Source organism: Pagrus major, chromosome 19 (genome assembly GCF_040436345.1).
Source record: "Pagrus major chromosome 19, Pma_NU_1.0".
Taxonomy (NCBI): Eukaryota; Metazoa; Chordata; class Actinopteri; order Spariformes; family Sparidae; genus Pagrus; species Pagrus major.
In genome coordinates this window covers 10,770,331-10,914,509 of record NC_133233.1, presented here as the reverse complement: position 1 = coordinate 10,914,509, position 144,179 = coordinate 10,770,331, and the positions used below count along the sequence as shown (strand labels likewise).

The 144,179-nt window shown below is 38.9% G+C and overlaps 1 long non-coding RNA gene across 2 annotated transcripts; it reads right to left on the bottom strand.

Moving 5' to 3' along the window:
* Positions 1 to 62,494: 62,494 nt before the first annotated feature.
* LOC141014653 (uncharacterized) lies at positions 62,495 to 138,104 on the bottom strand. Of its 2 annotated transcripts, XR_012180507.1 has the most exons (4): positions 138,009 to 138,104; positions 137,583 to 137,647; positions 134,892 to 135,023; positions 62,495 to 62,558 (listed from the first exon to the last, which is right to left on the bottom strand). It is a non-coding gene; the product is annotated as an uncharacterized lncRNA (long non-coding RNA). The 2 variants fall into 2 exon arrangements; XR_012180506.1 differs by lacking the exon at positions 137,583 to 137,647.
* Between the last annotated feature and the right edge of the window lie 6,075 nt (positions 138,105 to 144,179).

Sequence of the window (144,179 nt, the reverse complement as noted above, 5' to 3'; positions counted from 1 at the left end):
TCTTAGGATCTTGATTAGTATCAGTGTTGTCTACAACATGTGTAGCAGTTACGATAAGAAATGGGTTTGTGACCGACATGTGTAAAATCTGAATTTAAGAGATTACAAGTTAAAATAAAAATGTCACTCTAACAGTGTAATGTAGTGTAGGACTTTATCTAATACATCTTATCTTGCCTACATTCCAGAAGTGTCATGTAATCAAATCTAAATTGAGATCAAAGAGAAGTGAATTGCCTAAAAATATTAAGTCCAGTGCACTGTACAAATTCAAATGTGCAGCCCCATTCGCTTCAATGTGCCTACAAAAACGACACCTTCAAATTGCATGCAGTACAGACGGAATGGGGGGGTCACTGTTGTTCCACCCCTAAACTGGCAGCGGAGGTAGTGACAACGCCGAATTGGTGTGTGTAAAAAAAAAAAGAGTGTGAGCCAATGAGGTGGCAGGACGGGACAGGGGTGTGACGTTTTGACAACATGTTTTATGTGCCATCCACAACTGGGAGATAAAAACAGCTAGCAGCAGTTAGCAGCTAACTTAAAGAGGAAGAACTGCAACCGAAAATGTAAACTGACATCCGGCAGCTCTTTACTGTCCGAGTAGAGGATGAGATCAGCCTCCATGTAACAGGGATGGCAAGTCATGCCATTTTTTTGAAAACTCTGCTTGGCACATACGCAAAATGTCACACTGCACACCGATGCTGTTCTTTTGCACTTCATGCCTCTTTCTTTTGAGGAATGCTGGCATATCATCATGTGAAAAGGACTAATGTTTTTTGGTGCTAAGCCACCTACTGTAGATCACTGTAAAAAATATGAAATCCTTGTGTCACTTGTGTGCTTGTGCATGTGAGTCCTTGTGCATAGGAACAAACAAACGGGGATCACTCATCAAAATATTGCTCAAGAGGTCAAAAATGTAGAAATCGTGCTGGGATCATGGAATACATAGAATATGATGCATGTGGCTTTAACATTTGATTTTATTAATTTCAAGCTGCCATATAATGTTGCATGATGTCACAATATGTGTGATCAATATCCACTTTATTAATTCCATAAACCAGTAGGGCATGTTATGAGTGACTTATGGGTTAGAAAGTCTATGTTAGAAATGCATTTGCTAAGTTTGCTTCCAGCCCAGAACCTTTTGTCATATTTGCTTCTTCCTTCTTAGTCATTCCTCCTTACACATATCTCAATTAATAATATTTTCAAAAATATTGTATCAACCAATATTGTATCAAATGATGTAAAACAAGCTATAGTAATGCTTTAAAATACTATCAGGACTGTAACTTTGGATTAAAACAGTGAGCACATGATCACCTACAAATGCAACACTAAATTTCCCAAAGCGTTCATTTTTTGCTGTCTCTCCAAAAAAGTGCCTTATTAACAAAAATGTCAGTGTACACATCTTTGTACTGCTCTCCTCTGCATTCAGGGAGACTCTTGTGGGCTGTGCATAGTGTACTACCCTTGGGAAGTGTCTCTTTAACAAAGGGTCTGTCTGGTGCAATGACCTGCACAACCAAAACATTTTTTTGTATTTGAAAAGCACTGTTTTTTTCTTTCTTAGAGCTGAGCCACAAACACGTTATTTTACCTGTTTTACTGATATAGTTTTTACTGATAAAATTAATATTTCAAGATGCTCAGTGTAAAGCACTGGTGTCAGTTTGCTTCAGTGCCACCATTGCTTTGTTTAATCCTTTGCAATGTCCGGCATAATCAGTCTTAATGTGAAGTATTTAAGTTTATTGCAGTTAAAATTTTCAAGGCTACACTTCTATGGGAGCTGAGTCTTCTGGATAATAAAACAGTGTCAAGCACTGCTTTTTATTTAATATTACTTTGAGATTGCCTCACATGCAGTGGTGGGATGTAGCTAAGTACTCCAGTCCTGAGCACTATAATTACATAAAGTTCAAGTACCTCAAATTTGTACTTGAGTCTCTCCTTTTCATGCCACTTTCTACTTCTTCTCCACTATGTCTCAGAGAGAAATGTTGTACTTTTCACTTCGTATTATTGATTTGACAGCTCTAGTTAGTAGTGACTTTCCAATAAAGATGATTTTTTCTCTTCCCTCTCTTCTTGGGCCGGTCACATTGTTTGTGGTGGCGTTTGGTCGGGAAACTCTGGCTTGGTGGTCTAAAGATGCCATGGGCAGTGATCATATCAAAGTCCGCTGCACTTAATGCAATCCCTGCGCTTCCTTTTCGGATGCTGATGAGTTTGTTTCTGCCGTAGGCTGCAGGCGCTGTCCAGGCTCCCTGGCCCACTTTGAACTCTCATCCTTCCCCATTATCAACCATAAATACAAACTGTAATTGCAACAAATCAAATTCTCTGACAAAGAATCTTTTTCTGACTCAGCTTGCTTGTAAGTGGCTAACATACTACTCACCACAAACTTTGCTTGGGAAAGTGTAAACATACGCTCCTCCGGTCTGTGTGCAGTAAATTGTTTCGTCTTTTGCAGAGAGTTCGACCCACTGACTAGGTACTGAGATTAACTACATAGAAACAGCCACTCCTCTTCTTCTGTATGGCAGTTGTTTGATTGTCACACATCCAGTTAAATGTTCCTTGTATTACGTTCAAACTACCGACTATAACAGTATCGGCTAGTACAGCTGAAACAATCAGTTGATTAATTGGTTAGGCGATTGATAGAAACTAAACTACATAAAACTAAACTATTTCAATCATTGTTTATGTATTTTTCCATTCAAAACATTTTACCTCAACAAATGTGAGATTTTGCTGTTTATATTAATCTATAAGAGATTTGGTCTATTGGTTGCACAAAACAAACATTGTGAAGGTGTTACTTTGGGCTCTTGGTGATTGTGATGACATTTCTCACTATTTTCTGAATTTTTACAAACCAAAAAAATCAGTCTTTTAATCAAGAAAATGATCAATCAATTAATCCATAATTGGAAATAATCATTATTTGCAGTCCTTCATAAAGTTCAAAATGAGCCCCAGCTCAACCAACTGCAACAGCAGAATCCTGCTTTTACATTAACACATGAGTTGGTATAATGATATATAGTAATATATAACAGCACTATAGTTTCAGGAGATATTTTATATTATTTCAGGAGATTATTTAATATTTTAAGTGCATTTTCCTGATTGTACTTAAATATATATATAATATATATATATTTTAAACAACATTCAGCTCAGGAACATTATTTCTGTATTTCATTATTTATGTCAACTTTACTCTCATAGTCGGCAAATGCACAGCAAGGATGATATCTTAGCTTTACGCAGACGCTAAAGTCCTTTTTGGTGATGAGGTGGTATCATAGCTAATTGGTTATTTGTTGTGACAGTATATAACTTATTTGTATTATTATTTGGATCAGATATTTCTGCATGACTTGTGCAAACAGCAGAGGCAATATGCACTTCATATTAGATGCTCCAGTGAGGTGTTCAAGTCATTTCACTTACTTTATCAGCCAAATTCTAGCTAATTACAGTTATCCACAACCAGCTTGGCTGAGCTGGCAAGATATTTAATTGGGAGAGAGCCATTGTTTACAGCCAGGGAATCTAACTTGAACTAAAACCAAGCGAGACACTTATGTCTTGGTTTAAAACATGTGATGTCTTTATTACTGTAATAAGTACTGTTTCAGGCTTTCAGAACTGTACTTTTCTGTCCTTCTAGTGCCTGTTGGTTATCATCTTTTTTCATATCAGACAGTCACCCCCTGTAGGCTTTAAATGCAGCTGTAACAGTGATCCAGCTGACATGAATTCAAGCTAACCACAGCTGCTGCTCTCTAAGAAGAATGAAATGGACAGCTTTCTACAGCCACCTTTTAAGCCTACAGTGGTGAGTATTTGATGTTGAGAGATAGATTTGGGGTGATGTAGTACTTCTTACATCTGGCAGAAGATGTTTCTATTTCTTGTAGCTGGAAAAAGGCTCTGGATGATAAAAAGAAATAAGTAGACTTCAGTTTACCTGTTGATCAGTGTTTTACCTGAACATGACTGCTAGCAGTACAGTACACAGTATGTTGCATTAAACATCCTGGGAGTCACAGGGGCATCTGAGTAACATAACTTTTATTATGTTTATTATGTATTATGTTTTACTCGTGAGGAAAAGTTGGATGAGGCTACATAAACTGTATAGATGGTATAACTGAGATGGTATCTCAGTTATATAATTGGTATATCTAGTACATGTCATACCACATAAAGAGCACTTCATTAGACTTAGAATTGTCTACTTAAAGGTCAGTCCTCTTATATAACATAAGGTCCCTGCATTATTCAGCATAATGTAAGCCAAGGTGTGAAAAAAAAGGTCACTGAAATAAAATGAACAGGTACCCGTTAAATCTGACTAACTTAAAGGCATAATTGATAATATCTGACAGAGGTTGAGCTTCCTTTTCTTCCTCTTTGGCCTTGCCACTTATTAGAGCTTGGGAGGTCTATTCAAGGGAGGACTGATTTCAGTGTGTGGGCCGTAGGTTTTTTCATTTATGTTACCTGATAAGACTTCTCTTTAGGACTGTGTTGGTGGTAACTCAGAGAATTCAGGTAATGCATAAATTCAGACAAAAAGGTTCCATGCACTGTACCCCAGTGACATAAATCTGCATACATGCACTGGTAGTCAGATGTCTACCTGGCCTTTCGACCTCATATTCGAGGCAAGGCTTACTTATATTGTCACTAAGATAACTGATTTTTTGGCGAGTTGGTGGCAGCAGGAACAAGTATATATTAAATGTGTAAGTTTTATGTGGATCATGTCAACATTTCTACAATACGTATCATATTATGTTCAGATTCCATGTATAGATGTAAACTGCCTGGCCAAAAAAAGAGTCACCACCTGGATTTAGCTAAGCATCACTGGATAATTACTGCAGTGATTAATATGAAAACAACTAAGGAGATTGCTGAAACTACTAAAATGGTCTGACTGGATGTAATGACTGGAGATCACTTAAATGTTTGATGAAATCAAATCGTAAAGAAAAAACAATAGAACAATAGGGCTATGTTTAATAGTGAATTTCCACATGCACAATATGAAGATAACTCAAGGGATTGGGACTAACATCTGTACAGCCTTAAGAAAAACAGTTATCAATGAGGCTAATCAGAAAACACAGCTTCAATTTACTAGGCAGCATAAAGATTGGACTCTGGGGAAATGGAAAAAGGTAATGTGGTGTGATGAGTCCAGATTTACCCTGTTCCAGAGTGATGGGCAAGAAGAAGGCAGATGAAATGATGTACCCATCATGCCTAGTACCTACCATACAAGCCTGTGGGGGCAGTGTTATGATCTGGAGTTGCTTAAGTTGGTGAGGTGTAGGTGCAGCAACGTTATGTGCCCGAAAAATGAGGTCAGCTACCTGAATTTACTGAATGACCAGGTTTTTCAATCAATGGATTATTTCTTCCCTGATGGCACGGGCATATTCCAAGATGACAATGCCATGATTCATCGGGCTCAGATTGTGAAAGAGTGGTTCAGGGAGCGTGAGACATAATTTTCACACATGGATTGGCCACCACAGAGTCCAGACCTTAACCCCATTAACAATCTTGGAGAGGACTTTATGCAGTGGCCCGACTTTCCCATCATCAATACAAGATCTTGGCGAAAAATGAATGCAACTCTGGACAGAAATAAATGTTGTGACATTGCATAAGCTTGTCAAAATGATGCCACGCCGAATGCGTGCCGTAATCAAAGCTAAAGGCAGTCCAACAAAATATTAGAGTGTCTGACTTTTTTTGGCCGGGCAGTGTATACGATACAGCTTTATATGTGATCAAATGGCGAGACGGCTGCTTGGTGAGAGACAACTGGGACATTTTGCAGTTGTCTTTGTGGCACTAATCCTGGGCACATAACAAGATTTTTTTTCCGACCCTAACCAAGCGTTTTCGTCCCTAAACCTCACTAGATCATAGGCACAGCTTTGTCCACCAGTGTCACACAACTGAATGTTTCATCATTTAGGCAATGCGATAATTCACTCCAATTATTCACTCCCTTTTACCTCTGTTTTTTAACCTAATCTTGACTGAGATATCTGGCACTTCAGCTTAAATGCTCCATTATGTTCACCAACTACTCACTAACTTTGTCTGTCTGCCGTTTGGTGCTGAGCTGGTATGTGCAGTGGGTTTTTAGAGCGTATTTCTCTGAAGAACAGCTGCCTGCTGGGGCTAAAAGTGACTATTTTAAATACGAGAATGCATCCGTGTCATCATCATTCCTTTTATCTTGTCCCTCTGCTGTCTAAAGCCTTTGTCATGCAAAAGCTGGCATGAAACCCTGTTACTGTATACATGACCAAGAAATCCAGTATACATGGCCAAGAAATCAGCGTTCTCAAGGAAAAATTCAGCTGTGGAAATTGCTGTGGGTTGCTCTTACCCTCTACCCTTGTTACGTAAACCAGGTTCCTTGTTTCCATGATTAAGAAACACATCTAAAGGGATTAATTGCAAAAAGTCAACTGCAACCCATTTACCTAAATGCATGTAAATAGACTGACTGTTCCTACAATATGGTGACATCACATGATAAAATATAAAAATAGAGAACGAGGGTTAACTGTCAATCATGGCCACATGGTTTCTGCTTTACTCTATCTGTACATCTAAGTGTACAGTTCAGTTAGATAATGCACAATGCTGGAAACATTACTACTTCACCACAGACAGGTTTGCCACACATTTTCCAACATCTGCCACTGAAAGGGCCAAACCTGCAATATTACAGCTTGCTTATCTTTCTGCCTTTAAACTGCCAGTTCCATATTCTCTTAGCAGGATGTAACTGCTGAGTGACAGCTCGGTATATTACATTTTATTACCCTGAAATGGAAACGCAGTGCGATAGGGCTGTAATCGGGGACAGGCAGTGGCATTCTTTTACATGGTGAGGAGCTCAGTCAATGCACGGGCAGCTGATAGGGTAAGGATAGGATGATAATCTTTAAAACAGGGGGCATTTATTTCTGAGCTCCACTGGCCACTGCCGCAACAGTTGTTCATCTGCACGGGGATAAAGAGGCAGCAGCCTGGGGAAGTGAATCAGTTTTAGAGGGTTGCAGGGAGGCAACTTTTTAGACACAAAGGTGAAGAAAGGAGAACTGTACACAATATCTGTGCTCTGCAGACCATTAGGTCACTATGCACTGCAGGACAGGAAGTCTCAGGACGCCACTCGCCTGGAGGCCAGACATCAGACTGCTTACTTGCATATTTAAAAATCTGATGCAGTAGCACTTGCATTTTTCATTGACGTACAGGAGATTCACTCCGGAGCTCCGAGGGTGAAAGCCTCTGTAATAACAGTCCAGAATGGAAATAGGCTGTAAAAGTCTGATGAATAAAAGCAGTTGTTGATAAACCTCAGATCATTAAAATCTTCTCTCTTCAGCAGAGGATATTAAATATGTCCTGCTCATGAGATGCATATAGCCAGGTTATTTCCTTGCAGGATTTGCAGCCCTTGCCCCTAAACAGGCAGGCAGCCTCTATGCATGTAATTACGACAGCCTCGGCTTGATTTGTTCCATTTCTCTTAATGTTTGTTGCAGCCCCTTTATTGTTCTCCTGCATTCTTATTGCTCTGACTCAAGCAATAAAGGCTTTCTGATACTTTCAGGTGACTTGAATGTAGATTTACTTTTTTATTTATCCTCCATCATGGGATTGGTTTTGCTTGAGGCTATGATCACTGTATAAAATAGAGAGGCACTACTTCACTCAAGTAAACTAGTTAAAGATTTATCACACAGCTTCATCATTTACAATGTAACGCACTTGTTATTCAAAACTCTGGAATTATTGTGTGTACCTACTCTACTACGATTACAATCATACCACAGAGCTGTGGATCATTTTCCAAACTCAGCTGTCATCGGTATGAATCTTGACAACTCATTTGAAATCTTATGATTTCACTTCGGCTGGGATGTTTCTGCAACCCTTTTCATAACTGCGCCGCACACTCCCTCGTCAGGGAGAGCGAGGTGTCTTTCCCAAAGAGAGTGCTGGAGTTTCTCTGCCTCGGTCTAAGTGTCAGCCTGCAGCTTATTAAAGCGTTGTCAGGCTGGAGGTTTCAGCCAGAGAGCTCATACCATTATTAGTTGCCCATGGCCCGGTGAGTGGCTTCAACCGCTGGCTACAGAACGCCAGGTGATTTAATATAGCCTGAAGAAAGTGGCTCTATATGGGTAATACTCTCTCGCTCACATACATCCACGGCCTCTCACTATTCTTTATGCGCCTGTTCCCTATTCACTCAGCTGTTGGGGGATGGACATCTGTTCAGAGGTGTAGTGGTCACAGAAAAAGTGGAGTGCTTCATCAGTGGTGCTTGAGAAATACAGTAAGTATACCCTTTAATAAACAGAAGTATACTGATGTGTGTGATGGAGAAAGTGTTAGCTGGTTTGTTGGTGGTGACCTTTAAATAAAAATTGGTTATCAGTCAGTGATCAGGAAAGGTGACGAAGGTGAGTTCTGATTTTCCCTTACACCCTCGAGGGTGTCAACAGTAAACATGTATATCCCTTTGAAGAGGGCTGTGATCACAGGCAAAAAGTTGGAGTCAGAGCATGAATTGCAGGATCCAGCTGGGTCGGGTCACATGGAGATTATGTTCAGAGATTCAGATACTCTGAGGCTTTCCTTAACAATACTGTACGCGGCCACTGACAACAGCACTATGACGACGAGCATAACAACTGCTGCTGCTCCCCGATTTTTTCATAAGCTTTAAGGAACTATTCTTCACTAATTTAAACACTGAAAAATGTTAAGCATGAGAAGGTTGTGCTATCCAGCCAATAAGTAAATTACTGATAATTGATGCTCTATCTTAAGAAGGTAAGCTGCAGTGTCTTTTTACATTTCAAATTGGTTTAATTGAAGTGACTTGAACCAATGCTGCAACACACGTTTAGTACAGTGTGCTACTTACATGTAAATGTAGAACTGATGGCAAGCAAACAATCTTAGAGAAAAGCCTGGTTTTGATGGGTTTCATTCCAGAACACAAACATTTCTTTCAGGAATAGAAGTCAGCAGACAATTGTATCCACAAAAATGTTCTGTTCTGTAAGAAAAGGACTCCAATGATATATCATCATGAGTTTTGTATTCGTGCAAAGGAATCATTTTTGTCACACAAAGAAAGGTGCCAATTTTCATAAATGGTAGATGGTAGTTTATGGACTTGCAGTTAATTCAGATAATTTAGCAGCAATAGTGTTTTGCATTTAGCTACTGTAACTGTGTATTTAGCAACATAGTTATTCATTTTAAAGGAAAGCTTTCATTGTGTGTTTTTTTTCATATTGAGTTGCAATAGACTGTTAATACTCTGCTAATAGATAAAGGAGTGATGATAATACAGTACATGCTTTGAATTCTTTAGATAAAACTATACAGATCAAAAAGCACTTCTGCCCCAGGAAGACTAATTATTCTCTATTTAGCAAATATTTCAATGCCATGCAGCGTGCTCACAGCTGCACAGCTGAGTGCTTGACCCTCTCACCCTCATTGAGGTTTTTATTTTTATATAATTTGACACTGGCTTTCTAAACTCCCTCTGCCATAGACATTTGAGAATTTTCTCGACCGTCTACCTCTCGTGTTGTGGGTTGCAATTAACTGAAATGAAATGCCTTCAAAAAACATCTTCACACTTCAGATGTCATTAAGGTACAGTCCAAAAAAGTGCTCACTTTGCTGTAAAACCGGCAGCTTTATATCTCAACTAGTACAGGGAAAATCAAAGTCGACAGTCAAATTAGTGTCTGGGGCACCTAGAGCTGCTATTATGATCTGATCCCATGGGCCCGGCAACTCTGGCTCTGGGACTCAGTCAAACTTTTGGCCTCTGATCATTGTTCTCCCTGAAGGGGCAGAGGGGGATGGATTTTATTGTTGAACTTGCAGAACTATCCCTTAAAGAGATCTTAATTAGTTTCTGGGTGGTTTGACTGTCACATCATACAAACTAACATCTATGAAGAGCTTCAGTCCTAAAACCACTTGCTGGTATGCAACCCAAACTAGTAGAATGCAGTTGTTTGGGGTTTTTTTGCACAGATCTTAAACTGTTTGTGATGTGATGTGATGTGATGTGATGTGACTCTTCCCCTATTAGCCCCAGCAGTTACTGTTGCTCATGCCATCAGGTGTAAAGGAGAGATGGATGTAAGAAAGCAGGCTACTGTAAGAAACTCCTTGTTAGAGCTCTTTGCACCTGGACCACCTGTGAGTCTCGAGATGAGATGTTGTTTTCTTGCCCAATCGACTAAAAATAAAACTTTCTTTGCTGAACCAATGTGTTTGTCCTTGTTTAGAAACATTCATGAATATGGAGTGCTTGGCTTATGCATACCGTTAAGTGCATTGTTGTAATTTCAAAGTGGCTCCATGCTTATTGGGACCTAAAGGAGCTATATGTAAGAATGTATGTTTAAAACATTCAAAAGTTAACTAAAATCATTAACAGGGTTTGAAGTCAGAAGTTTTAAGGATATGTCAAAGACGTCTTTGTATTGTGTTGCAGCGAGACAGTGGGCTCTTCTATTTCTATATTAAAATATATTCAGATTTTCTCCCTCTTGTCTCCTCTCTCCTACATCTTCCTGCCTGGGACCCGGAAATCGATCTCAGTGTACAATACTGAAGGATGTCTCACTTCCTAAAATGCATCCTGAGGAGAGAGGAGTGAGAAGAGAGGAGACTTGCCGGAGGAGCTGCGATTGAGGATGCAGTGTAACCTTTGCGGAAGAATTTTCAGTACCCGTAACCAAAACAGGTGTGACTCACAGCTGGAATATACAAACCATGGTGGAAGCAGAGCTCGATAAATGTTCCTTTGTATTCATATGTTGTATTACTTATCAAGATGATCGAATGGCCAATCAACCTTTCTGCCCTTTATTGTTTGTGGGGAGCCTTGTAAGGTGCAGTTCTAACCACATTCCTTATAACATTTTATTTGATATTACTTGTGTCACAATGTGCCACATTGTGAATTGAACAGAAAGAAAATACAGAAGTCAAAATGAACAATGTAATGCTCATCTGACAGAGATCATAAAATGCAGTGGTAGGCTTTAAGAAAACAATGGAAAGATGATGCAGCTGTGCCACACGTCATATTTCATTTTGTTACATTCCTGGAACCTCGAAACATCTCTCCTTGTGTCGCCTTCTTGACTTTTTGGCTGAAGTCTCAGGAGGGAGGGACTAAGGGTGCTGACACACTAGGCTGACGGTCGGCTGTTCGCCAATCTCGGGCCGTCTGTGAGGGTCTGTGAGCGCCAGCTGAGTGAGCAAGTAGAATCAGCGGTGGAGCCCGTCGGTGGGATATATCACTCTGATTGGCTGTTCAGCTTAGCCAATTAGTGAACAAAAAGGAAATGGAAAAAGAAAGGGAAAGCCTCATCAGCCTGTCGCTGTAGTATCCATGATCTCATTTAATAGTGTGGTTTCTCCTTTTTGTCACCTCCACCTCTTTGTCAGTGTCATTTTTATCAGACATACTCTTGATTAGAAATGGCTTAATTAGCAGGTATTATATCCACACTCCTGAGTCTTCCGGTTTCCTTTTAAGAATGAATTGAAGACTACCTCCACCTCGTGCTAAAGGAAGTTATTACCTCTCACGCAGGTGCAAAACTTGTGTGTTCATTCGCGGCTTTCATCACCGTTAGTTCTTGTTGTTAGTTTGGTGTGTCTGGGGCCTACTGCATGAGGAGAGGAGGCGATGAAAGCAATCAAGGAAGTACAAACAAAGAAATGAGATAGGGGGGAATCTACTGATTTAACATGCTAACCATAGTAGCACTGCAGCATTTCTTCTGGACAAGTAAGTAAAGAGCTGTTAATGCTGCTAATGCTGGCAATAAAAACATAGCTAGTGCTAGACAGTGCATTTCTTCGTTTCTTATGACAGTGGTGGACACCCTAAGTTTGTGGTTATATGCTGCCCTCAGTTTGTTTGGAGTATTAATTTGACAAGCACATCATCAGATGATCAATGCAAACATCAATTAAGTCATACTGTATACATACACTTTTCTTTAAATAAAAAATACAAAATGATAGTAAATAAACCTCTATTATTTACATTCCATGCATTTAGCTGACACTTTCAAACGAAGTGGCCGACAGTGAATACTATACAGGCAGACACACTTGCTGTTGCAGTGATCAAAACTGTGACCTTTCCGTTACTTGACGGCCTCCCTAACCACAGGTTCATACTGCCAACCTGTCTGACTGAAATTATAGAAAAGCCTGTGGGGCTGAGTGTGACTGTGAATATAAATCATGAACATGCTTACATGTAGTCAGTCTCATGCTGTTGAATAATAGCACGCTGTTTGTGCGTGCCTTATTAGATAGACGTGGTGTGTGGACATGTGCAGGTGCTGCCAGCGGGACAGCGGCATATAAATAAGGATGAGAAGCCATTTAGAATGGCAAAAAGGTCTCAGGAACATGACTTAGCATCACATTAAATTCCCTTGTTAGGAGTCTCCATCTTATAAAATGTGGGGGCAGAGGACACAAGCTACTGGTGCAAGTGCGTAGGCATGTAAAGGTGTGCACAGAAGTGTAGAACCTGGAAGTATAGATACACACACAAGTGGGTTTACTTGAATACTTTTAAGGACATTTTCATTTCCTACCCCTACATTTTTAGAGTGATATAGCAATATTGTTTTTTTGTCATTTGTCACAGTTTTTCCTGTCACCCCATCTACATCTAAAAATCTGTCCCACTCATTCCTATGCACATACTATATTGTTAAATAAATCAAATGGTAACTCACTGCTCAGTAATATCCAGGCAGGCTACTTACGTTCCATACAAACAGTATATTGTGGATAAGAAGTGTGACATCAGCTCATGCAGGTCATGTAGGACTTACTCAGTTAACCAAAAGATATGATGATAAAATTGTTTTGAACTGCAACTGAGAAACTGAGTATGATCAGGGCCATTCCAGGCACTTTTGATTAATAAAGTCTTGCTATTGGATATAAAGCCAGATGTTTGGTCCAGGAATGACAGCTGTCAGTAAGCGATGCAAGCATAGTTAAGACTGAGGCTGAAGGGAGTCTGTAAAATCCCATCCAGACTTCCCTGCCAAAATAAATCTGACATCCTCTATGGATGTTACACAATAAATGATATCACGCTATACAAAATACTGCAGGAAACATCAAACAGAAGCTGTTTTTTTATCTATTCAGCCCATATATGTAAGTTGCTTTATTGATCTTAATGCAGGCCTACTGTTGTCTAAGTGTGTACTGAAAGCTGTGCAGTGTAAAAAACAAGTAGATTCTAAAACAAGGACATAGATAGCTATACTAATACAAATACATAGAAATGTAGATACATCGATATATATACAAAGTGCTTCACAAACAAGGCGAAGTAAAGGCAGGGGAACAGTCAAATACATAATCACAGTGAGTGTATAGGAGGGCCTTATCAGAAGATCTCCAGCTACAGCCTCATTGCTCATTAAAAGACTTGTGTATGTCTATTGTTTTTGACATGACATGAACCAGAAGTTAACTGAAGTTGAAAAAAATAAAATATAATCAAATTATTTGGAAATGAAAAGACAAAATGAGGATGTCCGGCAGCAAAATGGCACTTCGTAAAAACAGGCCCCTTCCCAAAGTAGGTTTTTTAGGTCACACACTGTCCATGCGCAGTATGACACCACTTAGAGTTTCTCGGCAGGATGGGTAAATGAACACAGAAACATATTTCAACCATAAATTAAGGATAAAAATGTCACCTACCACCTCCTCAAAGCAATCTCGTCTGAGGAAACATGCTGCCTGCGTTCTCACTTTGTCTGGGCTTGACATGGCCTGTATGTGACAGTCCTGACAGGTCTGTCACATACAAAGCTGCATATGATACAGTGAATCCAATGTGTTTTATGAGTAACACGTGATTGGTTCGGTGTTAATGAGGACAGATGAATGGTTTCTTCTTTCTCCACACATTTCTCCTAATATGTAACATCAACATAGCGGAGGGCTTTAATCTGCACAAACTGTCAGCAACATTCATGTCAAATTATCTTCTGGTTCAACCAAGTGTTCAGTAAAAAGCTACCGTAAGTGAAGAAACCTATGACAACAGCAAAGTGAGTGAACAGCTGATTTGAATGACGTAAAAGGAGACACCTACATTAAGCAGTCAATACACAGCAGGCAAAATACATTTGGGACTACTTTATATGCCTGTTCAGATGCATCATAGTAAAGGTGACAGGTTCAGCATGGTTTGCAGTGGCCCTGTATGTCAGATAACACAAATCAATGCAAGGTCCTATTTGTAATCATGACACCGTGAACTTGTGTGCACCGGTTCAACCACAACAATTGAATGCAACATTTCCCACACGTTCCTTGTTTTGACAAGGGTTAAAATCTACTACACGGTCAAGCACACAGTCGATTACAGATTAAATTGTCAAAGTGAAGCGAAGGACAAAAGGGAGCAACTGGAAACATGTTCACTTTGTAAAACCACATGTGAGTGCTACTGGCATTAGTGGCCCCATTAAAAGCTCACATGTAGTTTAATAGATGTGGCTGGGGGCAGTTCTAATGCATCTATTGGAGACATTTAATTACTGTTCTGTTCTTTCAGCCATCCTCCACCAAACCTCATGAAACACTTTGTGCTTTATGAGTGATATCTGACCCCTCCATTCTGTTCTATTTTTAAAATCAACAGATTTACTGGTAAATGTTCGATGCTGTGGTGCTGTTCTGTGCTTTGCATGTCAGCACTGACCAAACGTACAGTAGTGTAATAATGAAAGAGATTGCAGTGTTTTAAGTTTCTTCAAGCTTCAGTGTTTATTCTGAATTGATGCTGTTTCTTCCCGAAGTGCAAAACGCCTTACATTGTTGGCAGCAGAGGTTTTGAGGAGTGGAAGTCAAATCTTTAATGAAGAGGTGAAGAGCTAACTTGCTGTTGTGTCAATCAGCAACAAACAGCAGCAAAAGGACATTCTTGCACATAAAAATGTTGCAGACCTTTTCTTAACGCAAAACCACTTTCAAGTCTGCACATAAAACCCAAGATTGCAGCTATAAAAGAGAAACCCAGATTGAATCTTTAAAGCAATACATCTCCCACCTTGTATGTTGTAACATGACATTTCTTGTATAGAATCATCACACATGCAGTAATCGCGTTCGTTCTAACATGTAGGGAAGGAAGGTCGTCTCCCTCTCCACCTTCTGTGTATAAGCCACATAAATCATGTATGCACACACCCAGTTGAGCCCTGGCTCCCCTGCTCTGCGCCCTAACACCCACCCCCATGCTGCGGCCCAGATAAACACGGGCACAGATGAACACTTCAGGTTATCCCCCTGATTCCCCTGGGTACACGTCAAGGAGATCACACCGTCAATGAATATGCAAAAAGGGGCCAGGTAGAAGTGACAGGAATGTGGGACTGGGCAGATAGCGCCTGGGCTTGGCTAATATTTCAGCGCATAATGATGTCATCTCGATGCTTGATCACTGAACAATTGACTGACTGTGGCTGGTGATCTAGCTGCTGCTTATCTTGTCATTGAGGTCACAGAGTGATGCAGAGAGTGCAAAATTGCTGGAAGTGAGTCAGGAATAAAAGGCCAAAGGATACAACAAACAGCTAAAAGGAACAACTAATGACAAAAAGTAGCAGCATCATTATCAGGAATCAGTGAGTCTTTTAACAACCACTACTCTGCTTTTGAAAGCCTCAGAAGTGTGATTGGACTGGTGGGGGTTAAAAGGACTGCAGGGTAGTCTACACAAACGAGTGCAGTGACGCCTAGGAACACCACTCCCAGTCCATACAGAGCCAAAGCATTGATCAACCTCACATTTGAATGAACTGAAGGAAAGGCGACAGAGGTATCGCCTTTCTCCTCAGAGTTCTCCACAGACTCTCGGCTCACTGAATGTCTGCAAGGTCTCAACAGCATGTTGGCTGGGCTGATGGGAAAAAAAACAACTAATAGCCAAATTATGAAATAAAGTGAAAAGAAAGTTAACTTTTCAATTAAATAAAGCTAAGACAGCCGAAAAGAATCCAAACCAAATACCAACGAGAACACTAAAAAGAAAAACAGTTCCATGTATTGTATAAAGTCGAAAATATTTAGTAATTCTGCACCTGCCCAACACCGTTTGGATTCTTCAAAATGTAATATTGGAAAAAAAAGTGTGTAACAAATGTGTGTAGTTGTACAAGGTCCAGTGTGTAGGATTCAGGGGGCTGTATTGGTGAAAACTGAATATAATATTCACAATTATGTTTTCATTAGTGTATTATCACCTGTTATCTTTATATGTACAGAGCGAGCGGGTCCTTTTCCACCATAGGAGTCAACCACTGCCATGTTTCTACAGTAGCCCAGAACAGACAAACCAAACACTCGCTCACCAGCAATCTTTTAAGAAATTAGCAATTTTTGTGTTATAAGCAGCCACTTCTGAGACAAGAGGTATTTACCTGTTTGCAATCTGCAACCTCACTACTAGATCTTACTAAGTCCTACACACGGGACCTTTAAATAATTTACAAAAATGTTAAAGTTACAATCATTACTATTTCAGTCCTGGTTGATTTCTTGTGTGCTATCCTCAGTGACAAATACCTTCATTGTCTACCATGTGACTGCTTCACAATAAAAGCCACCCTGTGTGTTGTCAGTTGAATGCTTCTAATATTTAGTAGGAGCAGCGGTAAATGTTGGGTTTGCCTTCGTAGTAACTTCATACAAATCTGATACAGCTTCCAGAGTGAAACAAAACTGCAAACCGGGAGATCACATGCATGCATGCATTTGTTCTGTGAATATGTGCGTAGGCATGGAATTTGAATCACACACATTAACGGTGGACTCGCCACTAACAATTTAAACTAATATATGGTGGAGGAAAGTTAAGAATGTAAATCCATTGAATGAAAAAAAATGCTGACCATAAATAGCATAAAAAGCAGTGTCTGGCTTCATGAAAATCAAAAAGGATTATGGTTTTAATAAATATGTTCCTCTTACCAGTTCAAAAACATAGTTAAACCACTAGTTTCAAGACAGTAAGAAAATTTGCCAGCACCACAGGTCCCTTGGGTGTCCTTGACCAGTGTGTAAGCTGACATGGCAGCCGAGCCTGTGGACATCTCATTGTCTCCCCTTATACATTTCCACTGAGGCTTGATGAGTTGGTTCAGTTGCTTTGTACAGCTTGAACACATGAAGCATGTGTAGCCCACTGAAACATAAAATGCTTTTATAATTTGGGCTTAGGTGCGTGTCATTTACCCAAAGGCACTCTGTTATTTTTCTGCACATTCTATTTCCTGTGGTCCCTGTTTAGTTCTAGTACAAAACACCCAATAAACACTTTATAATGCCTTTGAAACTTCAAAGCCATGAAAGCCCACCGGATGCAATTCAAAAATGTCTCATTGTCTGCCAAACTGATCACATTGGTAGCTTCTTTAACAATACGTATTAACACTCTGCCCCCTGTTAATGCCCATCAAACATACTTGACCTGTCGCTATGATAGATTTTGCCCATGATTAATCCATGCCTCTTGTCTTCTGGATTAAGAATTCAAAGGCCCCAGTGCTAACCATTATCCTCGGGCCATGTTCTAATATTGGAGACTGGAGCACTGTCTTGCTCACATATCCTGCCTCTCTCCCTTTCTCATACACACATACATTTTCTAGATGTCTGTTAGGATATTGTGTCCTAATGATGTCTGTGGACTGATCCTGATTCATTGTACAATAGGTCTTTTTCACTGTGGCTATTATGCTGGAGACAAATCTTCCAGTTCAGGGATGTGGACGCTCTGTCAGGCGTCATCCCTCTGTATTTCAGGCACAACAACTAGAAGAAATAACTTTTTAAATATTAAATTGACATCATTGATAAAAAAAAATAAGATCATATGCCAGGCAAATAAATAGAGACTTTTACAGTAACCCAATAACAAGACATGCTGATGGAGGATAATGATGGGAAAAGTAAATATGCTCTTTAGTCATGGCGCTCAGTCATCTATTATAGATATCATCTGTTATCAGTAGTTTACTCAAAGAGATTTAACCCCATTTGGCTCAAAGATGCCTCAGATAAGACCTTGATAAAAAATAATTGTGTTGTATAATTGGCATCAATTCAAGGATATGTGAACTGTGGTGGTTTGCTTTTATTTGTTGCAGTAGAAATGAAAGCTGGGCTAATTGACTGCTCTGCTATTGAACTGCTGCATTTACAACAACTTTTGACTTTGCAATTGGGGGTATTTTTAATATTGTTTTTTGTTTGATGTAATGCAGTTATGCTGCCCTCTTAGAAAATCTCAAAGAGAACTTCTAGATGAACAAGACGAAGTGTCCAAAGCAGCTGTGACTTCAGGCAGCTCTGTGAATCTATAGCCTACACAGCGGTGTTTTGAGCCTAACGCTAACATGTTCACAGTGACAATACTAACTTGCCGATGATTATTAGGTAATGATTACCATGTTCACCATCTTACATTAGCGTGTTTGGATGCCAACACTTGGTAGGACAGCAAGGTTGGTGGGAATAAGCTGTGCAGCTATTTAGTCATAAACCAAAAGTATTGGCCAAATTTTAATTTTGACCTAATGATAGCACTAGAGGAAAAGTTGAAGGATCACCGAAGTTAATAAAATTTACCATCCCATGTGAATGTACCAAATTTCATGACACTCAATTCCATAGCTGCTGAGATCTTTCAATAAAAAACAAAAACGTCAGGTTGGATTCATTCTGTGAGGAAACATGAGTTTCCAAGGAGATTATATTTTTAATTTTTTTGTACAGACATTTGACTCAGAACCAAAAAGTTCAAGCTGCTGGTGGTCCTAGAAAAAAAGTTATGGGATCATCCATTACTGAATAAGTAAAAGTCTTTTCCTGAGTATCACCAATGTTATTAGAATCCATCCTCTATAGACCTCGAAAAACTATAGCAAATTCCCTAGCCATCCACCCATCCACTTGTAAAGAAATTTCCCTCTACACCACAAATACCAACCTCATGGTGGTGCTTAAGAAAAAGACAGTTGGGCCACATCCTTTTGGGATCATGAATGTGTGTACAAAATGTCCATCTAAAAGTTATAGAGATATGTCAGTCAGAAACATAGCGGTGGACCAACTGCCTGACTGACCATCATTGCCATCCAAAGAGCAATGCTGCTTGTGTGCCTGAAAAAGTGGCATAAGTAAAATGTAACAATTTACTAATCATGGTTTTTGTTATTCCACTCATTATATAAAAGACATGTTGCATCGCAATAGATATTTTTCCTTCATTCATTACACAATTCTTGACTCTTGAGACTCAAAAAAGGTTCCCACAGGTCCTTAGAGCTGTTATTAGATGTTTTAATTAATATATACTGTGTTTTTACCTTTTCTCATTACCTTTCTTTATTAGCTTTCTCAACAACAACTCACATGGCAGGCTCTACTGACTTTTTGTCCTCAGCTATGACTGAACACAGATCCATCTCTAGTCTATATTGTCTATGATAATTACTGGTTGTGGTTGTTTGTTTAGCCTTTTGTTTTGGCTGAAAAGGGTAGATGAGAGAGAACGAGACCCAGAGAGAGAAGGAGAAAGACAGAGCAGGCTTCCGCCAGTCATTCCCCAGGGTCCTACACCACCCTGCACTGGCATTTTATTGAAATATTAAAGGTGAGGTAGATCCGCAGCGACATATTGTAAAGCCTGTCACTCCGATCACAAAAGCACTGAAGTGAGTGGAGGATGGAGAGGAAGAGCAAGAGGAAGCAGAGAATTGGGGGGTGTAGATGGAGAGTGAGGGAGGCAAGGGACCTGGGGCTACAATAGAGGAAGTAAACTGTGTGTGCAGGTGACTGAGAGGCAGCGGCTGGGAAAGTCACAGTACAACAAGCAATCATAATTTCTAAGCCAATGCTGAGAGAAGTTGGCGAGCAGGACAAGTGGAAGGGAATCATATTGACACAGGGAAGAGGCAAAGGATGTTGAGAACCAACGTGTTGAGAGAGGCAGAGAAACCATCAGGGGACGTTAAAACACTGGCTGATTCTACTGAGGTCCAGCCATTGATTTTTGAATTTATTTATTTTATTTTTGTGGCAGTTTGACGGGCATGTGTGCACAGTGGAACATGTTGGCTATCCTTGTGCCTATCATGTTGGGCCTGGTTTGTAGAGGAAGGAAAATGTGATTGGCACTCAACCCACTGGAGGTAATGTTGTCAATGTTATTTTCTACCACTTTTTCCCAAATTTATAATGCACAATTCATTTTGCATTGCACAGTTCTTGTCACTGCAAACTCCTATGGTGAGAGCGTGACACATGACAGGTTTAAACTATCCCTGCAGTTCATAATCTTTTTGCAATTTCCCAAGCCGATCTTTAGAATTGGTTTGTGCAGTGACAAAGACAAGATCCCTCACTGGCTTCCCACCAGCATAAGTAACAAATTGTTCTCGTTTGAACCGCAGATATCACTATCACAATTCAAACTCCATGGGCTCTATCTTAGGCTTGGCACTAAGCGGCGCAGAGCGCAGCGCGTATATCATTGCTAATTTTAGACCAACGCAGTTGTCATTTTCACGATCAGTGCCCACGTTGTGTAAATAGCAAATGTACTTGTGCCCACCTGTGCGCCCCTGGGTGTGTTGGTCTTACAATGAGGTGTGGTGAGACCAACAAAAAGCTGGCCTAAAGTTAAAAGCGCAGTCTGTTTCCTGCTATTTAAAGGACGCATTACAGTTCACACCGTTCATACACTCTGATTTTATGGTTTGAGAGGCTGCTTTCAGTTATTTTAAACATGTCACTAACAAATATTGTGGCACATTCAATCAACAAAACTAAAAGCTGTTGTAGTAAACTCTCCAGAGGAAATGAGTCAGGAGTTTTAAATAATCAAAAAAATGCCTCGTGCGCAAATGTGCATGCTAATGTAGAGATACACATATCGTTTCTGCTGCTGGAGGATCACTGCAGGTAATGTAACTTATATTTTTCTCATTGAGGACATATTTCTCTCCTCTCATCCCACCTGTTATTTATCAGGATGATTTTTTTTTTTATGACCCGTCCTGCCCGATCCACGGACTGAGATCTGTGCACACACAGAGGGACATGCAGCAACGCTCCTCCCCCTCCTCAGTTTATATTTTCATATACAGTCAAACAGAGTTCTTGATGGAACAGATGACTGCGATAGTGGCAGGGCTCTGGGGGCAGAGGGTCCAGCAGCCGAGGATCACATCCCTGTCCCTCACTGAAGACGAGTGCCACTGGTTAATATGTGCCAGGCACTGGCCCACCTGGCTCTTAAAGGGAATGGGAGATGACACTCTGATTGGTTTGAGTTATGTTACAACCCAAACACACCTATGACCAATTCAGAATCTAAATACAACCCCTTTGTGCCGTGTGCGCACTTTGCCACCAGATTATTTGCCGTTTAACTAGCAAAATGGACTTGGACACACCTTAAATGCATTAGCGTGCTATGCTTTAGACCATGCACTATAGACCGTCTAAAAAGGGCTCCATGTCTATGGAGTGGTTGATGAGAATTTCTCTCAAGTGCCAGCTCCTTATGCACAAATAATTGTGTCATTTTCATTGAAAGGTCAATATATGCAAGGATACTTTAAAAACAAATGAGAGCTCAATCACTCACAAACAGCATTACTTGTGAAATGCACTAAGTCTGTCGTAATGCAGAGCTAACACTGCTGGGATGTGTAGAGAAATGTGACACTATACCTGCGGGGGACGCATCCAGTTTATCAAACTTTAATGATATAATTAAATTTACTTAGAAATTCCAGCACTTTGCCTTACTGTATTAGACTTTCAGGCCAAGTAATAAGAAGTTGTAAGGGACTTGGAATTGAATTATCAAACCAAATACAGTGTTGTGAATTAACATACCCCTGACAAGCTGAATCTGATGACAAAGCCAATTGAGGTCATTTAAAACATGAAATATAAGTTGGGAATCCATTATTTCTACCAGCTTATCAATGTAACTATAAAATGCTTCAGAGAATGGGTAGATTTCTGAGTGGATGATGTCTGAACTTTGCAGTAAAAGCTTGTCACTGAGCGAGCTTCAGATATCAAATTGATGTATTGCTTCCTATAACACAAAATTCCCATGTCAAATGTTTTGAAATGATTTTCCATTAATCATCATCTTTGTAATCAACAAAAACTGCAAACATGGCAGATGTGGATCTTACATGGCCCTAAAAAAATCAGTGAGTAAGTTGATTGTGAATGGTGCAAGTACATTTTAGCAGTTTGTTTTTTTTTTCACTAAAGATTGTTACCGTTATTAAACATTATCAGTCATATACTGCTTTTAATTATATGTCCCTGTGGTTACTTTGTTTTTATGTAACTAAGGTATTTTGTTGGGACATATGGGACATTAAGGCACTGACGAGAGATACTAAAGCAGTTTGAGGGTTGTAGATGTGTGTTCAATGGGAGGTTTTCTCTGGATGAAAACAAACCTTTTGGGTAACACTTTAAAGTGTAAATTATACCACAGTCGAATTAGGTCATGTGCCAGTCTGTTCATACACAATTCAAAAAATGAAAGAAAAAAAAAAGCAAGTGAATTTCACATAAAATCAGTCATGAGTGTTTCATAATATAATGGTTTACTTATTATTTCAGTTTAGGAAGCAAATACTACTTAGCTACAACGCTCCAAGCACTCCCTCTTCTTAGCACCCTATATGACATCTGGTTGATACAGCTACACTGGACTTTGCTGCTGCTATTAGCTACTTAATGGATAGGAGGCAATATCCAAATGAGAGTAAAGAATTTGAATGGAATGCTAATCCTAACTAATTCTAAAGCTGGTATGATAAGTTATAATAATGACAATAATTACATACACTAATGAGTAATACGATATCACAGCTCTGAATGGGCTCAGTCCCACAGGCCTTGAAGGGTTGCTCTTGGAAAGCGTGCTTATCAGAATAATGGAGCGTACTGTGAATGGCTGTGGGGATTCCCTCGAAGGAAAGTGCCAAGAGTTAAAATGATGAATGAAATAGGGACTCTGATAATTACAGTGACAATCCCACCTGTGCACTACATTTTAGTAGGGTCAGTACACTATATGAACATGATGTTTGTAACTGTTCAAAAGCAAAGTACAAAGATTTGGATAGATTATCCTGTATGATGGTTGGTTAAAAGCTGCTTTCAAAGCATGTCAGCAAGATATTTAGGGTCCTCTAAGCTTTCAGTTTGGGGCTGTGGTGACGTAATTGTTCCCATCATTCTCACCATCATCCTCTGCTGGTATTCGTCTAGTTACCAGCTTCAGCAGTGAGATATCTTTGTTTACTCCTGATGACTTGACTGTCCCATGCTATAGAGGTATGTGTTCTCTTTCAGAGATATATTATTATCCTTTAGAAGTAGGATATTATTGCTTCTAGTTGTGCTACCACTGCAATGTTCTCACATTCGAGCACAACAATATGACCCTGTGGCATATATCCAGCTGGCATTCAGTTACATTAAAAGAATAAGGGATTTGAGATAAGACAGCTTTGAAGATGGGGAGTACAGTTTAAACTGCAGAGAAAAATACTGATCTGATGACAGCAGAGTAACAGACACAAAGAGCCATCTAGGGGAAGTTAAACAGTCTCTGTCTTTAGGTCATTCTTCTGGTCATTGATATACCAGATTTTTCTTGATTAAACTGATCTCAGGAACAGTTCAATCAGAGGGGAACACATTAAAAAGAGTGTAGAAAGCTGGTATTTCAGGAGTAGGCTATGACCTCATTGCTCCCCATTAGCATACACTTGAAGCTCAACACAGAAGAAGATTAGTGAGTCAGGATAAAGATCTGGGGTCTCAAATGAGAAAATGCACGTACGGCAAAAAATATTCCGATTTATAAAACCTGGCGTACGCCCAACAATGTGCAACTTCCTTTTATAAATCCCAAATCAACTTGGAAATGTGCGCACATGGATCCGCCTCATATACTGCCCTCTGCACACCCACATTCAACTGCAGCTATTTTACACACAACTAGGCTATATGCAAACTAATATCTTACTTTTGTTATATGTGTACAGTATTCATTCTTTAAAGATATCTGATGTAATCTTGGATTTCTACAACCGAGGATGATAATTTCAATATCACACAGTCCGGCCCTCTCTGCAGCGCTCCGGGGGTTGGACTGTGATGGTGAGACAGCGCTGACTGAGGAAATATGATTTCAGATTTGAGTTGCCTTATATCTTTTACATTTAAAAGGTGTTTATGGAATAGTTATGCTTCACTACAAGCACAAGTACAAATGTCACTGCTGGTTTGAATGTTTATAATAACAGGGATCTATAATTAACGTTTGCTATGAAGTGAAGTCAACTGTGAGATGTATTACTATGCACAGAATAATGCCTCTCACATTTAATTTTTTTACAATCTGCTTGAATTCACCACCTCGCCATTTGTGTCACCAATTCCCCTTGCTTACAGGTGCACACATTCTCCAGTCAAGTTTGCTTTTTATAGATCAGAACTTTAGTGTGGGAAGTGGCATATGCCTCTTTCAGGCCCCTTTCTGTGCGTATGCAATGTTTATAAGTGAAACCCCTGAGCTGTCTGTAACAACTCTAGTTGTTTGTGTGAAATAGCGAACAGGATTCGTTGCATTCATCTCTACGTGTGTTTTTTTCGGTTTGGCTTTCCATTCACTACAACCCTTGTTTTTCCATTCCCACTTGAGGTGTTTGTGCTTTACATTATGGTTTGAGTCAACCTGTCTGAAAACAATCTAAACTATAGTATGCTTAGTGGTACTGTATGATTTTGTATGATCTCTGAAAAGTGCAGTGCATAAACAGCGCGTGTGTGTGTATGTGTGTGTGTGCGTGTGTGACTGTGAGTGTGTGTGTCATAATTATACCACCTCACGACACTGTGTTCATATTAAATATACAGTAGAATTGCTCATTTAGCAGTTCATCCCTCTCAGCGACCTGTAGTTCATTTTTATGGTAGGTCCAGCAGGTTGTGTCAGGCTGACGTGCAAACCGGAGCTGCTGAGCACAATGGAGTACATTCAGTGATGAGTCTGCACACAAGCAGAGGTGAATAATTTCTTTGATGATTCACAAAGGATCTGTTCTGTGTGTATGTCGAGCTGCTTGTATGTGTTGAGTGAAACCACTTCTTTCTAGAAGTATGGACTTGCAAAGCTTATTTCCTGCCAATCTGGTTCAATCTATTCATACATTTTACAAGATATCTAGAAGTGAGACATCTCTTGCTCTTTTCTATGCATTTTTTGACACGTTTTTTTACATCAAGCAGATTGAACGCTTCCGGTTAAAATGACTCATGTAGTTTAATCTTATGAGATATGTTTCATTATATGAGAATATTGTTGGCTATATACTTTAGCCAACACAGATCATTTATAATTTAGGAAAGTGCAAATTAGCTTCTATTGATTGTGGTTGTGTACATATTGACGCATTAGTGAATCAATATTTTAATGCTGTTGCAAAGTTTGGATCGTGCCTAATTAGGTTCATTAAATGTATGTGCTAATTAGCTTTCTGTGAGAAATACCTGTTGTGTTTGCGAGAAATATCACCTGCCTCTGGTTTAATTTGAATTGCCTTGTGGAAGCTTGTTCTATTTAACCAAGGTAGTCACAGTTAGCACTTGAAATATTTTCAGGATTATTTAGTTGTTTCCAGATCAAATAAGAGGCTCTCGATACAAGAGAAAGGAATGTAAAATGATCAGTTTTTTATTCATATGTAAGAAAAGTCTTGCTAAAGTGTGCAGAGTAAAGTTACTTATGCTCAATAAGATAGAGACTTGTACATGATTTCGTCCTATAGAGCACTAACGTCTTTGCAGTGTTGCCTTGGCAGAATTTGACTGTAGAAGATCATGACAATGTGGTAGAAACATGAGATTATCCCAGCTTGAGTGCTTTGTTATGTGAGGTAGACTGACTGGAATATATCTGCTTTTATGATTCAAGCTGCAGTACTTCTTTGAATGCAGCTCTTTAAGGCATGCCATTTTTGGTTTACTTTAATCATATCATGGTAAAGCAGCTAAGGTGGCTCATGTTGAGACTACAAAACCTCACACATGAAACAAATATATTTTTACTTCCTCCCTTGTTTTTTTCTGCTGTGCCCCTTTGTTGGCACCTCACAACAGGAGTATCGTCAACATGGCTGTACCTCTGCAGCTTAAATAACACAAGCCAGATCATCACGGCTCGGATGGATTGTAAATAGTCGAGGGGGCGATAAATTTGTCACCGCTTGGACAGAGATAGGGCACATTACCTTCAGAGGAAGCATATTTCACCCTTCCCTGGGGCTGATGAAATGCGGAGCACAGGGGCAACACAGCATCTGTAAGTGAGGCCTTCTTTATGGCCTGATTAAGTCATCTGATGCTAGCTATAGAGCCGGCCGTACAGCTTTATTTCACCTCCCACTGTGCTGCTGTTGTAATCATCTAGGAGGACTATGACGGTAAAACAGCATCGGAATAGCCCTCGTAATATGATGGGCAAAGTCATTCCCTCTCTCTTTTTATGCCAGCCATTATAAGTTCTTATAAACTAATACTGCTGAGTAAGAGCCTGTTCCTTAAACATTCATAGCCTTATTATATAGACACTAATGACTAGCAATCCCTTTTTTGTCGATCTGCAGCTTAGAATGCAATTTCTAAATGATCCTGTTTTGTTTTTTGTTTTTGTTTTTTGTGGGGCGGGGGGGGAATGTGTAAGATAATTAGTTTTAATGAAAGTCATATTTAATTATATGTCCCTGTGGTTACATAGTTTGTATGGTACTAAGGCATTTTGTTGGGACATATGGGACATATGGGACATTAAGACACTGATGGGACGTATCAAAGCAGTTTTAAGGCTGATGTGTGTGCGATGGGAGGTCTTCTCCGGATGGAAACAAACCTTTTGGGTAACAATTTAAAGTGTTAAGCAAAAACAAAACAAACAAAAAAAAAAGAAGAACATAGAGAGAGAGCAACCCAATTGGCTGAATAAATAATATACGTTTCAGCAAAACATGGATATGTTGAAACGGTAAATTTTTCTGTAGATTCAGTTTGCAGTTTTATGTTGCGACAGTGCTGTTCTTATGCTGTTAGGTTTCGCCACAGAAACCACTTGATTAGGGTTAGGAAAAGATCATGTTGTGGCTTACGTGGTACCACCGGCACCATCCCTTCCACCTCCTGACACGCAAGTCAGGTCATATACAGTACATACATATATATATGTACATATGCAGTCTATGTGTGATATGACATGTATTGTATGAAATGTTGATATATGACACGTACAAATCTGAACATATCAGTGATTTGCAGAAATGGCTGGAGAGGCAGAGAGCTTTTGACAAAAACCTGAAAAGCTCTCAAGGCCACTTTTCACGCACTATTAAAAGGTTCTACATTTCAACTCCTCAGTTTGTTAGCAGGGTGCCTGGTTTCAATATAGGATCATATCAGTGGTAAGAAAATACCGCTGCTGTGTAGCATTAGTAAAGCTTTATCCTGCTTGATTACTACAATGGATATTGCTTGTATCTGTTCAGAGAGCATTACCTTAATAATGTTTTTTAATTCATTTACATGCATGTGTGAGTGTGGTACGATACAAAATAAAAAAGTTGACCAACTCATATTAATTGCTCCGTAGCAGTGCAAGTCACAAAAAAAACTCAGGTTACCTTTAAGGACTTTCTCTTTGCCTTTTCTGTAAATGATAAACATACTTGCCTTTCACTCCTCACTCCTGCCAGTCACAGTAAATCTGAATCCTGTGTACCCTTTTCCTGTTTTGTGTTGCAAAGCTGCTGAGCAGATTTCCCTCCAAAACCCAAACAATGAATAATGAGTCTGATTCATGGTCCCTTGTTTGAAACTGATGGATCACAGTACCTATGATAATAATTCATCCACGCTCAAATGCTACATGTAAAGCCTTAAATAAACACATTTTCAGATAATTACCTTTGAGGCTGTGCACATTAAGAGTAAGCAGAAGCTCAAATGATTGAGGAGTTTACCCACAGCCATTCATCATAGCGCAGAGATGAGCAGGCATCATATTACTATAATGCACCTTCCTCTGATGAAAAGTTCAAAAATCAATCGTTTTTGAATGATACGCTGAGGTGATATCGGGTTCTCCCCTTGTACTGTATACAGTATATGTGATCAAACCAAGTGCACTTTACATGCCAGGGGTTTTTTCGAAAGAAATGTCCCTCGTTTGAGTGTGTATGTGTGTGTGTGTGTGTGTCTATGTGTGTCCACACGGCATTAGCGAGCCAGGAGCACTTTGGCCCTCAGTCTGTGTGTCCAGACTCACAGGCTCCGGACAAGAAGGGGCCAGAAGCTCCATGAAGCAAAAATATCAACAGAATATTTACAGCATGTACACTGTTAACCCTTTATTCAATGGCAGTTGCCTTGAGAGCCTTCAATACAATTTACAGCCTTGTATCCTGCATGACGATACACTGTACACCAGAGAATAATATATTTTGATATAAGGGAACAAATGCTACTTTTAACTTATATTTCCACACATTTATATTTACTGTGTGTGCATGTACGTGTACGAACATGACCTAACTTTCCAAGGCCAGACTATTATCTCTGTAATGCTCGATCAGAGAGCTATTTACGTTCAAAACAGTGAAGCATCACAAATCTTTCCCGGCTGTACATTTTGGCAGCAGAGAGCAGATGGTGAGGCAGAGCCATCTGACGGACCTGTTTGTGTTTTTCAAATCATGAAATTCTATATAGCATGCCCCTTAATCATTTTATAACCACCCCCTCTCTGTTTTCATCTGTTTGTGTCTCTCCCTGTCTTTCTCTTTCTCTCTCTCCCTCTCCTTCCCCTCACTTTCCTGCCTTGCTTATTATCGTCTCAGTATGTGCCAGACTTTATCTAATCCTCATGTCTCTCTTCCCTCTCCTTGTTTTAGCCCTCGATGAGCTGTGCCGCTTTCCCGAGATACTTCAAATAAGGAGAAGGAGAATTTGGTTTCATATGCAATGACTGTATTTTACCCTGAACTGCTCACAATGTTGACGACATGGTGAGGAGGTTTAACAGCAGCGTTGGAGCATAACAAAAGGCTTGAAAATGGCACGACAGCAATGACAAACCATGTAGCGTGTCTCAACGTCATTCAATAGCACTGCTCTGCGTTAGCACATCTCATTCTTTTGCATTCATTGCAAGCGTAGTGTTGGAAACATTTTTTTGCTTACAGTTCACTCTCTCCAAGTCTTCCCAGTGGTTTTGTTGACCACCACATCACCCCATCCTCGGGCTGCTTCTCGTGATCATTTACAAACTTCTAAAAATATATACTGATGAATAAAATTTGATTCAGTCACATTTGCATATTGGCAGGTTTATTTCTTTGCAGGTTTCTTGGCCAGATGAATAAGTTCTGTTCAGTTAACATATCAGATATTGCAATTAATACTGTCCTAACAACAACATCCTTGTTACAGTACTATAAAATATAGTACCAAAGCACTATACAAGACCCTCTCTGTGTATTTTACAGTAATTTGACTAAAGTTATTGGACTGCTTCTTGGTAAGCATTTTTTGGACGAGCTTTCCTGTTGTTGAGTCATCTTAAAATGTCACTCAATTCTCAGGTTGACAGAAATCATTACTAGTCAACCTGACACGTTCAGGAAAGCACTATAGATGCTTATGAAAAGAAACAAAAAGTGTTTAAAAAAGTATTATTGGAAAAATCTCCAAATGACACCTTTCTCCTCTCCTCCTCTGACTGTATTTGGGTTGTACTGATGTTAAAGTGTAAGTTTCTGTAGGTGGTGCTCTTCCCTCTGTCTGCTCAGGCAAAGGAGCGACTGCAGCTGACTACACAGCTCTTCTGTTTATTCCATACAAATGAAAAATGAAGCACATCATCTCCTGTGAGCCAAAGGACTTACCCTGACATGAGTCATTCAAAGGGATTGCAAGTACTGTATGTAAAAGTACATGCAAAACAATGAACATTGTCAGGAATAAGACCTGGGTGGGTGATATGCACAGTTCTTCCTCTAACGTAGCAATTTCAGTTAAAGTAGCAACTTGTTTGCACCAATGTATACACAAAATAGTGAACAAATGATAGGAATTTTGGTTATATACCTTCATCAGGAAAGATTTATCTATAAAGTGATCTGTATGCAGATAAGATACAGAGCCTAATTATAAGATTCTGTTTAATTGACATAACTATATCAAGCAGTCTGGTCTCAACACAGTCGCCAGAGTTAATGTTGGTTATCTATATTTCTGAAAACCAGGGATATGTTGAAACTTTACATTTTGCTATGTTGCAACTTTACAGTTCTTTAGGTTTTTTAGGTCGATTCCCAGTTTCTGTCTTGTGACAATATTTATGATCTGGTAGGCTTATGCACAAAAATCACTTGGTAAGGGTCAGAAAAGATCATGTTTTGTCTGCTTTGGTCGCCAAATAACATGGTAGGAGAAGTCTCAAGGTCTCGTTAAAAACACTTGGTTTTGTCAGGCTTACAAATGTTGAAATGCTGTGGTCCTTCCTGACATCCTCCACTGGTTTCACACTTACTAATGTTGAAATGCGGTCTTGAACTGTGGTAACTGGCTTAGCAGCCTTCTTGCCTGTAACTCTGAATTGTGCTATACAAATAAACTTGCCTTGCCTTGCCTTGCCTTACCTTACCACCATCCCAAGACACAAACGTCTTAAGGCATTTTGAATAGAATAGTCTGTAATGCCAGACATAGCAGTTTTATGACACGTTATGGCGCTTTCTCCATTCATTTAAATAGGGACCTGATTTTGTTAGCCTGAAAATAACTGGGACATTACCAAGATGGATCCAAAGTACCAAGACTTGCTGAACAGCACTCCTGGGTGAAAGTCCTGTTCTTGTTTTACCCAACCGTCCACCCCTCCACCTCCCTATGCAGACTTTATCAGTCTTTGGATGACTTCACCTGACTTTCTACTTTGCTGCTGTAGTAATTAGTACAGCCACTAGAGGTCGCTACTAAACAAGCAATATAAATATCAGTCACAATAATCTGCTTTCACAGTCAACCTATATGGTCATTTTTCTGACGAGGACGAGCTGTTAAGTTCTGATGTGCTGTAGCTGCAGCTCTTGTTCAGCACTTTTGTTCTAATGCTCTCTCTGTCTTGCCAGATAGTTTCAGTGTGATTTGTTGAGGTTTAGAGATGTCTACTGTAGAAGTAGGGCTGGGCAATATATACAATATATATTGTAATGGTGATATAAGACTATATATTGTCTTAGATTTTGGATATCGTTATATCTGTCTGTCTATATCTGTATATTGGTGTGGCAAAATGGTGAGGACCCAAATGCAACAACACTCAAGCAGGCAGGATAAGGAACAAAAAACAAGCTTTCAATGATGAGCCGAAATCCAAAAAATCATATAATCCAAAAACTGAGAAGTGCAAATTCCAAAAAAACAAAAACAAAGTACAAATGAAGAGGAGCAAAATACAAATCAGGGGGAAAAAGTAAGGAACAGGAACGAAAAGCCAGGGACAAAAACCAGAAACATACTACAGGAGACACAGGAGGACACAGGAACAGGCTCAGGGGAATAACACAAGACCAACTGACAGACATCAGGGAGCACACAGACTATATGCACACAAGGGCTGGTTAACAAACAAGACACAGCTGGACACAGAAAAAGGGCGGGAAATCACACAAAAGGAGGAAATGAAAAGCAACACATGACACATGACGGCAAAACTTCAAAATAAAAGAGGAAATCACAGAATAACAAACTGAAACATGACAATATTGTGATATGACAAAAACGTTTTCCTGGTTTTAAAAGGCTGCATTACAGTAAAGTGATGCCATATTCTAAACTTACCAGACTGTTCTATTTGTTCCAATATTCGCCTTTAACCACTTGGTCATTATATCCACATTACTGGTGATTACTGATTAGAAATCTCATTGTGTTAGTATTTTGTGTATAGTATAAAGTATTTTTAATTTATAATCCCTACAATATTGTTGCAATATCGGTATCGATGACTATTTGGTCAAACATATTGTGATATTTGATTTTGTCATCCAGTCCTAACATTTAAGAAGTGTCTGTCAACAAGACATTTGGTTTGTGGTGTTTAACATTCAAGAACCCAAAATCAATGTCTTTATTTTAGTGAAACTGCTCACAACAAGGATCAGTGCTGTACTTTTGACATTGCTCTTGCATTTTCTTGGGTTTTGATCATTTGAGCACAGCAAACCAACTGCACTGAGCTCCAATACATTGAGGTGAATTAAAACAAAGCAGATCAACTCATAAAAAAGATATCTGGATGAACACATCGCAGTATGTGGAAAAAGAAAAGGAGTTCTCATATTTTGGGTGAACTGACCCCTTAAAGAAAGCAGCCGTACAAGCACTAAAGGCTCCAGATTTGTACGCTTAGCGGTCCTTACTTCTTGCAGATGCAAAGCCATATTAATGTCTGTGGCCTCTGTTGCCATATCACGGTGAGCAGGAAATCTTTCTCCATTGCTCTCCCCCGGTGGCTTGGTTGGCGGTTTAATTTTGTTGAAGTGTTGGCAGATTACCGCTACCTCGGTGCTGCTGTCATGGAGAATGCGGCCCAGGCAGGCAGTGAGCAGGGAGCCGGCACATTGATAAGGACAGCTGCTCTTGGGAGATTTCCCTCGGGAGAACAGTGAGACAGGGCCGGCAAAGACACGTTGAACGTCAGGTGAAAACACCAGGACCACCCTCATTTTAGCACACTGGCTGGTATTCAAGCCCCTTATTATCAGATAGGCAGCTTACAAGCTGGGAGACCATCAACTTTTGTTGGCGGAATCAAAGAGCTTAAGGGTTGCATTCTGATTGGATTCACTGGCCCAGGCACAAAAAGATCAGCAAGCAGATTGATAAAAAAAAAAGAAGAAAAAAGTATTTTCCCCCCACTGGATTTATTACAGAAAAACATTAAAAAATAGTTCCCACTTCACAGCAGAGTTTCTGAACTTCAAAAGGAAGACAACAGAGACAATAGAACAAAAAGATACTGATAACAATGAGTCTTTATGTTCATCAACGTCAACACGGGGAAAGATGATCAAAAAAAAAATTTAGTTCAACTTTACATGAGAAAACACATACTTTAATGGGCTCATCAGGGAACAGTTTGTTCTACAATAAAAGTAGTGAAAAATGACATTTATTTCAATGGGTTCACGTTTGAAAACCCTCCCTGAGGCATCGCAACTAGGCTTCACCATTTATCTTAAACTCTCATTTCCATCTAGTCTTTTTGTTTATCCAAAACAAAGAACTTAAAACAAAACAACATTTCCATAAAACAGCCGGAAAAGCACTGGCCAGAAACCATGAGTGCTCTCCCTTTTCAATGTGAAAACAAGGCAGCAGCGTGCCTTCAGAGCACCTCCATTGCTCTTTTCCAGGATCCCACTGGGTTTCCTTGACAGAAGTGGAGAGAGGAGTGACTTTGATGAGGAAATGTTCTCCCCTCTGTGCTCAGAGGTAGTTGAAACTTGACAGAATGTTTATGTGCATGCATGTACAGTTCGTGGGTGTGAGGGTGCACATTCTGATGCACAGCCTGTCTTTGAAAAATTGGTCCTGTCATGAATTATAACCATCTGTTTATCTGTATTTTCTGATGTTTGGATTGCACTGGGCAAGACTCCTGATAAAAATCACTCTACTTACATCACACGTTAGTTCCGGCTTTTATATACAGTAATGATTAAAAGATTTGTGTTGAGATAAGCAGTAGTAAAACACTAGAAAAAAAGAACAACTACAATCAGATGACTTCAATTTCCATTTTCCATTGAGGACAAATGTCCATAAATCCACTTAGAAATAATAAATAATGATTCACAGAGAAATCTGTGAATCATTATTGACAGCATTATGCAGATTTGTAGGCTATAAGCTAAAAGTACAGAGATGTAGATAGTATCAAGTCCAGATATTAAGTGTGGTTGGTCCTCAATAACCAGTTTTCACCAGATTTGTTTGTTGGTCCAGGCTAAAGCTGGACTGATGTTGTATGGTTTTATTTTTATCCCATGATCTGATATTGAAACCAGGCACCAGGCTTGTCTGTCATGGGAAAAGGCAAACTGAAGCAAGGGACCGTCTCAAAAGTGCACATAAAATGGCCAAGAGAGCTTTTCAGCTTCTGTCAATAGCATTCTCTTTGGTCCCTTAAAAACTAGGGACCAGCTTTGTTTCTGGTGAGACCCATGCATTGCATGCAAAGCTTCATGATTTCCTATTCCCATTTTTTTTTTAATTATGCAATAAGACCCCATGAACTTTTATGGCTGATTTTTGGTCTTCTCATATTTTATCATAGACTTTTCAGACTAACTTTATTTTCATCTCTGTCCTCTCCCATAATATAAACAACCTCTAGTTTCCTGAAAAAAGTCATACAGATTGCCAATGTTACATTCTCCAATTCTAGAGAGCATTAACAGTTAAACAGCTTTTATTAAAAATAGCAGTCAGTTTATTTTTTATGCCATGAGTTTACTACTTTGCATACAATGCTAAACGCCGTAAAATATTTTCACCAGTGTGTGTTTGCCACTTGTTTGGTTGGTTGGTTCATCAGCAAGATTACACAAAAACTACTGCACTGATTTCCATGATACTTGGATGGAGGATGGGTCTCAGCTCAGAATAGACCCCAATAAATCAGTTGGAGCAGATCTGGATAAAGGGGCAGAACCAGAACCTTTAAAGAAACGGGATTGGTTGTATCCAAGGCACGATTGGGCAGACCCAAAGTGACCGCACCCCACCATCAGAAGATCAATACATCAAGCTTAGTTCTCTGAGATAGTCCAGCTGCCCAACTCCAGCCTTAATCCAACTACATACACAAATACAGACATTTTTTTGTGGAATATGTTATATATGACTATTGTTAAACATAGCAGCATGGCAGCACACACCAACATACCAAGATTATAAGGAAAATACACAGGTTAACTTATAGTCTAAAAACAGAATCATGATCTGCTATCCTGAAATCAAAGCCTGAATCAATGGGCCTGATGATTGATATACAGTCATGTGGACGCACCACTGCCCATAAAGCCACCTGAACGTCACCATACCTCACGATGATGGCCGGTCATTCACCAGCAGTACAGCAACTTGCAGGAATAATCTTCCCGCTGGTTTTATTACAGTGATGAATGAGTGCTCATTAGTGTCAGCCACCCGCAGAAAGGTTGGACATGATGAGCCCTTTTCATTCAAAAAAAGGCCTGCGACAGGCTGATGAATGTACATTTGAGGCTTTTAGTTGATGCCCTTATCCACTGTATAGCAGTCATGAAAAAGTGAAGCACGATTCTCTTCATAAAACAAAAAAACAGTATGTTTCACATGCTCCATCACATTCACTTAAATCTAAGTTTATGATAGCAGGCTGGTACAGTACTTTAGCATTGCTTACAGAGATCATGTGCCAAGACAAAGTATGGAAGTGTACAGTGCATGCATGTAGATCAGGTTGTCTCAGGCTGCAGTCATCTTTATGTTTAATAATCCATGATGGATTTGGAGGTTATTACAGTTCGTGGGTTGATATTTCCTCTCCCGGTGGTCTTTTTATCCCTGTGCTCAAAGATCATTCAAGCTTGATTGGTATTCATGTAGGCCTGCTGTCTAAATGCATAGGGCCTTGTGTGGACAGTATATTGAGTGAGCTGACTGTTTCCCTCTTTGTACTGCCAAGAGGAAATAATATAGTTGCCACGTTTGAAAAGCTTTCCTTTTTTTCCACTTATTTATGGTTCTTTAAGATGTCTCCTTTTTAAAATTCATCTTCACGCTATTCTCTTTTGGGCATGACATGAAAGAACGCTATCACACTTTTATGTGACAGTATTTGCAAAATCCTCTCAGCTGAGGACACACCAGTCCACACTGTGGTCTGAATGGATCACAGCCCAGGACTGTTTAGACCTATGCAAGTTTGACATGTTGCCAGAAGTGCCAACTCCTTTTTATATCTCATGTCTGGTATTGGTGCCATGCATCACTCCGGTTCCTTTGGCAACTGCCTGCCGGTGAGTCGCAGCACACACATGAAAATGATCACTCAGTTTTCTACCTTGGCAATATGGTGCAAACACCTCAGCATGTACTGTCATCTGTGGTAAACATGTCTCCATGTACACATTCTTTATGCCAAGGCACCTTTGAAGGTCAAAAAATGAAGCATGACAATACTGAGAGAAAAGAGATTGCAAGACAATAATACCCTGCAACAGCAAAGAACAAAGACGCAAAAAGGGGCCCCTCAAATTTGAACTTGATGATTTCTGAAATATTCTGTCCCCTTTACAGTTTTGACAGTTAAATAAATGATGTTCACTTGAACCTGCAGTGACAAAATATCTGATCCTCATGCCAGATATTCTAACTGTCTGAGTGCCCCTGATTTCTGTTGAATAATATGTTGAATCTTATAAAGTCGTTAAAGTGCAGCTAACTTTGGTCTGTGTGTAACAACAGGGGACATTTGAAACACTACTAGTCTTCAAGCCTGTCTGCTTTCCAACAGTTGTGAATAAATATTGAATCATCCTTCAAGGTTGGTATATTACACGCATGTCACAGGAAGACTATTTCAGTCCTCCTCCCCATTTGACACTGATCTGGGGCATTTTATCGAGGGCAGGGGAGAGAATGGAGACATTAATGGGTGGTGTAATTGCATGGCAAGGCTAAAATAGAAAGATGAGTGAAAAAGATAAAATCAGAAAAAAATGGTAAAGTGCTGCTGTAAAAGATACCCGAGAAGAATCTGAATACATCTCAGCACAAATGTTTGACAAATTGTAGCCAGGAACCAAGCCAGCATTTTAGGAAAGAATACAGTGTGGGTTTTGTACAGACTTTCTCTTTTCATGATACACGTGAGATTGTACTTTCCCATTTGACAAGCCAAGATGACAGTCCTCTTACATAGACTATTTTCACTAAAAGCTTTTGACCTATGGCCACTGTATGGCTTGTTTTGTTTTTAATGAGAAGTCTTTTGTAGGTCAAATCATTACTTTTTAAAAGAAAATTATTAATACATGTACCTAGAACAATATGATTGTGATCTTGTGATGAATTTTAATGCATGTTTGCATGTTTGAAAATTGAAAATTGTCCCAGACAATGAATACTACTTTGGTGATCCCCAGACTTTTAATCTAGAGCCACCCTGAGGATGGTTGGTTTGTGGTGTGTATGTATGTATGTATTGAATCCTAATAATTTGGGGGATCACTTAATTTTTCATTGAGAGCCATCATCAGATCTAACTCTCTATTTGGCCAAATATCAGCCTTAGCTGTACTTTTTGTTCAGATCTAATGTTGGGATGAAACACGCAAAACTAAGATGGTACCAACATTCTAATAGATAAACATTAGTGTACTAGCATTGTCATTGTGGGCATGTTAGTATGCTGACATTAGCATTTAGCCCAAAACACAATTGCAGCAACGTGCAGCCTCACGTAGCCACTAGAATGTCTGTAGACTCTAAATCTTGTTAAGTTGTCATTTACACTGTTAACACCTTTCTGCAGGCTTTAATATTGGGGTCATTGACCTTTCAGAGGAGAACAAATGTGCAGAGGTCAAAGTAGACCTCTACATGCAGGTAATCGTGTTTCTAATACGATTACTTGCATGTTGATGTCTAATTAGTGTCTCATACAAACCAAATTTTAATTCCCTCATCTTTGTGGTTGTTAATACTTGTAAATGTGTTTCTCATTAGGTCCAAGATATCAGTTTAGAAAACGTTGCTTCTTGATATATTGTAAAGCACATTTTCGCCATTTGCGAATTGGTTAAATCTGAACACTTCTACATATCAACTAACAACTTGCCACTCTTAATAAAGACTTTCCTTTTTTCTGGATTTGCCCATTTTGTAGAGAAACAACTGGTCTCAGCTCATTCAGTGATCCAGTAAATCACTGGGTGAGTAGATCAATCACTATACACATTTCTTTTTTCAATAATTTTGAAGTTACACTTATTTTATTAATTTTCAAAAGCTTCCAACCTGTTGATGTTTCGGAACTAATTTATCAACTATGTTGAGTTTATTAACACCAACCGTGAGCTGGGAGCATACTTGGGGATCCTGAGTTGCTATTGAGATACTATAACTTAATAATGAACATCATATGTAACAAAAGCAGCACTGTTTTAAAACATGTGTGAGGGGTGTAATGTTTAGTTTTCAACAAAGATGTCAATGTGGCTCATATATCACTCAATAAAAGGCAAATTGAGGTCATCTGCTCTTTGTAAACATAATTAAACAATGCGTTTGGCTGTTATGTATTTTGTTCACATCAAAGAGAGAGCTTCAAAGCCATCTCCCATCCAATGAGCACTGTCTCTGTGCAGAAAGTTCTGACCCTGGTCATTTTCCACTTAGGCCATCATTCGGTACAAGCACAGTGAACAGATATTGTGACCAGGCATTTGTTATAATACAAATTATCACGTTAATTTTGTAGAGAGTATGAATCTATGATGACCTCTCATATAAGTTTGATACTTATGCTGTGATGCATGCTATGAATTTACACTCTTGAGTTTTAAAAGAAAAAGAAAAAAGGTGTGTTGAGTCTGTAAACAAATTAAATAAAGTGAGTGCATTGCTGTAATGTAGGTTTACTCCCCACTACACTGTCTTTATCTATGGCACTGAAAGAAAAAAATACACAATACGGTTCAACACATTCTATACCAGGGCATTTGAGGCATCTCTGCGACACTGGTCTGGTCTGTTGGGTCTATTGAACCACTCACATGGTGCAATTAAGCTACTCTGTGAAAGGCAATGTACTACAACTTTAGGGTGATATTGTGCAGGAACATGATTGGCAATTCAAAGCCTGTAAATGCTTTGTGAGGAGTGGATCAGAAGAAGTAAAGCCCAATTCTCAGATCAAAGCCTCACTAATCCCACCTGCTGATTGGCCCTGTAATGATAATGTTTTGATTGGTCCTCAGAGAACTGTGGTCTGCCATTGTTGGAAGGGGTCCAACGAACACTTCCTATATCACAACTTAAATATGCAATGTCTCTTTTAACCTTGTTGATGTGGGACTAATTTTATTTTTTTACTCTGTAAAAAGTGGGGTTCCATCAAATCTGTGATTACATCAGCACTTGGAGTTTTGTATCAATATGTAGTATCTTTAATTTGAGTGTTTTATAAAATTGTACAATTATATTTGAAAATTGTATTCTTTACAACAGATAAGCCTGTAAAACTGCCACCATGTATTTCTCAATGGATTTGACTCTCTTTTACACTGTAGTGTGTGAGAAGAACACACTCTGTCTTGGAAGCTCCTACTAGTTTGTTTGGTGCAGGCGGCAACAAGCATCATGATGATGCATTATTAAATCACTACAACAGCTGAAAACAAATCAAATTTATTTTGTTGTAGCTAGTGGGTTCGTCCATTGAGAAAACATCAGCTTGTTGCTATTAACATGCAACAAAGCTTACAAATACATCGCAGTCACACATCTTGTCAGGTGGAGGCCCCCTTTTAACAATTCCCCTTGAATTAGATTTCACTCTTGACTTAATCTCTTTATTCGTGTGGAGAGGCTTTTTTTTTCGTCGAGGAGGTTGTGCATGATGTGGCTTAATCCTTCCGCCTGCATGGGCACAGGCAGGCCTTTGATCAGCTCCTATTTGATGAGAGATATCGACAGACCTCATCTGACACAGCGGACAGCCCGCTGCCGAGCCCTGCCGCCCTCTCCTCCTGCACTTGTTGAGGTTGATGAGATTAAAAGAGGAGAAGATGGAAGCGTCAAATGTCGGGAAACACGGAGGGGAAAAAAATTGCAGTGGCAGCGGCAACTGGCTGGACCTTGACTTGATTTATGAGTACACTCCATTTCTTTTTATTTCCTCTTCTCTCTCTCTCTCTCTTTCTGGGTGTTCCCACCACTCTCTCTCTCTCCTTGTCTCATTGTGCATACACAGGAGTAGCACAAAAACAGAAATATGAGCACATACACGTGCACACAGAAACATGCAGACTCTACTTCCTGCCACCCTCTGCAGAAGGTTAATAATGATCTCCGGTGTGACTTTCTGAGAGGTTGAAGCAGACTCTGACACAAAATAAGAGCTTGGCTTGAGCATGAAGGCTGTTTCCCCAATGGTTCATCGTCCCCCTTCGTGGCTGTGTGACATTTAGAAACACCAATAATGTGCTAATGATGCAGTATTTTCACAGAGTTGCCCCATGCCACAAGTGGCAGGTATTGCAGCTTTCTCTTGTTTGCCCTCTGTAAAGAGTCAAACACTTAATTAATGTCCAATTTCACCCGGGACAAAAGGTGGCAGTGGATGTGCATGTATGATTTGACATACAGCCTTATTTTCTTGCCACTAAGGTGCCGACGAGCTGTCTACGGTGAAAGAGACATGGTGAAAGTGACACAATCAAGGTTTCCTTCCATTGAAAGCTTGTGCACATGTGATTTTAAAGGTTACTTGACTGAGTTCTCAAATAATTGCACAGCAACCCTTTTATTATCACAAATTGTATTAGTTCATAGCTGCAGGAGTAGAAAGAGGGTCAATCTGACTTCTTATTCAACATTGTAAAAAAATATCTTAGTCGTGTCCCTGGGTGCTCTGTTGTCACTTGGTTAGTTTATTTTCTCTGGATATGTCACATTATACAAGAATATGTATTGAGCATTTAGATGTGTCCTTTAGTTTACCACTAGTGGCTTTTCAGCAGTATTTGCATTCTGTACTAAAAGAAACACAATGAGTATCATTCAACTTTTTGCTGCTCTCATTACTGATTGTTTGAATATGGCAAGGATTCCGGGAGCATCACCCACAAAGTTCATATTTTACATTAGCAATGTCATTGTGGGGTAAAATTAGCATGGCCTTTAATGCATTTAGCTTATCAGAGAAATGTTGTACATATATTTAAATGTGTTTACTAGCAGAATTATTCTTTTATGTTTGTTAAGCAAGTAATTCTGAATGTAAAGTAAAGTAAATCTGGTTGGAGAAAGCTTATGGTTAACAAAAATGGCATGACACAGAAATAAAAACTAACAAATGAGCTAATTAGCTACTATGTTTTGTAGTCAGCAGCAGAAAAGACAAAGAAAAGATCAATAGAATACCCATAGAGAAAGATGCCAAGATCGGTAAATTGACAAATATGCAAATATGAAGATACCATATGTATGAGAGGATGTTGTATGTGTGACAGAAAGGCACAAAAATATCAAACCAGCTGTTGACAGTAAATATTTTTAATGTCTAAAGAACTTTCAATGAATAATTCTTCGGGACACACACACACACACACACACACACACACACACACACACACACAGGCTAGACTGAGAGAGGCTGACGTCTTGTCAGAGCAAAACGCCCTCTGCTGAGAAAATAACCCTGCCTCAACCTCTCCCCCACACACAGGAATGAAAGTGCATCTGAAAGCTATTTTTTCCCAATTTGCTTCTGTTTAAGCAGATTGTCAACTACTGAATACCAAAGCCCGGCTGCCCCCTGACATTATTCATGGCGCAGTGGACCAGGCTCACAGAGTGGAGGAATTAGAAATTACTGAAAGAAATTCAAAACAAAGAGCACTTGAGCCACGATCTGCAAGGGCTGAAGGCCTGGGCTTTTTTTTTTTTTTTCCGTCCTCTTTTTCTCTTTAAGCCAGGAGTTATATTATGGGTGCAATTTAATATCTGAGAGGAGGGAGGGATCTGGATTTTCATAATCTTATGATAAGGAAAGGGATTAAGAATAAAGAAGGGATTAATTCGCTTGATCTGCCAATATGGTGGACCAACAATTTTCCCCCCAGGAACTGATATGTTCTCCTCCTTGTACAAACCTAAGTATAACCCAATTACTATTCTCTGAAGAAACTTAATTTGGCCACATCATGTTTTGATGACTGGTGCTGGCCTGGTTAAATATCTTCTCAATCCTCACACAATCTGTCACCTGTTGAAATGTCCACAACACGCGATATCTAACAGTATACAAAACATATGTAGATAATAGTGTATATACTGTGAAGGGAGTCAAGATCAACTGTTCAGGTAATTACTGTATCACACATGTGTCATTTAGTTCATCCAGATATGCAATTATGTAAAGTGAGGTCACACTAATTGAGCCCAGAAGTGAGGCATGGCAAGGACAACCAAGTGGTCCATCAGAGCAGACAGTAAAATAGCTGGCATTTATTCACTGCTGTAAGGCAGATGGAAAATGACATAATGGTGGCCTGAGACTAGTGATGAATGACTCATACCACAAATGGACGTGAAGGCCTGAATACGACGGCTTTGAAATGCAGAAATGCAAAGAAAAAAAAATAATTCCAAAACATGTAGTTCCCAAACTCAAAAAAGCACCCCTAACTAAAATCCACTTTGCAGGCCAGTATGGTTGTATTTAAAGTGCTATGTGTAGGATTTTATTGTATTGTATTTATTTAAATCACTATGACATCAGCTTTAGGAGATGTGTGAAGTTACTGCATAAAGAAACCATACAGAGAAAGCATAATACTGTGCTGGATGTTCAATTGGATGTCATTTATGATGGAAACAGCAAGTGGTTGTGATCTGAGGGAACAATGTGAGGCCTAATGTTTGGGTTTATAGTTTAGACAAAAAAAAAGATTAATTGCAACCTGAATGCAATGTGTTTCAAGACTATAGCTTGCAGCTTGTCACAAACTAGAAAGAAGCTAATATAAGTGATTGGCCTGCCAGGGCATGCTAATGTGGCGTCAGGCAAGCCCCCAGGATGAGCACCAGGCTTTGAAGCCAATTTGACTTAGTGGCCAAACCATGTAATTACAGTGTCACATGATGCACTGGTCCCTACAAAGGATTTTTCCTGTAAGCTTACATTGAGAAAGAAGCGGCTATAAAATGGTTGATCATTTTTTGTTTTAACATCACAACCCCTGCAAAATGAGTCAGAATTTGATCCATTTGGTTCGATAACATTTGGAAAGTCTAGAAGAGCCACGCAATTTAATTATTTATTCCCCATTCAAATTAGCTGAGGGCTAAACCGTAAGTCCGCCAGAAGTCTCCACTCTTTGGGCCCCACAAAGATCAGGGCATCAACAAAAAGATCAGGGTAATTTTATACTCTGGAAGGTGAACCTTTTTGGCTTCATGCACCACAGGAATGAAAAGGACTTCGCCTCTGCATCCATGATGTCAGGTTGGTCTGGTTCACATACAACAATTAGCTTCATATTTATTGTAAACAATATCTAATCTAGCATGATTCAACAGTCAAAACAATCAGATGCCCATATCTATACAGGAAGAACACTTAATGTAATGGTCATAACTGAAGAGTTATCTTGCATGAAGCCTGCTGCCTAAATGTTAGCTAAAATTGGTTTATGTGTTAACATAATATCGATGCAAACGTGATAAACTGCGCATTGTCCTGAGGCATATGTAGAGATTTATATTCACGAGACATCCCATTGGTTGAACCATTCATTGTTTTCACAACTTCGAAAAACTCAACTGTCCCTGTGTCCCTCGGAGGCATGTCTATTACAAAGTAAGACAGGTTGAGATTTAATTTGGTCTAATTTTAGCAATTCTGGGCTATGCAACCACAATGGCAAATATATAACTGTTTTTTTTTTCCCCTCCAGAGAGACAGCCCAGCCAAAGAGGGCAAATGGGCTGTTGCTCAGGCAACTCTAGCCTGGCCTTATGCACTTCCTTGAGCGTATCCAAAAGGTTCAATGCACCTCTGCACTGATTTCAATAACAGACAACAGGAAGGGACTGCTGCTCTTCCAGTGAAAATAAAGCAACTGCTTTTAGAGTCCCTCATGAAGCAACAAGACAGAGAGGCATAGTGCAGCATGTTCTCATTTGCTTAATATATTACATTTAATTTGACAATGATATTTTTTTTAAAATACCACATATAGCAACATGTAAAAGTACTTTTTCCAATATCATGATCATCACATCCCATTTCAGACAAATGGTGTGGAAAACATTAATCAAACATACCAAGCTACAAAGCAATGTTTCCTCCGGTACGTATAAACCATTCGCTACACGGTGAGAGAGACAATCATCTTAAAGCCTGGTGCTTTATGAGGTTTATAATGGGCACTGATCTCTATCTGCAGTGGGGAGGGAAGATGGAGGTGATTAGAAGTTGATGCTCCCCCAGGCTTGGGATTATGGTAAATATACTGGTCGTCTCTGGGGATCATTAAAAACAGCTTCCTCATCCCCTCCAAGTGACTGCTTATGTTACTGGACCCTTGGAGGCAAAGCAAAACCCAGTAACCACTGCTATCTGTTTATAGGGACAGAGTGTATGGTATATGATAGGACTGACTTCAATTAGGCCTGAGAAGTTGCAAAGAGTCCTTCCTGTGGTACATTAAGTGTGTTTTTTTTAAGAGCTAAGTAAAGTACTCAGTTTAAAGCTTATGACAGACGGTTAATATGAATGTAGTTTAGATGTGGTGCTTTTTTGCAGATAATTCACAGAATTCCTCCATATTTCATTTTAAAACATGTATTTGTGTAGTCTTAATGTATGCCTCAGAGAAAAGCAGAAATATGAAATAAATTATATTACACAAATTTTATCTTACACTACCAGTTCATCTACAGATAATCGTGGCTCTTTAACAATTGATCCTTTATAAACCTTTCCCATGGGCAAACTGAAAAGCTTTGTGTTTACTCAACCAGTCCGCTATCAGGCAAGACTTTAAGCCACACTGTGCAAAACCAACATGTTAAAGTCTGCTGAGATATACAGGGTCAATAAGCGAACTCCCACACTTGCCGTGATGGCAGTGAAGCCATATAACCAAGCACCAGGGTTTGCCCTCTGGGACATACAGGCTGAGGCTGTGACAGCCTTCAAGCTTTCACACATCTCTCACCTTCAGCAGAGAAACTGTTAGAAAGGCTATGACATGGGATGGAAAACAAATAAAAAACAAAGTGAGATCAGAACACTGTTCACTGCAAGCAATTTGAGGGAGGATAAAATGCAAGAGGTCAAACATCAGGCACCTTAAGAATCAAGGGAAAAGCATCATATTGTCATAATATACAACATAAAGCCTGGTATTCAAATTTAGAAATGTTCTAAATAATGAGCTGACGGTGACCTGACCGCTTGTTAAGGCAGATCCTCACAGCACATAATGCAGTTTATAATAAGAACTGTTGATTCTGAATTAACAACTGTTGCTCGCAGATTCTCCATGAATTAGTTAAAAATGCCATTTCTGTCTAATATGATGTTTCTCACTGACACAATTTAAAATAAGAATCGTGTAAAAAGGGTTGTACAGTAAGTACGCACATATGACATTATATTAAAAGACCAGCATCCTAAATTGATGATCTATGTAGAAGACATGAAAACCTTCTCGTATTGTGATGAAGAGCTAGTTAGTCCTTATCAATGTGGCAAGGATTCATTTTCAAATTGAACATTTTCACCCCAACATTACAAGGGAAAGGCTTCTAACAAGAAGACTAGACTGTGTTTGACCAACAATGGCAAGGTTGCTGGAGTGTAACTCTTCAAATCCAAAAGATAGGACAGCAAAGCAGCTGACGTTAGCCTAAACTCTGATAGCTCCCAGGGATTCTACACAGGGGGAAATACAACCCCAGTGGTCACGGTTCAAGGCATTTTTAATGAAACTTGAAACTCCTCAAATTAATATATGTAGTGTGTTAATGATGTACTTTTGGCCCTGGGAGTGAGGCTCTGTTACTGCTGTAGTTAGCAAGCTAGTGAGGCGGACATGCTAGTGATTGAAGCTTAGGTTAGAGCAAACACAGTGTTAATTCCATTCCTTACAATTTCAGAAAATTTACGAAAAAGACACCCCTCTCCAAGCTCTTTAAATGTGAAATATTACTCATACACACCACTTTGGCAATGCAAAAAAAAAATCCAAATCCAAATTCAAAGGGTCCTGTAGAACTGAGAAAGACTGGACAATGGTTAGACAATTGCTGTTCAAGCGGTCTTTAGCAGATGGTCAGTAAGAGGATGATTTCAGAAAAATGATGCATACAGACAAACAGATGTTTCCTCTATTTCTGTTTATGTTTACACAGGTTTTCTGCCAGTGCATGCAAATGCATCAATATTTATTGCAAAAATGTTTGCTGGGTTGTTTTTCTTGTCATCAGCTTTGATTGGCATTCTGTATCTTAACCATTGTGTTACACTGTGAAGGACAAGCCTTGCAAGTCTTCAATGCCAGCTTTCCAGAAGCTTGAAAACAGGCTTACACCTCAACAATCATACAGTTATGAGTATATATAAATTATTTGTGTTGCATAAGAATATGGTTTGCAGAATTTAGCAACTCGTAAAAGAAAGGTTAAGACCTCACGGTTGAGAGTTTTCACCACTGTTGCAACCATCTTTTTTTTTGGCTCGGAACTGAACAAAAAAAAAATATGGGTAACATATGGGAAGATTGCAGGCCGATATAAGTGCAAACACGACAGATATGCCCAATAACAAAGCTTCACTTACATAATAGCAATGTAGACTGTGCACTGTATGTCCTTCTCACATACACAGAGACAGAGTTGAGAGAAAAACAGGAGAGATCCATCTATCATTTAACAGATGTGATAAATATCACTTCATGACCTGCTCTCCTTTCTTGATGCATCTCTGCAGTGTGCTTGTCATCTTTGTTTTTCGCTTATTATTCTCGGAGAGAATCCACAGATTTGCCTCAGGTGCATTTTTCATTCTCCGTTTCATTATTTGCTCAGATTAATACGAGCAATGGTATCAGCAGCGGCGTGGTCGGCTAAGCTGTGTCTAATAGGCTAGAGTCTAGACATACCCATACCAATTATCCACTGTAAATAGAATCCACGCTTTGGCTCAAGGCTTTGTTTATTCAATTCTATTCACTTCATATCCGCATGATTATAATTAAAGAAAATAAACACCTGCTTAGAAGTTGAAGGCTCAGTAATGGTACCTGGCAGACAACATGTGTCATTCCAACAACATGTAGGTGTGCAGTAGTATGTCAACTGTGATAAATTTAATGCTACACTTATGGAACCATCACACTGGAAAGGACTGAAAATGAAATGCAATGGCTTAATTACAAGAGTTTATTCATTTCTCACGTCATCCTCTGAAGCCTTGCAATTTTGTAAATACTGGTCTGAAAATAGAAAATATCATTTAAATTCAATAATGAATCGTCTATTTTCATGCAAGCAGCCATTTATCGAGTAGGTGCCACATTGAACAGATGGTGAATATCTTCCTTTGATAGAGAGCTTGAAATATAACTGAATGTAGATATTGTAGCTGTCAGTGGCCTTTAAAATGATAATGCCCCTTTAACAAATAGGTTTTGAGATTTAGTCTGTCATCTTGAAATGTGACATGGAATGGTGACAAATTAAAGGAAAAACCTGGGGATGACAGCGCCCCCATTCAGAGGGCTCACTGAATGGTTTGATGAATATAAAATTTATGTGACTCATATCCTATGGCCTTCGCAGTCACCAAATCTCTACCCAATTGAATGCCTTTGGAGGTTCTTGGACTGATGTTAGACAATGCTCTCCACCATCCCATCCCTGTGTTCCATTCTTATAGTAGACCATCGACTTGTAGAGTCAATTCCAAGGCACACTAGTGGTGGCGCAACATGTTACTCAGGCATTTAATGTTGTTTTTTCATTTAATTTGTCACCCTGTCTGTATAAGATAGGCAGGTTATTATGTCATCATGCCAATGTCTGTCTGTCAGAATGTTAGAAATGTGCTTAGGCTTTTCTGTGTATAATGTGTAAAGAACACAGGTAAACAGGAGCTGCTGATTACTCAGCAGGTGTTGAACATGAACATTTAATTTCCTGTAACTTCTTCACAATAAAAGCCCCCCATTATTTAGTCATATAAAGCTTGTGTTATGAAGCAGCAATACAGGAAACATTGCGTTTTCACCAGCAGACCCCCAAAACAGCAAACATGACGAAACAGTAAAACACAGTAGATGTTTGAAAGTACAAACAGGATGAGAGATACAAAAGAGATTCAGTTGGAAGCTACAAAAGTGCTGAGATCTGAACACACTGACTTAAAAAAAAAAAAGGCTTTCTCTCAGGTTTCCTGCAAAAACACGAGTTGAGTATCAATTTGGAACACACACTTGTTTGAGGGGGAGATGGGTGCTTGTTATGGGTTGGCCACAGTTTGAATAATGGAAGAAATATGCACAAAAGTTACAGAATCATTTAAGTTCATGTTTCTTCCCTGACCTTGATGACCATTTAATACAAACACGAAAATTTCAATCATCTTTACCAAGAAGCTTCAATTTTGTAACTGTCCCCCAATCACACAGATCTAACCAGTATAAATGTCTACAAAAATTATAATAATATTTTTCCCTAAAAAATGCAACAAATTTTAAAACTCTAAAGGTCAGTATATTCACCTTGACTTGACTTACTGACCTCATTTTGAGTGCTTCAATTACTAATTTTGACAAAACCCTTGACTATGCTCACTGTGTGATCTGAAGACTGTTGTCAGTGCTTTATCATATCTTCATCAGTTACAACTGAATTCCACTGAAGTCCACTGATGTCAGAAATCATGATTGAGACATAGACTTTCTGAGAAACAGGTGACAGAGCAGCTGTGAGTCAGAGACACAACTTCACCTCATCAGCTTGTCCTGCTTGCCCACTGACGTACCACAACATTTGCTAACAGCGCAAAAAGAAAAAAGTCTCAGCTGCCTGGCCACCAACCTGAAGTCATCACTGAGTCAACGGTACATTGCAAGTGACACAAAGTCAGAAACTAAAATCTCAGTATAGACAGGGCTAAATCTTTCATGAATTTATCATTTCTTATTCATAACAACTCTCTATCCACAATTTCTTCTTTTTTTTTAACAGATCTGCAACTGACAAGAGAAGTCCTTGGTGTGTGACCTTGTGGGTGCAGTTAAAGTTGGAAAGTGCAGCAGAGCTTATTCAAAACACCACTAGAGGAAACTGTTGTGACTGGGCTGTCCTGCAGTAAGCCATGCTCTGTTTAATAGCAGGTAGCCATGCATGAAAAATATAGAATACAGATTAGATAAGTGACTATCACTTAAATGTTTTGCCTGTGGGCTCCAACATAGGGGGATTGGTTGGGCACATTACCTTTCCTAATACCAATCCCATCATATCATGGTCTAACCATCTGTCAGTGATTGTATAACCTTTCAGATTCATTTCTTTGCAGCTGGTTCTCAACACTTTCAAGGGACACTAAGTTTAATAGTTTCGATGTCATTTTACTGCCAACTCTTTGCAAGTCCCTCTGTCCTTTCAATTACTCAGTTGTCTTTCCTTTATATTTAGTTACCACTCTCCTCTTTTAAATGCATCACTTAGTCAGTGTCAGTTAAATTTATTCAGTGTCTGTGTGCGATGCATCCAAGTTAAGCCTTGAGCAAAAGACTGAAGGGGCCAAAGATCTCCACCATGACCACACATATCATTTGCCTGTGACCTCTACCAACAGCTTGATTATACACACATTAAGGCTGCATTCCAATACCCATTTAGTATACCAGAAAAAAGATTTAGCATATCCCAATACACAGTATGTCAAATGCAGTGTGCCAAAAATACTAGGATGTCCTACTGCATCCAGTCGCATATTGCAGAATGCAAGCCAGCATGCTTTTCTGGCTATTCTGACCCACAATGCTCTGCATAGCAAAAGACACGTCACATTGACTGAGCCACCCACAAAGCACAGGCAGATAACAGCTCACTGACAGATCGCAGAAGCCACAATGATAGGTGACAGCCAGTGGTGGAAATGCATGGTTCCCTCAGTAAAATGTAATGATTTCCACCACTGATGACATTGCATTGAGGTATAATGCCTATTTACTTGAAATTACACACTACGGGCTGCGACCGATGTATGAGCAAAATGGTCAAAGTTTAAAGAGTAATGTTGTGACAAAGTGGTACACCCCATTTGTATGCATATTGCATGCAACAGCACATACTTTATAAAGGCAGCTGCAGTGCGCACAAAAAGTAAAAAGAAAAACTATGCAATTTGGAATACATCTTAAATTTTATTTCACTAAGCTTTACTGCCTATTATCCTGCATCCTCAGTGTCCTCTCTTAAACTGTGTGGGCCTCTCACTTGTTTCAATCATGTTTCAATTTGCTACCCATTCTTCCACTCTGTCAACATCTCAAAGAAACCTTCAGCTCTGAAATAAGAAATGTATTGTGTACATAGTTGTGTAATTATCATAGATGAATGAAACACGAAAAAAATACTTGACACTGTATCAGGCCAAGTGAATTGTGACCTCTATATGGTTTAAACAATGGTATCTTTTAGGTCTAGTGTTCTGCACAGAAAAGCTGCTCACTTCAGCTGATGGAAGTATAGGGCAAGCAGGGGTGAAGTTGAGCTTTGGTTCTGATTGGAAAGAAGTGAGTCCTTGACTACAAAGGCACCAAAGAGCACCTGATACCCCGTAATTCCCTTTAACAGAGCCTGAAAGACAGAAAGAGACAAGGGCGGCTGAACACAGGCCTGAGCAAAGTTTTCTAAACTTTGTCTTTAAAGGGCTGAAGTGCTGTTTATTAATGTCAGTCAATCTGTCTTTACTAATAAGAGGCGGACAGGTTAAACTGTCCCCATTGTTAAAGCTCCTGAATGCACACATCCCAAAAGAACCACTACTATTTTGTATCACATCTGAGTGGAATCCAGAAAAAATGACTCAAACACTCATCTGCCCATTGAGGCATTTTCACACAGTGTATTTCCAGACTATTAAAACTTTATGGCCAGTGTAAACCTCTCCTAACATCTGGTGGAAATGACTGTGGATTCAAGAGACAAATGTGTGTTGTGAACACACTCATATGGTGCAAGCAGATTCACATAACTGAGTCACTTCTGGCTTTAATGTGTGCATGTGTTAACAAATTTAAGATGGTGTTCTTTGTCATTAGTTGCTGTAAAATTTTAATGCAGACCAAAAATCCTCTCAGGCTATTATGTTTTGGAGCTTTAATATTTAATATTTCTTTACTCTCTAACATTCACTGATTCACTGATTTTTTTCTTTTCAGGGTCAGCTTTGCAGTTCATTAAAGATTTCTGATTATGTTTATGTCACACTAAGAGCTTAGAAGGTGGATCCAAACACAAGAGATCAATGGCAAAATTCTTATTGCAAAATAAACCAAAGGAACAGCTAAACTGAACCAAGGACTCAATAAAGACTGAAGTGAAAACTGGACTTAAATACAAACTAAACCTACAAGGGGATGAGTTGTAGGTGGAGAGAGGCAGAGAAGCATAGGTTAGAGGAATGAGGTTAAGAAACAAGAGAACAGGAAAGTAGCTGATAGGCCAGGGAAAACACTGGGAACAGGGCAGGGCTAACAAGGCTGACGCAGGGCAGGTGTGGAGGGAAAATACAGCTGAGAGGCAGCAGAGACACCACAAAAAACCCAGGAAACACAATCAACAGTGACAAAAAAGACAGGACCATGACAGCTTACTTCCAAATCATCAAAAAACATTTTCAGCAAGGATTGAGGTGGTCAATTAATCATTTTTTCCACTTAATCTTAACCATCCCTTTTAACCCCTATCACAGAATATACAAGAATCAGGCCACTTTAGCTCTCTTGGACATTGTCAGTGAAACATTTGCATGTCATAACTATTTTGGGTCTCTAAACCCAGTGAAAAATCTCCCCTGCACAGCCTGGATGCCTGGTTATAGAGAATAAATTGGTGTATTTTCAACATCATTATCATGCTATTCAGTTCACTGCACTTACGCCTTGTAGATAAAAGTGTTGTCATCCTGGAAGACATTGCAATTAGTGAAGAAATGTGTCATGGAAGAAAGTGGAAACATTGTGATAAAGATGATTAGAATTTTACTGGCATGCTAAAGAGGAAGTGCTACTACTGCACAGTCCCATGGTACATTTATGTCAATGACACATTGACTGAAATATTACCATGAATCATTCATAGTGGTTAATGGCGTTTTTCTTTCATTCCCTCTTAGGTAAGGTGAGTTTTTTGCCTTCATTTTATGCCTTTGTTTTTTCTCTTTAAGGAGTGAAAAAGTTAATGGCTAGATATGTAAGCCAACTAATCTAGTTAATGTTACAGCTCAGCTTAGGTGGATGCCATTGTTTACATCCAGTGCTGTTACGAGCGTGAGCCTCTCAAAATGCACACTTCCTTCTGTATGGTGATACAGTGTAGGTCAGTAGAAAGAAAAATATGTATGTATATGTATGTCATTTTTTTTCATTTTTCTTTGTCTTATAGGGTTGGGCGATATGTTAAAAATTTCCAACCGGCCACCGTCAGCCCATCAACCGGCGGTTGCCGATATATTCGGCAGTTGTGTGTGTGGCGGAGAACAAAAAAAAAAAAGATGGGGATGTTGCATTCATGTGATGTCGGAAAAAAATCTAAAAATGACTTTCAGAATGGGATAATTCACATGAACGCCACCTCATGTCAGAAAAACAACTCGGCAACTCGGATCTTCCGACACCACATGAATGCAGCAAAAAAGTTTAGCGTGCTTTGCGGGCGCAGTGGGCGAGGCTGCAGAAGGACGCATTCGCTCACAGCCTCTAAATGAGCAAACAGGTGGGAGATCAGGATAACATACCTGTCCTATTACAACGATCGGGGTGCACAACTGCACATCTTTTTTTGATGTAGTTCTCAAATATGGTATAACGTTACTTTCAGCTCCGCCATTTTGTGAAAGACTCGTCGGAAATCATGTGTGAAGCTGCCAGTTCCAATACGCGCACACTTTTAATTGTGCTCTACATAGTATTATGAACTATATGTACCATGTTGAATTCTGTGGAGGCAGACCATTAATTAAGCAAAATAAAATGACAAAAATCGCACACAAAAAAATCGCCAAAAATGAAACCAACCGTGATGGACTCAGCCGATGGGCGATTGGCGATATATTCGTCCAATCGCCCAAGCCTATTGTCTTATCAACTCTGTACATATGCATGGATTAGTTGTAACTTTTCTTTTGCATTTCTTGGAAAACACTTTATAATGACCTTTATTAATAAATGGTAAACTTGTAGTTAATCAAACTTTAATAATAGTCATTTCATTGTTGACAAAACAATGAAATTACTTTGTAAATGGTTAATAATTGCTGTGTAGTTAATCTGTAAACACTATCTAAATGGCCATTATATAGTTGCAACTGACATTTGTAAACCTATACAATTATTTAATAAATGGTTTATAAAACATTTCATTGTTTGTTAACAGTGAAATAACTATTAATTCAAGTTTAATCAACTATAAGTTTACCATTTATTAATGATGGTTATTATAAAGTGTTACTTATTTATTTTTATCTAAAACAATCAAGTTTGTATTTCGAAAAAACAGGTGGAGTTTGGCAAAGCAATGTTTTTAATTTAAAGAATCCCTAGACCATTTTCATTTCTGGCCTCGGCATTGACTTTGGACCTAGTCTCAGAATTGATTCGGAATCTGTAAAAGTGATGTGGACTGCAGTACTAATCCCTTAGCCAAGCTGCATTGTGTTGAGCTGTAATGTATTTGGGTACCCTACAGTCTCTATGAGTGACATTCCATCGCATTTGACAAGACTAACATGCACCGCTGTATTTGCCAACACGTATGTGACCTTCCATGTTTGGATGCATCTTTCCTGAGGATGAGAGTGCTCTCACAGTCTGAGGACAAAGCTTTCAGCATTGCCCTTACAACAACAATGTGACATTGTTCACGCTAAAACCTTTAGCCCGCAATTCCCACAAGCAGCAATGTAATCAAATTAATATCAAAACACCATATCTCATTTTCATCTAAAGAATCTAATAGATAAAAACTTGAGTCTCTGCTCCCACAAAACTATATTGATTGTTGGCATCAGGGACATTCCTTGAGCATAAAGTATAATGTTTAAAAAAACGGAATCATTTAATTTTAATGAAGTAATGGCTGATGGTATATAAAAATCCCTGATGTTATTTCTTTTGATATAGCATGTCAGATTAACTCCAGTGTAGTAGCACAGTGGGTGTCCATAAGCTTTGTCATATCATACATACAGTTGATGAATGCCTGTTAGCATGTATGCTCTGCTGTCACTCAACAGCCTTAAGCCTTGTGTCACACTTAATCAGAATCCCAAGCCTGTTGGGATGTAGAGTAAATACATTACCCCACAAGAGAATTTAAGTTGTGGATGGCTTGTCTAGTTTCTTAATGCATAATTTATTTGGATTGTCCGAAAAATAATTATTGGTACTTGTACCATTTCTTTCACACAAAATATAATTATACTGGGAATATCATATCCAGGCTATGTTGTTTGACATTATGTCATGTCATGTCATGTCATGTCATGTCATGTCATGTCATGTCATACATAAATATAATGGCAAAATAAAACCTTGTTGCTTCTGGTATATTTAAAACTTTATGCTAAGCATATGTTAGGCTTATTTTCATCAATCACTATGGCTCATCAAAAACATAACAACACAGGCCAAACAACAAAAATTACATTAGAAAGTCTGCTGAACAACAAAAAGAAAAAGACATTAAAGAGCACTGTTCAGTAATCATTAAACCACTAGAGTTAACTTCTCATTTTTCTGTGGTATCAGTGCACCTTGCATCACTATTTGAGTGTAGTTGCACGTGCAATGGAGCACACGTCTATCCTCACCAAATCACATCAATTAATGAAGGTGGGTTTAGTTAGAGGCATCTGTAGACTTGCAACCACAAAGGACAGTAGATATCTTCTTTTTCAGATCCTGCCATCATAGTTCAACCCTGCAATCTTAGGAGAAAGGGAATTGTGCTACTCATCAAGCTACAATGTGGTATTAACAGGTCTCACCACTGTCAGTAGAGAGCCCTGCCATAATTCAAAAAGCCAAGATCGTGCGGTTCAGCTGAACCATGAAGAAAAATACACCACCATCCCATATTGTAATGTTCTCTTGACTGCCAACTTGGGAAGAAAAAATTTAAAATTAAAAAATAAAACACGACCCACACAGCCAAATAGGATTTTTAGAACAATGAGGGCCTTCAACTTCCTAGGGGATACTTGATGAAAATATCCATGAACACTGAACTGAGACGGGGCTGAGTCACGCTGAAACAAGGACGGTGATATGCAAGCATCAACAAGGTCAATACAAACAGGATTCCTCTCTGAATGTCATATTAAACAGAGGATTGTTACAGTTCCAAAGGCAAACACGGGCACGCTCAGCTGGGGATGGTGTGTATATTGCTGATGTTATTACATATTTAGCTGTAAACAAAGAACTGGGCTTTATTCCCTAATACTGTAACATACAACTTAAACAATGAGAGTACTGTAGCACAGGGGTACAGGGCCCACTCATCTACAACAAATTACAATATTGTTCAAAAGTAAATCTTAGAAAAAGGGCATATACATTTCTTATTAATGAGTTTTAGCAATTAATTTAACACATTTTGATATTGATTCAACACTTGATGAAGAATAAAAAGGCAGTGCCCCTATCTGCCCATGTTTAGGGGCTGTATGAAAAATATTTGGTCCCACAAAGTCTTGCATATGAACCCATAGTCATCATAATCAGCCACTTCCTGTGCCCAGTTCACTTATTCAGTAGCAAAAGTAATAGCTCTATGTTCAAATACAGAGTGGGTGGCAAACCTATATTTGGTAAATGTGACTCATTTGTTAAACATAAATTTGGCAATTGCTAATTTCACTTCTCTTCTGTGTATTGATAGCTCACATTATGAGAATTAATGTTTAAATTTGGGCACATCATCTTTAATTCTTGCCTTACCTCTTTAATTATTGATGGTTGATTGCACCAACTCAATACTGTTTTAATTATTCTGAGATATTGGGAGGGTGTTGCAATGTTTTTAAAGGTGAGTCAAGGGGAATGTCCTAGGAAAATATTAATAACATTGGGAAGGGTCCTGCTTTTCCCAACCCAATCATTTTTGAACAGTCCCCTATAGATTTGGATACAGAAGTTAAGACAGTCAGCCATAATTTTGAGTTGTCCATCTGTGACCTATAGGGATTACACTGTGAAAGTTACCTTTTGAAAGTCTTCATCTGCAGCATTATATCCACATTGTTTATATAGAATTTCAGTGGGTCTTCATTAGGGCTGGGTATCAGTACTCGAACCATTACACATATTGACCAAAATATAGCAGTACCTGGTAGTATCAAATCTTCTCTAGTCACATGACACCTGTGTTGATTTTTCGATTGGTTTTACTCCCAACCAATTACTGCTAGCATTCTTTGATCTAATGCAATGTGTGATTGGCCCACGGCCGCAGCAGCTACAACTTATAGAGTCTGTGGTTTGGTGAAATCGAGCAAGTGTATTTGACGGAGTTAGCAGTTTAGTGTGCCCACATGCCACCAAGACGTTTGACCGTATGGCTTTACTACGTGCCTGTGGTGTCTAGTAAAAATAAAAATGCATCAGAATTATTTCAGCAAAAAAACTGTTGGGTAGCACCTCATCAAGCATGGAAAAAACCTCAGGGTATATAGCTGAAATGTGTTGGCAACACCACCATCAGCTTCTCCTCAAGAGTACATGCTGGAACTGTTGATTACTTCAGGTTCTCTGTTAATTACTCATCTTTTGTGCATAAAGACTGAGCCTGAATTTTATCGAAACAAATTTGGTTTTTGGCAGGCTGTTGTAGGCAGTATTAAATATAGTATGGAATGAAGGAGAAAAAAGGAAGAATTAAGTAGTCTATTGGTATCAGTATCACTTTAAGGATACTGGTATTGGTACTGATGTCATATTTTTTTAAATGATACCCAGCCCTAGTCTTCATTCTCAATAAATAACCAATTGTATCAAGATCCTTACAGTCCAAATAAGTTAAATTTACTATAAATTCACTGCGCTTCAAAAATTCATAAAGTGTTTTCTGAGGGCATAGAAATCTGTAGAGAGGCTGTGACAGTGTCATGAACCAGCCTTGGGGATAATCTGAATTAAATTAGACTGTGGAAACAGCCACAGCTATAAGCGACTTTTTGAATTGAGAAACTCATATTTCTGTGGAATGTATGGGTGCCAGTCTAATGTCCTGTCGTCACAGATAGACTGAGATTGCACAGTACATGAGGTGGAAAAACTATAGCGTGCTGGTTCATCAGCAAAGTAGGAAATCTTCAAACTAAGTTTGCCACTCATGGTTCAGCTGGTGTCATGGTAATCAGTTTTGTATTCTGGTGAGTGAAATATGATGTATGAGCATCTGCTTTCCAAATGAGTTTACACTGGAGTCAGAGCCCGATATCTCTGGGCAAAGGTAATCATTTCTTGTTCTGTCTTTTAAGCTAGGAGATGGAAGAAGGTGCAGCGGAGGTGGGAGAGAGCCAGATGGATATTACGCTGACTTTTGAGGAATGGAAGGCAAACAAAAGGGTAACGGGGGAGGAAAGCAAACTCAATCTTCCATTTCAGAGTTTTTTTCCTTTATATCTGTCATAGCTTTCATGTGCAGTGTCCTAATGACAGGAGGTTGGTAAACAGAAAGGTGAAGAACAGACTCTCCAATGACATTTTTCTTTTCACGTCTGGCATCACAGCACATGCCAATCACACAGCAACCACGCAGAAGATGAGCAATGGCTAAAGAGGGAGAGGAGGAAAAGTGAAGATTGGTGTCCTGCTCTTCTACTTATCCTTGAGGAAGTCTCTATGAAGTGCATTTTTCGAAGATTATTCTGATATTGCAACTCATTTCTAATATTTAAAACTCTTCATCCACTGGAATTTCAAAACACTCAACTAGAGGCCACCACAGCTCAAGTAAATGGCAAGAACTGGGGCTATATATCTAAAAAATTCAAATGTTTTCCAGATATTTTTTCCAAAATGTTGATGTTGGCTCAACATAAAGAGAAACTCATGGATGGGACTGGAACCTTGGTGATGAAGTGACAACTTTGATGGTTTGTTGGTGAACTACAGTAAGAGCAGCTACATAGCTTTTCTCCATTTTCTCCCTGGTGTTCTCTTTACTACCCCCTAATATTTGGTTCACCATTTCACACTATTTTGTTCAAGTTATTGTGAGGGAAAATAAAGCTCTCTGAGCAAATGACCTTGCTTGCGGACAAACAGTCAGTTTAAGTGTTCACAAAAGCTGAACTCTGCGTGGACGATTTATGCAAATTAATTTTACCTCCTCTTATCACATCCATTAAAATTAATTGCCTTTAAATTGACTGAAATGGTGCCATTTTAAATCCTGGTGTTTCAAGATATTTGGGATGGTACACATCTATCCATATAAACTGACAAAGTTCACAGAGCATGTCAGAGCAAAAACTAAGACATCACATATATAGACCTCCATGATAGAATTTTCATGATGTACTATAGACCTGGAGAAGGTGTATATTTCTGACACATTTATAGTTTTCCACATCTTTGTTAAACATGAGCCAGCAAGAGTTTCAAAAGTCGGCTGTCTGGTCAAATACTGTAACCTGGCAACACGGGTGACCGAGAACTAAGAGTCTCAGCGTTTTTGCAGAGATGAGAAAACCTTCCACAAAGACAAAAATCACTGCAGCAATCCATCAATCTGGCTTTCATTATGTTGTGGCCAGACAGAAACACCAACCGAAAAAGAAACATGCATGAGACATTCTGTCTGGAGCCTGTCAAATGGAAAAAAGGTTCCCCAGTCTGAGGAGAGAGGAATTGAACTCTGTTGCCTGAATACTAGTCTGGCAAATCCGTTTAGGTGAAGCATGATGGGGATGGAATAATTTGGTGGAGATTAGGGTTTTTGTTTCGCCTCAGAGTTGTTGTAAAGTAGGAGTTACCCCATAGCACGCAACTGTACCGCTGTTTCCCATTGTTGCTCTGATGCCAACCTCCAACTGTCTCACCCAGCCCGGAAACTCATTCCCATCACCAACGAAAGGAGCAGGCAGATCAATTCTCACATCCCTGCTGGGTAAGTGTCCAACATACATCCCCATGCCAAGTTAGAAAGGTCTTCAACTCCTCACCCAATGTCTGTAATTGAGCTGTGTTCAGCCGCAGAAGATTTAAACAAAATTAGCCAGCCAGCGATACTGAAGAAGCACTGTTACTGAATGTCTTGGGTTCACCTAACTGAACACGTTTAATAAGAAAACAATAATATGGGGGTGGGGGGCATATGACCTCAGATTCAACAGCAACCTGACATTGTTAACATGAACATGAAGATAACAAGTCATAGACATTCAACTTTATCACAGCTTCAGAGGAAGGGAAGGCAGAAACTGTCCAAATAAAGGCATGGCATGCAGAGCTGGCAGCTACAAACAAGAAGACTCAAATCTGTAATGACACAAAATTAGTGACTAAAGGGTTCAGACATGCAGCATGTTTTTTATGTTAATAACTGAGCAGGAAAAGATAAATTGAAAAAAACAGGCATTATTGTTTTTTAAGAAATATTTAGACAATACTGTAACAATACTGTTGCAACCTACTGAAGAAGTCTGCCACTGTCTTGTGAATAGCCCATATTTTATAGATGCTGTGGTGTTACCTGCCCTCTCTGAGTTCTTCAGATACACAAAGGCCTCAGTCTTGAGTTTGACTGTTAAATATTGCATTGTGATGAACCACTTCTCATCTGCCATGGACAAGGAACCAGCCACGATTGTGGTTACCTTATGAATTCATCTATTCTGCTGCCTTCAGGCATGAATGGAGTCTACACGTGCTGTGTTAAGTGGATGTTGTGGGAGGTGCACATGCAGGAATAGCATGGACGTCCAAAAGCATTTTATTAAATTCAAATTCCAAAATGGGACCCCACTTATCAAATCTGAGTCCTTCAAAATCATTTGCAATAGTTCAACATTTTCAAACTGTCTTACAGAGACAAAGTCCCTGCTCCGGGCCACAAAATAATCCTGCATATATCTCCATGTAAAACCACAGCCTGATATTTTAACACTTTGTTGAAGATGTAACACAGTACATATTGAGACTATGAGGTTCTGATTTTGTTTCGACATTTGGACAGAGCCTTGACAGTTTTTTCCCCATTTACAGTCAATATGCTAAGCTAAGCTAAATCCTGTTCTGCCATTTTTTATGGTAAGTGCTTCAGTATTTGGGATTTTATGGCATCCAATAAACAATAATCTTGCCGTCATTGTGCTGTGGTAGTGATTTTATGCTCATTCAAGTCAGCAGTATTTTCATTTGCAGTAGTCAACTTGGTGTTTTTTAGAGTAAATACCAATTAAATGGGAAAAAATTACATTATTTAATCAAATGCAACAACAGTGTTATTATAGTACTGCTATATTACTGTGCCCTGGCCTTCAATGATGAAATGGGGTTTTGGATGAGGTGACTTATGTGAATCTTCTCTACTGGGTTAATCCCTCTCCATACATGGGGATGAGAGGATAGTCAGGACAGTAACATTTTAATTTGGAGATGGTACAGTAGAAACATTGTTTTAATGTTTTCAGAGCTTTACAGGAAAATCTTCCTCTAAGCTTCTGCCACACAACAAAGCTATTCCTTTGATTTTGAATTACAGTAAAAGCCTTCTTCCTGTATCTGACATAGAAGACGATTAAATTTTGTCATGCTGACCTTACATCGCCCTCTAACTTTATTTAAAGGAGCCTGGCACAACCCTGGAGGCCAGTTAAGGCGATAGTTCAATTATTTTTTGTATCTGAGGTTTGGGCATCAAAAGCCTATTTGCAATGATTTGATTAATGTCCTATGTGTGTCACACTGACCTAAGAAAACTCATGAGTGATCCGTGTCTCACAGATTCTTCTCATATTTTGAACACAATTATTGCTACATATGTCTTTCTCTATTGGCTGCCTCCTTACTCGACCTTCTATAACTAGGTCAACACCTGACTGTGAAGCATAAATACATTCAGGCCCACATGTTGCCCCTACCCATCAGCCCCAAATGTCCAATATAATCCCCCCACCTTTGATCATGATTTCCTCCTAATCCGGTTGAAAGTGTTAGGTGAAGACAGCCAGAGGCAATATGTCTGCTAAGGGAGGATACCTGCTTCCTCTTGTGGAGAAACGGCGTTAATTACCTCTATTCGTACGCTGAAACTAACCTGAGTGACCAAAGTAAAAGTTAAATCTCTGATTGGATGAATCAGCAGCACAGACCTGTTGAGTTCTTATTGATCTCATTGAGCTGGGAGACACAGCTGGGGAGGCGGTGGATGCTTGGGCTGCATCCTTTCTATTCAAACTTCATTATAGCTGATTAAAGTGACTTTGCGACGGCGCATCATCTGGTCACATTAGATGAGTGGATTAGCAGAAAGGAGGGACTTTTTTTTTTTTACATAGACTGTGCTTTTAATCCTCACACCATACATTTTGCATGCAGAAACTCCCTTACACACAAACACACACACACACACACACACACACACACACACACACACACACATCACATAACCACAATCACCTGCAACCACTTGCAAAGATGTGACCTTTTGTTCTTTGCTGGTTAAGCTGATAAAAGACAATGGACAATGACAATGACATTAGAAGTAATTTCAAAATACTTCATGAAATGTGCTTGGAGCCTTAAACCAGCATTAATAGATGTCATTGACTTGTACCTCCAGTAAAATGTGACAGGATGAGCGGGTATAGATAATGGACAGATGGACCTATCATTCCCATTCAAGTGTATTCTATTCTAAAATATCTGGGATACTTCATATTTACATTTGCAGCACAAGTGAAAATTAGTTTGAGATATTTCTCCCATTACGCGTGTTTTTCTTCCTGCTGCTTCTGGTTCTTTTCTTTTCTAAACCTTTCCTTTGCCGGTCCCACATGCCGTATAAATTTATCAAGTACGTGTGTGAGCTGCAGTAGACTCACCCTTCCTCTCAAACTCCCTGCTGTCAGAGAGCCCTGCCTCTGGCTCCTTCTTAGCACCTCCATGACTCTCTGCAGACAACAGAGCCTGTATTAATCAAACAAAAGGAAATCAATCCTGATATTAAATTCACAGGCTGACTCATATTTAGTGACGCCTGTTTGGTTAAAAACAAAACTTTTTGACCAATTTTGTTAAACTAATGTATCTTCTACCCTACATTGTCTGATATGATGCTCATCATCTTTGATCCCACCACCAGGCAGATGAAGCTCTGTCTCCCAGATGTAAGTTTTACTTCAAAACAGCTGCTGACTCTATGTCTTAAACACCCATCGGTCCAAGAACCTCATATAGAACTGCTGACACTGCACTACAGAACTACGGGACGTGCCCCTTCAATCAGGTTATCCAGCTATTGGTCGTTTTAACTGGCTTCACAGTCTCCACAGACAGAATTGCAACATTAACTTTACCCATCTCACAACATGGTTGCTATTGATTGCCTTAATTGGTTGCAGAATGGCTCAGTCTTCTAGAAGTGATGGCAATTATGTCAAAGATAATAGTATTTAAACCAATTAGACTGAACATGCCATAGATGCAAACATTCAACTTGAAAGCATGAGGTCAAAGCTTAAAAAATATTGATTTTTAAAATCTTGAGAGTAGAAAAAACTCCATTAACCAAATTATATTCACATCTAGAGTGCAATTCCTTAAACTCCCATTTATTCTAAACCATTGTGGCAGAAGAAAGTGAGAAGAAAGGAGTTAATAATGATGCTGAGAAGATGACAGAGCTACTTAGATTAGCTACTATTATATTGTTTCATAACATATGTTTGACCCTTCATGAAAAAGCAAAGTAGCTGAAATGTTTTATAATTGTACACCTGAAAAAAAGGCTGTTTTTTTTTTGTTTCATATTTACCTGGATAACATTAAAAATACCTTTTAACGTGATCTATCACAGCTCCAAAATATTTTAACGTCCGATTGTCTGAAGAATTTCACAAGCTTTTCAACCCCATTCTGGGCAAATCACTTACACTTTTTTGCATATAAAAGTGGTCAAAGATATATACTATCAGTGCTATTTCCATATCCAAAATGTAAATTCCATTTGGTGATCTTTGTTAGATCCCAAGTATACCCCTGTCCAGGAGGTACTGGACCAGCTCTCCGTTATAAGGGTTAGGTCCCTAAACCTACAAGGTGTTTCTTAAAAGTGGAATTAAATAGGGACTGCTTAAGCTGGTAGCGAGGAGACTCGCCTAGCTTCTCACTGCCTACGTCCGAACGTCTACCCTGCTTCAGCTGGCTTGGCACCTGACTTGAATAGCCCTTGAGTCAGATACGGCCACCAGCCATGGCCATTAACGACAGCTCTCTCTCGTCAGAAATCAACCTGTATATTTGTCAGTTGATAATAGCAATTTTTTAATCAGTTCCGGAATTGGGATCTCTGCAATAATCAGTTGAACTTTTTGACATTTCTGCTGCAATGAGACACCAGTAAGTGCTTTAAGAGCACTTAAAACATTGTGACATTTGACTGATGAGGAGGAACTGTCCATTGTTGCACATACATTTTAAGAGGATTTGTGTGGTAGCTTGTGTGCAGCAGCCATTCACTGAATGGGATTTCTGCAGCGTTTTTGTATGACTGTGATCTCTGCCCTCTGAAGCTGGCTTGCTGTCTTCTCTCATAGCATCACTTCAGGACCTTGCAACAAGCCAAACAGATCAAAAAGAATGGCATCAAAGAGAACGTTTCCATCCATGGTCAGTCAATAAACTTCAGCAGGTCCATGCCCAGAACACACCCATCGAAACACCATAGCCTATGTAAGACTGTATGGCTACATGACAAAACAAAATGTACTTCTTCGTGCTGCTTTTACTTTAAAGACAAGCAACTACTTTGTTTTATTTCTTGTAACAAACAGTCATGCAGCCTCTCCTTCTGTTTGGTACTATCTCCCAATTCTAATTATCCAAATCAACCTCCTGACATTCTCAAACACAATGTTCACTTCCAGTTTACTTATCATTCTGTTCAATGCCCTTCCTAAGTGCCCTGGCCAGCCCATATAGAAGAAGTCTTTACAGGGTAATCCCTGTTTACACAATACGCCTGATGTGCTTTATAAGGAATGCTCAAACAACAGCTGTGCCAGATACCTGTCATTTAAGGTTTATTGGAGAATAGCAGCTGCCTAGCCAGTGCTGGATATGCTGAGAAGGATGGGGTAGAGGGTCATACTTGGTCAGATTGGTAAGATGTGTGGTGATACCCACTTTAAGAAAGGTCAGTTGTCAGTTGAGAGATAAGCTGGCAGAAAAGAACATCAAAGCCAAACACAGCAACTGAAACATCCATAGAGTGTCAACGCAGGAAAGTGGGAACAAAAAGTATAAATGCCTTTTTTACAAAAAACATTTGGAATTTCTGTTATTTCTTTATCAATCCAATACAGGTATGATAAACACAAAATGTAAGAGCTCATGTAGTTTAAAAAAATAATAATTACATAATAATTAAAAAATAATTAAATGTCAATTTAATCCATTTAATAGCTTTGCATATAAAACAGCATGCTATATTGACTGTCTTTTTATATAACATAGGATTTAATCTAATTAAACTTAATATCTAATCAAATACTGTAGAGTTCTACAATCATTATGCTTGGCAGACTTCTGGCTCCATACTGCACCGCATTTAAATATAATGCAAAATAATTTAATGAAAAACATTTTTGGATGTCGTAAACTAGAATGCCCAATACTTCCATATTTTCCTGGTGGCAGTGGTCACTACTGCTGAGCTCTGTAATGCGTCTGGACCCTGGTAGACCTGTTTCCACCTTTAGATCAGTATGTACCATTAGCCCATTTGTGTCTACCTGCCACGGTCTAATTTGTCCCACCATACTTTCATAATGGACTGAAAATATTTTTACACTTCTCATAATAACAGAAATTATCTCTAACTTTGAGTTTTGAGCCCCACCTACCCCACTGCAGTTAACCACTCGTCCAAACAAAATTGTATCATTATCATTGCATAACAACAAACATAACATTACTACAGAAGTTATAATGGACAATTATCAATATCAGCTAAGTTAGCTAAGTAACATCTGTTGTGACAACATATATGTATAATTTTTTATTTATTTAGACATTTATTGAGCAGGGACAAATACATTGTACATTGTTTCATATAAAATATAAAATAGATGCCATGCATACAGGTTTCTAGTCAAGACTCATTTGCAACCCCTGTCCCTGGTTAGGCCTTTACTAAAAGTTACACACTTATAAGAATACAGAACACATCAAATACAGGAGACATAAGGACAAAAACAAGGACAACGATTAATGTGTGTATGCGCATGCATGTGCATGTGCGGGTCAATGTTCACAGAGTTTATTCAGTTTCAGCCATTGTTCTACTTGTGTGTTAAAAACCTTGAATTCTGTCAATGTTTTAATTTCTGATGGTAATGTATTCCACAGTTTGGTGCCTATCACCGCAAAGGATGATTGTCCGAATGTGGTTTTGCGTTTCGCTATACTACAATTTCCGCTCGTTGCACCCCTAGTTCTAATTCTACTGTTCTGTTTGTTTATCAATTGGCAGAGTATTTCTGGAGCAAGGTTGTTCACACACTTAAAAATTAGTTTTAAAAATGAAAAATTCACAAAGCTGTCAAAACCCAGTAAATTGTGTTTCTTGAGAATTTGGCAATGATGCCATCTAGCAGGTTTCTGATCCATTATTTTCAGTGCCTGTTTGTATAACGATTTTATTGGTGTCGTTGTTTGGTTGGCTTGACCCCAGACGGTTATACAGTATGACAAATGTGAATCTAAAATAACACCTAAAAATTTGAACTCATCTACTACTCTATCTCTATCTCATCAATCTTTACTCTGGAATATTCTTTGGCTTTTCTTTTAATTGAAAAGCACATTGATACTGTCTTTTTATAATTTAGAGTCAAATGATTGTTTCTGAGCCACTGGGATACACCAGACATCTCTTCTGATAGAGTTTTGGCTGCCAACTGAGGAGTTTTTGCAGATGCAAATACCACGGGGTCGTCCGCATACATTTGGCATCTGGCTCTTTTACAACTATCTGGTAAATCATTAATATATAAGCTAAAAAGTAAAGGGCAATACATAAATGTATTGTTACATCTCGTTAGCAATGTTAGCTAATTATCTTATAGCTAACTTTATAGCCAAGCAGCTCTGACAACATAACTTTTTTCAGCTTCTAAGGAGCAAGTTGTATCAGGACGTAAACTCATTGCTTCATTATGTTTAAATTGTTACTACAGCACTTTTTTTTTGAGAAGAACACAAAGTTCTTCATCAATATACAGTAGCTTCTCAATTTGGCTCTTGAAGACCCCCAGATTGATGCATTCATCTTTAAAATGTACAAAATTTTATATGATTTTGTCATTGGCTTTCGCATTTCCTCAAGACATTTAACAAAGAAATAACATAAACAACTAGGTAATGTATTTGTCATTATACAAGACAGCGTAATAAAGAGAGAGTTTTTAGTTCCTACAGGCTACACAAACAAGGGACATACAGTTATCTACATACATGTATACATACATCTTGCTTCTGGGTGAATGTAAACAGCAGCAACAAGATGGTGAAGATCTGATATGATCGGCAGATTCTTATTAAAACTTTGAGATCAGGTAAACACTGCCCATCATCTTCGACTGCGCATGAGCTCATCCTCCCTTCACTCTGTCAGCTCAGAACATGGTTCTGCCTGTCGCTTGTAATAGCGGGTCCAGGATATTGTGGTGAAGACAGGTCTCTGTAAAGATGTTGGCGCAGCAGTCCATTTCACCCATGTCATTTTCCTGCTACTGGACATTAGACAGGCGCAGTCTTAAATCCAAGATGGATTAGCAAAGCCATCATGACACTCTTCCGCTCCTCCCTGGGTCATTCTGGCTGGTCATTGCTGATTAATGTACAGTATTTTGGTCACACTGTAGGTAATGTATGTTTCAGTGATAAAGTCAAAATAATCACAAAAATGTAGCAATTTGTAGGTGCTAACAGTACTGCCTCTGTATGCGCTGCCGTTGCTTAATAACAAAAATACAGGAGCTCAGTGACCATAAGGGAGTCACAATAATACCTGCATGTTGTCTCGAAAAGTGTTTTCTAATTGGATATGTGACTGTAAATCCTTCAGCTGAATTGATAGATGCCGTTAATCACTGCTTCACACTGCAGCAACCACATAGAAAATATTGAAACACTTTCCACTGCTGCTTATTGCTCACAAGACCTGTTGCCAAATGTCAGTATATAAATAGTGCTTGAAGACTCACTAACTCTATCAAGTGTAATTTCAGCAAGAGCCTTTTTTTCCTCTTCCTTGTGCTCAGAGAGGTTGCGACACTTAACGCCACTGCCTCAAAACAGTGACTGGTTCTTGTTAAGCGGCATAAGAGATGCAATAGATGGCCTTGCAAAATAAGAATTCATTAAAGTTTCTTGCTATGTCTCCCTTGAGGTTCGTCTTTGTCCTGGCCCTACCGCATCTCATTTCAACCTCTGTCAGGATGTGCGGGGCATCGTTTTATCATTCTCTCATCATTTGCCACGGACCACTTTGAATTCTCATCTCCCCTCATTGTGTTTCAGGAAGCACAATTATAACACAGAAAAAGTGATGCAATATTACTAGAATCCTTCTCAAGGACTTTCTTATCTGCCCTTACTTCCTCCTTATAACACTGACTTATTTTCTCTCCTTCCATACAAAAGCCCCACACATGGATACGAGAACAATGTGTGAAACAATATTCGGAGCACTCCCCATTACTTTAGTATAGCTGCAGGTTCCCAGAACGGTTCCACTGGTGAATCAGGTCAACCTCTTTTACCCAACCAGCCATCCTGTGACATTTCCCTGCCTTACTAATGAGACAGGCTTGGCGAGGAAGGCCTGTGCTGAGACCAGCAACCTGGCAGAGTTTGGCCCCAAGGGCCTCTCACTGGGCCCTGATTCCCATTTACCCTTGTGAAATATTCTGCCTCTGTTTTATTACATAAAGCAAAGAGTATGCTGTGCACTCGCAGCAGGTTGCTGGCACTGTAGTTAAAAAATTAAAAACAAAAAAGATTCTGTTAGATTGTAATTGGTGTTATCAAAAGACAAAGTTGGTACTGCTGCTCTTTTCATGTTTACCTTTATTTCAAAATGTAATAAGTAGAATGTTTGAAGTCAATGTCCCCCACAACAGACAGTTGTCATCCAGACCTATAAATTCCAGGATTTCTCCACATTTAAAGCATTTTGATTGACAGCCCTTTACTCCCTTATTTAAAGTCGAGTATTTTAATATCTGAGACATCTCTCTGGTGTAACTGCTCTTGGCTCAGAGAACTCTGCGAGAGCTGGCGGTTAGCATATTTCTGAATAGGGGAGTGATAATAGTGGCTAAATCAATCTGTGGGATTGAAAAGAAGAAGAGCTGAAAGGGAAAGCTGCTGAACTACGATGTATTCATTATCGTGACAGTACAGAGGTGTGGCCCATGGAGGTCTATTAAAATGCTTTGGCTAAACCTGACCCTCAGTATGATTACTACAGTACAAGTAGACACACAATGTAATGTCACAATAAATATGAATGGATTTTGAACAGTGTTTGGTCGTCTTTACTTGGCGACACCCCAGCAGCATTTTCCATCAACACAAAATTCCTATTTAAGGGAATGCATCTTAGTAATGTCTTTGGTTGCATTAGCCTGGTTTCCACCACGTGTGTATTTATCTGTGCATATGTCTTGAAAATACAGCAACCAATTTCAAAAGATGGTGTTTAATGTTAAACCTATGATCTTGCGAAGGGACTGCCTGATATGTTTTTCTCAGGGCTGATACCAATTACAGATGAAACCTCCAAAAAACCAAACCAGTGTCAATAAGTCGATAGTCAATAAGTTGATAGTCAGTAAGTCAAAAGTCAATAAAACCTGCAATGGAAAGTAACTAAGTCAAACGTGCTTGGGCACGGTACGGATTGCCTAGTGTGAGTGCACCCTAAGTGCAATTTTCCAAAGTACTGTACTTACTTACTGCACTAAGGCAAAAAAAGATAGTTGACAGTTGAGTCTCATTCCCAGGTCATGTTTTGGGTTAGAATTTTGAGGTGAACACTGACCCAAAGCATCGTTTCTTCTTCTGTTGAGTGAGGAGGAGGAGAACAAGATCATCATCACTGGATGATGTTAAACAAGATGCTGAACAAATGTTGCAAATTCATATTGCTGCCTGTATAAATCATTTTTTAATGTGAAATATATTTGCAGACAAGTATTTCACATTTTCATGTTACTCATTTGTCATGTCCCTGGTGTATAAAGGCATTTAGTCTGATAAAAAAGAGTTACTCTGTTCTCAGGTTGCCATGACCTGTCTGCTACTGATTCCACTCAGTCATCAGAACATTTTGTTATGTCTAAAAACATTTCCGCACCCTGATGGTTCTGACATGGCCCGCTCAGGGCAACACATTTTCCCTGGACACAGTGCAGCCACAGGGAGCCATTCAGAAGTTCATGGGCCCTCTCTTTCACCTATGTGTGTTGATAGCTCGCAGTGTGACCAACAGGTTTTAATCCACGGTGTTCTCTCAGACCAGCAAGAGTTGCGGGAATTGTTGTGATTCTGATAGAATTACAGGTGGGTAGGTAGTGACCTCTACCATGCACTTAGACTATTCTACCACCTCGGAGGGGGCATGTTCACAGGATGAAAAGAGAGAACAGCCCATGGCACTCAAGCAGCAGGATACTTTGGAATTGAAGCTGTGGATATAAAGGCCATGATTGATTTTTCAGCACCCTTTCTGTAAGTTTTTACTTCTCATCTCACTTCACCGTTTTGTGGCGGATTTGTTTAAACAGCAGTGGCTTGTTCTTCAACAATTGATAATGTTTTCAGAAGCAAAGTGAATAAATGTGCATGACTATGTGTGTGGTCAGTGGTTGGCAGGGGGTATCACAGGGGTGGCAGGATGTTTTTAGAAGTACTTTACGTGAAATCAAGATGTGGCACTTTTAAGTATGCAAATGCTGTGGCTAGCAATTTGTGACTTGTCTTTGCATAGTTTTATCAGCTCGGCTTTCTTCCCCAACAAACCTTTTACTTTTTCTACATACTTACACCATCTATTGAATTCTAAAGACTTATGTCTCAGATCAGCTGATGATAGTAAAGTGATTTTCTGTTCAATAGATCAGTCATAGGTCAAGCTGTCATCTGAATTTGTCTGAGATGATTTGCCTGTCACAGACAAATTCTTTTGATCTGAGTATAAAACCTTTAAGACGGTACAGAATCTGCACCAGTGCCTGTCAGGATGGGTCCTCTAGCTCAAACAGTTCAGAGGCATGTTCACCTCTTCATCAGCTTTTCCAGACACTACCACAAATTTTTAACATGATTAATTTTGTCGTAGCTAAAACTGAATGCGCTTGTAGTTGGGCCACCTCGGAGTCTGAGACAGAAAAGAGTAGGGCACAATGAGAGTGCAGCAGAAGTAAAGGCAGGAAGAGGGAGGCAACTGATACACACACTGAATTATATCATATATGCAAGGAGTCAAGAAAAGAGCTTCGTGGGGAATACAAATGCAGCAAAGACATGCATACAAACCATCCCAACCAGTGATGGGAGAGGAAGAATGAGACAGACAGACGGACAGCAGCAGATGCCTGTGCTACGAAGAGAGTTCAACATACCCAGGTTATCTTTCTGCTATCTGGCTTCACTAACCTTAACAATCACAATCATGCTAAGCAGTCACAAAGACGAGGTTATGAACTCGATAACTCAACCCAGGTTTTCAAATCCTGCTTTGTAGTACAGGCATCTGGGTGCAGCAGGTGGAGGTGAGATGGTGTTGAGATATATGATGTCAGCAGTGCATGAGGTAGATGCAGTGAAAAATAGATCTCAAAATTTCAGTTGCAGCCTCTTCCATGAGTGTGTCCCCATTTTGTTGTACGCATGCACAACACTTTTTGGTGAGTAACTCTGAATGTAAACACAACATTTGTTTCTTTACAAGAAACCTACACAGGGCACCTTCAAGTATGTTGCTCTGTAGATATTTGTGAGGTGCATTCACCATGTCTGATGGTATTGATATTCCTGTGGATCTTATGGCTCATGTAAATCCATTCTGTTCTACTTTTACACCTGCTTGTTTGTTTTATACATAAACCGCATATGTCTGGGGAGGAATGCATCACATTTGGACCTGAAAAACAGCTGCAATCAGCGCCACAATGATGTAACATCATCAATTCATTCAAATAGCCCTAAGTTTCTGGAAGCTTTTATTCTCATCCACCGAAACCATTGCATTCAGAGACTGTGCAATATGTATTATAAAAAGATACTTATTGACCTCTTAGCTTACCACTATGAGCACACACAAGTGCACAAACTTCCAAAAATTGTCATAATTTACTCAAACCACTTTGTTGTGTCCTGTTACTCCTTACAGGGTTACAATACACACCTGGTTTCACTATGAGTCAACGAGCCTGACAGTAAACCTGACAGATATTCAAGCTTCACCAGAGTCAGTCTTTCTTTACAACAGTTCACACCATGGTGTTACTCTTGTGCTGTGTGATTCGGTCACGGTTTGGTTAGGTTTAGGCACAAAAACTACCTGGTTAGGTTTAGGAAAAGATCATACTACATACTACAAAAGTCACTTGGGTAAGTTACATTACTAAATTTGCGTATGTGCCATTACTTGAAAACAAATCAATCTTGACTCTTGGTCACACTCAGGATGTTAACTGTGGTCTCTTAGGTGAGAGTCCAGTATATGACCCATCCAACCACTCCACTACTCAGACTTTTCTCGCTCTTTACATTACTACACTAGAAGGGTGCTTCATAAAGTGACACTGGAGGGGTAACTACAGCGTCAGAAGTGGAGGACTTCTGACCAGGCTCTGTATTAGATGCATTGGGAATGAGAACAGGCTGCTATATCAGTGTGTCAGAAGGAGATGTGTAACTTCTTTCTTTCCAACAAACCTGATTATCAAATGCTCACTCTTGTGTACCTGGTTTGTGAGTTTGTCTCTAGTTTTCATCGGCTATTAGGTTTCTTCAAGTGGGGATTCATAATGTGTGATAGTGTTCATGTGCCACATTTAGATTGTTGTGCATCCCTTCTTCTGTAAAATCAGTAAAAGTGAACTGCTGTCACACACAGTGCTACAGTGTACTTCATCTGGTTTCGTTTGTCAAATAGCTTTTAAAATAGCTTTTAGGAAAGAGTGCTGATGTGTCCAATATCATGGAGGACTTTCACAGATTGTAAATTTTCCATCCATTATTTGATAATATGAAGAAATACCTTATCAGTTATGTCAAACTCCTTCCAGTTCTGTCTCACATTTTCTTTCTTCCCAGTCAGCTTTCTTAAATCATCTTTAATCATCAACATGCATTCATACGTCAGATATTCAATTATTTAATGGCTTGTGGAAATGGATGACAATTAAGTCTATAAATCCTGTGTGATAAGTTAGGTTGCTGTGGTTATAAATGATAAACCAAAAGCAGGTTCCAACAAAGGAGCAGCAACAGGAAATGACAGTGTAAATGCCTTTTCACTACCGTTGGAATTTTTGTACTGTGAAATCTTTGCAATTAAAGAACACATTTTTCAAAACTAGTTGTTTATTTAAGTATTGTTTTATTAAACTGAAAGTCATCACAAACTGCAGTTTCACCTTTATCTAACTATGATTAGTCACACATCCAAAAATGTTGTTTGATCCTGTGTAAAAAAAATTTCATTAGAAAATCTGCCCATCGTTTATGCAAATAATCAATTAATAGTTTAGTCTTAAGAATGTTAATGTTGTGAAAAATGCTCATCACAATTTCCCAGAGCCCAAAGTAATGTCTTTAAATTGATTCTTTTATCCAACCAACAGTCCAAATCCCAAAGACTCTTCATTTACTATGTCTTCATTGACAAAGAAAAGCAGCAAATCCTCACATTAAAGAAGCGGGAGCAAGCTAATGTTTTGCTAAAAAAATTACTGAAACAAATAATCGATCATCAAAATTGTTGGCAATTAATTTTCTTTCAGTCAACTATTTATTAACTGACTTATCGTTGCTCTAGTTCAAAACAGAAATTAAATGGACTGCTTTATTTACCCAAACAAAAGCACCTACGTCTAAGTTATTCGAAATAATTAGTGTATTGTCTGTGTAGGATTTACAAAATGTTATTATATATTATTAAATTATTATTATATATATAATTTCATTTGCATCTCATGAATCCACCACATCTGTTTTTTGTCTGACTTAATGTCCTCTTTTATTGCTGTCCTATTTGTAATCAAGTATGAATCCGACCTTGACAAAGGCAGGCCTGTGCCCCTGTAGTCCAGTGTCTGATAAACTGTGCCCACCGGGACACAAATGAATACCATTGCTTCTGTGAATTGTTATTCTGCATGTAATTGTCACATGAACACAGGAGGCAACACATCACCTAAGCAACTTCAACTAAATGAATAATAATTGATGGGTGCAGAGTTAACATAAAATTCTTCAGTTTGGATTATAGTGACCTTGAAGCCAAATAATTTCCCACCATGAGGCCTGTGTTTTGCATTCATGACAAATACCTCATGCAGTAAATTGTGGGAACTCTTCTGCACTTGGACAGACAATGAGAGGAGGACCTTTTCCAAGCATAAAAGCTCCAGTCAGCAGCGCCATAATTGCTTTTCATACGGCAAATTTGCTTTTACTTTCTCTCAGTTAATGAAATTAAACCAGAACATTCTTCCCACAATCAGCAGTGCAGTGGACCTAAATGTCAGTGGCTCAGGATTTCTTCATTCAATTTGAGCAAACACCCAGGAGAGAGAGGGTATATGGCATGAAGTGATTGACAGAGTTCCATTACAAGGGCTTATCAGACCCCTGTCTGCAATTATCCAGGTTCAATATGGCGGTGGGATTTGATTTGCGCCGGGATTATAGTCACAAGGATGTGTGCTGAAAGGGGTGCTGCTCCACATCGTGACCCCTCTATAATTTTCATTAGCATGTTCTCCCCCGCTAAGGCAGCACTCACTGCCAGCTCATTGTTTTGTCTGTGTTTTCCTGGTGGATCTTTTTTTTTTTTTCCACAGGCCTTTTTATGAGGATTTTGATATTAACATCTGACATTTATTTCATGGTTTGTTGTCTTTATTCAACCTTTGGCTGTGAAAGTTCACTACCAAGGTGGTTGGCAAATAACAGAAAATAACATAAGCAGGTTGCAGTCAACAGCGGGACAGAGATCAACTAAACAGCACAGATAAAATTATTACACGTGGCTGCAAACATCAAAGAACGTACAAATTTCGTTCTTGTGTTCTATTCCATTTTATTCTATTCTAGGTATTGAAACTGACGTGTTCGGGCATGGCAGTACAAAATTATTGTCAGTCTAAAGTGAAAAATAAAAGGCATTTGGTCACTTGGCTGTACCAAACACTTGCTGTTAATGTGGGGTGTGGTTGCTCTATTGTCTCATGTCAAATCATCAGTTAACTTTTGTAACAGATGCCTGCTAAGTCATTACCGCCATATTATCTCAGGGTTTAGTGAAATAACACATACTACATCTGCTCCTCACACACTGTATGTGTTTGCTGCATATGAAATTCTGACTGTTAAAAAAAAACAAAGCTAACAGTCTACTGACATGTTAGTGGCTCTGTGTGGCTGTGCTTAGGCACAGCAGTACTTTGAGCTAAATGCTAACATGCTGGTAATGTTACATTAGTTACATTATACAATTTCATTAGTACAATATTATTTAAAAATTATGACTAAACACAAAGTATGCCAGTATGGGACCGATTTATAATTTAACCTGATGATGGCCCAATGTAAAAAGTTTAAGAATCACATTTTAATTACAATTTATTTGCTAAATAGTTCCTAAACAGTTATTTACTGTCAGCCACAGGAGCCTTCAAAATTTAAAGTCAATGTATATTGTCAATGTATATTCAGCATAGGGCTTGGCAATATATACAATATATATCGTTATCATGATATGAGCCTATACCGACACCGATAATTACAAATCAAGAAGATTGAAAACTGATATTTGGGGCTGATATTCATTTGCAGTAACATTTGCACTGAAAAATTTGAACAGGGACTTTACTTGAGTATTTCCTTTTTCTGCTACTTTGTACTTCCTCTCCACTACATTTATTTAAAAGTTACTGAATCTTTGCAGATTCAGATTATTCGGTGTTCATTAGAGGTGTGGAAATCTCTCGATTATAAGGTGCATCGCAATGTGGTGTGGAAGATTCTGCATTGATGCAGGCACAGCGCATTATCGAGAATCCGCAGCTTATAAAGTTACATCGCGACGTTGCTCCCATGCTTTGAATTAAATTTAACAGACATCTTGGGGCACATGTCGGATTCTATGATCTTGCCGGGAAGCACGAACTGGACAAGACCGACGCTGAGTGTGACTTCTGCCTCACAACAATTACTAATCACGTTAGCCATTTTCACCTGAAGCTAATCAGCCAAGATCTGAGGAGGCGCTGTCAACTTTGCTGTCCAACTCAGAGAGGTGTGTGCAGCAGAGTCAAATGCCTTCTCTTAAAGCTGCCATGTGAAAGCAATATTATTGCAGATTACAACAAACGTGTAAGGCACTGCAGATGGATAAATGTTTTGTTTTTGTAATGTTTATGTACTAAGGTACAGATATTGAAAAGATGCAGCTTTTATTTTGTAGACTGCTGGAGTCTGATTATTGGAAGGACTTTTCTGAATAAAAGGGGAATTTAAATGATGAAAAAGTAGCCATGTGCAGTAACATAGATCATTGAGGATGCCATACACTGAGATGCATTGAGAATCGTTTTGCATTCGAATTGTTGACAGCTGACTTGTACTGACCACTCAAAGTGCTTTACAACACTTGTCACATTCACCCATTCATACACTGATGCAGAGGCAGAGGCTGCCATGTAAGGTGCCAACCTGCTAATCTGGGGTTCAGTATCTTGCTCAAGGATGCTTTGACATGCAGCCGGGGGAGCCAGGAATTCAAGCCAGCGACCTTCCAATTACTGAGCTACAGCCGCCCTGCTGTTGTGACATGTTACCAATCAGATATTGTTGTGGGCAGGACATTGTGTGAGAGGATGTTGCATCAGAACCAAAGTTGCACATTTACATTTAAATTAGTTTATTTTATCGGCAATCTGACAGAAAAATCACAGATACCGATAATCGGAAAATGCTGAATATCGGCCCCGATAATCGTCCAGGGCCGATAATCAGTCAGACAATATTCTGTATGGTCATGCTAAATACTGGAAGAATAATAATGTTTTTTGTTTTTGGTGTAAGCCAGAAAGCTAGTCCCAAAATGTCAGCATCTGGCTCTGAAGTCACTTTGTGATACAGACTGGACATGGACTTACTGCATCTATTAATTATTAGCCTTAATATAACGCTTGCATCCTGAGATTCATGCAAGAGTGCAGAATCTATGAAAGTACTTTTCTCGCAAGTCTCGTGCCGGTTTCTGTAGATCTGTGCATCCTGCATCCTGACCATTCAGAAAGAAGAAAAGAGATTTGACTTCAGTTCTTTTTTTTCTCTCTGCCCCTTGCAGCCGGTGCATTTTTTCAGCAACATGTCCTGTGGTCAGCACAATTACAGCAGGCTGAGGCCAGTGGCGGCTTGATAGGCTGGGGGAAATAAATGCTTCCAGTCGCAAATGCAACCAATTGTTGAAGGACAGCCATGCCTCGCAAATCACTCAGAGGGTGCAAGAGGGGGTGCTCTGATGTGGCTGGGTCAGCAGACGGGGGACAGCACTTGGGTAGCACCAGTGCAGCACTGATTCTGTTGTGCCCCAACACAGGAAGTACTAAAACAATATTTAGTGAAGTGAAAAGAACACACACACACACACACTCGTAAATGCACAAATACCAAGTCAAGCATGCACACACACATCTCTGCAGATTCACACAAGCTATTATGCAGGCACTCCATTATTCCGTCATTCATAAACTCATACATGCACAGTCACACAGCCTGCATTAACACACACAAACACACTGAGTTAAACAAAGCACACAGCAGCCATGTATTTACGCATGCAGTCACAACATGCCAGGGGTAAGATATAACAGCAACATGCAAACACACACACACACAAAACACAAAGATCATCTCTAGAGGCCTCTAAACAGACGAAGAGAGAGAATATAAAATGTAAATTTTTTGTCTTGCTACATAAAAATGCAGCCAGCACAGACAAAATGTATTTCCATAATGACTCTGGCTTGGTGTGCATATGGGGCGTTAGCTTCCCCTCGGCAGGCGCTGCATGTGAAATGAGCTGCTGTTCCGGCTGCCTCTTTCATGAACTCTCGGGGGTTCGTCTGTCCACTTGCGCACACTGCCCTGACATTAAACGCAACAGCTCAGAGCCACACAGGTGGGCAACTTTATTCAACATTCATGACGTCCGTCCATCCAAATTTCAAGATGACCAGCCAAGGTGTGTGTGTGCTACTTGCATGGTGCTGAGTGCATGTAAAATATTTGGAGGATGCATGAGGGCATTAGGATTCATCTAAAAAAAAACAATTAGAGGTGTATTTCTAGTGAAACTTTATTAGTGAAATATATATTGAAATGATGGTGACATCATGCTGAAAAGGAAAATTAGTGTTTTTATTCCACATTCATTCTGTACACGTATGAGACAACATGCTTAGTTTATATGTGGGATTTTAAGGCTGATTTAAGCTCCCTTGTCAAAATCGTGGCTAACTTTGCAAATATTGAGTTTTCAGAGCACTTTTCCATACCCCGATATGGTGAAACTCAGTCTGTTCCTCAGTTTTTAAATTGAGCCTCTCTTGCCTGTGTTTGCATTCTCTAATTTAAACAGATTTTCTTGCATTCCCTAATGCATCACAATAAATCTAGTTCCCACCTGAGCAGCTGTCATTTTAAAATGACAATGAATACATTATGAAAATATAAGTTCACGCTGTGTTATGTCTTCATTTTCTATCTCAGTAACTTCAAAGACTATATATAGCTGAATGAGTTCAGGGTTAAAGAGGTTGTCTCATTTAATTTGATGTTTAATTGCACTGAAATATTAAAACCCAAGGTAAACTGACACGGGTGGATCTCATGGCGACTACAGAAATGCTGCTTTTTAATTCCTGCTTTACTGGAAAAGTCAATAGTGTTGCTGTGCTCATCAATAAAGTCATTTCCACCAAGCCTGCAGCTTTCGTTACACAGAATGGCGACTAATTATCTGAGGTTGATAATATTGACAAGACAGTTGTGCTGCAGATGAGACAGACACATGAGCAAAGTGAAATAAGATATTTCACAATTATTGACAAATGCGTGATCAGGTGACCATTTTATTTCTAATATTTCTTCTGTTGCTCCACTTCTTAAAAGGTGCAAATACATTTATGTTACTATTATATTTACATCTCTAAATGTTAATTTTACACCATTCCTTTTACTACATGGTTGAAATCATACTTAAAACAAATAGGGGGCAGCATATCCACAGAGTAAAAGCATTTAACTGTGGCTGCTGTTAGATAGTTAGTTATCAGTTATCAGCAGTGTTTGGCAAGTTACTTTCAAAATGCAATGTATTACATACACCTCGTTTCCTTCATTTTAAAGTAATCTGTCTGCGTAGAGCAATATATTACTTATTACACTACTTTCAACAAAATGCCCAAATAACCTATATAGAACAATTAACTAGCCTAGATGTTTTTTAAATTAATGAATGTCCTTGGACACAGGGATGAGCAGGCAGAGATTAGATTAGATTATGAGAAAGCAATAAATATTTTTAATTGTAGGCTTAGTCATATGAAAAACAATAGACTTATACCTTCTATAATGTAGCCTTCAATGACATGACAAGACTTTTTCTATGCCTTTTAATTTTAGTCCACAGAACAAGGAATGCACGGGCATATGTGATTCAAGAATGTAAATTGAAGTGCACTCTGAGGATTAGGCTTCATCATTAGGCCTACAAAAAATACGGCTCATCTCAGTCACACAGAGACTGAGCAAAGAACTTATAGGCTCGGCTATATTAAATACAAGCATAGCCTATATTAATATGGTCATGTTGATGTGGATGGATTCTTAAAAAAACAACAAACACTTCACTTGGGTTGGTAGCACGGATTGTAACACGTTACATGACATAACTGTCATAATGTATTACTGAAATATTATTAGTAAAGTATTATAATACTCTGTACCGCGTTGCTTTTGTAACGTGTTACCCCCAACACTGGTTATCAGTGCAATTAGCAACCATTTTCGCTGACCTTTTGACAGCTGACGTGCACCGGAATGGACACCAGAAGCGGAGGCAGACGCGTGGGCAACACAACCGGGCTCTGGCAGCTTTCCAGTGAACATGACCGGAGCAGGACTGAACACACCCTCCAAGGCTTACAGAGGCCAGTTTGATGACTGGGAATACAGTAAAGAGGTGATTTACACCAACTATGACCAGAACCCTGACTGAGCCATACTTTCAGACTATCACCTCTAGAAGGACAAAATGTAATTGTGAGACAGGGGGGGCTGGGGTAAACTGGATGGCATTTTAACTTAAGCAGATATCTCTGTAACACAAAACATCCTTGACATCGCTCCACATTCTATTGATAACTTTTGGAAGTATTTCTTATACTGAAATACTTAGATATTGCACTTTAAATGTGTTGACTGTTTTATGTTCATTGCATCACCTTTTCTACAATTACTTTCCCCTACACACTCAGGAAATAAACACCTCAGGAATTCTTCGCACTGAGGTGAAAAAATTGGCAAAGGAGCTGGGGAGAAAGAAGATGGAGAGAAAAAGTGTTCTTCAAATAAACCCCGCTAATGAGCTGGCGAGAGATTTACATAGCTTGATGACTAAGGATCCTGGGTAATTACCCGCGTGCACCTCAAGGTTTAATCTGTGATGAGTATAGGTCTGGTGACAATGCAAGCCAATCAATCCCTGTCTCGGGAGGTCAACGGGAACAGCAGCTCCCCTGGTTCAACATGAGCTATCTGTTGACTTATAGTGCTGCTAGAGATCACCGATGGCTTTATGAATAATTTCTTCATTAGCTCTGAGGACAGACAGCATTAATACAGGTGTACCTCATCTTTGTTAGTATGGATCGTAATAAAAGGGAGATTAGAAACACCTGAATTAATCCAGCATTCCAATGGAAAATGTTTTAAAAGTCTCAGAATAAGACATCTCTCCACCTCTCAAGACTGTGCTTGTATTGTTCATGGCTTGTTTGAAATCAAGAATTTCATCACATTCTGTAATATGAATAGTTGATGTCTACACAGTTTCCTCTGATAATGAGGAGAAATGATTCAGCAGCATTAAGTCAAAGCTAAAGATAAGGGTGCATCTCAACTAAACATGCTGTTCTATAAGAACTGTCTTCATCCTTAAAATGAATTCACAATATTTTTTTTTTTTAAATAGCCTGGAATCAACAGTCCACAAACACAGTAATGTTTCCTAAAAGCAGGATTTCACTTCAGAGGCTAAACATGCTGGCAACTTCCAAACCAGTGCATGTTTTCCATGACATTACTTAAGCTATTCAAGGACTTGACTTCATTTCGAGTGAAAGCATGTCAGATTTGATTGATTGGAATGATATAATGCTTGCCCTGAGTACTACACAACTGTCATGGAAATAGGTTGACAGCTGGGGCAGATACTTTATCAGACTTATACAAACGGATTTATCTGTGGCGCCTGGTCCGTGATTGTATTAAAATATGTATTGCAGCTTTGAAAGACCCGAGTGTGAGAGAAATTTACGTTGTCTTCAAGTGTGACAGTGGTGGCAGAGAAATTCAACTTTTGAAGAAGCATGAGACATATACAGTACGTTGCCTGGAGATGTTCATGCGTGGTGCACAAGGATTTTCTTGCCAGAGTTCAATTTAAGGGCAAAACTTAAAGTTGTAAGGATTCCTCAGCAGTGTGATCATCTCTTGAAAGAAGAGGCAGATGATAAGTAGTGTTCAAATTAATATTAATGTAATCTAGAATGAATGCTTAAAGTATTTCACCCTAATTACTTACTTTATCAACAACTAAAACAAGTATGGTAACTATACTACTGAACTGCTCTGAAAAGAAGACGGTTTTGAGGACATTAATCAAGGATAGCATGAATTCCAAGCTTTGGGACCAATGCTTCTTCTAAAGATTTTTAAGTCACATAACTGCTGCTATTTTTGTCCAAACAAACCTTTTTCTCAACAATCTTCCTTCATGTTCTGTGTTTTGTTCACCTGACTGATTTCAATATAGATTTCTCAAGGATACAAGTTGTTGAGAGGCTCTTACATAAGATGCTAATCTTTATGCTTGGTTAAAACAACAAACCCATATTTTCCACCATGCTTATTGACATTCACTGGAACAAGGCAAACAATTCCATTCATGCTGGCCAGCGGTCACTGAAATGTTGGAAGATATGCACCAAATCACAATCACAGCACAAAGGGTACTTCGACTATTATTCGTGATGATGCAATTGAGGTAACAATTATTTTGGTTGTTCAGCAGTCAATCTCTGTATCAAATGAGTGTGCCAGTTTTCATTCTTTACGAGGGGCTTCATGCTGTGCCTGCGAATCATCCTTAGATTTGTAAATGACACCACCATCGAGGGCTGCCTAATTTGAAGTGCTTAATAAAAGAGCCTGAGTGCACCAAGAGCATGTGCATTCAGTGCTGAGGAGACGCATACAAACGTCTTATTCGGTGCACATTTCTGCTCTTTCTTGAAAGTGAAACAGAAAAAACAGGCCTGCATCACTACCTGCATCACTTCCTCTGCTCTACACGTGACTGTTCTGTTTTGACTAATGGCTTCCAGTCATGATAAAAGACCAACACTTGTTTTACGATATCACTGTTGAAAGGAATCAATAATCCATAACTACGCATCCATGCAACTGGTGGCGCTCTCCGAGTCAGTTGGTTCTCCCTACAATCCCAACATCTTCCTCCCTCCCACCCAGTCCTGATCCCCTTTATGTCTACTGTACATCAATCCGTTCTCTGACCTCTGCTGTAAATCTCTGCGCCCAATACTGACACCAGGCGGCGTAGGCAGGTCACTGGGTGATGAGAGGGAAATAAAACAAGGGATTTTATGGCTCTGGAGGATGCAGCAGTCAGGCTTAGTAAGCCTTGCACTTGATTGGAGTAAGTCACATTTACTGACCACTGATCTCCCACTCCATTAGTTGCAGTGCATAAAGGCTGTTAATCCAATGCACCAAGCAGGCCATACTGACAGTGCAGGAACCCAACACAAGTTCTCTAGTATATGTTATAATCACCAAGGTACTAAGATATTAAGATAAGGGAGCACAGAGACATCTCTACAATGAAGCAAAAAACACAATCAGATCAGAAAACAAGCCAACAATAAGGGTGACCAAAGGTAGGTCAGTGATAAATCACTGGACAGAAAATTAAGTTGATAACTGATTAAACATTCACTGGTCCCAGTTTCTCAAATTTGCTGCTTTCCTTTGTCAAACATGTTAGCAAACTGATGATATTTGGGTTTTGCACAGATGGTTAGAAATAATAAGGAGTCAGATCAGTATAAAATAAGATAATAAGATGACTTTGAAGGTGCCACCTTGGGCTCTGGGGAGTTATAATGGCAATTTCCCCTATTTTAAAAACAAAACAATAATTTGAGAATATTAACATCACATGAATCACTATTGGCAGCTCCATCTTAAACCTTTTTATTTGGGACACAACCAAAAGTGAGTTAAACAAAAATATTTTTTCACTCTTTGAAGTGGGAAAATAAATACATGTAGTCATAAATTAATGTGTTATATTTTCAAGCTTTTGTCTGAAATCATTTCACAATACAAGAACTGTGTTTATTTTTTTGTTGGCCTGTTACTTTTATGATGCTGCGCAAACACTTAAAAACACCAACCCTCCTCATAACGGGGTTAACCTCATCCTAATGGACGACCACTGTGACGCTGAACATATGAGCTGAGCATGGCACTGAGACAAGCAGTGACCTGGAGGGCCTGTATGCGAGACTGGATGGAGTCGTGGATATATAGTGCATGACAGTCAAAGACTCAGACAACCTAACAGCCGGCAACTCATCTATCAAGGCGACAAGCAGCATCTTAAAGAATGGATGGCTGCAGCAGCCTTGGAGCCTGTGTAAAAACCTGAACACATGAACACAAAACACACATGATGAATCTACACAGCATTAGCATTAGGACTACTCTTGTCAAGCCAACAAGAGGGCCCTAGGGTTGGCCTATTACTGTAAATTAGAAGCTACTGTAGCTTACTTTTTTCTTAGTTTTCTCAATTAATACAACATACACTTGTCCGGGTCAACAAAACTAAGGCCCCACAAATAACAAACGAAAAAACAGGAAGACAACATAAAACAAAATATATAACAACAACAAAGAAGCTACTGAATCTGTCAATGTACCATTGCAATTTTGTTGCAGTAAATGTTCATAATTTAATATGCTAATATTCTGCAGCTTGGCAAAGGACAAGTTAAGTTCAGTGACTTTTGAGTTTTGGTGACTGGATAAAATACAGTTTATTTCATTACAAAGTACTTTTTTAAAGGGGCTCTATCCAACAACCTGTAGCAATTAACATGTATTAGCCTAGTTAAAGTTGCTTGATATGTACGGCATCATTTCATTCATGCCTTAAAACATTTACGAATTGCTTAAATTGTTAGACCTCATATTGCCAAAATGGTTCCTTGGGATTTTACTTTGTTGGAAGGTTGTGAACCATCTTAAATCTGTTCCTGTGAAAACTCTTTGACTCGGGAGCCCATTTAGCTGAGCTGCATAGCACCCTGTAGTCAAATTATGTGCGCCATGCAATACTTGAATTTGAACTTATTTTAAAACATTAGCTCATAATGATGTAGAATTTTTTGAATGTAAGATATACACAGTGCACATACACACACAATGCCTTAAAACGTCCATAATCCAGAGGCTGCTTTAAACTGGCTGTCTTGCAGGCTTCTTCCTTAACTGATTTTACAAAGAAGAAAGGTGCTGACATGCGAAGGTAGTGTAGAAGCTAATTGAAAGTCAGTTAGCCCGAAGATGACTCTTGGTACCGTAAGACATGCAGTTATCCATCAGGGTGCTACAGCGTTATGACGGGATTTGCAGGAAGTGGACGATACTCTCAACTCAGCAGAGCTAAGGCCCATGTCCTTGACAAGTACACTTAATTAAACCCACAATCAGCTGTTGACTGCTTCCCCTGCCTCATCAATAAAGTGATTGAACCTGCATGCTAGAGCGCCTGTCTCCTCATGTTAACTCCTCTACTCTGAGCTGAGCTCTGAGCTGTATTGTCGGCTCATTTATCACTGAAAAACCTGAGCCATGTTAACATTATACTGCCCTAAAAGGTAAAATCATTGCCTCCAACTCATCCTGGTTTCCACAACATCAATCACAGTGATATAAGAGAGATATGGATAGAATTTGACAAAAAGAGCGATTATATTATAACCCGGCTGTAAACTTGTCCGCAAAAGCAGCTGTCGAAACCAATAATTTGGCTTAAATGGCAGACAATCTATGTCTTATTGATGGAACAAATGCATTAGTGTCATTACTTAGAACAATCTTGATCGAGCTTTACTGATTACACATCTTGGTAAGATTTTTTTACAAAGCAAGAAAAGTTTATTCAAATAGAAAAAAATGTTTCATGCTGTCAGTCTTCCATTCCGCTGTTGATCTAGGTGCCATTTATCAAAACTCCACAAGAACATGTAATGGCGTAATTATATAAACAATGATTGGCAGCCTAAATAACATCATATTTCTGGAGAACCTTTCAAAAGGGTGTACATTTGCATAAGCAACATGGATTAATGCGACAGCCAAGCAGCTGCTCTCACCAGGAGGCCTGCACGATAACAACTTTCAGTGATTTGGCGTAATCAGTAAAACTTTCTGTTTCGAGGTTAAATTTGTGAGAATATGAGAGGAGGAAGGTGGAGGAGAGGGAGGAGGTAAACTCAGATAAGATTGACACTGATACCAATTCACGCACACGAGATAAAATGAAGCTGCTTGATTGTTAACAAACTGTATTACTGTGTGTGCCTTCTGTATTGGGTGACAAGATGTGACTTTTAAAAATGATACTGACACTCATGGTGACTATTCTTGTTCCTCACACTTACTTCTCACAATACATGTTTCCAAGTTACAGTGTGCAATTATTTATTGAAGCACCATGTGCAACAGAGTGACAAAGGAATAACAGCAACACAACACCTCATCCTGTTTGGAGCAGATGCTTTCTCCAGATTGATTAGCACAGCAGAATTCTCAGCAAACTTTTAAATGAATCCTCTACACAGCCCATACCAACTGATAGAGTTTGCTTATATGTAAGTTACAGTTTATATCATTATGTACTCTTATAACTTTTTATTGACCTGCTTAACAGTTTCTGTCCCATCCAAGGTTGCTTGGCAATCCGTCCTATATCCTGTGTTCTGAGGAAGTGGGGGCTGCGCACCCACTTGCGAAACAGTTTTGAGGCAAGATATGTCTCAACCACAGAGAAGCGAAGCACCTGTTGTCTGTGTTTGCATCCTTGTATGGTGTTGTTTTTCACGCTCACATTTTGTTATCGCGTTGCTGCACGCAGCTGTTAAACGTCAGGCAGCAACTCCCATGTAACTAGGAGACACCCAACTTCTAATAAAAAGAGAGGAAACGAACGAGTGTGCTCAGAGCGGTTTGGAGATTTGTAATTGAGCACATCTCTGTCCGTTCTCCTCGCGAGTAAGAAATTGAACGCCTTGTCTGACTCTCTTTGTGTGTTTCAATAATGTTTTAGGTTGCCTGAACCTGACACCAACAATTTGACCTTCTTTGTGGTTATGGGCACTAGGAATGCCTGGATGGCCTGCACCTTTCCTACTTGTGGCCTGATGACTCCACATTCAATCCCAAACACCTGCTGAAGATGATACACCATCTAGATATGCAAAAAACTTGAGACCTAGGTCAGAACATGGTCCATCAGCCATTGAAAGGTGGCTGGAGCTCTATGTAGGCCTAAAGCCATCACAGTGAACTGGAGCATGCAGAATGAATGTAGTGAGCTCCTCTTTACTTTAGAGGGGCAAAGAAAATGTATTTTATTCTTAGGGATAATTTCAAATACTGTCAACAGTAATGTTTCAAAAATATGCAATCTTTTCAATTCACACACATTTTAAACTTAATTCTGCACAATATTAGACAATGCCACCATGCTCACTTGACAGAAAGTCGGGGTTGAGAAATCTCCCTGTGCTTTCCTGGAATTCTGAATCAAAGAGCTGTTTCTTTGCATTTACTCCGAGCAGGAAGTAAATTTTTTTTTTACCTTAAGATATCTATGAGAGCAGAGTTAGAACAGGCTGAATATGGATGATTGCGACAGGCAAGCATCCTGCATTGCCTCCTATCTTTGTGTATGTGTGAAAGACCCTGAAAGACCCTTCGACTGAAACCTTAACCTTCTAGCCTACAAGAGTATTAGACCTGTAAAATGTCTGACACATTTCTATTTGACAGTTTCTTCCTTACTTTTGGCATTTCTAATTTGAACCAACTGAAGCAGGTGTCACTCTCCGCCAATCCTGACTCTCAGTCTGGCTTTTCATTACAGGGTTCCGGATTGCACTGAGGTGTGAGATAAATTGGTTATGTCTAAAGTCAAATTATATCCAGGACTTTGCAATTCACTTCACTTATAGAAAAAAGTAGGGGGAAAAAAATGCTAAAAAGGAATGTTCCAAGTTGCTGCTTTTGCTAAAAGACAGATTCACAAAGAGGGAAACTTACGCCAGATTGCCTGCCAATTTTTGGTCTAGACATCAGCAGAGAGGTCTTTCACTGCCATTCATGTAATGCTTGACGGAAAAAGGAATGGTTTCAAAATAGAAAAGTCAAGTCCCTTTCAGCAATTATTTGACAACTATAAAGCTGCTATTGAATGGCATGAAACCTTCAGGCCAAAGTGGAGTGGCATTGTAATTTTCTGGCTGTGCTATTTAAGCACTTTGGCTATAAACACAGGAACCCATCTGCATAGTTTGATTATATAATGTTGAATTTCTTTGAGTTCCATTATAGGTAGATTTGTCTTTTCATCTAGTGACCCAGATTAGATTTTAATAAGCCTGTTATTCTTTGTTCTATTTTAAGACATCAGAAGGGGAGCTGTGGTATAGCGATTCAACTGGTCATTTGGAATTTCATTATATAAACACAAAGGAATATTCTCAGATTCCAATATGGTGATGAGTCCAGTGAAAAATTAAAAATAGCACTTGAATCAAAAATGAAGTTGACTTTAATATGAACTGTTGATAGTTGTGGTGATTGAAGTTGCCTTTAATACGCTTGCCACAGGAGCGTTATCTAGAAAATGTGTGTGGTAGTTGATGGAAAAATGAAAAAGAAGGTAGGTTCTTCTGAGTCACATCCTTCAGCACTAAAGTATGTCACATAAACAAAAACATCTAATTAAAGGTTTTCATTTTTCAATTTTTATTTAGGTATTGTTTACCAAGACATTTTGTCTGAGGGCTGCAAGTATGTGTTTAAAATGTTTTAAAACTATAAAATTTCTGTTCATTTTCACATACCACCATCAACATGCTGATATGCTCACAACGAGAATGTTAAGATGCCAAAGTTTAGCACGTAATGTTAACCATGTTTGAGCTATGGTTGTGGCCGTGTTTCAGGGCCACAACACATTAACTCCACCTTATTAGTATGCAAAAGATTTCAATGTGATTGGTTCTGTATAGACTCATATTTCCAATGACAATTGCAGAATAAAGAAAGAATGGTTTGGGATAAAGGCGCTTAACTCTCACTATCCATGGTTCTAACTCGTGCATTACATCAGCAGAAAAATCTGCAGGAAAAATGTTAAGTCATATAATTTAGCATTGTGAGGAATTTAATTAATATGACAGGTTTTATGACTAATGGCCCACATTAGGATACTTTGGTCAGCAGTACAATTGTATTATCGGTGAACTCAGTGCTGGCCAGGGAGCCAATGCAGTGTTTGTTGTAGCAACAAATTAAATCAATAGCCAACAGCTACAGTAAACACAAGACAGAGAACAAAGAAAAAAGTCATATAAAAACAATTGAGTCTGAAAGTCAACGTACAACTAGTGTTGACATGGAATGCCACAAATAAATCTATTTTATTGCTTGAGTACCTGCTATCACATGCAATTGTGCCAAGTGAATAGCAATAGAAAATGGCCTCAATGGAAAATGTGTTGCTGTTCCTTCAAGGCAGATAACTCTCATTGATGCAGGAAAATCTGGTAAACATCATACTGTGCTGTACTATAAGGCTGATGCTTTACTTTACTAACTACAATGGGCGTTTCACTGACAGTATGTGTGCCTTTCAGTCATGGAGGCACTGTCTCTAGGGTGCAAGTGGAGGAAAGCTGACAGTGAACTTACTCATATCCCACCAGTTCATGACTCATGACCCACTCAAGCACTCTGACTTCAATGAGTTTCGGGGCTGAGCGGTCCCTAAAAGGATTTAGTAAATGATGAAGTCATGCCTGGGGTGGTAGAGTACAGGACAGAGCTTCAGCCGTGAGACAGGATGGACTTTCAGCAGTGGAATGCTTCTGTTCAGCTAACCCTAAGCTCCACCTACACACTGTCATCTATTGTCAGGGCCAGGGCAGCCTATTGGCAGGGCTATTGATTTCCTGATTAATGGACCTCTCCACCATTGGCATTTACCGCTGCCGACATCATTTTAATGTGTGCGTGATCAATAGCTCCATCAACACTGAGAATATCCCGCCGTCAAGCTACAGGGGATTTGTCTGTGCATATGTTCCCATCAGAGCATTCATGGTGAGGTCCAATAGGGCATACAGCATGGGGCAACATAGTGTAGGCAAAGGTTTGTTTAATTCCTTAAATGTGAGAGAGGTCCATATTTCTAAAGAATAACGAGTTAGAGTGAAAGCTAGAACTGGTTTTATCTACTCTGAGTTGTATGCTTTGTTACCACAGTGGCCACATTCAGTGATTGTTGTGGGGTGCAACTGCAAATCCGTGTTAGCGAGGTGTCAAAAGGAAAAATGGTATTCGATGTTGCAGTTTGCCCTCTCTTGGTTGCAATGAGCACTCAGCATTCAGTTGAAGAAAATCTTACAAAAATCACCCAGAAAAATGTTCCCATTTCTGGTGTAAAGGTAGATTTTATGTATTCTTGCTATCAACTATGCCCTTTCCCCTCCTCACATTGCAATAGCTGTCCTGAATTTTTTGAAATAGTGCCTCATGTGGAGAAAAACTCAAGTGGATATAAAACTACTTTTGTAGGGTGTGTTGTGTGCTATCTTTGAGTTTGGTTGTTTCAGACGGCAATGGATTTAATAGTAGTAGGGTTAGGGTGTTTGATTTGGGGTTCCCTGGATCCAAAGTTAACCAAGTACAGAAAGAATACCTGGGAGTATATTATTTATGATATTTGGTTTACTTGATTTGAATTACTTAAGTCATGAAGTGCCAATTGTGACTCAAATACTTAATGCCATATACTTCGGCATACCACATTGTAACTAAATATAGGCAATCTGGTTTATCCTAGAAGTCAGAGAAATAAGAACTTGTAGCATCAGGATGGATTGTAAATTTTAATTACAGGTATAAACCTTCTAGGTTTGCAAGGAGATTGGTAAAACATTAACTTGACAAAAAGAAGTTCAGTTGCAAAACTGTGCCCTTCCTAAGAGACTCTCAGCTAGGCCTGGGCAATTAAACAGCAGCAATATGTATCGGCAATAGACATGTCGTTAAGAAAATACTAGATAAAATGTTTGTTTCATGTGTATGCATTAAATGCAAACCAACTTGACAGCACATAGCGCATACACCTGGCTGCTTACAGTTCGACTCCACTAAATTTTAGAGGCAAATACAAAGTCATCTACATGCATTTAATAACTTTAGTTACAAGGTACTTTGCAGATTGCATGCTGCATTAGAACCAAAGCAGTGAATTTTAACATTTTTACCATTTTTTGTAGTTGTTATATACAGTAATTGAGAACATCAACTGCATGCATTTTGGACTTAAAGTGATAGTTCTGGTATTTGATGTGGGGTTGTATGAGGTACTTATCCCTAGTCAGTGTATTACCGGCAGGAGATGACTGTTACTCTCCCCCTGTGTGGAGAAGCAGCTCGTGGCACCGACAGGGAAGCAGAGCATTGTACTGCCCGTACTAACCCGTCCAGACCATCGACCCTGACCATCCTCCTAGCAAATGTACGCTCCCTGGACAATAAACTGGACAACATCAGACTGTGGAGATCCACCCAGCGTGACACAAAGGGCTGTTGTTGTAACAGGAGACTTTGATTACACAAACTTTAAATCTGTGCTGCCAAATTTTCACCAGCATGTAAACTTTGCAACCAGAGGATATGGTGTACACAAACCAAAAGGAATGCGCAGAACAACTGAGAGATGTCTTCACAGACATCTTCAATACCTCGCTGAGCCAGGCAGTTGTTCCTAGGTGCTTCAAGACCTCCACCATCATACCAGTGCCAAAGAAGTCACCGCAGCGGGCCTGAATGACTATCACCGTGTAGCACTGACTCCAGTTGTGATGAAGTGCTTTGAAAGACTAGTCATGCAGCACATCAGATATTCCCTCCCACCTAAGCTGGATTCTCTCCAGTTTGCCTACTCCCCCAAAAGATCCACAGACGATGCTGTATCCCTGGCTCTGCACCTGGCCCTCACACACCTGGACACCAAGGGCAGTTATGTGAGATAGCTGTTCATCAACTGCAGCTCAGCATTCAACACGATCATTCCACAACAGCTTATTGTAAAACTACGTCTCCTGGGCCTCAGCACCGCCCTCTGAAACTTGGTCCTGGACTTCCTCACAGGGAGACCACAATCAGTCCGGATTGGCAGCAGACGCTCAGCCTCCACCACACTAAGCACTTGAGAACCATAGGGCTGTTTGCTCAGCCCACTGCTGTTCACTCTGCTTACCCATGACTGGACTGCAAGATCCAGCACCAACCACATCATCAAGTTCGCTGATGACACAACAGTGGTGGGCCTCATCAGCAATGAAGATGAAACACCCAACAGAGAGGAGGTGCAACATCTGGGAAGGTGGTGCAAGGACAACAACCTCTCCTTAAATGTTGGGAAAACAAAGGAGATTCAGGAGAGCCCACCAACACCATCACTACCCCCCACTGACCATCAACAGCTCTGCAGTGGAGAGAGTCAGCAGCACTAAGTTCCTGGGGGTGAACATCTCAGATGACCTCTACTGGACCATGAACACTACAGCACTCACCAAGTGCTGTTTCCAACAGAGGCTGAAGAAAGCAAGTGTCCCCCCATCCATCATGTCCACCTTCAGAGGAACCATCGAGAGCATCACAAAAAACAGTATGGTAAACAGACTTGATCAACACTAGCAACATTCTGACAAGGGCAGAGATGGGAGTAGAAATTGTAGTTTAAAAAAAAAAAAAAAATGGTCAAAAACTTGTGGATTCATATTCAGACCTGAAGGCTTTCCATCAATATTTAACAGGAGAAGATTAGGTCATATATTGAGAATTTTAACTTACTTAAAAGAGGGTGAACCCTCGAAGCACACACTACACTGGATAATAGCCTCCTTAAAGCATAAGCCCTTCCCTCCAACTGCCCTTCCCTCTAACCTTCCCTTCTAAACTCCAGCAGTAGTTGTCAAGAAACCATACTGTGGGTGACCACACTAACATTCAGCCACCAGTGCAACAATGCAGTGGGAGGTAACTTTTGTAGGTAAGTTGTGGTATGTGTTTACTTGTTTCATCATTATGATATTTTCATTGTATTTATCACTCTTTCAGCCTTGGAAAACTCACTGTGCCATTTGATTTTTCCATCATAAACATGCCAAATGTTCCTTACTGGTATAAGAAGATACACAAGATTACCATACTGACTTTCAGTGCTTGGTAAACTGCTTTTTGAGCACTCTGAAGTTATGAGATTTCCTCTGATGGGCTCAAAGAGCATGCTAATATTATGTGGCATAAATGCTAGCATCAACATAATCTGAATAAAAAAGATGACCTTTCCATCACTATGATGTGTGATGGTAATTTTAAATCAGTTTTTAGCATCCAAAATAGACAACAATAACTGTCTTTTATTATGAACTGGTTCTAGAGAAACACATTTGAAATATCTCAGGTAGGTAGACAAATTGAACCCCCTTCAATACATTCATTTATTACAATTCAAAAATATTAACAAGACTGAGTCTACAGCCATGCTAGCAGCTCTGTGAAAATGTATAGGCACAGGAGTTGCTTCGAAATACATGCTAACGTCAGCAAGCTAGCATGTTGATAATTATAATGCTGATGTTAAAGAGGTTTCATGTTTACCATGTTCACCATCTTGGTTTAGTGTGCTAGCATGCTATAGCATGCACCACAAAGTACATCTCAGTCAAATGGGAATGTCATTAGTTTTGGTATCAACTAATCTCTAAGAATCTGTAGGCAAGGGACACGTTTGTGTACTGTAGTCTGAGCAGTATTGACCAATCATGTTTGAGCTGCCATTTTGTGCTTACAGGTAAACAGTCCATATAGAGGGCAAAAGAGGCAGACCACATTGGCCAAAATGCAATCTCAGAAACCATCAGCTATCGTATGACCATGATTTCGCTTTTAATTTGCCTTTTTTTTATTATCTGCAATTATATACTTATTATGTTGCTTATACACCTACCTTTAACCTAAATATAAAGATAATAAAATAAATTAATCATTTGTAAACATAAGCTATATTCATGTAGACATGCCTTGCAATAAGAAAAATGCTTAATGTTTGAGTTCCACATAAATTTAGACGTATTTGTAACACTTTATTTTTTTTTCATATTTAATATATATTCTAAAACAGTAAAACGTTCTGCCTTCAATTCATATCTTTGTCACAAGTGTTTGATCTATAATTTTAGGGATTTTTATATATTTTTTGAAAAATTAAAATATTTTATTGGCCGATATATTGGTTATCGGAATTTTTTACTCCCCAATATCAGTATCGGCCCCAAAACATCAATATCGGTCCATGTTATACTCTAACGATTAAGCGTTCCCTTAATTTTTTTGAGCAGTGTATTTCGCTTTGAAACATCCAGAATGCCACCCTACTTAACTCCCATTACACGATATGCGTGTTTTTAGACAACTATCGAGCCTCCAGAATGTCACCCTACTTTAAATCACGACAACTCGAAATCAATTCATCACTCATTCACCTCACACATCATGTACTGTCTATTAACATTAGCTCTACACATCAATTTTATCATGAAAAAATAGATCGATATCGAGGTCTTTACTGGTCAGACTGACTGTTTGTCTGCATTTACATCCAACACTGGACATTAAAATCACATCATGAACAAAGATCCATATTCTTTGCACAGAGCAGCTTCTCATATCTCTATACATCACAGACAACATGCTAGCTTGCAAAAGCCCACCTCAAGCCTCGAGCCAGGCCGCTGGGTTGACAAATGAGAGCGTAAAGAGTTTGAATGTGCAGATGAATGATCCTGATGATTGCCCAGGACTGTAATAAAACACTATGTCAACTCTAATGCTGTTACCATTTCGTTGGTCTGCCAAGTGAGATGCACCTTGGCTTGTCCAAGTGCTCAGATTTCATTTCTAAAGAAATATCTGGATGCTGGTATAATTTGTTAGCGTCAACAAAAGTTCTAGCCGAGCGGAGTCGCCACACGCAGCGTTTTTTAAACACAATTTTAGGAGGGTGAACTGAAAAAAAGGAAAATGTCCTAATGCAGGTTAAAATGCCATTTCCAGGGAAACAACATCGTTCAAAGATAAACCTGAATTTTAAGGTGCTGTGTGTATCTGTGTGTGTTTTGTGCAGAAATGTATAGCTGTGCTGTTGTAGGTGGGTGAGACAGTGCTTTATTTTTGCTATCCTTAGTCCTCATTTGAATTCTTATTTGAAATTCTCTTGAAATATATTTGAAGCCTCTGTAAACTATACTGCATTTTAACAGGTACACATAAAGCACCTGTAATATTTGTGTGCTTGTCTTTGTGTGTGCCGTAGTTTGTTCCATAATTATTGCCCTGTCATGAATTTAAGCACCATCATCCATCAGGATAAAATTTCAAGACAGTTTCCAGCCTGATTCAGATTTTCCTGTGAGTAAAATGTGATTAAAGTGACAAACCACAACTGACAGAGAGCACAGTAATACAACAAATTCACATTTAATTCCCTAATTGCCCCCATGTTATCTGTTTTGTGGCATTTTTCGGGGTTGTGTTGATACTGAAGTCCCACACAGCACATGTTTCAAAGCACAATGCCACACAGAGATCGGTATTGTTCAGTAAAACTGTTAGCTTCCTGTCAGGCTTTGATTTGATGCAATATGGCTTTTTTTGCTGCCTGTGAGGTTTGATATTATCCCAAATTTCATTGGACTCCAGATATCAGTTGTTAAGGTATCGAGGAATTTCACTTTTTGTCAGTTTAAATCCTACTCCTTTTCTACACTTAATCCCAAGTGTGCTTGTGGTTCTACCCTTTCATATTGATTTTAAGCCGAGCAACTGAAAAGGGTCTTTATGGAGGCAGACTATGGTGGGAAGCCAACTTGGTTCTCATTCGTAGAAAGCGTTTGAAGCACAAAAAGAGGCTCCCTTGAAACAGCTAGGGTTGTTGAGCTGAGCGTTCGTAGAGGCCTGTGCCTGAGGCCATTCCTCTGAACAGCTCTCATCCCTGGCTTCCAGAGAGAGGGGGGCCTGACGGAAAGCTTCCAGGTGACAACTGTAGTGGGGGATGGCAGAGTGAGAGAGACAGACAGACCTAGAGCCTCACCCACTGATACTTCACAATCCATCTTCCACTTTACTATTTATTTATTTTCATCCTGGGGGAAGAACTTTCATATTCTGCATGTAAAATAGTGCTGCAGTATATATAAAAAAATATTGTAAATAGAAAGTAAATAAAGTAAAGTAAATAGTATTCTTATATTAGAAGTAGTTATGAATGTATTACTAAATTTAATGTTAAATAGCATTAGACTGAACAAATGTTCATGCTATTGAACCCATATATACTGTGTACATTAAACATTAATGAGAAACTGGGTCACAGCTAGTGAAAATTGATGGTCATCATGACATGTACATTTGTTTATCTGCGGTTTTGAAGGTATTTTTTGAAATTATTATATATTATTATATTGTTATTATAATATAAGTTATTTACATTATTATATATTTTTATCAAGTTTCAAGTCTGTAAGGACATAGTATCTGTGAAAAAATAAAGCATTCAAAAAATGTTTTACATTCCTTAAAAAGGGTCACTGTAACTGGTAGTATTTAACTACTACAATATATGTAATTCTATAAATCTGTGATATTTTCTGAGATGGTTATCATACCGTGAAAATGTCATACTGCTGCAAGAGCCCTAACGGCCGTTGCTTACATTTCCTCAAACACGTCTATTTTTTATTTTTGTTATTTTCTCCACAAAAATGTCCAAAACATCATTAATTCTTTTAATGTCTGTGCAATAATAACCACCTTTTGTATATTTAAATAAACTTTGTGCGTATTACAATTTTGAACTGCATTTATTAGACTACAGTGATGATTTTGTATGATACTGTTACCTATATTTGAGGATGATGAGAAGTCTGTTGGCAGGACATCACCTGACACTTGATCAACAGGCCTAAACGGAAACTGATTTTTTGTTTTTAATTTTCAGCGGTGACACAGAATGAACTCTGACAAAAGTGTCTTTGCCACTAAATTAGTCCTTAACCGAACAAATATATCCTCTGGCTCAAATTAAACACATCAGGACACTTAACAGGTGAATAGCAATTATCCTTATCTGTATTTCTTTAGATGTAAAGTCAAGAATTCTGCACTGAGACATCTTTCTTCATGTTCTGTTAGTACACTGCAGCACAGTGGCAAAGACGAGAGATGTGAGAGAGTTTATAGCATGGATAAAGTTTTTTTTCCAGGTCTGACAGCTACAGCTGTAGATGCGAGCAGCCAATAAAGTCAAAGCTCTTTGCTATACTGTAGATGTGGCAGTCAGTGAGGATGCCCATGTACCTCAGACATGTTCAACCACTAACTGTACTCTCTGCTCACTACAAGACCTTTTCCCCCTGCTTTCCCACCATTGCAACATCCTGAATCACACCATGGCTGAAAGCACAAGGTGTAATAGTACCGTACAGCATGTGTAAAATGTTTCGTTCTCTCAGTAGTCTGACAGCTATGTGTTACAGTCTGACCTATTTCTTGTAGGCTCAGGCACACCTTTTCATTTTCACACTTCCATGTTAAGATTTGTGCACTGTGTCTTCGCTATTTTTGTGTTACCACATCCCACCTGTGATCCTGTTTTATTTATTTGAGCTGCATAAACACTTTGCTTAGTTAGCAGCACATGTGATATTTTACCAAGGATCTGAATGAATAAAGTGCTCTGTCAGAACAGTACGATTCTGTCAACCTAAAAATAGTGGAACTGCTCATTGAAAACAATGTTGGATCAAGGCAGACATCATGGATTTTTGCCTTCAGTTATTTTGTAATCTCTACTGGCTTTCTAATCTCTTATTTTTCACAACAAAAACCTCCCCATGCATGTTGCTCCGATTGTGCAGCATCATTGGCTGGAGCCCCATTATGGTAAACTATCAATCTCCTTGAGGAGGCGCCTCCTCCTTCCCTTACGCCCACTACCATAAAGACAATTCACCAACATTTGAGAACATCTGAGCTATTATAACAAATCTCTGCTCCAAACAACTGCAAAAATATTACTTCAAAAAGTGAGATAACATGTTGCATCATGTCCAGAGGTGACATACAATGCCGTTGAAAGATTAAGCGCTGTAATGCTCCTCTCTTGAGGTATGACCATGCAAAGGTGTGTGTTTTTCATTAGCAAAACTGCAATCGTTCAGAGATTAATCAAAGTGGAGACGACGCATCCCAAGGTTACCTGCCCTGTCACTGTCAGCAAACATAACAAGCAATCCTCTTCCGGCAGCCCTCACTTCACTCACGCATGCTTGTATTCCTGTGAACACTTGTTGTATTAACTATATGGCAGTCACAGCTGCATGCAGCTGTCTCCTGCTTATTAAACTGTTTACTTTCAGTTAGCTAATAGACAGGACAGATGTTTAAAACTAATCCTACATCCAGTAAGAGTAATTTACATAATGCAAAGGGAAGCATGGGTGGAGGACAATCTGCTGTCTACCTGGAAGATGCGGTTGTTGTTGTTTGAAATGGCATACAGCATTTTTATTCGGTGTATCTTGTGTTGGCATCCTCTGGGTGATACAGTTTTCCCGGGTGAACTAAAAATGGTGCATTACTCCTAGGTGTGGATGCGAGTGTGAATGTGAATGTTCCTGTGATGGACTGCTGACCTGTCCAGGGTGTTTATACTTCCTTCCACCCAGTGCATGCTGGGATAGGGTGACCCTGAAAAGAACAAGTTAAAAATAAGTTAAATAAAAATGGATGGATATACTGAAAATGAAGTGGGGCCGATGAGGATCCAGACAGATGTCTGTCTGTACTTCTGTCTGGCTGTCTACTGCACTCTCCATTGTAATGAAAACTTCAACACTTCACACTTGTTACACTAAATACTTGGAACATGGATTTGCTGCATTTGGCCTGAACTTATATTGAACTTTTTTTTATCCCATTCAATAATGTTATGTGAGCAGAAAATATGCCTTAGAATTGAGGTTTTCTTATATATAATATCCAATGAAAACAATTGTCATACACATGGAAACCCAGGTGTGGACCAACTTAAAGCTTCTTGGTATTTAAAACACTATCTGCAAGTGGAAAAGTTAGCAACATGTTTCATATGTGCTTTTAAAGCTGTGCAGAAGACCTCTCATGGTTAGGGTATATTTAACATAAAATGAAAAACTACTTTAGAATTTGATGTATGTATCATTTGAACTGTATAAAGTCATTTCACTGTATACAACATGTACAGCCATGCAAAGCTCATCCTTTCAATTCTCACACAACTCTTCTCTGGCTACTATCCAACATACTGTAAATTGTGCTGTTGTCAGTGACTGTCTATAGGAGCAGATCTTTAAGTTGTGAGCATGGGAAGAATGAGGTTGGGAAGGATCCATAGTTTCCATTAAGGGTAATTTCTTATCTGATCATTTGCTGAGTAAACACGCAATCCTTCCAAGTAGCCCATTATGAACAAAGACAATGCCAAACTGTGTAAAATCAATTCATCAAAATAGGTGAATGTAAAGGAAGTTAGTTTTGCTGGCAACAAAGATGCACAGTATGGCTTTTATTACCAAAAATGCTTAGCAATATTCCTTGTAACACAATTTTGTTTTACTGGACTACTGTAGGATACTCACAGTGAATGAGGAACATACAGGAAGTGGAGGAGTGTTACTGTAATCTGGGTGCATCAAGTTCATCAATTCATTCTCACCTGTTTGAATAACAGGCATTTAAAAATTGTAAAATGCATCACAAAGCATCCCGTAAGTACATTCACAGTCCAAACATTATGCAAAATATAAAGTAGTGTAGGAAATTAGTGTGTTTATGTCTTGTTTTTTAATTGAAGCCTTCATAACAAAAACTTTGTAGTAAAAAGTTTTGAGTTGTCTCTGACCAAATCAAATATAATCAGTCTGCACATGCATGTCGACACACAAAGCACAAACAAAATGCACTTCCAAATGTTATAAAGTTAGTAATATGGAAACACTTTTAAAAGCTTGTACAACTTATTTCTGAGTAAACATTGTTGCTGGAGGTTGTGTTTACTTGTATCATTTTAGACTGGCCACATTCTAATAGGGATGAACTTAGGATACACGATAGATGAAATGCTCTTGGAATCAAAAATTATTCTGCACCAAAATCTACGTGTGGTGGATTTGACTGTGCAATGTTTCAACCACAACAGCAGTACTTTCTGTTTTCTTTGATGTTGTTCTTGCCCTTCTCAGCACCTCTCAGCTAGCACACTGTGCACAAAGTTTTAATGCAACTTTCTTCTTCACTAAGAAATCATTTAATGTTTTGATAACACTGGTGGTAAATAGTCTCAGGAGCTGCATTAAGAATCTTCTGTTACTGCTGGGTTCTGATTGGTATAAAACTGAGTGGAACAAGCACTGTGTGTGGACCTCTTCTCCCTCCTGCCATATGAACAGCATATGTGTCTGCTTGTTGGCAAGGGCATGCTTGAAATCACTATCTACGGTTAATTTTCAGCTGCTCACATGTTCTCTTCCCTTGCAAAAATGTTTTTAAACCTGATCATTAGTATGATGAGATATCATTTCTTTATCAAACCAGACTACGGATAAACCACCCTCTTTTTGCAGATAACAGTACTTTAGAAGGACTACAGTTGAGACATTGTTGATAAATAGAAATGTGTTGCGAAACATAATTGGCCTTCAAATGCTTAATATTTACAAAGTATTGGTTTGATTCCAGCACAGCTGCATCTGTTCTGGCAGCGAGACAGCATCAACAATAACAAAACAATTACATCATGGCCAAAAGAGGCAAACTAAGGTTCAAAAATAAACTAAAGAAAAAACAGGACAGACTGTGCAAAATTATTTTTGTTGTACTGTATTCACCTTATTTTTTAACTCATTAGTAAAAGGTTGGTCCACTTCCTGTTTTTGTGCCCCATTCCCCTCTGTCGCTTCACTCACTGTAGCTAATAGAGCACTAGCTTATTTGAATAACCGTGTATATACAGTATGTATGTGTGTGTGCAAGTGCATGAGTACACAATATTGTATGTCCACACATGTTGATTGAACTCAATCAATAATTGCCATCCTCTGTGACAACCTGACTACAATAAAAACATAACAGAGCAGAAGTTATTTACAAAAAATAAACTTTCAATTGACTAAAAAACAGGTTATGCACTAAACTATAGAATTCTAAAAACATATTTTTCTTCCTACAACACAGCTGAATTATAAAGCTGTAGTTGGTTCTACCATTAATGTCATAGCTGATTGGTTGCCAGCTATTTGGTCTAATGGCTGCATGACATGGTTTATACCCCTTAATTATAGTGAGAATATTGCCTGCCTCGGCTGTTCTGGAGAAAGCCAGGGGTGTGGACGAGCGCTGTCAGCTCTTTCTGCCCCAAGTCCCTGAATCGCAGCTTCATTGGTTGTTAAGTGTAACATATGGAATGCCTCTCCACATCCGTGCACTTCTCCCAAAAGAATAATCAAGATATTCTATTCTGTTCTATTCTATCTAAGTTCATGACTGTGGCTGCCCATCACGGTAAACTGTGCAGCCTGTTCGTTGTGTGCGATAAAAATAGGCAGGAATGTCAATGCCTTGGTTACAACACACATCAGCACAGGTGCTTATGATAGTGTGACATGATGTGAAACAATTATTGGATGGCCTGTTAAACAGTCAGTATTAGAGTTCCTTCTTAATTGCAAGATTATTATGCTCATGTACCTGACCCTTCTGATTACAAGCACTCCACAACATCCTCTGCTATTCGTAAATAAAGTTGTTGTGTGTGTTTAATCATTCGGAAAGTTCCAGTGAGACAATAAAAGCCAGATGAATTGGCTGTATTTCTATTTCATAGACATTACATTGCAATTGAAGCTTGGCGGAGACAGGGGAAGGCAGGATGTGACACTCCCTGTGCCCAGCGCACCTGCAAAATAGCGGCAGAGGCCTTGTACGTATTCAAGGTTGCTTCTCCTCCTTGAGGACCATTAGTAACAACCTTTCAGAAGTACTGATTGGAAGAAGCGGCGCTCTGCATATCAACAGGAAGTAGCATCCCCAGAGGTTGGCAGTCTGGTCGCAAAGGTGTAAAGAGGGGCTGACGAAGGGAGGTGGCATGAAATGAACGAGAGGGAGGGGAATACGCAAAAAGGGGAAAAAGGGAAAAAAAGATGGGGGACAGCAACAGAGGAGTGGTAATTAAGATGCATTTAAGAGAGAATATGGTTAACAGGGGATGGGGGTTAGTTGTGAAGGAGGAATCACTTAATCAAGGCTTTTGGCAGACAGGGCAGGATGATAACTAAATCCATCAAATTACCAACATTGTGAATCCCTTAACGAACTATGTTTATTCTCACTGCAGTTTGTAAGTAAGTAAGTAAGTTAATAAATAAACAAATAAATATTTTTTTACTTAAACATACAGCATATTATTTCTGCTGATAGCGGTGTCTCATCAAGACAATGAAAACGATGCTGTGAAGTAGCATGGGATCATGGCTGTTATTGTCGTCATCAACCACCACTGCTTTTGGAAATCGGTCTGACGTGACTCAGACACAAATGCTCACGGACAAGATAATATATTAGATTCATTCACGTACCATTCAGTCACGTTCACCGACTTCCTTGCTCACTCTCTTGACGCATCATCTGAAGATTTTAGGCCAGGTGACCAAATAAAAATTCACTGTTGCCTTTAATAAAATTACACATTTCTCTGGGTTTGAACATTGATGGAAACATTTGGGATACACTCAGGACACAACTGAACAAAATATATAACAAAGGTCTAGTTGTTTTTAAACATTCTTGGAAATGTAACATGTTCTATATTTAATACAATGATCTAAGTATACCAAATATGTTTTAATAATAGGGGTGTCATGGGTCTCCAAATCCTCAATTCGATTTGAATTTTGATTTTAAGGTCACGATTTGATTCTTGATCCTTTTTTTTTGTTTTTTTTTCTTTTAGAACAGATGGCTATGCCATTTTTAGACTAGTCTAGGATCATTGGTTTTATGCCATGATAAGTCATTTAATTTTTTTAATTAAAAAGATGGCCTACATGTCATGAGTGATATAATCTCCATTATACATTTGCAATGTACCACACAAAGGCCTTATTGTCAAATTGAAATAATTTATTAACAAAACTAACTGTAAACAAAAGAAGTCAGAGGGTACCTGCCATCTAGTGACTCTTTTTTGTAACTGCAGTATGCACTCTTCACAGCAGATGTCATTCAAGTTCACAACAAAACTATGTGGTGACACATATATATGTATGTGCTGTTGCATGTTGATGAAGGATCTCAGTCAATATGCGGTGTTGTTTTCTCAGTTAAGTCTACTTCTTTATGATGTCACCAAGAACCAGGTACTGTTGTGTTGCCTGTGGACGCGTATGCTACACATGCATAGCAAGCCGACGGTGTCGAACGTGTCGTCGGGTTGCATTTCTCCAAAAGTTGACTCCGTCTCAACTCTTTCGGCACGCACCACCGCAGCCAAAATGGGCTACCCTCATTACAATGAATGGGAAAACGTGTGTTTTCGCCACAACGTCGGATCCAATCTGAATCCACTCACCGCTACGACATGCTGTGTGTGTTTTTTTCCCCTCTTGGCCCGCCTGCCGGGCGTGACACCGGGGGCGTGGCTAAATCCTTGATTCCACCTGATTTCGAAAGTCGAGATTATGACGTCATTTCGATCGATATCCGACTTATAATCGAGATTGTGACACCCCTATTTAATAATGAAGTGCATATTTAGAAAAAGGTGTACATTAATGTCTGTGATAAATGTATTCCAAGCACAGTGTTGAAAGAGTTAAAAGGTTCATGATACTGTATTCAAAGCCGTTCTGCATTTAGACTTTTTCCTCCTATGACACATCTGTATGCATTATTTTAATGAAGTGACTGTGAGATTTCTTCATTTCACTTAAGCAACAGTAGCTGTTTGATCACTGTGCTTCCTTCCTCTCTCCCCTGATAAAATGCAGTGCTTCAGACACAACTCTGTGCCATGTTTTTTAAAGTTCAGATAACACACTATTAGATGTCATAAGATATGTTGTGCTGAAGCATTGAAACGAGGAAAGAGCAAGGAGCTGCGACACAACCTTTAGTTCAGCAGTCAAAAAATAAAAGAAAAAAAACTGAGATGTAACCTAATGAAGACATCCACAGCCAGAGACCTGCACTGCTGTGCTGTGTCACAGCAAAAAGGTGAAATATCACCTCAGCAGGAGAAAAGTGAATCAAACAACACACAGAGCAAACCTAAAGAAGAAAGAGTTTGGAGTGTACTGGTTCATCTATCAACACCATCTCTCTCTTCAAGGCAGAGCAGGCAGGCAGGAAAACCATCAGTCACATTTTTAAACAATAGTCTCTCCATCTTTGTCACCCGGTGCCAGCAGAATGACTTTACTTCAAATGTCTAGAGAGAGATCTGCGGAGAGTGCTGGATTTTTGGGGTCAATCTAAGAAAATGGCTGGACAGGCTGTCTTGGAGGTTTTACTTCAAGAGAGCGGTCCCTCGGTTCCCCTGCTGTGTGATGTTAAATTCTGAGAACTGAGGTAACTGTAACAGGCAGCACAAAGAGAACGTCAACATATTGATGGTGCGGCGGCTTGCTAGAAGGCATTGATTCGAAGAGTGTGAAGACTTCTAGGTGAAAAGAGCCTTCTATAAAAGTGTCATAAGTCATCGAGGTTATCTCATTGCTTTCTGTCTGTGCAAACACTGTCTGTCTGTAGCAAAGTGGAGGGTACACAGAGGTAAACATGCTACACCCTACTCTTTTATGGTGTATTTCGAGAATACCCAGCTATTGCCCCATACAGACGCCAACTTGATTTCAACTGACACAGAAAATATGTGGATATTTTCCTGTCATCCTCATGAGTAAAATCTTCTTCTGTATTCACCCTCTGGTAAGCAGTGGTGGAACACAATGATAAGTGCAGTAACACCTACAATAGACTACAGCACTTACATTATCCTGCTGAAATGTGTCAAGTAACATCAAATTATGCAAACAATAAATATTTCCGCAATACAATAGAATCATAAGCCACACAAAAAAATGAAAAAAAAAAAAAACAGTGAGTGTCATCCAAACGTTCGAAAAAAATCTTGGAACACTCAACAACTTGTTCCAATCTTTGGGTTTTAATTCCAGTGTTTACTGAGCTGATTACTGTGAAATGTACATCTGTAAACAAGGAATGCATTAGTAACCAGGGTCTACCTTTTTGGGGGGAGTTCCACAAGCACTAAAAGCTTTTTTGAATAAAAATACAATACGCTTAACAAAATGTAAAAATAATATTTACTCAAGATTTTTTTCTAGAACTCAAGAGCTCAATGATCAAACTCCATCCAATCACTACAACTCCAGAAAGAGCTAGTAGTCAAATTATTATTTTCAGGGTCAAGAGGGAAGTTAAGCTAAGGTATAAGCACGGTCTCACAATGTAGACATCAGGGATCAGGAGATGATTCGCAAGTTTTTTTTTCCTGACTTTGCTCTAATCTTTGCATTTGTCTATCTCTTTGGATGTCTTAGAAATCAAAATTAATCAATCTTGTAAAGAAAAATTTGTCTTTGCCTCACTGTTCACAATTCATAGACATGCAACTCATGACTGAGGGCCCCAAATGGATATTGGTTTTATTTAAGGGGTCACGAGTAAAAATAATGGGTGGGAACCACCACAGTTCAGTCATGTCTTTATCCTGGCACCATACACATGTTACTCCAACTAGTGAGAAATAATAAAATAGAGAGGGCACAAATTAAATTATTTCCGTATCATTTATATAAAAACTGCTTCAATATTAATTTTATAGTATTAATTTTATAAAAGTAAATTTGTGAGTACACTCAATATATAGTCACATATAATCAACTTCAAATTTGTGTGAAGATTATTGGCCAACCTGTGGCATACTGACAGTATCTCTTGTGACTTCTTTTATGTTCTAAACGGAGAATACCAACTTCTGCCCTCCAATAGTTGATTTAGATGGTTATGACTGTTTGATGTGCTTTGTACATCTGTATATGTGTGTCATATGTGTGACTCTATGCCTAACCTGTATAGTATGTAAAGGATGCTAAATGAATTTCAGTGTAAACTGATAAAGTTGTATCATATCGTATACTAATTTGAAAAGACAAGGCTAGGAGCACCCATTTACAATGAAAGGCAAATACGTCCTTTTTAAATCACGTACATGATCAATGTGACTGTCACTATTGCTACTGTAAATGCTGTATACTGTATATTTTTGGCATTTCATACAGAGTGGGGTTAGATGTTAAATGTCAAAATCATGTCTAAATCATGTCTAAGGCAGTTTTAATATGTTTTTTATAGGTAAACCATGTGATAACAACATAACTAAGCCTTACTATCCACTGCTTAGGTTTTAAAGGGTGAAACTTTGCAGCAGCTAAGGTCGCAAATCCTCCACAGGCACCAAGTTAAAAAGACACCCACTACTCTCCCTTTAGCCTACTGGACAATGCGAGGGGGCTGCTGACAGCCCAGAATTAATTGACATGCCTCCGAGAGGTTGTTCTCTAATAACATATTGATCCAGCAGGGCTGATATGCAAAGCATCTGCCAGCGAGTGTCGCTGGCGAGGTGAGACAAATGCCCTCAGAATACTTTCGACTGAGCTATGTTGATTAAAGGAGGTATTAGCGCCCATGATCACCAAGAACCAGCGTGTTAGGTATTCCACATTGAACCATGTCAGAACCTGCTCTCATTAGTAGATAACATTTTCCACAAGCATGAAAAGCTGTGACAAATTCATATTAAACTTTCATATATTACAAGAATTCAGCGAAAAATTCAAGATTTCAGGTTTCTTTGTTTTGACACAGTGCATCTGAGTCTTGACAGGATAAAATGTCAGCTTTGCTGCAAAAATGTGTCGAGTTTTCATATCCTAAAGCTGCAGTAGTCAAGTGGTACGAAAACACAGTCATCTTGCCATTAATCGCGTAGTGAAATATACTGGTCTTTGTAAAAACTAATATAAAAAAGGGTACAGTAACTCTGCAGTGTGGAAGTGATTATTTGTGATGGACATGTTTGAGCCACTATTTATGTTGAACAAATTGTGTTGGCTCTGGTGTGCACTCGTTGCTGACAAAAGGTAACAAAAACGAACAATAAAGCCAGTGATGTAATTGAACTCATAATTAATGGAAGCAAATATTAACAAAAGTGTCTCACATGGGAAGTACACTGAACTGTCCTCTGAAATTAAGGTGTTCTGATAAAAATAAAAATGTTTGTCCTCACATTGTTCCAAAAGATTTGAATATGAACAACATTTGTTTTCTTGTTTTTGTTGTTTTCTTTGTGCTGTAGCTCAATATGCCTGAGAGAAGACTGACCAAAGAAAGAAAAGCTGCGATACTGGAAGTGGTCCATGAAAACCGGTATTGACAGGGACATTTCTGACTCAAGCAAGGTCCTCCGAAAAGGTCAGACAAGACACTCTACTTTAAAAGAGACCAAAGTCGCTGTGGGTGAGGGCTCCCTCAGGCAGAAAGATTGTTTTGGTAAACTCATCTGCCATGGAGTGCTCTGCTTTACCCTCTCTAAACAATATGCAGGATGTGAAAAAAAAATCAATCAATCATATCAAAGCACAACACTTCACCTACTTAAAAATATACTGTGAAAATAAATTCCTCTGCCCAAATAAAATGCATCCAAGTTCAGATGTACTGTGTATTCCTATAAAAGAAATATTTACAGGTGGTCAAAATAGAACCTCAGCACGTTAAAAGCCACTCTATGCAACAAACTGTCAAGTATATGTATAACAAGTAACTGCTGGTCCTGTGTATCATTTGACATTGACACCACAGGTTTATAGAAAAACAGTGGACTCACAAAGCAACATAACACAAGCTCTACTACTTCACTATTTGCAGTGTTAGGTGTGGTCCAAAAAAAGTTTTACTTTTGGCACAGAAAACAATATTTCCAGCATTACTGCAAGTCATTCATTTCAAACATGTGGTTTTGCATTGGTTCACTCTGGGACCTGTGACACAGATATAAAAGTAACCTGTATCAATGTACAGTCACTTTTTTAGAGTTATTCCTATAAAATTACTATTTGACATAGCTGAAATGTTGAGGGATTAGAACAGCAAATGCGTGGGGTCATCTGCTTGTGATAAATTGAGCATGACACTACCAAGAAAAAGTATTTTTTAAAACCTCTCTGTCTTACTTATTGTGTATTTCACAAACCACATTTTGGAGCCATGCCTTGTATGTCAAATCAATACTGAATTTTACCGCTATGAAAATGACAATATAATATATTTACACAATTATTTATAAAGATGTAAAAGTAGATAAAAGCCAAGATAACAAGCTCTGAAATCAGCATGAACTGAAGAAAGAGGGCTGAAGCTGTAAAATGTAACTTTTCTCACAGAAGATCCTTGCATCCCCTGTGGAATATCAGCATGGAAAATAATTATCACAAATCAATGTCCTTTACTTTCTTGTAACTTGGCAAGTGTTTTATCTGGCCAACAAAGTTACTTATGCAGCAGCAACGGACACTGCCCAGCAAAAAATTATAAAAACATCCATTTCATTCTGTCAATAGTTTTCACATATTTATCCATCTTCTTGATCGAAGTTGAATGGAAACAATTTGTCCATCAAGCTTTTGCTAACTATACTAAATTACCCATAATTCAGATGGTCATGTTTCAAGTTCTTGGTTTCTATGGCTATGATGACAAGGAAGAGCAAGCAGCCAATCTGCTGTTCCTGGCTGGGATACAAAGCCCACTAATTAAAAGTCTGTCCAGTCTGTAGTCCTCCCTTTGCAGACAACTCTTATTGGATAGGAGAGCGCAGCCCTCTGTTTTGCATTTTGATGTCTTCATCATTGTAATTGCTGGTTAAGTCGCCCTGCATTATTGATGAGCCCATACGGTAAAAACAAACCAAACAATATGCATGCTAAACAAATGCCCTCCAGTGCACAATGTTCACACAGGCCTCCACAGTCTAAATCATTTTCACTTGTAGTGTCTCAGAGTTATGCACACAAGCAGTAGCCTTTGGGTGTTTCATACTTTCTGACTGGAAAAATGCCTGAAGGAGGGAACAGGGAGGCAATTATACACTCTGTCTACAACTGTGTGTTTCGGCTCTCTTTTGTGGCATATCCAAAATGGCACATGCTGTACATAATGCCTTCATCTATGAAGTGAATACATCTGAATACAGTTCATCTGCATCCTTAACAATCCCTGGTGGTGAGTCTGAAAGCCCAACTTTGGTTATAGCCCAAAATAACTGATTCACTCCTGAGTGTAGCTTAACGCTGCAAGAACAGCGTGACTACTGAATCAGGAACAACTACATTTTTGGTAGAAATGCACTTACTCACTAATTGAAATGAACACTGATAACAATAGCAGGTTCAGGACAGGCAGGAAAATAGGAAACATGATTATCAATTAGTCACCATCCTGCATAAAACAATCACTTGAGCAGTGGTGTGAGTGACAAAATTAACAGCCTGATATGACTACACAATATCAGCCTATCAGTGATGGGGACAGGGTTAACGTTTGTCAGCATATGCTGGCTTTTAGCCGGTATTTTGTGTAGTTGTCTGGCAGATGAACATATCAATTGCCAAAATGTCTGGTGGGAAATATGGTGCGAAATATACCAAATAAATACATAAATGTATCAATAGCATATTAATTAGAGCCAGACCAATACTTAATTTTTGGGGCTTATGCCGACACCGATATTATTGGGTAAAAAGTTCTGGTATTGATAAACCGGCCGAGATACACATTTTTTTTTTAAAAAACAACCCATTATAATGTTAGATATTAAAGATATGTTAGAGAGGCAGTATATTTAACAGTTTAACAATAAAATGTATTGTTTAAAATCACACCAGTGCAGTAAACTTAATGGTAATTTAATTATAAATTATCCCAAGCATCTTCTTCTGCATTCTAATCTCTAATAAAAAAAAAGTTTTTCATATCAAGACATATGGGGCAACATATACACAGATACCAATATATCTATGATAGGTCAATATCGCCTGATTATACTGGCCGGGCTCTAATATTAAATAACCTAATATTGTGTGACCTATGAGATATGTTCTCAAGACAACGTAAATATAAGCTTGTCATGTGAATAGTCATGTGCAATGTTTTTTCTCCACAGTGCTCCCCAGCGCACTGCCAGCAATTTTCTGCCTGAAAAAAATATTTATGCACACAAGATTCAAAAGCTTGCTTTTTCTCAACTCAACAGCAGTTAACATGGCTCCAAAATGACAACGGTGTAGCAGACATCCCTGGGCCAGTGAATCAGTCTTTCAATATAAACGATAAATGTATCCAAAAGTCCTCCTTCCTCTGAACAGGAAGGAGCCCAGCCCTTAATGAGCTGCTAACCCTAAAGTAATTCCATTAGTCTGGGTTTCAGAAAAGAGTTTTAGTGTCTGTGATTATCTAAATGCTGTTTCAGAGTCCTTCTTGCCCTGATAACAATAATATTTTGCGGAACACAGTTTACACATTATGTATACAAACACTAAATGTGGACCACAACTACAGCACAGGCAGCAAACTGACTCTATTTGTGTAAGCGTTGCAATGGATTCGAGACCCCGATGTTAGTTACTTGTCATGCATCATGTTGGGCTTCGTCGTCCAAGTCAAATTTTATTAGTCATAAGAAAGTGACAGCAGAGCTCAGCAAACTGCATGAGAAGCTCTTACTTATGCGGAACAGTGGATTAGAGCTGATTGATAATTGTTTATGCCCTTGGCAGTGGTAGATATGTGTATTTCAGGAAAATTCACCAAAGTCAGGGCTACAAAGAAAAGGAGGAGTGTTAGCAAGTGTGCAGAAGTGGGTGGTAAGTTTAAAGATGCATATGAAACAGCCTGTTTGGTAAACACACTGTGCTACCTCCTCCCATTCTCTGAGATCAAGCCTGGGCTGAGGTGTGAGAGCACTGACACATAAAAGTGTCAGTTATATGAAACACAACATGCCGTCTTTTTCATCAGAGAGAATATTAGTTACTACTAATCAAAAGCAACACAGAGCATGCAATCATTTTTTCCCCATTTTTATTTATTCTAGTTAATGGGACAAATTATGAATATTTTGGCTTAAACTAATCTCTCCTTTGTAATTTTGTATGTCTTTGAAGTAAACAACATGCTAAAAGCTGTAATAAATCTGATACTTACTTTTCTCTCAATTAACATAATGGGCTCATTCGAGAGTTGTGACAGGTTTGTGAAACGGCAGATAAGGCTGTTTCCAGTTTACTACCGTACTCATTAACTCGAGGAATAAAGCTTATTAGAAAAACTGACTTCAAAGAACGTTTTGACATAAAGCAATGAAAATGTGTTTTATATTTGCATCCATTTAAAATTTGGTTTTATATAAAGTTATTCTTGTGTTCTTCCTGTGTTTTCTTAAGATCCTCATAGCTAACAAATGGTACAATGTGTCTGTCTGTGATGCTGTCATAAATGACATGTTTGAAGTGTGTCCACATGAACACGGGTATGTCAACTGAACAATGTGGCAGACAGTTAGACACTAACCTTTGTCCATTTATACTGTAACTAAATGAGAAACCATAACACTCCCATTCAGCGAATTTAAAGTAATTTGAATTGCCAAAATATTCTTGGTAAAACTAGTGATCTATAATTTCAGTTCGGCGCAGGCAAAGACATAGACTTAAATTTGCTATTTTGACAATTATTGAGTCACAAGGCGTGCTGAACCCAGGAAGTCACATAATTAACCAAATGTCATAAACCCAAAAAAACAGCTTGGGACTAATACACAGACCGCTGCACCCCCTTTTAAATAATTTCACTTTCATCCACAAGTTGTATCAGTAATTTTTACAAGAGGACAGCTAAGGGTAATCACACAATGTGGCCAATCCTTACCTATGACCAAGGCAAAGCATGTACTTACTATAATTATTTTCCTATTCCAATATTATTATTCATCTACAGCAGTGAATAATGTATCCTGATGCATATTTTACAAATAAAAAAAGGTATCTATGTCATTCTGCTCATAGAAACAGCACTGCAAAATGACACTGGGGCAAACTAGGACATTTTGTGTTACCACAGTTATCCATATAGACAATTTTTGTTATGGATATGGCTGCTGATACTGAATACATTTCTTACATATTTACAAGAATTTTAGCATGTTGAAATGCTTAGCCCTTGTAAGAGATGGACACCCGAACAACTCAAAATATTCTAAAATTAGATAATTTATAATTGATATAACCATTATGAAATTTTGATTAATTAATTTATAATGAGTAATTCTATTTTTTAATCAGTTGCATGTTTATTAGTTAAGTACGATTTTTCAGTATGATAGGGATGCCTCGCTACTCATACTAAATATTGTCTTATTTCATTGGTTCACAGGCAAAGACATTGTTTTTCAGCTTACAGTGGCTGATTTCATTGTTATTCAGTTTGCATAGTGGCATATCCACATCACCCCATTTGGTTTATTTATCATCTCTCTGCTTTTTCAGAGAGGAGGTTAAATGGTGAGTAACTGTGACAATGGATGTAGAACACAGCCAATACAATGCTGAAAAGGTCAACAGTCAAGTTTCAAACACTACCATTCACTATTAAATTTACATACGATGTACATAGAAAGCTACTAAAAAATAATACATTTGTTAATCGTTTTTCTCTGTCATGAAGTGAAAAGAGAAATTTAATGTGAAAAATTGTAATTAAAATATTTTCACAAATAAATAAAATGCTAACCCTAACCCATGATAAAACATATCAATACATGTAATATTTAAGCCTCTTTATAAATACTTTATTTCAGTGAAGTCGTGGAACCTCTCAATGTATGCACAATGTTGTACACAGACTGATATCAATTATTGAAAAATGACAACTTCCAGTGGTGAAGTAACATTATCTGCTCTTCTATCAATAGCACGGTCTCAGACCAACCTCAAAGGTCACGAGTTGACTCCAAAAGTCTTGGCCCCGGTAGGCCTTAGTTGTAGCTTTAGACTTGGCCTCCAGGAAACTGTATACTGAGCCCCACCACTGATCAATGCCTTTTCAGCGTGTCCCCACCCGGCACAGAAACCACATGTGGGCGTCTAACTGCCTGCCCCCAATCCATATCTCTCCGTTTCTGTATTTACAGCAAATGAAACATTCAGACGGAAAGACGGCTGACATCGATTGGCTTGTGGGTACACTATTTTGAGTGACATTTCATAAATGGAGCCGCCTCGTGAAATAGTAATGAGCCGATGGCGATTAGCATTCAACTTTAATATGGCATGATTGATTAGATATTTAAATTTCACTTGGCCAAGGTTAAATATTGAAGAAAAGCATATGAAAATCCCACAAACAATGCATAAACTATTGGAGGTTTTGCCTTTTACACTGTTTATTGGTCAATGAAAACCATGCCATAAACCGACTCGAGCCTCCCTGCTGATGGATCATTGTAAAAAGAAATGTGTGGTGATGAACTGAGGTCAGTTTCCTTTGTGAGCTGCTGTGTCTCTAGTTGATACTGAGGTGGGAGATACAAACAACCTTTCTACTGTGTGGCGTTAGTTTTACCTTTTTTTACTTGGCACATAAAGACATATCTAGACATGAATACCTTTTAAGAACAAGAGCAAGAATATTTACTTTTATAAAGAAGGCAGGATTATGTGCATTGGTGTTCATATCATAAGTGTTGCCTAGCCTGGCGTGCACATGTTGCTTTGAAAAAAAAATCAAGGACACGGTGCATGTAGTACACACTTAGTATTCCAGGCCTGCATGCAGAGAGAGATTGCACCTGTACAAGCTGTTAGGTGATGTCTGTGTCACTTGGATGACCAGTATCTGTAGCCAAGCATTTCCTTGAGGTATGGAATTGGTTGTCTCAGGAAAATCTGATTAGTCACCGCTGACAATGCAGAGACAAGGAAATTACTTTCTTGTGCATATCATTAAAGAAAAATCAATATGACGAATGTGGTGGGAGCCTGGGCTATTTATTGTGGCTGAAGTAAGGGCGAGGCAGGCTCTCTGTGCATTGGCCTCTTGTTATTGCATTTAATTTGTTCTCAAGACAGAACACAGAATGGTTCAAAGAGGCCTTGAGGAGCTTCTTGCCGTTTCCTCCCTTTACCATATGACTGTAAACGCCACCAACTTATTCCAACCTGTGACTTAATTACTGCAAAATAAATTGGCTCATGAAGAAATGCGAGTGGTACTTCAAGGTGAGACCTCCTCACACTTGTCTCCTTAATGCTCTCATTATCTGCACGGATTTGAATTCAAGCCTTGCACCAGAATGTTGCGAGACAGACTAACAAGACATTAAACCAACCACTCACCTCTGCTTATGTGGTGCTTCAGAATTTCTATAGGGCAAGTAATTGAGTAACCTCCTTTGCAAGTGAGATGTTTTTTATGGATGAGAGCACATCAAAACTAAGTCATTCAAAGAAGTAGAGTTGATAATTTGACTTGGATAACTCTTTGAAATATCGTGCTTAAATACTGTTGCACAATAAGGTCAAGCTGAAGCACTGTTTTGGATAATAAACTGGATGGCACCATAAGACAGAAGATGTTCTAAAAATGGAGCTGTTGTGTAAGATCCACTTTGCTGAAATCTACAATATACTCCATGTGTCTGCTGGTATTTTTCTTTATATCCAAGCCATGTCCGTTCAGTATTAACCATTCCTCCCCTTAACAGAAGAGGTATTGAAATATATCTATATTATGAGACACATGCATATGCCCTCCCACGACATCTTGTGACTGTACTCTTCCTGTTTGAGGTGAATTCAGGGTGGCGCCATCCCGGTGCGTAAGATCACTGAAAATAAACAGCTTGATGCATATGGTGTGTGAAACAAACACTCTGATCTCCTCAGTCAGGAGCATCCTTGCAATGCTGCAGCCCAGACAGTCATCCTGCATACTTCCCTAACAGGCTGTTCTTTATTTCCTCTGCAGCTGGTGGGCTACAGGCACACAGGCGACAAGGCCACGTCATTCAGCTGAACTGCTTCTGTTTCCTCTTGTCATCATGTTCATATCCATATTTGTTTGGGCCTATTTATTTATCTGCACTATAATATGAGGTTGTCGTTTGCACTGATCACAATAAGCCCTTATTAGGGATTTGTTTTTTTTGACAAATTAATGCCATTATATAGATCTGTTTTAAGTTTTTTCAAAAGGTTAAATTGGTTTTGTACTTTATTCTTACCAATTTCACAAAGTCTCTCATACAATGCAAGTAGAAGACATTTATAGTCAATCCATTATTGCCCATTATCAATCATTGACATACATAAAGATTGATGATATTACAGCTCCTCAAGAGTGGAGCCAAAAGATGTTAATCGTCCCCTGGTGGCTCGCTTCAGTATAAGTCATAAATCCCCCCATCCCAATGACATGGGCCAAACTAAAACCTCAACGTACATGTCAAATACATTTTTCACACAGATGGTTTTAGTTATTTTTTAGTCGTTCTCATGACACTAATGAGAATTCAGTTTTCTTGTACATTTGGTGTTAATGTTGTAAAATGTCATGAATGACAGATGACACCAGCGAACAGGTAGACAGGAACTCCATACTGTCGCTTCACCACCTGAACACCACTGCGCATAATATGGCTCCAAATGTCTTTACTAGCACAATATTGCAGCACTCATATCCGGGATATTTTGGCTTCACTTTTGTACAGTGGGAGGAAGTAAAGGCATGGGGTAAGGGAATTAATTGTATATGTCAGTGTTCTCAACACTGAAGTTGGGGTTGTAACTATACAATGTAAAAGATGATCAGCTTCCAATAGCATGTTTTCACTATGCTTTGCCTAAGTCGCAAAGCATGTGAGAAGGATCCATTTTCATTCATTGTTTGTATTGTACAGGATGTTTTTGATTTAGTTTTGAAGACAGTAAGACAGATGGAATAGTTTGGTATCACCTTGCATTAGTTAATCTATAAATTTGATCATATATTAGTAACCAGTAATACTGTTTTTAAGTGTTTTTGCAATTGAGGTGTACAATATCGCAGCGAAAATAGCTTCATGCTTTCCCACAGTCTTTGTTCATTTTATTCTATGGAGAAGACTGCAGAGATAGTACACACATTCTTGTAAGATTTCGATGATATCATAGACAAGGCAGGGAAATTCTGTCAGAAAGACGACTGACTATAATACAGAGCTTGTTCTTGGAAAATGGAAAGAGTTCATCCTAAAGATTAATTGGTTTGAGAGAAAGGCGCCTGTTTCTGAGTTCAAGGTGTGACATTTAGAGCCAACAAGGGAGTGAACTTCATTATTAAGATTTATGAAAATGATTCAGGTAGAAAATTCCATTCACCCTTCCTATTATTAATTCCATCTTAAAAAGCAAATTGAATTAAGTGGTGCATTATTCTCTCTAATTACGATGTCCATATTAGTTCTTTTAAAAAGTGACTGATGCTGAATAAAAGAGATGCAGAACACAAAGCGTTGTGACCTGACCAAAATGGAAAATGAATCAGCTTTGTACTGGTAACTCTTTGTTGTTCAAGTAATACCACATAATTGAAGAATCAAGCTCAGACTATGGAGTTGTCTTTCTCAGCAAAGTCTTGTTTGTTTCTGTAAAGCCAGCTTTGGCCATTAATACACAGGGGACATGAGGAGTTATTGAACCATTATTGATTGCACACTAGGAAAGTCTAGCGATTTATATATATTGTCCTTTTCCAAGGCAAGCAACCAATAAGTATCAGAATGGCTGAATTCTATACTTTGGTGTTTGTAATTATGACAGTAAAAAACATGAGCTTTAAACATGAGTAAGAAAGAATGTTATTGTCAAAATATTCCACAAATTGCCTTTTCAGTACAGTGGCATCCAAAAGGTTTGTTCGCACATTCATATTTAAGCATGCTCCCTGTTACATATTCCAGTCCTTCCCCTAATTAGTGCAAATGCAAACTCTTCTACAAACATTATTGGTGGGTGTCACAGTATCAAGGTGAAGGCTAGAGTAAAGAAATGTATACAGCCTGAAGCTACACATGCTGATTGGTCCAGCATTGTTACTTTTTTCTGTAATGTGTGACTGGAAAATGCTGATTATGGGGGCTGGGAATGTTGGTGAGAGCATCATGGAATATGGTCCGTTGTAGAAACAGCATGAATAATTTTAATAATAAGAAAATTGTAAACAAATTGTAGACAAATGGCTGCTTTTAAAAAAACAAAAACAAAGAAAGAATACGTGTAATGTTTATACTGACCTAGAATTCACTCAATCAGCCATTAGTGTGGTGCAACCAGCAACTATGTTCCAAAACATTATTATTTGGACGCAATATATAGTATGAGTGATGGAAATAGCAATTAAAACCAGGTTACATTATTTCCTGGAGATGAATTGTGAAGGATAATGTTTTAGAATGTCAAAACCCCAAGCCAGCATTATTTTCTACCAGACCATAATCAGTAGAAGGAGCCAAGATTCACTTACATTCATTTTGGGCCATATTTGCCTTAATTTGCCATCTGTGCATGTTTAGAACGGGATATCTGGACTGAGATGAAGTGTCCACAAATCTTCCTCAAAGTCCTGCTTTCAAAGTGCTGGAAAGCCCAGAGAGGGCTGACATGTGGGGGGTTTGATGTGCAAGCAATTTCCATTCACACAAAAGCCAGCAGATATTCTTGTGTTGCTTTGCCTCCCTGACTCAACGTTTGTTTAATTTAACAGCTGAGATCAATGCAATCAATGTTAATTTTTCCAATTTTCATCCACATTTTCACCAGAAAAAATTTGTATGCATCATTTGGAAATAACATATCAATTGACAGCAAAAAAGCTGCATTTCTAAAGTAAATCACAATATAAAATCTCTTTTAAACACATTATCACATTTACTTCCAACGCAAGCAAAGGAAATAAAAGCATTGACAAAAGGTCTGTGCTGAAAAATTGACTGGTTTCTATTTTCAAGTTTCAAGGTGAGCACTGTCGTGGAGACATCAGGTTTCTTATTACTTGGCTTAACAGGCTCCCTTATTAAGGATTCTGGTTGGACGCATCTTCTCAGAGAATCCTAATTAGTGTGACTTTAACAAAAGACAGAAGATTGTGCCATCTGCCTCACATAACGAGGATTCCTCACTAATTAAAAACACCTAGGAGAGCAGTTAGGAAGTAATACCTGGTTAGGTTTGTAAGGTGAGGGAGATCTAATGAACATGAAAATGAGTAATACTGCTATAAGTTCCTCCTTTATAATGGCAGGCATTGTGTCTTTAGGGAAACACATTTGTGCATGACTTAACATTTTTCCTCCACCTGTTAGAAATCTGAAATAGATGATAGAGTACTTATGGCCTAAATCAGCACACTAATGAATATGATTTCAAATACAAATGTATAGTTTGGTACATATAGTTTTTATATGGTGACAGAATTTAGAGGATTGCACCAGTCTTTTAGGTGTTTTGCTCATTGCTCATTTTAGGTGCTCATTGCTCATTTGCTCAAGATGAATGACACATAAATCATTTGCTGGTTAAGGGAAAGAATCAAACAAACAGGTTGGTGTAGTTTGTAAATCAAAGACATGTATTCACGTCATCTTGCCAACTATTTGTAATCATCAAAATAATGATGGGTGCATGTATAACGGTCTTATTACGCTCTGAACTGGCCACAAAATGTTTCTACTCTGCGAGAAGCAAAGCGAATTTCTGCACGTCCTTAATTGATAGTTGAGGCTATAAACTGTTCCACTTCAAAACTTAATTCGTTAGAAATGAATTTGTCACAGAGTGTTTAGTCCTCTGTGCATGTCAAGATAAGGGAAAAAACAGGGTCAGTAACTGTCGGGCCACCACGACGTTCAATTTCACACCAATTCTACCTATGTCTAATAGGATGAATGGAGGGAAAATAAATCTAACCATAAAGCATTTTGTTGATAATTAAGGTACACAGGAGCATGTGCTTCCTGTGCTGTTGTAAGTGCACCGGCTATAAACTAAAACGATTTACATATTGTCATAACTATTAAAATATTATAATAGCTGTCACGTTCAAAAGGCACTTTTCTTTGAGTTTTATTCTAGCTTAAAGCTACATGAATGGCTATGTCCAGCACACACACACACACACACACACAAATATATCATCTCTACCATACACTGCAAATGCCCTCCAGACACAGGTTTCATTTGAGCACATTCATTACCTTTTAATTGCCTCTAAATTGCAATGTGACCCATCACATCAATAACACTATCTTTGTAACAGGAGAAATGAACCTCAGCGGGGTTACACTGTGTGTGCCTGCGTGTCCTTGTTTGTGTGTGAATCTATGCATGCAAGTAATTGTATGTACAATGTTTATGTGTGGGATTGGTGTTTTCCTGTGGCGCAGTTCCATTTCTGAAGAAAAGAGGACAAGGTGTGTGCAGGGTACAAACAGAAGCTGGCGCTTTGTGTCCTCAGCTAGGGTAGTCAGCGTGTTTTGAAAGGAGCAGATATTACCACGATGAAGGTGAATCAAAATGTGTTTCAATTTAATCCCCTCTGATTACACACTGTTGTGCCCTACCCAAGCTTGCTGGCGATGCTGATCTTAGACATTCCCCCTGACCTTCAGCCTGTATAAAGGTGACATCATGCTGACTGAAACCCTTATACAAGAGGATTTGATTAAAACAGCATTACCAATCACCAGGAATCTACCAATATTAACTCCTGCATATTCTCACCAAAATGCCAGAGAATATACGTAATACTGTATGTTGAACCCAGAGAATTTCTGCAGATTTTGTACCTGAGTTCCTGAAAATAAACAAACAGCTTTCAGTTCTCTCTGGGTGGTGGAAGGAGCTGTGCTGCAGGATTTTAATTCCACATAAGCAGATGTCTGATATACAAGTTGACCTGTATGAGAACTCTTCAGGTAGAAAACAGCAGGGATTCCTCAAATTATTAAGACTCCAAATTTAAGCTTGTTGATGGTGGACAGGGAATTATGAACTACTAACAGTAATATAACAGTACATATATCGCAGGTTGTGCCACAACAACTGCTACATCTGTTACAACTACTGCTAATACTGATAGACAATTTAGCTTACCTGGTTATATGAACATGATAACTCCTGCTTTCCTGTCACTACTATCAACACTTCTAATAATGCTTTGTTTGTTTGTTTTTTATTTTATTGGGCAATATTGCTATAAGCTTTTGAGTGAGGACATTTTGCCCCAGAAGGAAAAACACAGCTGTAAAGGTGTGACAAGTCAAAATATCTGATGTGAAAAGGACAATTGTTGTCAGTTTTAAACTATTAGCCTGCCAGAGGGTATACGCCCAGAGCAGAGAGTAGAGTACGAAGAGACTGCTGCTACCAGTACCACTATAACATACTGTATATACTGTTATATATATATCGCTACTTTTGCTATTACTTTTGCTGTAATTGCAGCCAACAGGACAAATACCACTACTACTGCTGATACAATCCAGAAATCTAATTGGAAAGTTTCATCTTTTGTTTTTTGTTTTTTCAGGTTAAGAAGAGCACATCATGAATATTCGCAATTATTTCTCACAAAAAATATAAAATAGTGTGTACAATAGTAATGATCTCTCAGTCTTCAGGAGTTATGGCTGGTTGTACTATGAGTAGACACGCTGATGAATGTTCATACCATACAGTTGTGTTGTGTTGTGAGGAGGTACTGATAGGGCAAATCTTTGTTTAAGTGCTCATTTGTTTTGTTTATTTTGCACCAAGCAGACTAAACATAAAAAATATGTAAAATATGTTTCTGAAGAAAAAACACAGAATTTAAAGTTGCATGAAGCAACTTTGGTGGCTATAAATGGAAGCAAGAAGTAGAAGATGTAATCGTTTGATTTTTATTTAAAAGCCAGTAATCCTGTAAGCTGACATCAGTAAACTGCACAGAACAAGCTCATGTTTACCATGCTTGTGAATCTGTGACCAAAGAGGCAAAAACATGCAATGGTATTGAGCCCAGCTTTGACTTTGCTGTTTTAGAGATACTTACGTTTCCCTCTGAAGTTGTGGTTCATAATTTCTTGTGGGGGGAGAAGTATTCATACCCAACAGCAGAATGTAATTTGGACAACAGAGTGAATTCTTAGTGTTTCAATTACTGGGAACACAACAATCCTTTTGGGGCAATGTAGCACAAATCATTCACATCATGAAAGTAATTCACCGATATCTCAAACCTTCATGGATTATAACTAGTATTTGTTGCCTGTACATAATAACCATTGCAAGCCTCTAACCTGTGATGGACAATCCAGGCAAGGGTGGGTTTAAAGGTTTTTGTCTTTATGCAATGTATGCCTGTCTAGAGTTTGTGATGGGCTCTTATACTGCAATCTACTGTAAGTCTGAAGCACAGACTGTATAAAATATGGACAGAGCAACCGGGTCTGAGAAGTGAAGCAAAAGCGCAAGTGCCTTAAACCTGCAATCTTGCTAAGGACCAGCAGGTGGCGACCTCACTGGTTTAAAAAATAATTTAGATTGTATGTAGGCTTACAAGAAAATGACCCCAATGACCCTCACTTAAATTATGAGTTTAGGGTTTTGTTTTTCAATCACTGGTTTCAAGTCTTCTTCTCACCGTTGTGATCGACAAGTCCCTCCCACGGCGTGTCCTTGAGTTCTCAGTCTTATCCATTCGGAATATCCTCCCCAGCTCCACCCTCTCGTCCAAATATACTTGGCTCCAAAAAGACAATATGGTAACGGCCATAATGATAAACTCAAGGCTTCAAAACAGTAGTCCCAAAACCAATGGGTGATGTCACGGCGGTCGCTTGTTGAGAGTCAGAATTCAAAAATACCAATCTAAATGCGTCCCAGAGAGTCTGCTGGTGAAAACACAGATGGGGCAGCATACTAATGTTTGTTTCTGAACTCAGAGTTTGATGAAGGGCACTGTTGCTCAAAACCTCACTACTTTGGTGCATTTAATAAATTGGTATTGGAGCCCTGCAGTCGAGCCGTTTATTTGTTTCATGTTATGCCCACTTTCGACTCAGCACCTGCCCTTTTTTGGTTTGGATGTGTGTGCCTACTCCAAGCACAAGGACCAAGTAGGCTAGCACTGCATGCTCACAAAGACTTCCATCAGAACTAATCAACTGAATGGGAATTGCAACTGTAAAGTTATTTCAGCACATTTCACAAGACAAACACTATATAAAGTTAAAATTGAGGAAAGTATAATTCTGCTTACTGTTCACTGTGTGAACCATCATATTGCTGTGGTGTCTTTATTACAGCATACTCCGGATTAGATGCATCTACAATGGATAGCGTGAATTACTCGAACATTTGGCAGTGATAATGCACCTTGAGAAACGCATTTAAGGTAAACACTTAGAAAGGACCAGGAAAGTGCTCACCACTAAGCAACTGTGCCAAACCAGGCATTCACAGTTTACACACATAACAAAACTCTCTGAAAAATGCCCTAATAGCTCATGGTCCAAAAAGTATTGTGATAAATGCAGGTCCTGCTATAGCCAAACATGGCTCTGAGCTTACAACCCTCCAGCATTCCTTCAAATCAAGCTCCTGCAGTGTCCCACGCCAGACATCCACTCTGAACTCTGGCCATGTTGTTCATTACAGCACTGCAGACCTGTGCTGTGAGCTGCATACCTGCATCCCCATTACCTTTGGGTATTGCTAGCCACAGAATTAATTAAAGTCTAATATAGCCTTGCCTAGAGAATGTGGCGGTCTGAGGGGTTGTTAACAGCAAATCAAGACTGGAGCCCCTTCCTGGATCTGAGAAAATGACTCTTAACTGTAGGGGACAATTAAGTGGGAGAGCACCGTTACCTGGTATTGAGGGTCTGCAGGGAAATCTTCAGTTAGGCCACACTTCTTTTCCACTCACTCTGTCAGCACTCATATCTCAGTGTTTGACACATTGGTTACAGGCAAATGTTGAGGATTTTCTGAGGGATTGCTTCTGTGTAAAGGTACTATGGCATAGTGGCATAATACTCTGCACACAGTAACTACTATAGGACTCTGATTTTAATTTACAACATTTTATTTAATTTTGCAACTTTAGTGTTAAGAATTTGTGCCGTGATGCTTCTGCTCCCAGCTCTTCAAATAACACCTGTCAATCACGGTTCAAGAATATGACATTCTTTAGATGAGGACCAATTTTCTGTGGCCCTGGTTCAATATCCAGGTCTTCTTCTGTTCTTAACAAACAAACTGAAACCCTTCACTTCCTGGGAACAGGAGGATGTTTCCAGGGAAAGACCTACCAGACACTGAGAGACAGATTTATACAGGCACAGGGCAAATTTGTCCTGCTCCTTTCATTGGATTTGTGCTCCCAAACTGCAGGTAATTAGCACCTGATTTAGTAAGGCAGCAGGTAATTACACAGTCAGTTGGGGGATCCATGTACAATATGCAAGTTCAGGAAAAATAATTACACTAAAGTAATGAAATAACAGATTCCAACACATCAAATGCAATTCACAATGCAATTCACTGCTGCCTTTCAATCTATTATTTGGGTCTATTGTTTGTTTGTTTGTTTGCATGTATATAATGTACATATACATACATACATATATATATATATATATATATATATACACATACATACATACATATATACATATATATATATATATATATATATATATACATATATATATATATACATTATATATATACATATATATATATATACATATATATATATATACATATATATATATACATATATATATATATATATATATATATATATATATATATATATATATATATATATATATATATATATATATATATATATATATATATATATATATATACACACATACACACACACACACACACACACACATACATACATACACACATTTTTTCTTTTTATTTCTACTACATGTACTGAAAATTGGGCACCCAAAGTACTGTACACGTATGCTGCTGAAAGACAGTAAGACTGAGTTAAATCTAATTTTAAAGTTCCCCATTTAAACATTAAACGCATGTCTCCCGGGGCCCTGTTGCCGACCCAGCAACACAGGGGTTTGGTCATCTCTGCTCCCTGGCTGTGCAGCAAGCACCCTGCAGTTCCTCTTATCTCAACTCAAAAGTCTGTCCAGCCTCAAGTCCATCCTGTCTGTATCTGAGAATATTTGATCTCTGACAACAGTGTGCCACATAAGAGCAAGGACCAGACGTCAGTAAGATATATTGCAATTAATGGATCATATTTAAGCAGTTAAGCATTTGAAGCGGTTATTTCAGTACTGAATTGATTGATTTAGTCAATTAAAAATGTCTATTTGTCTGGATTGTTGACATTAAACTACAGGATTAGATTTAGGAATGGAGCCTTGACAGGCATGACAATCAAGAAGTTGCACCATTAAAAAATTGACAAAATAAATGTGTCTCAGTTCCATACATCATTAATACAATGCAGACTATATACTAATCTTTAACCCATAGTCTTTTTTGCAGTTGATATACAAGAAATCATCATACCTTACTGTTTTATATAACCAGAAAATGTTACACTATGTGCACCATCAGATAGAACTGACTATGACTTTAGAATGCCCTAGCTTTTATAAAAGGAAAAAAAACGGTGCCAATGCATAGGCCAGGATCATTAAACACTCCTGACCATATGAATTGGCTGTTCTTGAATGACTAACCACATGCTAATATGTCCCACAATTATATCTTAATACCAGCGATATCCAGATGGCTCATAAGGATAAAAATATTATAAACAAAGATAATACCACTGGCTTACAAAGCGCCGGGTACCTTGAAATCAAAGCATCAAAAGTCACACAGTGAAACCACATGTCATCTGTAGTGACTTAACTTCAGTCCAAGCCATTCTCTTGGCTCAAACTCTCCTCCAGGAGCTGATTACGAGTTCAAGAAAGAACTTTGTCTTCCTCAGAGCAAGTAAAGGCCACAGCCCTGTTGATCCATGAGGAAGAGGAAGTGGACTCATCAAAGCCTTCTGATCTCTTTGAAGGTACCTTGTTTGGTCCATCCCAATCCCTTGCAAGATACAGCACTGAAGGCAAGATAAAAAGAAATAGTTTCAATAATCTCCCTCCTCTATGAAACACAGTGCACTAGGTGCAAGCATTATGTAGGAATTTAAGCATTTAGCTTGATAGAGAGTTGAAAATGTATCAGGTGATAAAGTGGAATGATCAGAAGCTTTGTGTTTCACAGACCTTTGTCTTTAAAATAATGAGCAACTGTATCTGAATATGGTGCTAGTTGGTTTGAAGGAAAATCAGTAATTTGTGCAGCTTCCTTCTGGGATCACTTCACAGAACATGATGAGAGTCTCAGCTTGGAGAAACTTTCCGCCCCATGTGGAGGATTGATTACCTTAGTGCTCAGCTCCTGTTAGTATGTATTAGTATGTATCAGGTATAAACAAGAGATTGTCTAGTATTTCTATCTTTACTGCTTCAGCATCTTGCCCTCGCAATCACTCTGGGCACAACTCCCTTTTGATATCATCCTGAAATCACAATTTGACTCCCTTTGCCTCTGCCTGAACTATGTTTAGCTATAGTTCACTGGTTATTTATGGTAAGTTACATACCCCCACCCCACACAGTCACACCGCTGCCATGACTAAGTAGGAGGCTGAATATTTTATTCATCTAGCATTCATCTCATCATCTAAGTCTGGGAAAAAAATAAATGCATTGCCGGAATCATCCATGATCCAGGAAGAGTGATAAAAAGGAGGCTATATATAGATGATGAATTACTATCCCAGGGAAAAACAGCTTTTTGAATATTTCATGGGACAGACTTTCACTTCTCTGGCGGAGACAGAGAAAGAAGAATTCCCTCTTCAAGAAAAGTTCCAATATAGATCAGTTAATTACTTTATCATCCTTGAGTCTGCCTTCTATAGATCCATTAACTCAACATAGATGTAGCCCTAGTCACATACTGTTCCTTCCTCTGTTTCATTATTTTTTTGAGTATTCCTGCAAGTCCCTCAAGTAAAAGTAAAGTCTTCACTTTGTGGATTGAAATGGCTGCGAGTTTGTGGCAAAACATCAAAAGCAAACAGGTGTTTATAAATCTGCTGCCTCTTGGCTTCATGCCTAATTTCCATAAAATGATGCATTAACATTTTCACTGAATATTCAGCCCTTTTTACAAGCACCCGCTTGGTTGGTCTTGTTAGTCATTCAAATCAAATTATAAAAAATGCAGATTGGTAGTGCGTCCAAGAGACAGTGCAGTGTCCTACACGTAGGCAGCATATGGTATTGGGAATACCGCTCATTCAAGTGGTTGATTGATTGGTGCGCCATTGCCACCCAGCTGTCAATCACACTTTTGCTCCATTGAACGAGACCACCAGACTCAAAACAATTGCAATATTAATATTCATGACAGGCCCATGTTTTTTCGTCAGTGTTTTTCTCATGTTGTCTTTGTTCTCACCGCGCTGACGGCTCAGTTTCATGTGAATGTCACCATAACTTACAGTTTGACTCTTTTGTACTGTAGCTACTACTTTGAAAGTTGCTCGTTGTTATTCGTGCTATTGTAATTCATCCTTCTTTCCTAATTTTTATGGCGTCACTGGTGCCAACAACTGCAGATGGTAACATAATATTCTTTAAAAAATGTTACACTGATTTTTTGTAATAATTTTCTAAATATATTCCACAATAGTGTTGTCAGTTTGGATATCAGATGGAAGGGTGGAGGGAATAGTTGCTTGCATGATACCACACATGCCTGATGCAAATCCACTCCATCAGTCTAGTATGGTTGCAGCATGGCATGAGGCAACCTGTGACAGCAAAAAAAAGCCCTCTGTCAGCTCCCATGATTACATAGAACTGTAATTATGCAGCCCTCTGTCCTGTGCACTGCTTTCTCTGCAGCCTTGTTAAAGCCCAGCACAACTGCGAGATACAATAAAGAACAGTTGACACGCAAGGAGTCATCTCTGCTTCACTTGCGTGTTGTGTAAGCAGGAGACACCTTGCAATTCACCTGGTGGGCAACAGCTGGAGCGGCTGTTTGATTAAAACAGCTCCCTACAGCCATCCAACACCCCCAGCCCCTTGGTGAATATCTGCCCCGCCCACACTCTGTGCAGGCGCTGAACATATGGGCCACACACTGGCTTTTATGATGCAGCATGAGGTAACCTCTATGCCCACTCCTCCAGTCATTCTGAGGATATTACAGTCACGTCATCGTGCCCTGCATTTTCTATGTGTGAAAGAAGGTGATGATAGAATATAATCTGCAATTTCATAAATAACATCAAGGCCCCCGAATGGCTGCATTTCTTGCCAGTCGGTGATTAACTATCACTCAAGAGGCATTTATCATTATCCATAACAGGATTTATTGCAGTTAAAGCAGCATGAAAGCCAAATGTGACTCTTTTCTGCTATCAATTTAACTGAGCAGAACCAAAACTTTGAAAAGGAAATTACAATGTTTTCAAATTGTTAGTGTGCTCAAAAATACCAAAACAAACAACAAAATAACAACAATAGCTGTATCCTCCAATACAACAGCATTACGGACATTAGATGAGTCAACAAGTCTTAAAAAAGGGCTTACATTTCAGCTTTGGGAGGAGTTAGTAAAAACCACTAGGCAGAACTATTCAGAAATGTTTTCCTGGTGCTATATGACACTCCAGTTTGTATTTAAAAGGAGGCTATAAATCAATAAAAGTCTGCTTAGTGAGAAATATGTGAAGTCCTACCTTGTACAATTATGTCAACTCAAACAACAGCTTTTGATATATGTAAAAAATGACAGTGTACACGAAAAAAATCTACCTGAGGTACATTTTCTGGTTCAGAAAATAATGATTCACCAATGAGCCACACAAATTCAGCCACTCATTAATTGTCAGTGGGCTGCTTGTACATCTTGGTTGCATCACGCATCAAAGTCTTGGCTGCCTACTTTCTGGCTTTGAATTAAAGTTGTTCATGTCTACAAATACAGATTTGAAAAGGCAAAATAACACATCAGCTCAAAAACTGAGTGTTTATCTTTTTGAATGTGTCTAGGTGTATTTGTATTACATTGTCCCCTCCCTACTCCTGATGGCAGTGACTCCACTTTTTCACTGCCTTTAGGTCCTACTTTAACTTATCACTTGCCAGCAGAAAACAGCCAAGAACATTTGGAAGGAAAAGTACTGTCGCCTCGAATGGTTAACATGGGAATTGCCGCAAGAGCTGTAAAGACAAATGTTATCCATCACATTGATTAAATTCCTCTTAGCTGGTGTCCTTGGCCAAGTAAGTTTGTGTGAACGGCTGTGGTGCTAACAGCAGTCCCATGGAGAGTTAGTGGATTAATTAGAATTGTACCAAATGGCCGGTCTTGTAGAAGCGCCCAGTTACATCTCATGTCACCTTTCCTCCAGTGCCTCTGGTGTGCAGTGATCGTTTTAAATGCCTTAAACGCACAGTATGTAATTTCTGCCACCATTCGTCTCTCAATCAAAACAAAACATGTAGTTCCATGACACTGTAAATGGCGAGTTGTTAAACAACCACCACTGTCAATGAAAATGTGACCTGACTCAGGCAGAAATGTTCACAGATGAAGTAATATATTAAGATTTTAACATTACATCAGTCTCATTTACTTCCTTCCACACCATTACCTTATATAAATCTACATATTTGTCTGGGTTTGACCATTGTTGCAAACATGCAAGTGCATGCAACATTTAAGTACTCAAGTCAACAAAATGTATAACAAAAGGTGTGGTTGTTTTAGGACATTAAAATGCAGAAATCTTTTTTAGATGATTATACTCTACGACATTAAAAAAGTATTTTTAGTTTACTGATGTTTAGTTTGTAGTTTTACACTCCATGGAGTTAATTTTTTTTTTTTAAATCAATTTGTCCTCATGCAAACTTGTTATTGGAAACAGCCTATTGGAACATCATCAGACATAAATCCCTAGAATAAGCTATAAGCCTGATCAAGAGCTATCTGTAGACAGAAGTAAGTACGACAAAATCTATAGATCTTCCCCTCATTTTTATGAAGATGTTATTTAGTGAGCATATTAGATGGAGCTTCAGCACATACATGAAGTGCAATCATAATTCAGAATACTGTGTAGGGGTCGGTTATTGGAGTTTTTCTTGTACAGCAAAAGCTCAAAATCTGTCCAGAAATCTGACTACTTTTGAACTCTGTAGCCAAGTAATTGTTGTGTTGTTGTTGTTGATTTACGATCCTACAAAAATATTACAGTCATTTTGTTCAATTGTGGACCAAAAACCATATTAGCAGCCCCTTTGAGTTATCATTTTATTGCTCTTCTTAAAATATTTATTTACCTTGGAGAGGTTTGCTGAGCATGCAGCCTCATTTCAGTATCACACGCACAAAAATACAAGCTCATATTGTTACACACACATTCAGTCTTCTACTCTTAGCCACTAACAAGCTCAGCAGAAAAAATAGGATAAACTGTAGTTGCCCAGCTCTAAAGCACTTCAACAGCATGTTAAGGTGGGTAAACTGTTACACACTAATTCTCCCAGTCAGTCAAATCATATCTCAACTGACAAACTATATTAGCTGTTACACTGTCATTTTCCATAACCCTAACAATACAAAATCTAAAATATTTCCATACAACAAGGAATTTCTATTATTTAAAAGTTCTGCTACAACACACAAGCAAGCTTTGGCACAAGTCTTGTGGTGGCATGCAATCAGCTGCTGTTAATTCATCTTATTCATATTCTTGGGAAGGGTTCAAAGAAAAGATTTCCTTTACACGATTAGTCTTCACTGGGTGTGCCAACTCCACGCAAGTATTCCAAAGGCACATCTTATCGCAACCCCAATCTCCATCTTAAGTGCCCTCAGGTTACATTCATATTGAATTAGCACACATCAAAGCGATTCCACATGACAAGCCTTTTAAGATTAAATGCTCTTTTAATTCTCTGATTACAAACAATTTACTCCATTGGGACAGTGTTACCTAGATGAAAAATGATAAAGATCCTATTTATCACTCAAAGGATATTATATGAAATCAACACATTTAAATAGAATGAAAGAGGAAGATGAGAGCTGGCAAAGTACACTGTCAAATACCTGTGATTCAAAGAATTTAATCGAGAACCTTAGTTACCATGTAAAGCAGGCAGCAGAGCTCCAGCAAATGACACCAGACAATGTGTTGTGGATATTAGGCCCATTATAAATGGTTTCTGAAAACGGCTTTGAGGCTACACTGTATGTAAGAACCCCACATAGACGTCTTAATGACAGCAGAATGTGTTTAGACATCTCTGTGTAGTGGAAGACTAACAAGGACACAAAGAAAGGGTCAGCATCAAAGAAGATGCCGAAGCTGAAACCACCCTGTCTTGATTTATGTTTGTAAAAGGAAATGATTTATAAAAATCATGAGCTAATCGCCCTTCTCTAAAGGCTAATAGTATTAACTGCCTATGAGAAACAAACACAGATGGATGGACTGACTGTCAGTATTGTCTTCAGAAGATGGATCACTTAGCTGTCTAATCAGTGGTTTAGTATGAACCTTGAATATTTGTCAGAGTTGGTTATACCACGCGTCACTTGGACAGTCGGCATCAGTTGTTGCAGACGTTCAGTGAGATTGATTCATTTTAAGGGAGAATTGGGCTCCACCTGTCACCTAATCTTGATCAATGTGGCAGTTTTGGAAAAGCCGTAGAAAAGAGTGCAGACAGATTATTATGGATAAATACTTTTTTTGATGCTGAGTGTACTGCAGAACAACAGAGGCACTTACACACATACATTTTAAGAACAAAAACTTACTTTGGATTAGCTAAGTACCATAAAATGACCTGTCTCCTTTAGCTATTCTCCTCCCCCTCTTGTCATTAAGCTGCCAATCAGAGTTAGGGAGTGGCTTAGGATCCAATCAATCAAGCTGATTGGGAGTGTCAGGAAGTGGCTGTTATAAGCAGCCAGAGGTTGCGCCTGTTGCAAACACCATTTAACCGACACAGCATGTTTAGCCAGCATGATAATTAGAGCAAAGTCCTTGCTCATCTCCTCTCTTAAGCTTCAGACTCAATGTAACTCAAACTGCAAATGGCACACACTATGGTGCTACTAAGATGGGTTTTCAAATGCCAACACTGACAGTGCACTATGATATTTTCAGTTCAGTTTATACTGAAAGACATACTGATACTAACAATACTAATATTTTGTGTCTGTACTGAATAGGTTAATATCTCACATCTTTCATCTGCATGTTTTATCTGACAGTTTGGAAAGAATTTTCATCATTCCCTTGATATACAGTGTATGGCAATGTATATGGCAGGGTTTCTGCCAGTGTACTGCCAGACTAAGCCAGACTGCCAACGGGAGTTGAGTTGAAGGCTGTGGACCATCTACCCCATACACCAGTTGTGTTTCATATTGTATTTTAGTGGACACCAGTAAATTGTTTGGCACACAATAAACTGTAGCAGAAGACCAAAAATAGGGCCTCTTTTACTATTCATTCAATTGTCAATTGTTTTTAAAAAAAATGAGATTCTGAATTAAATCTGCATCAAAATGTCACATCATCTTTTAGCCCCACACCAGTCTTGCTGAACAGAAACTTTCCATCGGTCTTCACAACTTTTCAGAGGGAAACTCTGATCTAACAAATGTTGCCAAATAATTTGCATGGTCCCAACACTTAAATCTACATGCTATAAAGCTTTTCAAAAAAATGTGTGAACAACTATGTGTGCCACAGCTCATACAGGAAGCGCTAGTGCAGTAATGTCATCCTTGAAACATGATTATTGCTAAATATGGCTAAGCTAGTGAGTTGCCATTTAGCTAGCTGGTTGCGAGATACAATTGTGACTTCTCAGACAGCCTTTCACAATCATTCATGAGCAGGATGAGCCATCACGTTCTGTAAATTACACATAGGCTTAACACACTGCAAACATCCTCCTCAACCCAAAGTTTGCTTTGAAGAAGGTAAGAGTGACAAGACTAATACCAGGAGAAGGTTTTACAATATGGCTTCACCATGCTATGTTGAAAATGACTTGAGTCTTTAATTTTTCCCCATGCAAGGAGGAGGACCTTTTTGGGCAAAAGACAGTCAACATAGGCAGGCTACCTGCCAAACCTAGGTAGCTTAATATGAAGCGGCAAACTTTATTGCCCAGTGATAGCTAAAAACAGCCCGGCACAATAAGGGAATCTCAAATACTTCCTGAAGCAGCTGCTATGAAATGAATTATGCAAGGAGAGAAAATAACAAGTGCAAAATGAAAAAAAGGAAAATCAATGACAAAACTGACGTGCAAACGACCACACCAACATATGGCTGACAGGCCCATATGGCTTAAATACAGCATTTCCAAAAAGTTCAGAAGTAGGCTTATTCTACGGTCAGATCAGACCAGTATTGCCAACTTGGCAACTTTGTTGCTAGATTTTCTTATCCTTCGAGCGACTTTATTTCAAAAAAGCAAAAATGTTGTGACTTATTCAGAACATCGGGGAAAAGGCAAGAAATATATGCAAATGTATTACATGTAATTCTTTGCCATGCTTGCTGCTCAGTGTAAGCAGAGACACAGCAGTCCTCTGCCACAGCGCTGGTGTCTCTCCCTCTCTTCCTGTGCCGTGTGCAGGCAGTCAGTAAGGTGTGATGTGTGGGGCAGGCAGGAGGATGACACTAACCGTAGGAGTGGGAGTTCAGTTGGTTGTGGTGAGTTTCTGTGATTACGTTGTCACTCTCGCTCTGAAGTTTTTTCAGTATAGATGCTTGTAATAATCTTAATGTCATTTGAGTTTCTCTATCATTCTTTCTCTTTGGATCTCTGAATTTCGGTGTTCTATAGCTAGTAAATATGTAAATAGTTTGTTTGATCTTCTTCCTCCATTTGTTGATTTTTCTTTTTTTACTTCAGGTATATGTAGTGCGTTTGTGATTATTTGGCTAAAGTTTTCTCTGTCTACCTTATATGACATAAAGTGATCCCTCCCTCGCTCCAGCTGAACACAGCCACTAAGATTTATGCAAATGACTGCGTGGTGGCGTCATCAATATGAGAATGAGTGTACAATGTCATCTAGAGACTTTTGGAGCTATTGCCAGCTACTTTCATTGAAAAAGAGTTGGCAATGATACCTACAGCCATTCTATTCTGAAAACACTGTATGGCTGACAAATGAGAAACCTGCTTTACAAAGGTGTGTGATGAGGAAACACAGTACACTCTTCATTGTATGCTGATAGAATAATGTAGAGCATTAAAACAAAAATGATGATAGAGAAGCTGCTGAACTGTATTCCAACCAATTGCTGTATGTATTATGTAATGTTTGGTTCTACAAACCACCGATATGTTGAAACGTGTATGTATGTTACATGTACAGTTTACAGTATGGTGACAATTCAATGCTTATGGTCTGGTTAGGTTTAAGACCAAAATCCATTTGCTTAAGGTTAAGAAAAGATCATGTTTCTGCTTAAAATACCTGCTTTGGTCACCACAAACACGGCTTTAAACTGTCCCTACGTCTCATTAAAAATACCCCATATTGTTGCCTATTACACAGCTTGAACATGTTTCAGCGTCTCATTATAAACATCCAGTGGTTTAGCGCTTGTAACTGTTGAAACACCGGCTCTGACAGCCATCACACCTAGCAATCATGACACCACCATCGACTTCACACATGTAAGCTGAAAGTGTTATGGACACATATTGTAGAAATGTTGATATAACATGTAACAAAACGTACTGATTTAATGTATCCGTGGTTTACAGAAACATGCAATGCCACAAAATCCTCATACAATGATTACACATAAGCATACAAAATATTATATTAAAATCAGCTTTTTAATAAAACATTTTAAAAAACACACTGTACATGCCCACATCAAATATGTCACAGGCATTATCGCCACAAGATTAAGTTGTTATACAGAGAAAATATGCCAGCAATAAAGCTATATGCTTCTCTACTTCTCTACGGTGAGTATGCCATACTCAATGCAAATAGAAAATGTACATGGCAAACCTCAGATCAGCCTACTCTGGCCAAGTCTGAGGTTGTAAACCACTAATCCACACAAGGGATTGCTGCTCTAACAGGCAAAAGGATTTGCACAAGAAATTACGTTTTCATTGCAAGGGCTTTGTATTGCTACTGTACTGCAATGTTTATGTACAGTATATAGGTTAAAAGGTTTTAAATACTTAATATGGCTGTGCAGTTTTCCTGTTACTGTGCAACTGAAGCTGCACCTGAAATATCTTTTAAATTTGCCTGTTATTCCACAGAAATGACCACTAACAGCAAAATGGGCTCCTAAGTGAAAACAGTGCCCATAGCCATGTTTTTAAGAGGTTGATGTCTTCTCTTAACAAGGTTACCGTCTAGATAGTTTCATAACTGTGAAGTAAGTACTACCAACAATAATATCAAGGTTATGAACAGAGCTTACAGCCAGAGAGAGAGGTTTGCATTGATTACCAGAGTGGCCAGCTTGAGTAGAGAATATGACCCAAGCCCCTAAGCCATCTCTCCATCATTCCTCCCTCCCCTCTCAGCTAAACCAGTGCTGTCTGTCTCCCTGAGCTGTCAATAGACCCTGATGGGCCTTTTAGACACTTATCAATATTTAACCAGCCTCCCCCATTGACTCAGCAATTACTGCCTAATTGATTTGAGATTGATTATCATCAGCACCATAATGGCAGTGTCGGTCAGCGGCAAGTGCTGATAAAAATCCTTGGTGTAAAATTAAATTATCTTTTTATGCAAGCAGAGTGTGAAGTGGTGTGTGTGTGTGGGAGTGTGTGTGTGTGTGTGTGTGTGTGTGTGTGTGTGTGTGTGTGTGTGTGTGTGTGTGTGTGTGTGTAAAAAATGAAAGCGACTATACCATGTCTAGGTAGAATCTTCCACACTTCTGTATCCCTTCTCAGTTGCTTCCAGTAATGCATCCTCTTGCAGTTTTCAGCTCAACTTGGTGCGTACGCTCTCAAGATGTGTTTACCAGTCTACCTTGGCATGACTGAAACAGAGACAAAAATTTATAGAAGAAAAGGTCATATGTACTGTATGAGAGAGAAGTGAGACGGTCACTGTGACACACAAGGCTTTCAGATGATATAAAACATGTATGGGGCAGAGCTAAAGACTAACAGCATCAGCAAATGTGACGGATGAATGGAGATATGCAGGAAGAAAGCGAATTTATTTTTTAATCAACGAGTATTCATAACCATCACTTTGCACATCACAAACTGAACCAAGCACTGACTACAATGGAGAGCATCTTCTTGGACACACCGTTGTGTCAGGTCTAGTTACTCTGACTGGCTGGCTACTCAGTGCGAGACCTTTGAAAAATATGACACGTTAAAATCTGAGAGGACACAGTGAACTCACTATCGATGGGAGACTCATCCTTTTTATCCCTGATAATGGTGCATTGTGAACAACAAATCTGAGTTGAAGTTGGCAGGACAACTAACTACTAACTACTGTAAACTATACTGCCTCCATAACATATTTTTGTCACAAGTATTTGATAACCACATTTAAGGGATCACTGCAATAAATGCATGTAATTTGGCTAATATATTGATATCGGAATTTTTCACTTCCTAACAACGGCATCTGCCCAAAAAACTGCATTTCGATCAGGCTCTAAAAAAAGGACACCTTGCCAGCAAGCTTACCATTGTACTTGATTATCTTACCATCACTTTTGTCTTGTACACACATTATCAGTTGCATTAGCATTGAAAGAAACAATTGCATGTTTCTTCAGTGCAGTCATGTACTGTAAATTACTTGTAAATTGTTAAGCTAACCAAAACAAACAATCTGTTTATTTGGCAAACTTAGCCATCTCTTCTCAAGCATTAGGGTTAAAAATGTAGTGCAATCATCAATTGAGAGAAACTTTTTTTAAATTGTCAGAAGCATGATATAGGTGCGGCGCCTCAAAGCCCGTCTTCCTTCACTCCCATAATACAACTCAATAGCATCTACTGTAATTCCATGCGTGATAGACACACACGTCTTTCAAACTCCATGCATCAAGTTTGTATCACAGGCTCTCTGTTAAAAATGTAATCTAAGCCTACGCTGATATTAAATAAATAAATGATGTAATGAGTAATATTGCAGACTTGACATATTGCCTCCAAAGCCACAGAAGACATTATACAACTTATTTCACAGGCTGTTTGGTACTCCCCAAAACTACTAACATTCACAAACTAAAACATGAAACATGGCTGTGAAATTTCTTTACAGAAATAAGTTAAATAGTTTGGAACAAATAATGTATTTTGAACAGTAAGCATGACCCTCGATGTCAGTTTTGTGTATGTCAGTTCTGTGTGTCAGTAACTGAGCCGGACATGGTTGTTGAGGCTGGTTTGTCCCGCTGTCTGCTGTACGAGTGAGAAACACATCAGCATGTTTTCTGTCCACATCATTAGAGTGTGGAGTGATCACACCATCAACCAAACTCATATGACTGTCTATATCACATCCTTTTACAGAAATTCACTCTCAAAGCTGCAACGTTTCACTTTTAAGAGCTGTGAAAGAGCTCCTTCCTTTTAAGCCAAAAGACTCAATAGTTATTGCTAGTAACAATTCTGACTAATCAAAGCTTTCTCTATTGCGTGTGTGTGAGTGTGTATTGTGTATGATTGAACAGCAAGCGAAAGCCGTCACATTCATTCAGCTCTGGCCAAAGCTTTAGATGTGTCTCTGATGTTCCCTCTGAAATCTTTCTGGACATTGTGACTGCTGACATTCATAATTTCAGCATTAATGTCTTTCACTTCCCCAAGTTCTTTGTGAAACTCTGCGGATGTGAGTGTAAAATGATTTAATAGGTTATTAAACTGTATTTCTCTTCATGATTCAGTGGCAGAAACAACTGATTGTGGGAAAGTACTTTTATTACAAATGAAGCAAGAGCTGGAAACATACTGTAAGTGACATGGACTGACAACTCTTAACAGGGACATGCTTGGATCGTCATTTTTGTGGTATAATGGTCAAATTAACTCAGAGAATGTTAACCTTGTTTCCATCACTCAAAAGTAGAAAACATATGGTGATATCTTTTGAAACAAAAGTGTTTACATTTCCCGACAAACTAAAGAGTAAAATGAAATAAAAACAGCAATTTCATTCAGAATGCAAAATGCTGTTCATTCTCTGGTTTCAGCTAGTCAGTGTGAGAAGTTTGTCAACAAGACAAAAACATGACATCTGAAGTTGTCACTTTGGCCTCTGAAATTTGTGAGGGCAATTTCCACTATCTTCTTTCTTTTCTTCTTCTTTTCTATTTCCTGACATTTAAGTATATTAAGTATACTGGATTATTTATAATCCGTTTAAAAGGACTACATTAAACTGTAGTCATATACTAGATAGATTGATTAAAAAAAAAATTGCAGTACTGAAATTACCTACAATTTATACACATATTTAAGTTATGTTTTTAATATTGTTATTTAAATATACTTACTTTCAACTTGAGGAAAGGATACTGAGAAGAAATATATTTCTTTGCTAGCTAAATCATACAAAAATGTCTCACCTGGTAGCATCTGGTGTCTTGAAACTAGCAGTAAAGCTGATTACTGCTCTGCCCTGGACACCTTCCTAAAGAGGAGACGGTGGGGGACGAGGGACATGCATGACGAAGCTTCATTTATCGGGGCACAGTAACCTTAGCTGACCAAATTGTATAATTAGCCATATACATAAAGTCACTCAGAGTTACAAGATAGTAAATTCAACTCGACGAAATTAACATTAAACAGTAGGCACGGAGATTTTCCTCCAGGGCTTACCACAAAAAACACTAAAAAGCCGCCATGTTTCATGTTTTAAGCTAATCAATTATTAGTACGCAACGACTAAAAAATACGTTGCGTGAAATAACGTATTTTAACGTAAAAACAAGTTATTGTCATAACTTATTTTCAAAAATACAACCAACCTCGACTCGTTTAATACTTACATGTTTTTAGAAAACAGCGTCGTGTTTATCCACGTTTAGGAAAACAGGAAGGTGCAGAGGGAAAGAAGTTGTTTTCCAACTTCAGTCCAACTTCAGCGGCACATCCGACTACGATGACATCATCACTGGTTGAAGAGACGTTCAGCACGCAGCAGAAATTCTGATTTTGATTTTGAAGGCACAGGTGGAAGTCATTCAGGTAATTGTGTTTCCTGTATACTGCGCAGTGGGAGGAAGTAACTAAATAGCACTACATTTACCTGAGCAGCCTACTGTATTGAATCTGAAGCAGGTAGGCCTACATCACATGAGTATTAAAAGGCTCCTAACATCAATGCATCATTTATAAATCATCAGTGAAATATATATTAAATAGCTTACTCTCTAAAAAGGGGCAAATATTTTAATATTTGATACTTTAAGCATAGTTAGTTTATGTTAAGTTTTAGTAGTTGGTTTTTGGTTAAATGCCTGAAATAAGGTCTGCGGTTACCACAGGCTTAAGATATTTCCATGTTTTGTTCTACGACATAAAATTCATCATTAAATGTACCACAGTTTAATTATAAAGCGCTTACCTGTCCTAAAAATGGTGGCTGGATCATCTACTCACTAGTCCGTCTTTACAGGCCGACTTTAGTAACAAACTATTCTTACTCTAACTTTACAACTTGTAGATTGATCAATTTATCGAAAATAAAAACACCAGCAGCAAAACTAAAAGTAATGATTGTAATTTCTTTTTTGTTTTCCAGTGAGGCAAAATAAATGTAGGGCTAAAAAAACATACTAGTGGCATCCGAGATGAGAAGCTCAGCAGAAAATGTTTAATGATGAAGAATGTTGCGGTTATTATGATGTTATTAGTTGTCATCATTTGCTGATCAATGCTTGGAAAAAATCCAGACAATATGCATATCCAAAATCAATCAAACCAATGAAAGACATTCCACCAAAGTACTCAGATAAAAAGCAATATTACTGCATATGAATTTGTCAGTTCTCTGTTGCAAAATAGCAAAAAGGCATTTCTACCAAGGATCCGAACTCCAAATAAGCATATGAACACGTGCCGAATGTTGAGCTTAGTGCTTTGGTGCATACACAGATAAAGTATATAATATTTACCCACAGAGCTGCAGAGCAAGGGTTAGGAACAAAGTAAGTGCTATTCAGTGCTCCTCTTTGAACATGACAGCTTAGTAGAAGAGGGTGGCTGTGAGGACCAATGCAGGTCATTAGCCCGCCGAAATACCTTCAGCTTAATTTATTTCTGAAGTGATTATGACTGCACGATAGGCTAATTAGGAACTCTGCTTAACATTTTACAGAGACTGTTTGTAAAGCATTAACTTCCACTGATTAAATACGGAATCCTTGATGAGTGCTCGCCTGTGTGTTTGACAGAGGACCTTGTCTTAGCTGCATGCAAATTCAAACACTGCATTTAGGTGTTTTATAGAATGATGAGCAGTCAAGTGTGTATGTCTCAATTACTGTGAAAAGATCTACCTATTTCAAAGCACTAATGAGTGTGTGCATACAGGTAATAGCCAGAGCTTCTTCTCGACAAAGAAATAGGCTGTGAAGTCATGAGTCTTCCATCTCACAGTGCCAAAAAGGAAAGGTTTTCTTACATGTACGTCATGTAAGTTTTTTCATCTCTAACCTTTTCTGCTTAACCTATCTGCTTACACTGATTTGATTTTGTACATTCTGCCATTCCCCCTCATCCTCCATCTTTTCCTCCCATCTTCCTACTGTCCTTCACTTATCCATTCTTTAAAAGTCATCTCAGGTTAGCTGGAATGTCACATCGCTCAAGTGTGCCCTCTGGGGCAGCTGCTGTTATTTTAAGGGGTCATGTACATTTATCCAAGCAATGAATAAAGAAGCACCCAAAGGCTGAAATAAGAAGCCTGAGCAGAGCCACAGCAGAAAGGATGAAAAACAACATTTACTTTGGAGAAGTGGGTTTCAACAAGAAACCTTTTTAAAGGTCATTGGTCAGAGATGGCCGTCACCTGTCATTAGCTGACTTTTGGCCTAGCTCAATGGACCTGACACTCTTCGCCATCCACCCAGGAGACCACAACTAGAGACTTACAGAGATTTTTCAATAAGAGGAAATACGTTGGAATGCTTTCAGTAACATATAAAATCCACTCTTGATGTGGGAGCAGGAATATTTCAACCCTGCAACAGCATTCAAAATCATCACAGAAAACAAAGCTTCACTGGAATTCACACTAATTAAATTCTTTTAGGGTAAGCAGCTCCTTAAGGTGTTGCAACACCTATTCAATCGTAGGGGAAACTCTGTAGAGACAGATTGAAAACAGTCGGTTCTGAATAAATGCAACTGGAGCGTTTGCTTCTACTAGAATTTGGACCTGGTGGACTTGTACTGACAAAAAACAATCACATCAAGTTTCATCATTTACAGTATGGAAACATTTTAATTAACTGAGATGTATACACATGAAAAAAAGCAAGCGCAAAGAAAGTGTAGCCTTTTCTTGACCATTAGCTGCTGCCTGGAATGCTTGCAGTGGGTGTAGTGCTCATTAAGCAGTGATATAAAGCACAATCTCATAATGACTAAAGATCTGTTGTCTGGTAAGCACTAACAAAACGATTGATTCGTAAGCAGAGAAAGAGTGGAGGCCAAGAGGAAAGAGAGAGAATTATAATGAGAGCGTGAGAGAGGGAAGGAGGGAGAGGCATTTAGTTGGCAGACAGTTTCCTGATTCAGCCAGGCTGGAGAGCAGGGGTAGCTGTCTTCTTCCATGTACCTCATCTATCACTGCCTATTTCTAGGAGACTCACCCGTTTCCCTCACCACACACACAGATGGAAGGGAGTGAGAATTCAATCTTTCCTTGCCTCACAGTCATCTGCAGAAATGCATTCGTTCGCCCTTCGCGGCAGGGCCCCAAAACCTGCCAATAATCGTCCACCAGGGCGGGAAAGAATCACTGCAGGTACCGAGCTTTCCTCATGTGATCTATTTCCAATCTGTAAAGTCCCACAGGTAGATTAGGGACAAGTGGAAACAGGCTTGAAGGAGTAGCGGTGGTCTTCAACAGCAGGGATCCTGTGGCACTTGTGGAAACACACATACAGTATACTTTCCAGAGCACAGTCATATTCATCACAAGGAAAGTACATGTTTTACTTCTGAGGAAAATAGATGACAATGCCTTAGTTAACCTATTAACATGAAGGAAAATCTTTAAAGATATAGAGATTGAGAAACTCTTCCCTGTTGCAGCAAGACTGATGTGAATCTTCCTAAATCTTAGAAAGCTTTCTGGTCCAAAACATCAACAACACAACAGCTGTGAACATAACTGTGACACTTTTATCACCTTTAAGTTGACATGGCAAACTGTGAGCAAACAGTTGCTTATTTACACATTTAGCAGCTGTATAGCAACGTGTTCCTGTCTAGTTGCTGAATGGCTACTTACAGGAGTGTAGGTGAGTGTAGGTCTATGTTCCACAGGTTCTATATTCCCAGGGTTCAAAGTTACAAATGCCCTATGTTACCAGGTTCCTGTGTTGAATCCCAGGATATTATTTTCCCTAAAGGTCCTAAGTTCCCAATTACCTATGTTCCCAGGGTCTTATGTTCCTGGGGTCCTAAGTTCCCAATGTCCAGTCATGTGTTTAACTGTTAAAAAAAAAAAAATCAAATATAGTTTAATGTGATATGGGAAGACATTACAGCATAATATTAGCATTTTTGTTATTAAACTCCCAGCAAACATTTGGGCATTCCATAGGTGCTAATACAACAGCCTGCACATGCGTTGCAACACTGTGAACATAGGATCAAATATGTCACTGATATTAATTTACAAGTTTCCAGAGCTGTTTAATAATACTTTCTACCATGCCACTTTGTTATACTACGAAAAGATTGTTTGGTTTGATTACCTGCATGTCACCATCTATCCGATTTCATGCTGGAAAACTGTGGGACATTTTATGAAAATGTTATCAAGATGAAATTTGTAAAAACGTTGTTCCCTCAGACAAATCTTCTCCCAGCAAGATAACGCACAGGAGGTGATCAAACTGAGACAAGTGCAAATGTTTTCTCAAATGATATGGCACTGTAGAAAGTTAACTATTTTCATCAAGATTTCATTTCCTGAGCACACTTGTTTTTGTGCTTGTGCATTTATGTTTACACAAGTTTCTAGTGTTGGCGCAAGCTGTCGGATCGACATCTGCTGCACATCAAAACTGTTGGCTGAGCTATTCAAAAGGGAAATCAATATTAACGTGTAGTCTGGCTTTCCCCTGTGAAACAACAGGCTCATCATTACTCTGACAGGCGTAGACTCCTTCCGCGCTGAACGTCTCCTGACATGAAGACGACCTTTTCACCGGGAATGTCTGAATCAGGTCAGAACAAGGGGACGATGATCACAGCCACGATCCAACCCTTTCAGACAAAACTATCTCCCTTTGGTGAATGCCAACAGAAGTTTGCTGACACCCAGACTCTTCTCTTTCCTCTCTGTCTCTCGCCGCTCTTTCTTATTCATTTGCATAATCCCTGTGACACTCCGATTAATAACTCCAGCTTGATTTGCATATCTATGCCTGAAATTGAGGACAGACAGTCACACAATAAATACAGTCCAGCAAGAAACAAACTGTCGAATGTGGTTTTGGTGGGTTGAGGGATCTCCAGGGAGAGAGATGAACGTTGAATATTCTTAGGTTCGATCACTCTCTCTCACACACACACACACACACACACACACACACACACACACACACACACACACACACTTACAGGGTGCTTTCTAAGTCTTCATCTCCAATCCTTTTCTTAAGCCCTTGGCCCCAGCCAAACACAGAAGGGATGGGAAAATGGAGACCTTACTACTCCAGCTGTTCCTGGTACAAACAGTGGTTTAAGAAGATACAACCCCCCATAAAATGACCAAGGCAGAGCTCTGGTTAAAATGTTCCTTGGACACTGAAGGCAGATTATGTGTAAGAGGCTTGTATTTACTTCAACAGTGCCCCCCAGTGGGAGAAAAAATGGGCTTTTCATGATTTCTGCTTGATTTACCATTGGATCATTGCACTCTGCAGATAATATCAACAAGTTGATATTGAGCATTTTTGCTGACTAGAAAAGGTTATTGCAAAAATTGTATCCACGTGTGAAATGGTATGTCTATCTAAAAAATCTGATCCATTCCTGATTTTTCAGAATTCTGACTTGACGGATGAAATGCAGTTTTTTTTACATATTACATTCAGAACTGAAGAGACTATCCTTAACCTCTAACCATTTCTATTACAACACTGAATTTAATGCAAATAAGATTATTACAGTTGTTATTATAGTTATGGTTTTGATTAAGAGTTTTAGTTTCCCCAAATCTCTGAGGATTCTCTGCCTCGACAAGAACTCAGAACTTGGATTTTTATGGATTTGTCAGACAAAGATGTCTGAGATTTAAATGTATTAGTTTTACCAGCAAAAACCCCAAGATTGAATCTCCCCACCACCGTGTGGGCCTTATGCATTTCTGTCAGGTGACTGAGTTGGGCACACACACACACACACACACACACACACACCTTCACACACATACAAATCCTCGCTGCCCCTAGGAGACCAAAGGCTTGGAATGACAAGCCTGCAATGAGGTAATGACATTTCCTCCTGCGTAATGTGGCCAAAGGCATCTCTCTCTCTCAGACAACGACAAGACGGAGATATCTGGCCAGCTCCGGTGACAAGCCCCGCTCTAATCGGCAGGTACAGCTTTCACTGCGGCTCAGGACCGAACCACAGAGTAGCAGCTAAATAATTGAACAGGTGCAATATGTTGAGGCAGGGTGGGGGAGGTTCCGTAGTGGGTGAGGGGGAAGCAGGAGGACTCGCCGAAAATGTCTGCAGTGTCCTCTGTGTGGGGTAAAAGTCGTCAAATGTTGGTTTGGGGAAAATGTCAAAGTACTTGCCTCACATTTTTGTGGTCCAGAAACATGCTCCCTTCCACTTGATTCCCCCAAAGGCCCCAGCTGTCAGCAGCTGCTCTTTTATTATTTCTTTCTTTCATTTCTCTGACTCTCCACCACACACTCCCTTCATGCCAAATTTTTTGAAATACAGATGATTTATTATAATGCTTTTGT